General features: G+C 42.8%; 4 protein-coding genes across 11 annotated transcripts; 2 read left to right on the top strand and 2 right to left on the bottom strand.

The window, feature by feature from the left end:
- The first annotated feature begins 53128 nt into the window (after positions 1-53128).
- On the top strand, positions 53129-89384 carry GNE (glucosamine (UDP-N-acetyl)-2-epimerase/N-acetylmannosamine kinase). 4 transcript variants are annotated; one of them, XM_048292551.1, is made up of 12 exons: positions 53129-53237; positions 66199-66407; positions 68709-69160; positions 70150-70302; positions 70748-70960; positions 71201-71288; positions 79790-80000; positions 82344-82473; positions 84293-84514; positions 85438-85620; positions 86201-86317; positions 87019-89384. In XM_048292551.1, exons 1-12 carry the CDS (start codon positions 53187-53189, stop codon positions 87252-87254), a joined length of 2265 nt encoding a protein of 754 aa, XP_048148508.1. In that variant the 5' UTR covers positions 53129-53186; the 3' UTR covers positions 87255-89384. The 4 variants fall into 4 exon arrangements, with proteins under 4 accessions (XP_048148508.1, XP_048148509.1, XP_048148511.1 ...); XM_048292552.1 differs by lacking the exon at positions 53129-53237 and adding an exon at positions 62145-62199; XM_048292554.1 differs by lacking the exon at positions 53129-53237 and adding an exon at positions 62338-62452.
- A 4305-nt stretch (positions 89385-93689) lies between these two features.
- CLTA (clathrin light chain A) lies at positions 93690-108201 on the bottom strand. Of its 3 annotated transcripts, XM_048292555.1 has the most exons (7): positions 107933-108200; positions 101300-101337; positions 99287-99404; positions 97822-97933; positions 96364-96417; positions 95175-95210; positions 93690-94134 (listed from the first exon to the last, which is right to left on the bottom strand). In XM_048292555.1, the coding sequence occupies exons 1-7, from the start codon at positions 108141-108143 to the stop codon at positions 93963-93965; spliced, it is 741 nt and encodes a 246-aa protein (XP_048148512.1). In that variant the 5' UTR covers positions 108144-108200; the 3' UTR covers positions 93690-93962. The 3 variants fall into 3 exon arrangements, with proteins under 3 accessions (XP_048148512.1, XP_048148513.1, XP_048148514.1); XM_048292556.1 differs by lacking the exon at positions 95175-95210 and having other exon boundaries at positions 107933-108201; XM_048292557.1 differs by lacking the exons at positions 95175-95210; positions 96364-96417.
- Positions 108202-121501: 13300 nt separating this feature from the next.
- On the top strand, positions 121502-130987 carry NANS (N-acetylneuraminate synthase). The gene is made up of 6 exons (XM_048291680.1): positions 121502-121677; positions 123041-123256; positions 126363-126462; positions 126733-126887; positions 127896-128162; positions 129247-130987. Exons 1-6 carry the CDS (start codon positions 121546-121548, stop codon positions 129454-129456), a joined length of 1080 nt encoding a protein of 359 aa, XP_048147637.1. The 5' UTR covers positions 121502-121545; the 3' UTR covers positions 129457-130987.
- Positions 130988-131547: 560 nt separating this feature from the next.
- On the bottom strand, positions 131548-141713 carry TRIM14 (tripartite motif containing 14). Of its 3 annotated transcripts, none has more exons than XM_048291677.1 (6): positions 141352-141713; positions 137338-137433; positions 136220-136453; positions 134978-135140; positions 133842-133934; positions 131548-132703 (listed from the first exon to the last, which is right to left on the bottom strand). In XM_048291677.1, exons 1-6 carry the CDS (start codon positions 141532-141534, stop codon positions 132168-132170), a joined length of 1305 nt encoding a protein of 434 aa, XP_048147634.1. In that variant the 5' UTR covers positions 141535-141713; the 3' UTR covers positions 131548-132167. The 3 variants fall into 3 exon arrangements, with proteins under 3 accessions (XP_048147634.1, XP_048147635.1, XP_048147636.1); XM_048291678.1 differs by lacking the exon at positions 141352-141713 and adding an exon at positions 138242-139621; XM_048291679.1 differs by lacking the exon at positions 136220-136453 and having other exon boundaries at positions 141352-141712.
- Positions 141714-142035: the final 322 nt, after the last annotated feature.

Genomic DNA, 142035 nt, shown 5'->3' with positions numbered 1-142035 from the left:
TGGGAGCATATTATTGCAGATTTCCTTCCCTGCTTTATGTTAGAACCCTCCATGTTCTACAATGAAAGGTTTGAGGGCTACAACTCTACAGCAACAGCTTCCTCAGACAAAACAGAAAAACAAGTGAAGTAGGAGAGAATTTCCCACAGTTGTGCTCTAGGTATGGAGTGCAGCTCAGATCCTTCCAGCCTCATACGACCTTGCCAGACTGCTTGCATTCTCCACTGGATAACAGACCCAGCAGAAAGCTAAAGATCTAATGCTTTCCAGGAATATAACTGAGAAAGAAAACAAACAACTCCTGCTGCAATCAAGGGGAGCTTCTCCAACTACTTCAGTGAGCTTTCAGAAGGGTTAGGCCAAGAGGACAAGGAGTAGAAACTGAGGCACAGGAAGTTCCACACAAATATGAGGAAGAAGGAATAAGGAAGAACTTCTTTACTGTGCAGGTGACCATGCACTGGTTTCCCAGAGAGGTTGTAGCAGTCTCCCTCACTGGAGATATTCAAGGACTGTCTGGACGAACTCCTGTGGCATGTGCTCTAGGGTGACCCTGCTTATGCAGGGAGGTTGGACCAGATGACCCCCTGTGGTCCCTTCCAACCTGACCCATTCTATAGTTCTGCTTACTCAAAGTGAAAGATCTGCTGTATTCCCTCTGGCACCAGGAAAGAAACACACAATCTGCTGCTTCCTAAACCCTCATTTTCTGCACTACATGGGCTTACTATGTTTACACTTTTGCTGTCTCAGAAATGTCAAGCTCATCAAGAATTTGTAAAGCCTCGTCACCTGGATGTGTGTGATCACATGGGAAACTCAGCTCACCCAGCCCAACACCAGGCACAAAATACAACTTAGAAGCCAGCCAGCTTCACACTACTGATATTGACGTCTACATTGGTTGGACTTGATGATCTCAAAGGTCTTTTCCAACCTAGTAGATACTGTGATTCTGCAACTGAGTCTTAAAGCCTCTGCACTGACATTTGAATCCTATAATTAAACATGTGTCAGTGTCTATATGACGATCTGAAGGGCACCACTGGGCCTGCCTGATGTTGCCTGGCCCCCCAGGGCCCCTCCTGCCTGCCCATGGGTACAGATGGTGTTGTTCCTCTCAGGACCCAGCCCTAGAGCCCCTGAAAGCCCTCAGCTCCCACCATGCCCAGACAGTCTGCACAGTTAGGCAGGATGACTGTCCCCTTGCTCTGCTGGTCTGGCACTTGTGACACCTGAATTCTGTGCTGACTCAGCTCCTGGGCAGCCCGTGGCATGCCCCTGCATCTACACGGAGGAAAACAGCCTGGCCACCTAGTCTCCCCTCCAAAATATTCCAAGTTTTCTGTTTGGAAAAGGCAGGCATTAATTATTACCACCTCTCTCCTCTGGAGCAGACAGAACAAACTGCTCTTATTTTTCAACTGTGAGTCACCAGTTTGGATGGTGGAGAAAGGAAGACAGGAGTGCTGATGTCATCCCTAACTCTTTCGGGGTACCCATCTGCCAAGGAGGAAAAAGCAGATTGTACTGCCAGGCAAAGCTTACAGACCATTTGTTCAGGAAGGTATCACGAGAGCAATGGGCACAGATCTGTGGCTGAGCAGCCAAGAAAGTAGAAGGCAGATGAGCATTGGGAGAGCACACAGACCTAGAGCTCTCCCATGCAGTACTGGAGATACAGGAGCAGTCTCTGCGTGCTTAGAGTAAGGCACTCAAGTGTCATCCCAACTCTCCTTTCCCACCAGTTTCTTTGGCTGTGGAAAGGACATAAATAAACACGGGGCGCATTCTTTCCTAAAAATCCTCTCAATGGGCATCTTGTCTTCCAGACACAGAGAAGAAAAAAGGTAATTGTGAAAAGATGTGCCTTTACTATCTTCATAAGCTGTGTTTAAAGGCCCAAGTCCCTTGAACATCCCACTCTCATTACGGGCAACTAAAGGCCAGCATCTGTCACCTATATCATGCTATTCCCAGCGTGATTTTCTAGATACAGTCTTTTGTACACCCATGGGATGAGAAGGCAGTCTGCCCAAGGAACTCAGGGATTTCTTTGAAGTTCTTGCCATTCCTGGTCCAGTGCCCTAACTTAATTAACATCTTTGGCTAAGAACATGATAGTGAAATCAGAAGAACAAAAGAAATCACTCTTCCGATCAACTTGGATTTCTCTTCCAAAATAATAAATCTGTACTTGCAACAGAGCCCTAAGAGTTTACACATTCAATAGATAACTGAAGTAAATAATTATTTGAACTTTCAAAAGTAATTTATTTTAATAGCCCATCTATTTAAAGAGCCCATCTGCTATTTAAATTATCCACAACCATTTGTTATTAAAAAAAAAATTGAACATATGTGGCTTTAATCTTTGTTTGGGATTTAATCAACGCTCCCAACCTTGCCAGGAGTATTTTAAATAAAACTTCTTTTTGTAAATCAGAGATTTTAATGAAGCATTACTAGCTGCCAGTATATTCTTTTAATAATCAGAGACAGGGTTCTGTCTCATGGCTTCAGAAAAGCTAGACAAAAATTGGTCTAAATTACTCTTCAAAGCAGCCCTGAAATATCTTCAGAATCTGCTAGGCATGTCTGAGTTCATTTCAGGAAGTTGCCAAGGTAATCTATGTAGTGAGAAGAGTAATGAAGATCAAAATAAAAGTTGGAGAAAAAGTCATCCCTTAATACTGTCTTTGTCCCAGACCATGACCCTCAACAACACTTATCAGGATAACAGGCCATTCACTGGAAACCTTTTCCCCTCACCCACTTTTCAGTGCCAGGCATGCGAAGCAGACAGTCCTCCTCTGGGAGACAGCATAGGGCTGCCGGTGACACAACAGTACCTAATTTTATCCTTCTGCCTTGTTTCCCAGGCAAAACGTCCCATAACAGAGCTTCACTGGCCAGGTGGTCAGCTCTTTCTACATCATGTCACCAGGCAACATTCTGAAATGCTTTTTGTTGCTGTCTTTCATGGAGGGGTCTCCACTCCATTCACTTCTGTCCAGACCTAGGAACCCGTTATCCTGTACAGCTTGCTGTGTCCTGCCAGCCTATTCTCTGGCGCTGGCACTTCCACTTACATTTCTTTCTACCTGCCTGACTCTGCTCACATTTAAAGAGACTCTCAGATCCAAATGCTGTCATGCATCCATGAGTCCAAGTGGTGGGTCTGCATTCAAAACTTGGAAGACATTTTACTATGGTACATTCACAGTGCTCCTAACCCTTTCCAAACTTTGTAAATGCCATTATCAGCATAGTTTTATTCTTGCTCTTATCCCCTTGTATTGCTCTAGCTTTTATTACAAAAGGCTTGAGGAATCCAAGTGACTCCATTCTCCCTTTGTATATTGGGAAAAATCCTGGCAATATATTTTATGAGATCAGTGAGCCATAAAAAGTTGTGTGAACCTCTCAGTACATGGATTCCCTACAGGGCTTGAGTTTTCTGCATACTTCTAGAGGGTTTAACACTGCTGTTTCTGCTTGTTGCTGCCCTTCTGCTACTATTGCACTTCCCCAGCCATACAGAACCACAGAGTTCTCTTTTGCACAGCAAGTCAGCCTCTCAGCAGAGTTCCAAACCTGGGAGGTCTAGGTACATTTTAGAATGTTGGGTAGTGTGTACACAGGTCTACCAAAAACCTATGTTTCAGTATGCTACCTGCTGGGACACTGTTACCTAAATATGTTGTACAGTGTACAGTGCATAGTGTCAATACTACACCATAAAATGCCAATCTTCAGACACTTTGGGTGTCTTCAAGTCACCCTTAAAGGCCCAGGAGACATGACAAAGGGCTAAGGGCAACAGCCATCTTTCTAGATCTTCGAGGACAAGTTGGATACATATGTCCCTCTAAAGCACCCCTAGATGCCTGTTTTGAAGGGACAGAACCCTATTCACACAGTTTCGAAGTCCTGTTTGTTCAATGAGATGTGATTCAAGTCCCAGTCCTGAGCGATAGAATCAAAATTAGCGGAGAATGCTCTACCGTGGCCTTTCCTCATCCGCCTAGACAAGATGTATTGTCTCCTTTCTATTATTAAATCATGAGAACCCCCATGTGAGTCACTCCTGAACAAACCTTCCTCGTATCCCTGCTGTCTGTACCCACTTTGGTGTGAGAGTGGCTGCAGTAGCTCCCAATTCCTGAATATTCTCTGCTAATCCACCAAGCCTTCTTGGCGCTTGGTTATTCAAGGCCTATTCAAATACCATCATACTTTATGCCACTTGACTTACCTTGGCTTTTTTCTGACATACTTTCAGTCTGTTTTTCATTCCCTTCATTTTCTTCATTGTCAAGTTAAGTGTGCCTTTTGACCACACTGATTACAGGCATCTCAAATAATCTCTTCTTTTCTGCTATTCTGCATCTCTCATGCACCTTTGTTCAGAAAGGCTGTGCCAGAACACACTGACAATTCCACTATCTCTGTGTCCTGTTCTGCACAGTAGCTAAAAGCAGGTGACTCTGTAAGAACAGAAGAATAGATCAGGCCTTATAGGTTGCTGCCCTTCAGCACTTCCACAGCTTCCAACAGTTTATAGGCCAGACAAATCATAAACTGCAGACGATGACTATTCAATAACCCTCTAAAGATTTGTCTTCCTTGACCTGCCCAACATCCTTCTTGAAACCCCACACATTTCCAGCATCCTTGACATCCTACAGAATGGATTTCCCCACCCAACTGCAAAGTAAATGGACAACCATCTGCTTCATTTGTATCAGAGGTGCTAGCAAATACTCTCATATCATTACCCTGGCTCTGTGCTAGGAAAGAGCTAGTACTCTGCTTGTGAGCAGTCAACTCCTATTCATCTTCTGTAGGAACCATTTATTGTTTCCCCATAATTTCATCTAGTATTTCAAGAAAATCTTAGTGCAATTTTCATTTAGCTTGGGTCATTGAAATTTCTGTGGTTTTACTACTTTTTCCCACTTCTTATCAGTATCTTTGAAGTACACATGAAGCAGAATGCATGGATTCAAAGCAAAAATGTAAAATTAATACCATGGAACTGTTGTCAATAACCTAAACCATGCTAACACAGGAACATGATCTTCAGCATGAGATGGTGTGTATGCAATGAGGAGCAGAAAATACTAGGACTTTTCTTTCCACACAGCTGTTTCAGGCTGTGGGTGGACAGTCCGAATTCTGATGTCTGATTCTCCGAAATCTCAATCCCCTGCGATCAATGCCACATGTCATCTATAGACAGTATCAAAACTGGGGCCAGCCCTTATCTACCGCTGGAAATGGGCATGCCTGAAGCATGGTGTGCCTGCAACCCTAAATGTCTTGTGAAGCTCTACCAAAGATGAATGAGTTTCTGCCTGCCACATCACAGACAATATTAGTGAAACAAAGAAAATGAAAGTTGGTGAGAAATTTTCTGAAGTAGGTAGAAGGCAATAGGCATAGAAAGCAAAGCACCGTCAGTTCCCTGACAATTTGCCTCAAAAGGATTTGTTTAGCATGGGGGCAGCCAGAATACTCTTACTATTTTCCTATGGTCTTTTCCATACTTATGCACTGGGTTTCATGAGAAAAGTGAAAGGCAGTGGTGGTCACTCTCTAAACTATTTTTGAACTCATGTATAGGATTGAAGTTCTAACTCCTACCAAGATACCCCACTAGCAATTTTAATATACTGCTTAGGAGATTGCTTCAATGATATTCCCAATGAAAAGACAGCCACATCCTCATTACAACCATGCTCTTCAAGTTATTAATAGTTACCAAAGAGGCAGAGCATGTAGTTATAGAAAACCTTTCAAATCTGAGGAAATAATGTCACTTTTATTCAGTAATAAAATTAATGGATTTATAAAATTAGATTTGTGCATAATTCAGGTTATTCCTAATATAACTTGGTCATTTTTAGCCACCTGTAAAAAGAGAAGGCTGCAGCTTAATTGGAAAACTTTCTCCTTTTATTTTTCTCTTTGTGTATTTGCAGTGTATGCAAATATGCTCTACTAACCAGAGATTAAACCTACTTTTAGTCATGGCAGAATACAAAATTATGAAATTACTACTTGCTTTAGGATTGATGTCACACTCGAAAATTCCCTTCTCATGGCCATAAGGAAGAGAGTGGGAAGCAAACAATTCTTCAGTGAGCAAGTTGAGATCCTCAACTGGAGAAAAATCTGCCCAGACCTTCCAAGAACAGAGATGTTTATTATTAAGTGGGAAAAGGAGCACAAGAAAGGGTACCCAGAGAAAGGAGCTGGGAGAGGGGGAAAGAGGCCTGGAGAATGGTATTTGTAATCCCAAACAAGCACTGACTCTTCAAAGTAATGCTCAGCAGCTCGAGAGGTGTTTCCCACTTACTTTCTGGAGTGATGGGGGATGAAGACCTGTACAAGCCAAATGTTTTCATCGCTGTAGCACTCACGTGTCTGTGAGTCAGCACTGAGGGTCTTCTACTGACCTGGAGGCACCAAGGTAATACAGAAATTTAACCGACTCCTTTTGTCTCTCAGATCTGGAGAAACATGTTCAGATATACAGAAAGAAAAATGCTCACCTGATGCAGTCTTGCAAAGCCAGAGCAGTGATTTGAGCTAGCACGTATACTGAGGAAGCCGCATGAGCCTAGTAGCTGCTAATATGCTGAGATTTCGTGTGAAGCTGTCAAAGTGCTCACAAAATCTGGCATCTTTACAGGCTGCATAACCGGCCAAGGGTCAGCACCCCTTTATTTACTGTTCCTCACAGAACCAAGCAATTACTCCTCCTTTAAAGCAGGGAATTTTCTAAACTGCACAGGTCCCAAGTAGTTTCGACACTGACAGAAGCTTGTGTTAAGAGGTAGAAATTGAGCCATCCTTTCTTCCCTATTGCAATTTCCTAATCTTTTCAACAAAATTCAACTCAATGAAAGAGACACCTGAGGTACACTTATGAGGCAGATGTCCTGATTCCTTAAGCAGACAAGAATTCACCTAGATATCTATCTCAACTTATTTCAGCCATGGGCAAATCCAATATATAAAATTTCTACATGTTTCTTGAAAACAAGTAGCTTGTAAGGGAGTCGAAAATTAGAGCTCCCATTGCTTAAAAACCAGAGGCGTAATTCTAGCAATTTGTTGTTCTGTGAGTCGGCCCATCAGCCTGTGTGAGTTTGCCAGCCAGCCAGGACAACAGGAGCTTCCACTATCCCTGCTGGGCAGAGAAGATGATTCTTGCTCTCAGTAAAAACAATAAATCACACTGGCACAGAAAGTTAGATGTCTCTCATGTCAAAGGCCTAGAAGGGAAGGAAAGATGTGCAGCTAATTGGAAAATGACCACCAGGAACCTGAGTGCACTGACAGATTCTGCAATCACTTGCTATCCAGTGGTTTGGCTGCCTGTGTGAAAATCCAGCTCTGCCATGGTACAGGCTTTTTACTTGGGACTGCTGGGTGGAAGCTGGATGAAAAGGACAGTGAAAAGCCTCATGTGGTATTTCCAGCTACACAGCCTTCACCCCTCGGCTTGGGAGCTACATTGATCCTTGCCTAAGCCACTCAGGTATGCTTGTGCCCTGACCATCTATATCGCTGGCCCTGACCATGTACCTGTCTAGACTTGAGACCTACCTAGTCACCGTGAATTCATCTGGCCATCAATGGATTCTTGGTTGACTCTGGCTACTGCTCTCCTTCTTCAGGTGCTCCCTGCCAGCGAGATCCTTGCCTCTGCTGTGCTCACCCTTAGCTCCTGAATTACCTGTCCTTGTGAAACCGTCCTCCTCTTGCTGCTCTTTGGACAGCAAGAGAGCAAGAGGCATCATGAAAACTTTCCCTTTTCTCCTAATTTATATTTTGCCAATGAATATTAAGGACTTATGGAAGGCGGAAATTGTGTCTCATATTCTCCTCACTTCAGTCTCCCTGGTTTTCTCACCATTTCCCTGAATTTCTACTGTTTACACAATAGAAATTTTATTCACTTTAGAAAACCTTAATGTACATAGAAATACAGAATAAAACAGTGAAAACAACATTGCTTTCAAGATGTTTACAGCTGAAATCACAAGTTGGGTGTTAGAGGGATTCATTGCTGAAGGATCCTGTGAGTCCAAAAAGTTGGCATATATTTAAAGGAAGAATAGTTAGGTATTTGCATGAGACTAAATGGAAAAACTCCCTGATGTTCATGGATTTTCCTGAGCAAAAAATAGCAGGATGATGTGAAATTCTCAAGGGAAAAATCAGATATTTGCTCAGCTTTGTTCAGCTTTGTACATGTTTAGAGACAGGCTGCTGAGCTGGGGGGGGGACCTTCATCTGAGGTAGCAGTGATATGCTTATGTTCCTATATTATTATACTTAGACTTGAGAAATTGAATTGGTCTGCAGAGAGTCGACACCTCTAGTAAAACTAAATCAATTACAGTCAAAAAAAGAATGAAACGAAAAAATTTTTTGTGCTAAACTGGTATTGTGGTGGAAAAATTCTGATTGTTTTTAACAGCTTGAAGACACATCAGCAGACAGAAACCACAGCTTAGCAACTGTGACCAGAATGCTTGTCTTTCAGCTTCCCCCTGAGGATTAAAAAGTATGTAAATAAGACCAAGTTGTTAGTCATGGCTAAATTACATAAACTGTTTTAAGACTACCCCATTGTCCCTTCTAGGAAGAGAGCAATTCCTTTTTAAACTGAAAAACCTGTAAAAGTAGCAGGAACACAGTGGAAGGCAGAATATCATTCTGTCACCAGTTCTCCTTGTCACTGGCAAACTGAATTGTCCATTGCTCTCCTGATATAAGCCTGAGGCTCCTAAATCACTGCTCCCTGCTGTCTGTGCATCTAATAAACACCTACAATTAAAAGCAATATGAAGTTTCAAAAGAATAATAATTCAGCCTTCAACTGTCATGTAATGTCCCTTTTTCATGACTGAGTTTCATTTCTAATGTATCCCAGTCACAAAAGCTCAAAAAAACCACAGTGGAAAAACAGAGTAGTCGCATAATTATTTGTGATATTCCCATGTGGGTTCATCATAACTCTCCTTAGCAGCAGTTGAAGCATTATGGAAGGTAACTCACTAGGAATTCCTGAGTGGGTGCTGATCCTGGGCAGAGTACCAGGTCCCAGCTATGTGACTGAAATTAGCAGACAGCTTGCAGAGCATTCACTGAAGTCTCCCGGTGGCACAGCTCTGAAGATGATCAGCATATGGAAGACCAGTGTCTTCCTCTGCCTGCTTTTTGTCAGTAGCACAATTGCTTTCTTCATTCACTTGAAATGCCAGAAGAATGGGGCCTGAATATTCTGTCTTGGTCGGCAATGACCACATGCAGGGAGGAAGTGCAGACCAGAGACGATCAGAAATCCAGCCTCCCCAGGAATGGTAGGCGATTACAGTGCAGGTACATCAATCACCAGCAGCTCAGCTCATTCTTCATCCCTTGCCACTAGCCCCAGAAATACACGGAGTGTGCCTCAGAGCACCACTTCCTCTGATTAACTGTCATTTCTGAAGATCTTCTGTACCCATAACTGTCCAAGGGGGAAGATAGAGGTTTAGTAGATCACTTTCTGTTTGAGCTCAGTTTGGTGGAGGAGCACAGAAGTTACTCCTCCATACTGAGTCCAGCTCTATTCTGTTAAGCAACATTTCTGTTTCTGGCCCTGCTTCAAGGTCACTTGAAAGTCAAGCTGGGAAAGAGATCCCATGGTGGCACCTCTTCTGCCTACCTGCTTTGCCTTATCCCCATCCCCAAGATCTGCTCTGACTTACTGAGTCCAAACAGTATTAGAAAATACAGCACCCAGCCTTGATTCGGCTTGCTGTGGAATTTCAGTTGCCATGAAACACCACGAGGATTAGTTCCCTGGAGAAAGCAGACACAGAACAAGATTAAATGTTTTGAGACAGGTAGCAAGACTACAAAGCACAGTTTAAAGGTCTAAGAGTTTAATACTTGTTATCCTGTAGGATTCCCAGTAGAGGCACTGTCTGCTGTGATTAACACAAAAACACCCTCAAAAAACAAGTACGGAAGTAAACAAAATCCCAGTAGCAACTTCTGTGTCAATGAAGGAAAAAGAGGAAAATTGTCCACAGTGCTCCCAAGCTGAATTAGTTATCAGTTAATAACTAACACTTGCTGCTTATTGCATGAAACTGTATAGAGATCCTCTCTGCTCTAGGCTCAGGAACGACACTGTGTCATGGAGAACAGCTTTGTAATGGATGGCTCTTGTTTAGTTATCATGCAGATACATTTGCACATGGAGGACAAAGGAGCAGAGAAGCAGTTTCCATACTAAAACCAATTGCTCTCACTTGCACTCACTACCTGAACGACTTCACTTTCCAAATTTATCTTTTTATAGAAAGCAGCACGTGTATATGTATGAGTGTGCTTGTGTGTGTTTTTGTGTGTGCATATACCAATACACACCTAATTGAAAAGATGCAAGAGCACAAGATTTGGCAGGTGGCTGGACAGATGCTCAGCTAACTTATCAGCACTCATTCCTGACATAAATTTTCAGAGGAAAGCGCTTTCTTTTACATACCCCACTGTGCCAACTGCTTTTGGAAAGAACTTCACCTCTTTGGCCATTTGAGTTTAGCTCAGTTGGTCAGAGCATGGTGCTCACAATGCCGAGGTTGTGGGTTAGAGCTCCATATGGGCCATTCATTTAAGAGCTGGACTCAATGATCCTTGTGGGTCCCTTCCAACTCAAAATATTTGTGAGATATAACATTATTTTCTTACAAGAAAACAATTTTATTGGCAAAAGCTATTCTCATGAGATCCTCTTGCTGCTCTGCTAAAGGCTAGGCCATGCAGGTGTAACAATGACTGCTGCCTGCAGTTGCAATGAGCTGGCTGAGCTTACCCTGCAGTCAAGGGACTGTGCAGCACAACACATGTTCTTAGGTTAGCTGTATCACCACCTCCAACAGACAGTTGTCCTCTGGATCAGTATTTCCCATCCCTTGCTTCAATACAGTTCACCTTTCTCATAGGTTTGATGATTTATGGATTATGTTAGCAACACATTCAGTGATAGTTTCCTGACAGGCTCGGACATCTGTCATAGCACCTCCCACACACACAGCCCAGTGCAGCACTGGGCCTTGCTGCAGGTTCCTGTGCAGCAGCTACTCGACCTGGCATACCGTCCCTCATGCCTTAAGGACAGGGCCAAATGGGCAGACGTGGCCTGTTCCAGATCACTAATTCATTAAACACAGTGCCTTCCGCAGGGTTCCCAACACATCACCCTATGGTCAGCTCTCCATGTCCACCTGCCTTCCTACTCCTACACACTTTCCTACTCCCAGTCCATGACTGATGGTGCACAACTAAATTGCAACATTGTATTTCTTGCTCTAATCAAGCCTACCTGCCCAACGTCAAATAAAGTCACATCACTGTATCTTTTGCTTATTAGACATATCCTCATTTTTAACCTCCATAGAGACACAAAGGTCATTCCATTGTTCTGTATTAAAACTCCTGAAAACACCTTGATTTCTAATCTCAGAGGAAGGCAAACCAATTTTCATATCTCTTGATAGAATATTAGTCTAAGATATTCTTGGTGACCTTTTCCCTTCTTTCTTTTCTTCCTTCTTTCTTTTATTCCTTTCTTCCCTTCTTCCTTTCTTCCTTTCTTCCTTCCTTTCAAGGGCTGGAGCTGTCAGGATGTATCCTTCTGACACGGGGGTCAAGAAGACTGACCCATATTGATCCAATTTGCCACTGACTTAACCCACACCCAGACTTTTTCCTCTGTAGCCCTTCACTACAGGTCCCAACACGTCACTGCCATGTGGCAATGGCCCCTGCAGCATTGTCAGGCAATGACACTTGGAAGCATCTTCCTGCCTAGTATATTCTCCAAGTTTCTTTCTAGTGTGAGCTGGGAATCTAAACAGGAGCTAAACTCCTACATATAGACCTATTTATATTGTTTATATGACTATTTCTCACTGGCCTTGTGCTCTCTTCAAACAGCAGCCTGGAGAAACATGTGCTTTGCTAAACAAAAGCAGCAGCAATACAACTAAAGAATCTGACTCCAGACACCAAGGGATTGTCTTCGCCAAATCAGAATTCTGAAGCATCTGCAAGTGGCCTTGACTACAGCATTGCACAGAAGTTTTTCTATAAGGTCTTACCTCCTGATATTATGTAACACACTCTTTTTATTTTTAAGATGAAACTGTTTTCTTGTGATCAAGATTGAGATCGAAAGCCAGCAGAAACTCAAGCCCTAAATGATTCAGAGTGGGGAAAAAACACAACCAACAAACAGAAAAACAAACAAACAAACAAAACCACCAAAAAAACCCATCACATAAACAACAACAACAAACACACACGCACACACACTAACACAGAAAGGACTAATCCTGTGTGCTGCAACTGCACCATGGTAGAGCTTTACTAGACTTGAGGAAATATTTTCTAATGGCAATAACAATGAGAGTCAAACACTGCCTGCCTGGTAAAGGATGATCCCCACTAGAAAAGGTAGAAAGAGAACATTAGACAAACAACTGTCAGCACTGCTTCAGAAAGAATCAATTCTGCCTTGAAAAGCTACAGGCTAAATCAGCTCTTGTCTGAACTTATATACCAAATATCAGTCATCCCATCCACATGCCCTGAGTCGTGATTTTGACACCAAAAGGTAGACCATGAGCTGCATTTCACACTGGGATGGCTGTCTGATGAGATCTTAGTGTTAATCAGCATGTCCCGTGTACGCACACGCAGGAGCTAAGTGCTTTCACAGCAGACCAGCCCAGCCAACAAAGCCCTGATGCAGCCTCATCTTGTGGCACTGCAGGACTACAGCTTGATTTGCATGGCCAGCATCAAGCCAGACACTCTCAGGCTTGTCTTCCCTCCACAGTGCTTCCCTTACCTCTGGAGCCTCCTGTGTGGAATTCACGGGGCAGAGCACACAGTTGTGGTATCTCCACAACATCAGCCCTGTACCCTGTCTCTTATCATCTCATGCCTGTAGTCCTCCTCTTCACTACATCCTCTGCCTCCATTTATCAAGGGTTCTGCTGTCATACCAAATCTGGTTTTCTCTACACTACATCATTATGTTAGTGATTAAAACCACATGAAGCTAAGAAAAAGTAAAAAAAAAAAAAAAAAAAAAGCGTCTAGTAAATGAGAAAAAATCCTGTTACAACTGACTTAGGTGAAATAAACTGCAGGCACACCTCCTTAGGTTGAGGTGAAGTAAGCCTGACAGTAACTTACTACCAAAGGCTAGTAGGAATGAAAATGCCAGATTATAGGACTACAGAGTAACAGAGTACAAAATAACACCTCAATATCCCTCTTTGATCAGAAGGTCATCTGTCCCAGCAGCTCATCTCGTATGATGGCCAGAAGTGGATATCTGTAGAACAGCTCAAAACTAAAGGAAATAAGAAGCCATCCTTTCCAAGAATATTTTTTCGGTCTCCTAAAATGTGTGTGTCTGGGCTTCCAGCAACAAAATCTACATATTATTTCCATCATTAAAATCTACATGTACTAAGGCTGCTGGCATGAACATTATGCTTCTTCTTTAAGTGAAGATGATAGCCAAGGAGCAATCTTGGATTTGGTACTTATATTTCTTTCAGGAGTGGAAAATAATAACAGCTGTGTCACTTTCCTGTGTCAGGGAGGTTGTCTAAATAGAACCTATTCAGAGTTCTTCTACCACCTTTTCCTTTGTTGTTTTATATATATATACCTAGTCAGTGCCAGGAGCTACACGCAGGCTTTTTGCTGGGTTTAACCCATGTGCAGTTTGAGGACAGAATGCTCCCAAAAGCAGCAACACCTCAGCAGAGAAGACAAGCAGCAATAGCCAGGGTCTACATTTCGCTGTTAATCTGCAGGTGTTTGCAGACAGGATAACCAAAGCCTTTGAAGATCCCAAGCTGCTGAAGTCCCAATCTCCTCCTCTTTTTTCAGACAAAGCACATTCAATGTTTCAAAATTTGCTTTCAGAAGGAATTTCTATGTGTGACTGAAATCACAAATTACCTGAGTGTCTTTCATTTTGTATCTCTGTTCTCAAGCAACAAATGATGTTCTGGGAGGAACACAACTTTTAGTTCTTATAAAAGCAGCCTGATACAGTCCATGAATGAGGTGGTTTATATCCAAAGGAATTTCACGTATCAGTCCAACTATCAAAAATCAACCATAGCAGGATGTTAAAGCCCTCAATATAAAAATACAATAAGGTGTTGTGGTTGTCATGGTGACTTTCCGTTACACTGGGCACTTGCAGCAGCAACTTGAGAATAATGATTCAGAAGTTGAAAAGCAAGGTGCTGTTTCAGAGGGAGATATTCTTAAAAACCACTTTTTCTTTGTGTTAAATGAATTCCTTTTTTTCAGATTGTCTGGTCTGATTTACTATTGCAGCTTAAAAATAATAGAGTGAATGTACCTGAATCCCAATCCCTCTTTTTGTAAAGAAGAAAATCCCCTCTTTATGATTCCTGCCAACAGATCTCATCTTCCTGAGTCTTAAGTTTTCCTTCTCAAAAGACTTCAGGGTCCTCTTGCATTTCTTGTGCACAACATAAAGATGAATTGCATAGTTCAGTTGAAGAATACTAAAGCATAACAAATACTGGTTCCTTTTGAAAGAATTGTCAAGATTTTTTAAGTTGGAAAAGTAAGAGAGACAAACTATTCTTTCCCTTCAGAGAAAAGATGGGGATGCACTGGGTACAGCAGTGTTAGAATCACTTGTAACAGTTTCAACTGTGTTATAAGGGTGACCCTGCAACTCGTCCAGATTTGTGTGATGATGCATCTCCTTGAAAAATTCACAAAGTTGTTAGATGTCCTCTAAACAATTTCACTGAACATATGTGTCTCTCTGTGTTACCAGAACCCTCCAAGATGTGTCTTTGTTTCCTGGCTGGCCACTGCAGGATGACCAAAGCTAATGCTGCACAGATGGAGTGGCTCCTGCCAAACGCAAGTTTGCATAGCCATGGCCGTAACAGCTGCATGTTTGTCTGACATTCGCCAGCATAGGTGAGGCTGCCACCAGGAACACAAATACAGCATAGAAATCTTTCACTGAATATAGGATTTAGGATCATGACTTGCAAGGTGTTGAAGAACATATTTAGTGCAGGTAGCTCGGGGTGCAGCTGCAGTGGAAGCTGCAGGTTGAGCGCTGGGTGGGAGCCCAAGGCAATAGGCCATGAACCACCGACCTTTGGCACAACAAAGGGCACAGGGACCTGTGGCACCAGCCAAGAAACCAGACACTGGCACTGCAGGAGCTGAGGACTCAGTAGGAAGACAGCAGACTTTCACACACACAGCCTGTGAGGTATAAAAGCCTGGGTAATCCTTTGTTCAGCATCCCTCCTCGGAGGCACCAACTCGAGCTGTGATTCTTTTGCTTCACAAGAATTAAATTCAGGATCCAGAGATCTGAGAGTCTGCTGTGGGAAAGATGGGGTCAAGCCAGTAAGGAAACCATGTCCAGCTGTATGAGTGTGGGGTGTGTAAAGAGTCAGGTATGGCACCCATCAGGTCACTGGAGCCACCCATTGTGAAAGGGCCTTGGTTCCAGCTCAGGTGGTACAAGCATGACTGCCAGAGTGGTCCCTGGATGGTCAGACAGGGAAGTTTCCTTAGAAAAGTCAGGGGTAATATGATGACCTACGTCCCAAGAGTTCTGTATAAAAAGCTAACCTCTCCTATGGTGTGGCGCAAAGAGTAGGAAAAGGAGAGCCTTGCCTTGTGCTGTTTCACCCCAAGCTGGGTGACCAGTGCAGAGATGAAAGGAAAGATGAGGCTGAGTTCTTCACAGAGCTGTTATTCTATTCCTGAAGGCATCTTTAATACCCATGTCCTTTCCTGGCAGGGGTGAACTCAGGGACATGCAACAGGTTGTCAGCGTGTGTGGGAGCAGCTGTTTCCCAAAATATCCCCAAACTGAAACTTCACGCTTAAGTCGCCTTGGCACTTGACTTGTCAAGATGCAATCATCCAGGGATATTTTTCAGGCTCCTCACAGGAAGGGGGTAATAAACCTATCCCGTTCCAAAGGGGAAGTTAAGAGAATCACCCTCCCACAAACAAATATCTCTCAGCGGCAACAGAGTCAGATGGAAGGAAACAAGGCCACCCCACAGTTTCCATACTGGAATACTGTTTTAAGCCCTGGCTCAGAGCATTGATTGCTTCACCAATAGCGAAGTCACAAACTGGTGTCAGGATTACACTTACTTGAGGAGTGATTTTCCAGGTCCAGCACTTTGCTCTGGCTAGTGCCTGGAGAAGTAAGAAGCAGTGGGGACACAAGCCCCCCAGGAGCCAGCCTCAGTCAGAGAACACAGAATCACCACTGCAGAAAAAAGCTTCCAATTCAGTAGGAATTACACAGTGACCAATATTATAGAATCACAGAATCACCAAGGTTAGAAGAGATCTTTAAGATTATCTGTCCAACCATCAACGTAACACTACCATAATCACCCCAGACTATATTCAGATTCCAGAAGTGCCACATCCAGATGCCACTTGAACACATACAGAGACAGTGGCACCACCACCTCCCTGGGCAATCTATTCCAACATCTAACAACTGTTTCCATGATAAAAATTTCTAGTATCTAATCTGAACCTCCTCTGGTGCAACTTAAGACCATTTCCTCTTGCCCTTTCACCTGAGATGTGGCAGAACATACTGCCCGCTTGCTGCAACCTCTTTTCAGATAGTTGTAGAGAGCAGTAAAGTCCCTCCTCAGCCTCCCTCAGGCTAAACACTCTCAGGTCCCTCAGCTGCTCCACATGAAACAAGTTTCCTAGACTCTTTACCATCTTTGTTGCCCTTCTCTGGAGATGCACCTCAATGTTCTTCTCATAGTTAAGGGCCCAGAACTGGGCACAGACTCGAGGTGTGGTCTCACCAGTGCTGAGTACAGGGGGACAATCACTTCCCTGGTCCTGGTGGCCACTCTATTGTTGATACAGGCCAGGATGGCATTGGCCTTCTTGGCCACCTGGGCACATTGCTGGCTCATGTTCAGGATCCAGCACTTCACCCTGTTGAACCTCATACCACTGGCCTTGGCCCAAAGATCCAGCATGTCTAGATCCCTCTGCAGAGCCTTCCTACGCTACAGCAGACCAACACTCCCACTCAACTTGGTGACACCTGCAAACTGAATGAGCAGGCACTCGACCCCATCATCCAGATCACCAATAGAGATATTTAACAGGGCTGCCCCCAATACTGAGCCCTGGGGAACACCAGTAGAGACCAGCCCCCAGCCGAATTTAGTTCCATTTGCCACCATTCTCTGAGCCTGGACTTCCAGCCAGTTTTTCACTCCAAGAAGAGTGCACCCATCCAAGCCATGAACAGCCAATTTCTCCAGGAGAATGCTGGGGGAGACAGTGTCAAATGTGCTACTGAACTCCACACAGACAGCACCAACAGCCTTTCCGTCATCCACTAAGTGGGTTGCTTTATCATAGAAGGAGACCAGGTTGGTCCAGCAGGACCTGCCTTTCCTAAATCCGTGCTGACAGGGCCTGATTCCCTGGCTGTCTTGCATGTGCTTGTCTGGACTCACTCCAACAGGTCCCTGTCCTTCCTGTGCTGGGACCCCAGAGCTGGATGCAGTGTTCCAGGTGGGGTCTCACCAGAGCAGAGCAGAGGGGCAGAATCCCCTCCCTCCCCTGCTGCCCACGCTGCTTTGGATGCAGCCCAGGGCACGTTTGGCTCTCTGGGCTGTGAGTGCCCATGGCTGGGTCATGTCCAGCCTCGCATCCCCCAGCACCCCCAGGGCCTTCTCACAGGGCTGCTCTCCATCTGTTCAACCCAGCCTGTGCTGATTCTAGGGGTTTCCCTGATCCAAGTTCAGGACCTGGCGCTTGGTCTTGTTAAACTGCATGAGAATCCCATGGGCCCCTTCTCAAGCTTGTCTGGGTGCCTCTAGATGGCGCCCTGTCTTTTAGGAGTCTCAATCACATCACTCAGCTTGGTGTCATCTGCAAATTTGCTGAGGATGCACTTGATCCTTTTGTCTATGCCATTAATGATGATACTAAATAATGCTGGTACCAGGATGGACCCCTGAGGGACCACTTGTCACTGATGTCTTTTGGGACTCTGACCACTATACTCCGGATGTGACTGTCCAACCACTTTCCTATCCAATGGTTCACTCATCAAAACCACCTCTCTCAAATGTAGAGACAAGGATGTTGTGGGAGGCCATGTCAAAGCCTTTACAGAAATCCTGATAAATGACATTGATAGCCCTTCCCTTGTCCACCAGTGGAGTCACGCCATCACAGAAGATCAGGCAGGACTTGCCCTTGGTAAAGCCATGCTGGCTGTCCCAAATCACATCCCTGTCCTCCATGTGCCTTAGCACAGCTTCCAGCAGGATCTGTTCCATGATCTTCCCAGGCACAGAGGGGAGGCTGACAGGTCAGTTGTTCCCAGGGTCTTCCTTGCTACCCTTTTTAAAGATGAGTACAGTGTTCCCCTTTTCCAGCCACCTGGGACTTCACCTGACCAGTGCTGAGCTCTGGTCTGGTTCCCTGGATCATCATTCTGACCATTTGTCTTGGGGTGACTCTCATCACACAATGTGCCCATATCGGAAAACTGAATTGCCCTGGGATTTTGGAAATAATCCCAAATTGGCCTGAAGGTGAGAACTTTGGTCTCAGTGATGAAGAAGAACGAGAACAAGTGACACGTGCTGAAGAAGCTCCACCGTACAACCAACTGCCATCAGAAGACACACGCTACGCTCTTTTCACCAACAGTTCTTGTTGCATCATAGGGATGAAACGAAAGTGGAAAGCAGCCGTATGGAGTCCCACACGACAGGTTGCAGAAGCTACTGAAGGAGAAGGTGGATCAAGCCAACTCACTGAACTCAAAGCTGTTCAACTAGCCCTGGACATTGCTAAGAGAAGTGGCCAAAGCTCTAACTCTACACTGATTCATGGATGGTAGCCAATGCTCTGTGGGGATGGCTGGAAAAGTGGGAAAAAGCTAATTGGCAGCATAGGGGAAAACCAATCTGGGCTGCTGAAGAGTGGAAAAACATCGCTGCCTGAGTAGGAAAGCTGGTTGTGAAAGTCTGCCATGTAGATGCCCACGTCCCCAAGAGTAGGGCTAATGAAGAACACCAAAACAACAAGCACGTAGATCAGGCTGCAAAGATAGAAGTGTCACAGGTAGACTTGGACTGGAAACACAAGGGAGAATTGTTCCTAGCTCGATGGGCCCATGATGCCTCAGGTCATCAAGGCAGAGATGCCAGCTGTAAGTGGGCACGAGACCGAGGGGTGGATCTAACCATGGACAGTATCTCCCAGGTGATCCATGACTGTGAGACATGCGCTGCAATCAAGCAGGCCAAGCGGGTGAAGCCTCTGTGGTACGGTGGGCGATGGTCCAAATACAAGTATGGGGAGGCCTGGCAGGTTGATTACATCACACTGCCTCAAACCCGCCAAGGCAAGCGCTATGTGCTCACAATGGTAGAAGCCACCACAGGATGGCTGGAGACCTACCCTGTGCCTCATGCTACTGCCCGGAACACCATCCTGGGCCTGGAAAAGCAAGTCCTTTGGAGGCATGGCACCCCTGAGAGAATTGAATCTGACAATGGGACTCATTTTAAGAGTACCCTTATTAACACCTGGGCTAGAGAACATGGCATTGAGTGGGTGTACCACATCCCTTACCATGCACCAGCTGCAGGCAAAGTGGAATGGTGCAATGGATTGTTGAAAACCACTTTGAAGGCACTAGGTGGGGGAACTTTCAAAAATTGGGAGCAGCATCTAGCAAAGGCCACCTGGTTAGTTAACACCCGAGGTTCCACCAATAGAGCTGGTCCAGCCCAATCTGAATCCCTGCATACAACAGATGGAGATAAGGTCCCAGTAGTGCATGTCAGAGGTCTGTTAGGAAAGACTGTGTAGATAAATTCTGCCTCGAGTAAAGACAAACCCATCCGTGGGATTATCTTTGCTCAGGGACCTGGTTGCACATGGTGGGTAATGCAGAAAGATGGAACAATACGTTGTCTACTGCAAGGAGATCTGATTTTTGGGTGAAAACCATCTGTAATGTGGAATGCCTGTGTACCACTGCTTGCTGAGGGTCACTGTCACTGTTTGTACATAGCTGTGTGTGTATATATATATATGAGTATGTATTAATGTGTGTGTAGAATTAGAATATCTTAGCTTGGCATTGAGCCAACAATATGGGATAAGGGGTGGAATGTCTTGGGGTTACTTTATGATGTGTATCCCATATCGCTGCCCTATGCCCAGAAATTAATTTTGTGCCTTTCTATGCCTTTAAACTGAGTCTGAGAGGGGGGAGGAAAACTAGAGCAAAACTTCTTCAAAGCAGTTTGAAGCTTGTTCAAGGTCACACAGAGATAGCAATTTATTTTTTCAACTGCAGCAGGAGAGCGAGGAGGCACCCGGCTTGCTGTTTTCCAGTCAGCTTTTGGCCAGTTTTTCAGCTTCTTTTTCTCCGGAGAGAGACTGAGAGTTGAACTTTTTTTCCTTCCCTGGAATTTCGGATTTTCTCCCTTTTCTGCTGGACTGCTTCAATATCAGAACACATTGGGAGGGCTTTCCACTGAGCACAGAGGGCCTGGCCCTGGGCCAAGCCCCAGCTCCGAGGAGACCAAAGGGAGGACTCTAACGCTTTCCCAGGTTTTTTCTCCACAGCAAGAGATTTTATTATTTAGCATTATTATCCTTTTCCTGTATATTTGTTAAATAAATAGTTTTTATCTCTTTCACTTTCCTTTGAGGAAAATTCATTTTTTCCAGAACCTGGTGGGGGAGGGGTAGTTTGTAACCTGCCTTCCCTCAGAGGATATATTTCTAAATTTGGCCAAACCAGCACACCTTTCTTGTCAACAGACTAGTTCTACAAACCTGTAAGCTCATATGAGGCCAGATATCTGCAGGTGTACCTTTCAAGGCTACAGAAACAAGACTCATAAGGGGACTTCATAGATCATCCAAACCAATCCAGCTATCATGGGTAAACATAATACTGAAACCTTTTCTAATTCTACAGAAGGGAAATGAGCCTTATGTCATCTTTCACCATGATCGCAGCACCTAAGAACTGACAAACTAACTGTCACAAGACACTGCAGGGAGAGTACATAAGCTTGTTTCGAGGTCTTCATCACAGTGAAAATATGGGTCTGGAATTAAATCTGATTATGAGGTCATGTGTCAAAATTTGGGCTTAAAAGAAACTGCCCATTTACTTCTTACTTTTCGCTACCATAATAAAAACTGATTCTTCTGTTGTATCAGCAAAAAGCATGCTTTCAAACACGTAGAGAACTAGAATCAGGAGAGTGGTCTGGGTTAGTGCCTTGGACAATCTCTTCAGCTTAGAGTCCCAGTCTATACCAGCTCAATGTGTTTGTGAAATCACAGCCAACATCTCATGGGTTTGTTTATCTAATACAAGAAAAGTCTGTACGAGAAAGACAGGGAAGAAAGACAGAATTAGAGTGTCTATAACAGGTAGATTTTAAAACATCAATTCAGTTCCACTGAATTGATTCCACCTGAAATTCAGGTGCCAATTTCAGACAATGCCAAGCCCAAAGCTGTATGAGGAAGAACAAATCTGAACAAGACTATCACAAAGGCAGTGAATGTCCTCTAAGCAATGACTTAGATCAGCACCAAGATCACAATCTGCTGTGTTTAGCTTATTCAAACTCTACCTTCACATGGAAAGTGAGAGCAAAGGATCATACAACAACTGTTTTGATAAACCCTTTCTTGGACTTCATAAATTTTGAAACAATTTAATTCAGCTGTAGCATTTTGCTCCTGAGTATCCCTTCCCTGCTGAGAATTTTCTCTTTAATGCAGATAGTTTGACTGAAATAGGTGTTTCTGATTTTCCTGTAGGTTTAAAATACCTATGACTTGTGGATCCATTACACTCCACTTAGAAAGGCAGAATACATGAGCAGAAAAAAATATCTTTAGACCACAATACTGCAGGAAAGGGAAGGTTTTGGGACAAGTCCTTCTTCACTTTAGGATAGTCATTTCAAGAGACAGAGAACACAACAGACACAGGAAAGGGAGAGACAGAGAGGGGCAAGGGGAGATGATGAGAGGAGAAAGAGAATGAAAAGATGAGGGGCCAAAGAGTCTGGGATAGGCTGACAGAGGAATATAAAAGCACAGGTTAGAAAGAGTAAAAAAGTGAAGAGAGAAAGACAAGGCAAGACAGGTTGTGAAGGAAGAGAAAGGCAGACAGAGAGATCCAGAGTGGGAGTGAGACAGAAAATTAATACACCACAGCAAATTCTTTGGCATTCCCTTTTTATCAAGTAATACCATCTCTGGAATTTGTTTACATTCCTTCATAAATGCCTGTGAGAGTTTATTTGTTATTCTAATTATTTCTCTATATTTCAGTGTTCTTCCACAGCACATTTTGTGTAAACCTATTAAAGTTCAACCTCTTTTTCCATAAATACTCCTGATCAGCCTTCAAACTCCATTTATGGAGATTAATTTTTACTTTTTTATGTAATGATCTATTTTTAGGTCTCTTTCTTTTCAGACATCAAGCATGCATATCATCCGAAATTCTCATAAACTCTGTTCACTACTTCAGACACCTAAGAAAAAACTCAAACATTCCTATAGGGTCTTCAGAGCTGATCAAAGAGGGCTGTGAATATCTACAGTGAATCAAGGTTAGGTACAGAAAATTCAGAAGCACGTGCCAAAATAATGAGGTTTTCATTATCACTTCACAGACAATTCATGAACTGGGGGGAGGGAGGGAGGAATGAGTTTATTATATAGATTTTACACTGTAAATCATTATTCACTCATATCTGGAAGATACAGCTCTAGCAGCGAGAAATAACAGGCAGATATTAAAGAGCATTAGAAGGAATATCAGCTCCCTCTATGGAGCATAGCCAATAATTCAGAGTAAATATTACAGTTGATGAACTTTATTTTCTTCTTCTGTTTGCAAATTGCTTTGAGCAGCTTATAGATAATTACAGTTAAAGTCATGTTCTGCCCATCTAGCCTAGTAACAGAGATGGCTTTTTAGGCCCAAGATTTTTCTTCTTTTTCTTTTTTCTACAGTAAACAGAGATATTGAGGAATTTAGTTGAGGTCTGGTTTTTTTCCTCAAAATATAATCTTGCGATATTTTGTGAACTATTTTAGGCTGCAAAAACCATGTATGTGAGAAATATTTTAATCTGCCAGGGCAACTAACCTGAAGCATGTCAGGAGTGACTACAGACCTTTGAGGCAAGAGTCGTCTTTGTAAGCAGACTTGCCAATCTAGTGAGGAGTGCTTTGAACTTCTCACTGTCTGGGAGGGTTCACCTGAAGGGAAGAGGGGGCACAAGGGGCTGACAAATGGGGGGGACAGCACGACAGGGGGAGATCTCTGGAATTTCCACTGTAAAAGCAGTATGACTTGCAGCCTATCACAAATGCTTGTACACTTCATGCATGAAGCATGAGGAACAAGCAAGGGGAATTAAAAGTCTGTGAACTTAGCATGGTGCTAATGATGCCAAGGTTGTGGGTTTGATCCCTATATGGGCCTTTCACTTAAGAGTTGGACTTGATGGTTCTTGTGGGTCCCTTCCAGCTGAGAATATTTTATGATTCTGTGAAATCAGCAAGTGTAATACTGTAGTAGCTGTCTGCTACCACCTGATCAGGGAAAGGAGACAGATAAAACCCTATTTAGGCAGCTGGAGAAAGCTTCACCATCAAAAGTTCTTGATACCAATGGATGACTTTAACCTCCTTGATGTGTGCTGAAACAGCAATACAGCTGGTGATAAGAAACCACAATATATACAGAATGTGCTGAAGGCAACTTCTGATGAAATTGGCCAATGAACTGATGTGGAAAAGTGCCCTGTTCAACCTGCAACTTCCAAACAAGGGTAAACAAGCTGCAGGTTAGGAGTTAGAGGGCATTCTTAGCTGCAGCATACAAGGTCCTGAGAGGAATGAACAAGACAAAGAGCAGAATCACAGTCCTGGACATCCAAAGAACATATTTTGAACAGTTCAGGGACCTGCTTGGAAGAATTCCAAAGGAAGTTGCCCTGGAGGTTAAAGGATCTTGGGAGAACAGTTTGAGAATTGCTCCCAGGAAGGCCTTTGACCAAAAGCATAACCCAGCATCTCAACCCTTTCTGTTCCTCCTTCTGGTGTCCACACAGGAAGGGTAAGGATGGAAGGGACCACAATGGACCATCTGGTCCAACCTCCCTGCTCAAGGTTCAAGCAGGGTCATCCTAGAGCACATTGCACAGGATTGTGTTCGGACAGTTCTTGAATATCTCCAGTGAGGGAGACTCCACAACTTTTCTGGGAAGCCTAGTCCAGCGCATGGTCACCTGCACAGAAAGGATCTTCTTCCTCATGTTCAAGGGGAACTTCCTGTGCATCAGTTTCTGCCTGTTGTCTCTTGTCCTATTGCTAAGCACATCTCAGAAGAGCCTGGCTCCATCCTCTTGGCATCCTCCCTTCAGATACTTGTATATATTGATGTGATCGTCTCTCAGTCGTCTCTTCTGGGGGCTGAACAGGCCCAGCTCCCTCAGCCTTTCCATCATAAGAGAAATGCTCCAGTCCATTAATCATCTTTGTTGCCCTCAGCTGCACCCACTCCAGGAGCTTCATGTCTGTCTTATGCTGAGGAGCCCAGAACTGGGCATAGCACTCCAGATGTGCCTCACCAAGGCCTAGAAGAAGGGCAGGATCACCTCCATCAACCTGCTGGCAATGTTCTTCCCAATGCATCTGTAGTGGGTTTGGTTTGTAACCGGGCAGAAACACCAATTTAGTGTAGTGGTTTGGTCCAAAATACTCATTACTGTTTACCTTCTGTGAGATAAGAATTAGGAGAAATGCAAAGCAGGCACAAAACTTGAAAGAGTATAAAGAAGTTTATTAACAGACCTAAAAGAAGAAAAAAAAAAAATCATATCGCACCTTCAGAACACTTCTCCTCCCCCCCGCCCTTCCTCCCTTCTCCCGCTGACAATGTAAAAAGACAACCCTTAAGATGTTCAGTCTGTTTACCACTTCCATAATAACCTTGTTCAGTCCATTTAGGAAGAGAAGTCTCTCTTGCCCATGCTATGAAAACATTATCACAACGAGCCAGCCGCCCGGGTTGGTTCTCTGCTCGCATGTGAGTCCCTTCCCCCGACTTGCAGCTTTTCCCACAACTGCTTTTGAGGGTCCACTCTTGAAGGTTTTTTGGGGTACAACTTTAAGGTTGAGCCGTTCAGAAACAAAAGTTTCTGAAATGCTCTGAGAGCATTTCATCTCTAAGAACAGAGGCCCTTCTCCTTCCCTGGGAGCAAAGGGTCTTCCTCATCTTCATCTCTAGGACTATCTCTGGGAGCATCTCTAGGAACTGAGGTTTTCTCCTTTCCCATTTGGAGCAAAAGTCCTCATCTGGTCCATCTCTCCCTGTTCAAACTTCTCATGAAATTACAGCTTCTTCAGCATCTGCCTATCTCAGCGCAGGCGCTTTTGCTCACAAGTTGAACATTGGCCCCCACACGGGGCCCGCAGCCACCTGTCCCAGTACAGAAATGAGAGAGAGTTGGGGGGGCGGTTTGTCTATTCTTAAGTGTGTATCACAGAGGTGGTCACAATTTTAAATGGCTCAAAGAATTGTCCATATTCAAACTGGCCAGCTGATAGATTCTGTCAGGTCACAGAGGAAGCTGTAAGCACCCCTTAGCAAGGACATCCCTTCTGGGACTATGCTTGCTAGCCCATGACATTGTCCACCCCCTATGGGGGGTGGAGCATTCCACTTGTACTTGTGAGCAAAAGCGCCTGCGCTGAGATAGGCAGATGCTGAAGAAGCTGTAATTTCATGAGAAGTTTGAACAGGGAGAGATGGACCAGATGAGGACTTTTGCTCCAAATGAGAAAGGAGAAAACCTCAGTTCCTAGAGATGCTCCCAGAGATAGTCCTAGAGATGAAGATGAGGAAGACCCTTTGCTCCCAGGGAAGGAGAAGGGCCTCTGTTCTTAGAGATGAAATGCTCTCAGAGCATTTCAGAAACTTTTGTTTCTGAACGGCTCAACCTTAAAGTTGTACCCCAAAAAACCTTCAAGAGTGGACCCTCAAAAGCAGTTGTGGGAAAAGCTGCAAGTCGGGGGAAGGGACTCACATGCGAGCAGAGAACCAACCCGGGCGGCTGGCTCGTTGTGATAATGTTTTCATAGCATGGGCAAGAGAGACTTCTCTTCCTAAATGGACTGAACAAGGTTATTATGAAAGTGGTAAACAGACTGAACATCTTAAGGGTTGTCTTTTTACATTGTCAGCGGGAGAAGGGAGGAAGGGCGGGGGGGAGGAGAAGTGTTCTGAAGGTGCGGTATAATTTTTTTTCTTCTTTTAGGTCTGTTAATAAACTTCTTTATACTCTTTCAAGTTTTGTGCCTGCTTTGCATTTCTCCTAATTCTTATCTCACAGAAGGTAAACAGTAATGAGTATTTTGGACCAAACCACTACAGCATCCCAGGACACAGCTGGTCTTCTTGACCACACAGGCACGCTGCTGGCTCATGGACAGCTTGTTGTCCACCAGGACATTAACTGCATTAAGATCTGTCTGACAACTCTGTGGCTCTATGTAGAAACACAGATGAACAAATATTGTTTTGCTTAAGATTCAAGTGAAAACAAGAACAAAGGAGGAAGTTTGCCTGTTGCTTCTTTACACCAATAAGTGATCAACTATTTATTGTTCCTTGTAATATAAAATCATAAGAAAATGTCATCCCAACCCTAAAGACTATTTAAGCCTGAGGCAGGAAACAACTTGGGGATCAGCAACAAAATATTTTTAGATAGTATGTTTCAACAGCTGAGGTCTCAGTATACCACCAGCTTCATCAGTGTTAAAAGTATTCCTTTCAGCTTCCTCTCAAGCGTTGATTAAGCTCCTCTGTGAGGATGATTAGGAACAGGAGGAATTGTGACCAAAGAAGAAGATACACATGCCACATGATCATGCAGGGGTGGGAATAGAAAAGCCAAAGGCTATCTGGAGTCAAATTTGATCAAGGATGTGAGGGGCAACAAGAAATGTTTATGCAAGTATATAAATGAAACCAAGACAAATAAATGTGGGCTTGTCACTAGATGGAGCAGAGACCATGACACAAAAGGAAAAGGCCAAGGTACACAAAGCCTCTCTTGCCTCAGCCTTTACTGGTAAGACCAGCATTCAGGAATCCTAGATTTCTGAGACCAGAAAGAAAATTTGAGCAGGGAAGACTTTAGGAAACAGACAAATTGGATATGTAGAAATCTGTGGGGCTTGACAGCTTGCACTCACAAGTGCGGAGGGAAGGTGAAGATATCATTGAGAGACCACTCTTGGTTGTCCTTGGAGGGCAGATGGGAGAGTTTCTGAGGACTGGCAAAGAAAAAAGCCAATCCTGTCTTCAAGAAGGGCAAGAAGAATGAGTCAGAGAAGGACAGGCCAGACCAGTCCCTGGAAGGTGATGGAAACCATCTCTAGACACATGAAGGACAAAGAGGTGATCAGGAGTAGTCAGAGTGGACTTACAAAATGGAAGTCATGTTTAAGTAATTTGATAGCCTTCTCCAACAAGTCAAATAGCTTGGTGGAAGAGGGGAGCACAGTGAACATTGTTTATCTTGGCTTAGGTTGGCTTTTGACACAGTCTCACATAATACCCTAAAAGAGAAACTAGGAAAAATCCAACCAGGTTAAATAAGTGGGTACTGAAGTAGATTAAAATCTGGTCAAAGAGCTGGCCCAGAGGGTTGCGGACAAAGTCCATCTGGATTCTGATCACCAGTCATGTATCTCCTGGGAGGGTAAAATTGCTGGGCCAATACTGTTTAATATCTTCATTAATGCTCTAGACAATTAGGTAGACTGACCCTGCATGAAGTTTGCAGAACAGACAAAAGTGTGAGAAGTAGATAATACACCAGATGGCTGCGCTGTCATACAGAAGGGCATAGACAGACTGGAGAAATGGGCCAGCAAGAACCTCATGAAGCTCAACAGAGGGAAACGTGAAGTTCTGCATCTGACGTAGAGTAGCCCTGGGCACCTGAGTGTGTGGACAGAGGTGATTCTTCCATCCCTACTCAGCACTGGTGATGCCACAGCTGGAGTAGTATATCCTCCTCTGGGCTACACAGTACAAGACAAACATGGACATACTGGAAAGAGTCCAAAAACAGGCCAACAGGATGATTGAGGAAGTGGGTTGTGGATCATGTGTCACGTGAGGGAAGTCTGAACAAACTAGGACTGTTCAGCCTGGAGAAGAGAAGGTTTATGAATAAATACCTCATGAGGGGACTGGAGAAGAAAGAGCAAAACTCTGTTCAGTGATGCTGATAAGACAATGCACACAATTTAAAGCACATTACATTCTACTGCACACAAGAGCATAATTTTTCTTATGAGGTGGCTCAACCACTGGGACAGGTTGTCCAGAGAAGTTTGGAATCTTACCTCCTGAAGCTCTTCAAAATCTCCCTGGACACAGTCCTGGAAAACCTGTTTCAAATGACCCTGCTTAGGCAGAGGGGTTGGAGTTGATCATCGCAAGTGATGTGTGACAGCCTCAACACTTCTGTGAACAGCTGTAGGCTAGGGAAGCTGCACAGAACCTGCCAGCTTTGGCTGCAGTTTTGTAGAAAGATGTTCTCCTGCTCAGACATAACATTTTTCTCAAACTGAAAAGGGAAAGGGATAAGACCTACTGATGATCAGACTATTTGTGGTTAAATACTTGCCTGCTAATGCAAGGATAAGCTGGCCTGTGTAGAGTACAGTGTAACTCCTGTCTTCCTCAAGGTTTGCCAAAATGTCCTGGGCAGCTCTGTAGCACATTACTACCAATTGCCACCATTTCAATCTTTCACTTCTTGCTGGGGGTTATGAACTGTGTACATAATTTAGGAGAGTCACTTCCTTTGCACACACCCTGTTGCTCAGATCTGACCTTTTATCTCCCAGAGACATTTTATTCTCATAAAGCCTACAGCCGGCACTTGATTCCACAGTTCCCAGGTGACCAAAGGAATTTGTTGCTCACAGTTTGTCTTCAATAGTTGAGAGAGGTAAGAAGGACCTGAAGGAGTTTGTCTGCGGAGCTTGTGAGTGTCATTTTACCGCACCCAGTATTTAATGTACCTGCAAATGCATCAAGGGCGGGAAGGCAGGCAGATGAAGGTGGAATTCACGCAGGAAGTATTTTCCGAATTTATTTAACGGCCACCGGGTGTCACTGCTACTCCACCAGAGATGATCGTCTGCACAGTAACCAGGATCGGTAATTCCAGTCTGGAAATTCAGCTGTACTCATGTTGTACCGTCAGAGAGAAAAAGAAAAAGGCAGTTCACGGACTTCTGCACCTGCCGAAAGCAGATACCTTTTTTAAAAGGACTATGACAGCTTGATGAGAAGTAAAGGTGAATTGAAAAGGAATAAGGCCTTCCAAGGAAAGAGAGCTCCTTATGAAGTAGGAGTGGGCTGGAGGGCTCCCAGAGTGTACTGGATTTCAAGGTGGGGTAAATGTTAACCTTACTGTGGAGAATGGGGGTTTCAAGCAGGTCATCAGCAGATAAGCTGGAAAGACAGACACACAGTTTAGGAGACTGTAGCCTTGCTGTCAGCACAGTGCAGTGTCCTTGCACCTCCTATCACAGCACAGGCTGTGCTGTCTCTCACCCAGACAGGCTGCAGCCATGCTGTTGCTTAGGCTGGCCTCTTCCCCACAGGGACACAGCCTGTGTCTCCTCAAGGCCGGATCTACCTGCTGTACCAGCCTGTCTAGGCCACAGAGCAAAAGGTCCAGCCTGCTGCCCAGAGTCCTGCCATTTCAAGTGACTCTTGCTGAAGGCCTCACAAGATGCATGTGGCACTGTGAATCCACCATTCCTTGCCTATGACCTACCATCTTCTTTCTATATATCCTTCTTTAACTGCAAAACATACCCTCCTTATGTCAAGTATGATAACAAGGGTTGCCAGAACCCTGCCATATTCTTGGGAATGAACAGGTTGCAACAGTCTAGAGATGCTCATCACTCAGAGTGACACTCTGACAAATGAAGTATAATAGTATGCAGGACAGCATCCATGCAATCAAAATTTTTATTTGTACCAAGCAGATCTCAAAATGGCATTCAGTTAGAGTAAGAGGGTAGAATTTGCCTCTTTGGTGAATGAACACAAGCCTGAGTGCTGCTTCTGGATTCTGTTATGTGAGAAGCTATAGGTGGCTGACACTGGCACGTAGAGTAGATTCTCTTTTCCTGACAACAGTTTCATCCCACATCTGTAAACCTTATTTTGGAGACCAAAGTCCCTGGGAGATCAGAGGCGACTACTGTACTAAATAACAGTGCATAAGGAGGCGGAAGAACCCAAAATATAAGACTAAAATCCTTGATGGAACAGATAAACCCAAATTGTCACCTAACAGGAGCCAGCCTAGCTTCAGTTTCACAAGTTTAGATCAGCTCAGCCTTTCACTCCAGCATTTCCTGAGTTTTATTTACCTACAGCCTCTGGCAGTAGATGTTTATCTTTTATAACTGAAGTAACTTGCTAAAACCTAGAGCCTTGACAAGTACTTCCTGTTTCCTTAGAAACAGAAGGGACATGGGAGGGAAAGTAACTCAATTTCCAAAGGAGACACAAAGAACACCTATCCTCAACCACAAGACAAGACAAAGAATGGGAGTGTTAACTAAAAGCATTCACATCAGCCAGGTCTTAAACCATAATCTCTCTGCTTCTTCTTGCTTCACCACCCCCACCCCTACACACCTCCCAAGCCAGGACTCTGTGTACTGGCAAAGTTCTGCCTTTCCCAGAAACTGCCTGGGCTGTGGGTCAGAAGGTGTCCCTGTCTAGGGTGGATGCCACTTTTGTTCCAGTTTTCTGACTCCATCAGGGAGTGTGGCTGTCAGAAAAGGGTGGTGACCAGAACTGCCTTGAAGCCCAGTCTAGCCATTAAGTGGTTTGTTAAAGGCCGTGGTCCAAGTAATGTTCAGGCCAGGAGATCTTCAGGATGATGGGTGGATGAAGGTCTGCTGTCCAGACTCTGTCTTTCCTCCACCTCTTCTACAACAGCAGGAAACCCAAGGAAGAGGAGGGTTCTGCACTAGCCTGAGCTGTCTGGCTCCTGTATCGACTTTGTCTTGGCACATTGTTTCATTACACTTCCCCAGATTCAGTGAAAGTTGAACCTGCCTGCGCCTCTTGACCGCAGAAATGAGGATTACTTGCTTGTTCCTTCTGGCTGCAAGCTAAATGAGACATCCCCAGACTCAGTGTGCCAAGGGAGGATTCTAACTCACAGGAACTGAGTGAGTCTTACTTGTCCTTCTCTGTCTAAAGTGCCTTACACTTCTCCCAGTGTCCCATAAGCTGCTCTGTCCCACCCAGAAGTCCCTTCTCTACAATTTAAAAGCTCATCTACAGACATTTCCTGTGGCTGCCCACCCCAGCTCCCTAATCCTGGTGTTGTTTAATGTTCTCAAAGAATAGCTAACTCTCAAAGGGAACAGAACCACCTTTCCCAAGCGCAGAACTAGGACACAACACAGTCCCCTAAAATAACAACATTCATCTGTCTGCAACCGGTTTCACAAATAATGTGAATTTTAAAGAAAAGCTCAGGTCCAGTTTGGAGAACGACTCTGCTTCCTAAAAAAAATTAAATAAAAAAATAAAACAGACGGGATTTGTCACAGCTGGCACTGTAGAGAAAATTTCTGAGACATCGGAATTAGGTGGGCTGAATGTCTTTTTTGAGTACTCCTCAAGATTTTTCAAAAGGCTGAGGTGGCAGGAAATATAAGTTGCCAGCTGGGCGGGAAGTCAGCTTTCCCAGACAAATAAAAACTTGTTTCCCAAAACAAAGTTTTGGCTTTATCAAAATCAAAAAATGTCTTGACTCATAGCAACAAACTGAAAAGGATAAAAGCAAATTTGCAATCAAACTGTCCCATTTTGCTAGAATTACCCCTTAAAATTATTTTAAATTCAGTTTATGCACATTTAAACGACCTTACTAAAACAAGGAGCAAAGAAATCTCTGAAAATGCTCCCTCTTCCTCTACTTTACAACACAGAGCTTTGATGACTGCAGCTCCCCAGAGGTCTAGCATTTCTCAGGTCAAAACCACAGCGAACTTATGAATCCCCTCAACTTTTGTGGTCTTTTGCACTGAACAAGCTCTTTCTATCCCCCACCTGTTCCCTTGGCAGGGGTTTGTTTACCATATCCCCATGATGATAATGTGGCCCAAATGAGCACCACTCCCTCTAAACCACACCCAAACATCAGAAAACCAGAGCAGCATTCAGGCACTTAGGCAATTTCCCCATGTTTGCTAAACTGAAGTAGGCTAGATCCCGTCTCACCACCACACCCCCAAAGCCTTTCACCCATAGAGGAACATTTGCATGGCTGTGTGGGCAGTAACCACCATCCCTAGTGGTACCTGCAGGGTTAAAAAAGGCTGACATTGGATTCAGAGACTGGCACAGTAACAAACTCTGTCGCTGGAAGCATCACTGTTTTTTTCCTTTCTCCTTGTGTTGGAACATTGAGATAGCATGCAGGTTTCCACAGGGCTGCTTCCCTATGGTCACTCTCTTATTTTCATTAGATTAGGAAGCGTTGATGGTATCGATAATGCCTAATATTTACACTAGGCTGCCGTAGACCAGTTGAGCCAGTTTAGTTACAGTGACAGCTCAGTGCATGTGATACTGCCATACTCTCTGCACACACCTCATGCTTTTATCTCTGTTAAGGCATGCACAAATTACTTGATGAATTTTCTGCAACATTGAGCACAATTGCATGCCATCTCTGGCCTAAAAAAAAAAAACACCCCCAAGTTTCAATCACATTTCTCAAGCAAATCTATGATAGCAAACAGAATTGTCTGCTGACTGGGTACAAGAAATAAACTATGGGAAGCAAAGAAGAAGGAACAAAGTATCACTGAAAATAAGACAAAGAAAAATAAAATCATTGCCTAACTTTTACTATATTTTCTCTTTTAAATGTCAGTATTTCATGGCAGAAACCAATTTATAAAAAAGTTTAGCCTACAAAGGGGCGCAGGTGTTTTGAAAGAATCCCACTACTCCATGCAAAAAGAGGTATAGGATAAAATCCAATGAAAATTTAGGGATTTGGATCTCTCAGGACTCCTTGAAAGACTTAAGGTGGTACCTATTAAGCAGGTTGATTTTGTCACATAACAAGACAACTGTCCATCAAAAGGTGAAATGAGCCTTGTCTGGTTTTCTCACTGGTCCATCTGGATAAAAGCTGTGCCCTGCCTACAAAGGTTAGCTTTTCTCTGGGCCTGTTCCAGATAACCAAACATTTTCCCTTGCAACGTCTGCCTTGATTAGACATATGAGAAATATGGTGCTTTTCTTGGAAATAAAAAGAGGAAAATAAATACTTTTTGGCCCATAGACAACCAACTCAGCTTGTGTATCTGAAAACTATGTATTCATTAGAAGGTGTGGGCTAACTGCTACCATTTCCTGCTATTCACCAAAGAACACCAACAGCAGGTTCCCAGTCAATCCTCTTGTACAGCAGGAATTCTGCTGCCCATGCTGTGATATTATCTCTACTGAGCGTAATTTTATCTCCTACCTTTGGACTTTTGTAATCCCTTGAAGATGCCTGCAAGCTCTAGCTTCAACATACAGGTGTCAAACATGAGAAAAAGCTCTGCTAGGATCAAGTGTGACCATCCAGGACTCATGGTTGTCAGGATCACCCTCAAAAGATTACTCCAGTGTCACTTGAGAAGTACTACCCAAGCTCCACCATCATGACAGACCCATTATGTTTGCATCATTGCCATCACTGTCTAGCCTGCTTGCTTTCAGCAGAATAAGATTACCAATGACGGCTTCATTTTCTACATGAGTAGCTAGTTGGAAATGTCATGCTGTTTGCTACTGCACAATACTGTGAATGGATTTTGGCAAAAAAGGAAATATTTGATGCTCTGGACACAGCATAGAAAACAGGGAAGAAAGGAGAATCAAGCCTTGTTTGAGTGCTTCTTTCCTTACTCAAAGGAAAGCCTTTCAGGGCTTAAAAATTAATTCTGCATTAAGTCTTGCAACGTGAGCCAGCTGTTGCAACCTTGCTGTTATTCTAAGTGCTGTATGATGAAGTGTTCCACTGGAGCTTCATTTCCAGGGAAGCAGATGGATTATCAAGGTACACTGCTATACTAACTCAGAGCTACAACAGAAAGAAAACTATGGGAAACGCTTGACATTTCATATTTCATATTCATATATTTATCTCAAATTGAGGTAGAAAACATCTTTTAGGAACCTAATCTATGTTTTTAGTTTCTATAGATTCTAAGCACTTTTCTACAACACTTATCTACTTACTCTTATTTCTTCAACTGAATTTTGTTAAATAAAACTGAGTCACATGGAAAGGCACAGCTTTTAGGGTCAATTTTTATTTATATTTGGGTTTTTTCAACTAAACATTATTGAAACTATTGTAATTTAGTGGATCATTTTACCGCATTTAAAATTTTATTTCCCAGAGGGTACTACTTCAGTGGAAATGTTCTATGAAGTTCTGCTCTATTGTCTATCGGTAGAAAAAAAGGCCACAAACAAAGGCATCTCATTCCTGCCTAGTCAACACAGTGGCATTTTGCTGGAAACCTAGGCCACCAAACATACCAATTTGATTTAGCAACACAATATATTTCTTAAGGGGCATGTAATTATAGTGGCTTCAGACCCAATCTCAACACAGAACCATAGGGAAGTGTCGTTCAACAGAGAGGGCAATAACTGAAGTCTAGGAATGCAGGACATGCTCCCGATATGATCACTGAATTTTGGGGTAAATGCATTAATCTCTATGGCTTTATGTCCTTCCTGCTATTCCTCTCTTTTTTTTTTCCTCTTTTAAACTGAAGCATTTTCAGAAGGCTTGGTCATTCATAGTTATAGCATCCAGTAGAACAATTACATACTTCTGTTAAAAGCTTTCCAAAAACTATACTGTAGCATTGGAGACATTAATAAATCTCATATATGATTCCCTGGACTTGTCTGTAAATTTCTCACACACATATTGCAGAACATTTTGGAGGGAATCCCACTTATCTTCCTGGGAAAGGCCCATTCCCACTCCTTCTAGACTGATACATGAATGAGGTTGTCACTGAAGAATGTAGTAGGAATGGAAGACTGAAGTAAAAGGTCAAAGAGCCTAATCCTTCTTCTATAACACCACAAGTCTCTGCCTCCCATCCTTGCTATGTCTGCAACAACATAGTACCCAGGGGATGATAGCAGAGGAATTACAGGAATGAGACTCAGCTTAGAGGAGTGGATTCCTATCTCAGCTGGCAAGAAAATAAATGAGAGAAAGTTGACACTATTCTCCAATTCCCCTACAGACTAGTAACAAGGTCAGTTCAGCTTTCTGTTCAGTGGATGCTGGGAATGTGTCTAGGTTTGGTTGGTTTTTACCACAATCAAGCAGGAATGTCTGCCCCGTATATAAAAAGGAGTGCTTTGTGCAAAGTCACTTGATTTGTGATTATACAACCAACGTCTGAGGCACATTGCCTACTGAGCAGATAACTCAGGCCATTCCAGGAGACTGATGTGGAGCCTCAAACACACAGTTGTTACAGTTTGAAGACAGAGGATTCAACTAACTATACTGGCAAGTACTGTGTTTTTGCCTTAAGTTCCAGCTAGTCCAGCCACATTATCTGACTTACTCCTTATTAATAAAAAAATCAAGATTCTGGTCTTCAGGGTTGCAGAGAAAATCTTGAAAAACAGAGGCACACAAAAGACTCAAAGACAAAAAAAAGACAGTAAGAAGGCAAAATACATTGTGATTCCAAGTAAATGTCAGTATCTTTTCAATGTTAAGGAACCAAAAATACTTTAAAAAGCAAAGAATTTAAAATTACTTTGCAAAATAAATGATGTTTTCTGACCTCTTGGAGATCAGAGACAGACAGTTTTGCCCAATTTCTTTAGTAGGAACTGAAGGTTAACTTCCACCAGGAAACTTTGTAAGCTGACTCTCAGTTTATAGAGAAAGGCTTCTAGACCAAATTTTGTAATTCCCTTTGAACAGAACATGAGAATAAAGCACAGTTTAAATGCTCTTTTCAGAGTGAAAAGTCTTTCCTCTTCTGAACAACAGACTACAACAGATCCATACACAAACTGAGCAATACACTGTTTTGTGGCACATGCCCTTGGGGTTAATACTGGTAGTGAATGTTCTTGGAGCATCTGACATGCAAACCAATCTTAACACTGAAGGAACAAAAACTACACTGAAATTCCTGAGTTAAAATACCCCAGCCTATCAGAAGGTACAAAACCCTCTCTTAAGACAGGCTTTGTATTAGACTTGAAGAAATGGGAACTTGGGAGAATATTGTTACTGACATAGTGCTTCAGGTTACAAAGGTGTGCTGCTTAGCCAGCATTTGCAGGACTGGCTTCTGAGACTGTAGCAAGGCTGTGCAACTGCAGAATTTCCACTGCAGGAGCATCGACCACTTCTCAAAGGAATACCAGGGTGCTTGCCTCACATTTTTCCAGGTCCGGCAGTAACAATCAAGTTTCTTTGTTTCCTTTGGCGCTACCTCCTTTGTCATGCTACTCATTCCTTCAATCCACCGGACCATTCCCCCTCTGGAGCAATCACAAAGAGCCAAATCAACCTGGTTCACCAGCAAAACAAACAAAAATAAAAGACACAGTGTTTCGCACATCTGTTTCCGCTCAACAATTCCTGGTTGCTAGATGTGAAATTGTAACAGTGTTTAGCGAGGATTTGACTACAAGAGGAGGAAAGAAAGTCCCATGGGGGTATCCTTGCCCTGTAATAAGGTATCCAAGCAGTCCAACCAAACAGTCTCAACCGCTGGAATTTTCTCTGACCTCCCACTGTCACACTTGGTAGCTTAGTCTCCTGAGCAGCAAATCATATGAAATAATGCAAAGGTTTGGTTAATTACACATGAGCCTTCTCATTGTCGAGAGAGAGCTTTTTATATCACATCACCATCCCTGAATTTACAGAGACTTAGAATATAGTTCAACAAGACAGATTTGCCATATCAGGCAGGATTTTAGCAGCTGTTCCCAGAAGGACCTTGTGAATGTTTTCCTTAAGCCCCAACAGAAAAGTGGAAAGAAACAAAAATATCCAACTGACTTTTTTTTTCTTCCTGAGAAAGGAAAAACAATAGTTTGTTCAAATACAAATCTATATGGTCTGCAAGAAAGAAATTTTTGTTTTCTTCCCAAGATGTTCCAAAAAAAAAAAAAAGTTTAAAAAAAAAAAAAAAATCCATTTCCGGGATTCATTGCTTTAGTTCAGCTGCATATTTAACTAACAAAAAATGAGAGATGTGCTGTGCTTTTGATTGAAACTTTTTCCCTGAAGAAAATTCTTAAGGGCATTGGCTGATCAGCAAGACAGAAATTATTTGGTCCATGAGATGTCAGTCAACATATAATGAAAACATTTTTAAGCTTGGCTGGTATATCAAAATAAAAATCTCTGTTGATTTTCAAGGATGAGTAGTCATTTCAGTATGTAATACTCCATTTCTAGTAAAGTTCACCAATTCCAGGTCAACTGTGGTGGGTTGTATACAAGTCTGCAAGCTAAAAATAAATTTCATGCTCTGGAAGCAGGACTCCAACCTGCTAATTCCCAGAAATGCTAGGGGGACCTCAAAGGACCTGTAGTGACTACAGTGAGAGTACAAGTCTGAAAAGAAGACAGTTTGAATAAAAAAATCTCATGAAATGGCAAACAAACCATATAGGAATAGAAGAAATAGACAAAAAAAGAAGATGCATGCCCTGGAGCTTTAATGATGTAGCCTCAGCCAGGTCTGAATGCCCCACCAAGATGTGATGCAGCCAACGTGGCAAACAAGAAACATTCAACATTTCTGAATTTAGTCAGGACATGCCAGCCTGGACGTTCCCCAGGCACAGCCAGCCTGCTGATGCATATGACCCTTATCTCTACTCTGCTTGGCATGAAAGAGGAGCTCCTGTCCTCCTAAGCCCAGCACAGGTGCAGGATGTGAGAGAGAATGCCAGCTGCAGGCTGGCACAGCCACGGTGGCAGCTGCAGTTCTGCTGTCTGCATAACACAGGCCTGACACCTTATCTCTCTGTACAGCCAGGAAGGAGATGACAAAGAGACAGGTTCAGATCCAGAAATTACAGTTAAAATTTTAAACAAACATTTGCACAGAAATAATGACCTGTAAAGATCAGATAAGGCTGTCTTGCGTAGAAAATTTTCATGCGTGACTGCCATTGACTTGGAAAACACCTTTTAGTCACCTTGTTTAAAACAGATGGTGTTCTCAGAACTATTGCACTGTGTTTATTTTTAACTCAAGGAGTTCAATAACTGACTGCTCTAAGATGGTGGATAGGAGAGTGGAAAGATTCCTGCAGTCACAGTAGCCCCAGTAGCTGAACACTGCTCAGAGGCAGGAGCAAATGTGCAAAACATAGCATTTTGGAACTCTTTCACACTCTTTCTGTACAACAGATTATTGTCCCCATGGCCTCCTGCCAATGTCCATATGTTATTTCATTCTCTTCTCCTCAGCGCACATCTGGCCTATGCCCATGACCGTAGCACTAATGCTGAGTATGATTGCTGTCTGAGGTAGGAGCTGTGCCCTGAATTACCTGTCAGTACCCTGCGCCACAGGACACCATCATCATCATCTTCAGAAATATGAGACTAGTAAAACCCAGACTGGAAAACAAATGTAGCTCTACACTTACAGGAGGGATCACCTAACCAATACAAAAAATAAAGAGGTAAAGAAACATCTGAAAAACATCAAGAAAAATAAATTTTTTGGAGGAGGAAACCATTTATCGCCTTGATGTATTGCAGCTTTTAGCATATGCAAAGACAGCATATGTCACCACAGGCTCAGATGCAGATTTTTGTATGAAGCACTCTGCTTTGCTAGAAGGTAAAGTGGCAGTTCCCCTTTGCAAATCTAAGTTACTTATGAGAGCTGAATTTATCACCTATGTATACAGTTCCATCACTGCTTTGCTCATTAACTGTCCTGGAAACAGAAGAAAGGTGCTGAAGAAAGAATACCTAGCCCGTAAGTTCCAAGCACACATTGTTTCACACTGAAGTGCCCTCCAAGCTTTGAACCGGTGTCTCTGAAGCTTTCCTGTTGTGCGGTGCCTGCAGCTGGAGTTGGCAGAAGAAAGGAGCAGTGGTAAAGTGTTTGAGTTAGTTCACTGTCTATATGCAAGCCCCATAACAAGCTGCTCCTCTCAGCATACTGGGCTGTGAGTCTCATCATTCTGCCAATGAACAGAGCCACTGTGCACCTGGAGTGCATGATGTCTCTTCCGTCTCAGAAGGGTATATGCCAGAGATCCAAAGGTCCGGCACATGGATTCCAATTTTTTCTTGAAGGTTAGCATTTGCTTCAGTCAGGACTGGAACATATGGACAGGAAATGAGGATTAGTCACCCAGGGATGCGAACAGAATAGGATCACAGAAATGCCAGCCCCTGTCAGATCTACTTTAGGTTTTTTTAATTATTTTGAGTCCTTTTAGGTCTTACCTTTCCCCTCACCTTCAAAGAAGATTCCCCAAGTCCCACTCCCAAGAGCTACAAATTCATTTTGATGCTTTCTTAAAGTCCAAATTCAGATATCAAGTACCATGGGACTGGCATTTGGACTCCTAGCACTGACAATACCATGCTCCCTGGCAACTCTCCTTGGAAGCAAGCCCTCACCTAACCCAACCCAAATTTCTCAAATGTGAAGGACTCAGCTTGATTCAGGTGAAGCTGCCTACAGCTTCCCTTGATACTTGGCTTTCTGTCCATAACCTGTCCTTTGATCTTCTGGGGGGGCCATGCTTACCTTGTTGGTTTCAAATGCTGTCCCCATAACAGGGAGACCCTATAGCTGTGGTGAACTCTTCCAGGAAGACCCCACTGGCCTGCACTGTGCTGTGTTCAGCCATGTCAAGAAAGAGGTACCAAATTTAAAGGGGTCTTGGCTTTCTCTACTTAATGTCATTTCTTTCTGGTCCCTTCACTGCTGCTGTAGATGAATTCAGGACACTTGTCTGTAGCACTCCTCAGTCCTTACACACTTAGCCTTACTTTGACTTCTTACATCCTAGCACAGTTTACTTGGCAAGACCTGAATAAAACACACCATGAAGCTTCGCAGAGACACCCCACATAATCCACATGAGTACCTCCCTTGCTGATTTGCACCAGTTGTAGTCTGCTAAATCAGTTGTTTTGAAGAGTTATAGAATACTTCATACTGACAGAGAAATCTCCACCTTAAGCTATCACACAGCATTTCTCAGAGCAATCTTTTCTGCAAAAGGCCATGGTAAAGTGTTCGTGGCCTTCCTCACTGTGCCTAAGCTCAGCTGATTAAGAAAGCACTGAAGGACTCCCTTGCTCTTGCAAGTGTAGGCGTGCAGACTCCCGAGATACAGCACAGGTTTTCCTTGATTGTCTGCTTAGGTCATAGGGCCCTCACAGTCTCAGGAAATTTATTTTCCAAAGAAGAACAAAGCACACATGAACTGAAGGAGAGCAGTGGAAAGTGGATAAAGAGGAGAGAGTCCCAGATACTTTATTTTTATTGTCTTCTTCACTAAAAAGACAATGGAAGACTTTGATGCCATGCATTTTAGATTTTCTTAATTTGATCTGCTCCCTCTGGAATGTTTGAAGCATGCTTTGTAAGCTATTTTTGACTTGCTCTCATCTGTATTTTCAAGGAGGGAAAGACTGGTATATGCTGCAGATTTTAGCTAAATACTGGTGATCTTGGGTTATTTAGGTTCAAGGTATGCCATTCTCACATGTGTATTGCAGCTTTCCTTCCCTGACTGCAGACTTTTGCCACACTGCTTATTCTTTGCTGCTCCTTCACTGAGAGAACTGTGTGCTCTTGAGTTCTGTGGCTTAAACAGAGACCTAAGAAAAGCCAGTCATACACCAGAAGTAAAAGCACAAACACACATTTTTATTCCAAGCCATCAGACTGGCTGCAGAACACACTGCAGCAGTTTGCTAAGCAGACTACTCCCATGGGACTACATGCTCCGGAGGGTGGAGTTGTGGTTTGGAATGCAAACTGTACCTCTTTGTTGAAACAACTGTGTGACCTAAAAGGAACAAGGAACCAGAAGACGTTCTGTTCACCACACTCTGCCTCCTGCTGTGCCATCATGTGGCACCCCTGAAAGTCCTCTCGCACAAAAGAAGAGGCAACAGCCCACACAGGTGGTGCCAAGTCCCAAAGTCTGGCCAGGCATCCTGCAGGTTTGCTAATACTTTCCCTGCCTTCAGCCAGGGATGAAGTCGAGAATGACTGTACTCTTAGTTTCTTACAAGCATCAGAGATGTCTGTTTCAGGAAAAAACTGGACATCACACTGTCATCTTCTCAAACACACTGTGGTCCCTATGCATGGAGAAAGGTCTTGGTTGAGTCAGATCCCAGTTGACTAAATACTGGAGGGAAAGGGAGTTGTGAATCTTATCCCCTTACAATGCATATTCAAAATTCCCAGTGGTGTTTTCACACATTTTAAGCGCCAAAGCACCTTAAAAATGTCGGCCTTCCTCAATCAAAATCCAGCAAGACCTGCCTGCCAAAAGTGGCTTCCAAACTAGGCTGAGAAGAATCCAGCTAGGCCTTCTACAATTTTCAGCACCTCTGACTTACTTTATCATACTTGCTCAAACAAAATCTTTTTCAGTCTGTAATATTGCAGTCTATTCTCTCAGAGGTGATTTATTTTCCTTATTTATGAAGTATTTCAGTTTGACTGTTTGGGAGTAATTGATAAAGGACATTTAGAACAGAACATTTTTAAAAACATTTCAGATACCAGCAAGCAATGTATGGATAATTGCAAAACATGTGAAGCACTAAACTCTTCAATAGGTTTAATGCTAGAAATTTTTTCAACTTGTGCACTCTACACATGCTTTCTTGTGCTTTCTAGAAGTGTGCATGACATTTATGAAGATGGACAATCTGAAGCACTGGGAAAAGATTCTGCTTAGAGGGGAATTTACTTTAGGACTCTATGCAGAGGGTCTGTACAGCAGCGAATGTCACTGTAGAATTTGTGAAAGAGATATAACTTGTACACTGCATCTTTACTTCCTAAACTCTCCCTCTATAGTAGGCTGCTGGCCTCAGCTAAATAAAGGAACCTGCTAGGGTCCTCACTTGGAGTAGAAACCCAATCTTTCTCAAAAACAGAATATAAGCCAGAATGTCCTCCAGGGCCTTCCTGTCTCTCTTTTGCTCTTCGAGTAAAAGGAAACAAGTGTATGGCACATTCAGCCGCAGAACTGCATTGAAGCCAAAGCACTTTGCTGGTAGAGCATCTTACAATTTGGATGAGCAAAGTGCTGAAGTAAGTAGGGATCTCACTTATTCATCAGGTGAACTAAAAAAAACTAGCCTCAGTATGCAAGCAGGCTTCATCTTTTCTTTACAGAGGACTGCCAGCCACACAGCTCATTACATATACATTTGCCAAGAACAGAAAGTCCCGCTCTGTCTCCAGTTCATCTCATAGTATGAACTCACCTTCAGGGCTGCTCTCACACAGTACAGTCTGTGTTGCTCCCCTTGCATTTTGCAAGAATGAGACTTGCAAGAAGAGAGGTCTGTCTTTTTGCCTTCCAAGGAAAACCTGCTTAATAAATACTTCTTTGAATTTGGCTCTATATGTTCCCTTCTGTGTGATGCCCACAAATATTTCTACTCTATCCTTTACAGATAGGAAATCTGCATAATTTACACCTTGTTTTCCTACCCCTGGGTTTTCAAAGACCTGTTGGAGTTGTAAATCCAGCACATATTTCAGATCCTCACTTAAACTCTCATGTCAGAATTCGGCCTTCTGGTTTCCAGACAGTAAAAAATGGTCATGCAAGCAAGACTGTCCTGTCAATCATAGTTTGCACCAAAAAAAGGCAAATCAAGCCGAGATCTATATTTCACCACAGAGAAGAACCCAGTAAAATAGTATCTGCAGTAGCTTTCTGTTATAATTAATCTTACAGTCAGAAACAGGCAGGATGAAATTGCAGGTGATCTGGGATGGAAAGCTAGCATGCCTGTAGGCAGCAGTAGTACAATCCTGAAAATTTTCTGTCATTAGTAAAGGGTTTTTTTCCTGTTACCCCAAATACCAAATGGACACTAAGCTTAGATTCTCAGCTGAAAGACAGGAGTGGCCAACCCTGATTTCAACTCTTCTGTCAAAGTCTCCTGATGCAGATCTCCCTAAAATCATGAAGTCCCAAGCACTTGGCTCAGGGCCACCAAGACTGTAACCTCCACCTCTGAAGTATCAAGCAGCAAGGTTCAGATCTGTAAGGGTACTCAGGGTCCCAGACTGTTCCTACCTTGGTTCTTGAAGTCATATGTTTTAAAGTGTCCCTTGCCACCACAAATCTAAGCATATATCTGGTCTGACAAAGATACAAACTGCAAAACAATAGAATCAAAACCTGACCAAAAAACAAACAAACCAACAACAACAACAAAACAAAACAAAACAAAACAAAAAAAAACCCAACATGACTGTAAAAAGTTCATTCTTGAGAGAAAAAAAATACACGATTTTCTGTGATGCATCATTTCGTGCACCAAACAAGCCAACGCCTTTAAGACAAATATCCTCTTCCTCTTCAGCAGGACCCACATCCTGCTCCTGCCCTTCCACAGATACAACAGTGAATGGAACATGTTTGCTCTGTGTAGAAGTTACTGCCAAGACACTAAGGAGTAACTCAGGTATTTAAACATAGGCATCTGATGTCATTTTAGAGACCTTCAAGTAACCCTCACGGCTTTCAGCTGTCAGTACATGATGTGTAGGAACCTTTACACCTTCAATATTTTAAAATGTCTATCATAGAATCTTAGAACGGCTGAGGTTGGAAGCAATCTCTGGAGGTCATATGCTGAAACAAGGCCACTCCGTGCTGGTTGCCAGGACCATGCCCAGATGACGTCTGAAGATCTCCAAGGCAGGAGACTTCACCACCTTGATCACTCTCACAGTAAAAAAGTGTTACCTGATGTTCAGAGGAAGATTCAAGCATTTCAGTTTGTGCTCCTTGTCTGTCTTCAGGCATCACCAAAAAGAGTCTGGCTCCATCTTCTTTTTGTCATCCCTTCAGATTTCGGTACACATTGCTGAGATTTCCCCCTGAGCCTTCTCAGAAAATATACCAGCTCTCTTGGACTGTCTTCATATGAAAGAAGGCCCTTAATCATCTTTGGAGCCGTTCATTGGACTCTCCCAGCAGCTCTGTATCTCTGCTGTACTGGGGAGCCCAGAGCTTACCACAGCACTCCAGGTGTGACCTTAGCAGTACTGAATAGAGGAGAAATATCACACTCTCAGCCTGCTGGCAACACTCCTCCTAATGTCACTCAGGAAGCCGTTCAACTACACTGCCACAAGGGCATGTTGATGGTTCTTGTTCAACTCGCTGCCCACCAGGACTTTAGGTCCCTTCCCACAAAGCTGTTCTGTGCCAATTGACTTCCAACATATACCAGTGCATCTGGCTGTTTCTCCCCAGATGCAGGACTTTACACTTCCCTTGGCTGAACTGTGTGATGTCAAAGTCCCACTAAAAAGCAGAACGACCCTCTGGTGGCCATTCCTCCCAGTTTGGGGTCATCAGTGAACTCGCGGTGGGTTCACTCTGCTCCATCATCCAGATCATTAATTAAGGTGTTTAAAGAGTGTTGGACCAAGTATTGACCCCTGGGCTTCACTACTAGTTACTGGCCTCACACTTCATGCCACTGAGCACTACTCTCTGGGCCCAGCCATTCAGCCAGTTTTCAATCCACCACATTGTCTGCTTATCAAGCCCATATGTCAGCAGTTTATCTATTAATTTTATGGGAGTATCCAAAGCTTTACTGAAGTCGAGGTAGACAATATCTACTGCTATCCCCTCCTCTACCAAATGAGTAATTTCGTCACTGAAGGTTATGGACTTCATTAAGCAGGACTTCCTCTTTGTATATCCATGCTGACTAATCCAAATCACCTTCTTTCCAGGAATGAATAGTTTCCAGGAAGTTGTTTCACCATCATGTCAGGAGACAGAGAACCATGGAAAGGATTAAAAGGGACACTAAGTATCACCTAGCTCCAACCTCCTTGCCACGGGCAGGGACACCTTCCGCTAGACCGGTTGCTCAGAGCCCCATCCAGCATGGCCTGGAACATGGCCAGGGATTGGGCATCAGGACCTTCTTTGGGCAACCTGTTCCTGTGCCTCACCACTCTCACAGTAAAGCATTTGTTCCTAACATGTAATCTAAACCAACTCTCTTACAATTTGAAGCCATTCGCTCTTGTCCTGTCACCACATGCCCTTATAAAAAGTTCCTTTCTATCTTTCTTGTAGGTTCCTTTCAGGGACTGTAAGGTCACAATTGGGTCATCCTGAAGCCTTCTCTTTTCCAGACTGAACAATCTCAGTTCTTTCAGCCTTTCCTCATAGGAGAGGTTCTCCCTCCCCCTAATCATACTGGCAGCCTCCTCTGGACTCACTCCAACAGGTCCCTGTCCTTCCTGTGCTGGGACCCCAGAGCTGGATGCAGTGTTCCAGGTGGGGTCTCACCAGAGCAGAGCAGAGGGGCAGAATCCCCTCCCTCCCCTGCTGCCCACGCTGCTTTGGATGCAGCCCAGGGCACGTTTGGCTCTCTGGGCTGTGAGTGCCCATGGCTGGGTCATGTCCAGCCTCTCATCCCCCAGCACCCCCAGGGCCTTCTCACAGGGCTGCTCTCCATCTGTTCATCCCCAGATGTGCTGATACTGGGGGTTGTCCTGACCCAGGAGCAGCACCTTGCACTTGGTCTTGTTAAACCTCATGAGATTCCTATGGACCCACTTCTCGAGCTCGTCCAGGTTCCTCTGGATGGCATCCCATCCTTTTAGGAGTGTCAACAAGACCACTCAGCAAGTTTGCTGAGGGTGCACTCCATCCCTCCTACTAATGAGTCAGGATGGGGGTGACTGACCTATAGCTGCCTGGATACTCTTTCTTGTCCTTCCTGAAGACAAGCAAGAGAGGAGTGTCATTCTTTTTTCTTTCAGGTCTCAGGAACCTCACCCAGTCACTACAATCAGTCAAAGGTAATTGAGAGTGATCTCACAATTATATCTGCCAGCTCCCTCAGCACTCATGGGTACATACCATCAGGGCCCATGGCCCTAGGTATTAATTTAGTTAAGTATTCCCTTATCTGAATCTCTTCCAACAAGAAGATACTAAATTCTCCTTCCTTCAGACTTCCCTCTAGGCTCATGGACATTTAAACAAATTAATTTCTTCTGTGCTTGACAAGCAAGCAGTCATATTGTGGCCAAACCACTCCTTGCAAGCCATGAGGAAGCCATTGTTTACTGACACAGACCAAGACAGGCAAGGCACAGAGCTGTCTTCTAAGTGTTGGCAATGCATGAATGACATCTTCAGTCCCCTGTGTCAAATTCTGAGCTCCTTGGTTTGTTATTTGGCACTCAAGTGAGATAGTTTTGATTGTTCCCAAGTGTTGGGAACTGAACAAACCCACTAGGATCAATAACTCAATTAAACAGCAAGAATGAGAGAATAGGAAGGGTTGTCTCTTGTATATGCCTGTGTTTACACAGTATGACACTTTCCAGATAGGGCTAGGACAAACCTTATTGCTAACTGTGATGACCATTCTTTAGAGAAGGCACCCATGTATGGACATGGATCACTGTTGTTTTCTGAAGGGAGCATGTTTTTATCTTGTCTACCTGCTATTAACCAAAAAAACCTGCATATTTTGATCCATAGCTGTCCTCTCCTGCTCAGATAATTTAAGCTGTGGAGAAAATCTCACACTTCCCCTGCTCTGATCAAAGACAGAGAGTGCGCAGCTGTCAGGTTTATACCAGAACTGCTGGCTAAATCTTCCCAGGGCAACTTTCAAGCCTAGACATAGGATGACACATCTCATCTGAGGCAGGGGACAGAAGCACTCAATGCCTTTCACTGCTCTGTCAGGGAAGACATAACAGGCAGCTCTGAGAGCACCAGCCAGAGCTCTCTCATGCTCAGATACCTGACAATGGTGCATCCTTCATAAACAGCTGGCTCTGTGAAGAGTCAAGGTTTTTTGGAAAGTGCTGAATCTTGACTGGTCTCCCTTCTATACATCATCGCAGCTTTGAGGTAGAAGGCAGTTAAAGGTATTTTCCCAAAGTTTGGTTAAGGGCAGAGGCTGTCTAAGGACCATCCTCTAACAGGGATGTTCTGTCCAAAACAACCAAGTGCTCTTTTCTGTCAAAAGTCAGATGTGAGCTGGCCTAACAATCACATGGATCTGTTTCCTTAATTAGATCTCATGACTTCAGCATAATGGTTACAGGCCTCCTTAGAAAATTCTAAGATCCACATGGCTTTCCTGGAGCTAATAATTCACCTTTCTCAAAACATTTGTTACTCTTATTTCCCTTCTGGAGCACCAAAACAAGTATCAATCTAAGTCACTGAGGGATCTGAAATCTTCACAGGTAAAAAACTGTAAGCAAAATGTGACCTTCTTTAATATGGGACACCAGATGGGCTTTTTGTGTTTTCTAGGTGAACATTCCATGCCATCTCCAATGAACCCTACCTTCAGCCTGCTTCCATACATACCTAGTTATATAAACCCAGTACTTCCAGACTTCTGCTTCTATAGAATGTAGCAGGGATTGCAGTTCATTTCTGCCTGAATAGTCAGAAGATGATCACCATACAAATACTTCATTGCACTCCACTTGTGCAGGATCCTCCAGAGCTTGAACCTTTTGAAATTAGAAAAGCAGGGGTAAACGTTTTCCTCTAACACCACATAGCTCGTGTACTAAACCTTTACTCTGAGAACCTTGTTGCATACAGCCACATTATAGGGATACAGCAGAAGACTTAGCCAAAAACTATCTCAGGAGTAAGATTCAAATTTACTGAGTGTTGGAACAGGCTGTGAACATGTAACAAAAGTGATGTTGCTCCTGCTAGCAGAAAGATGCTATTGTATTGCAGAGGCTACCGGTTTTATCTTAAATGAGTTGTGTTTACCTAAATATACTAACCATTCACCATACTGTACACTACTACCTATAGAAACTCTAGGGCCTTTACCACATCAACACACTTGGACTTTTAGATGAAGTACTGGCATTTTTTTAAATATCAGTAAGATGTTTGAATCATCATCTGTTTGAATCTGTGAAAAATACTGGGTCTTACTAAGTCTGCAGACCTGGAGATTTTCTACACAGAGCTTTCCCATTCACGTCCCTCTTGACCCAGGGTTCTCTGCTGTTGTGGATCCAGGACCTACTTTCCACTTCTGTCAGACAGCCTGGACAGGCACTTACACAGTGGATGAAAAGGGCCAGAGGAAGGCCCCAGCTCATCTGAGTCATCCACAGTCCCTCGCGGCAGTGGCTGGTAGAAACCACCTCTACTTCTGTCATTCTGGAAGTTCAGACCTTCCTTTCTCCTTCAGCAACTTTACTGTGCTAATTGTTGTACTGAATTCTTCCAGTGTTTGTGGTGACATTTTTTAGTTGAGCCTGCATGAACTACATAACAGTAGTCTGCTCTTTTCTTAGTGGACATTTCTTCACATGCTTTTTTGCAGGAACAGCCTGGAGGCAAATAAAGGAGGGTAGAGCAAGAAAATCCAGTAAAGCAAGGTTAATTGTTTAATCAGAGATTCCTTGAAAAGTTCCTTCTATCCCTCCTTGCCCCAAAGCAGAGAGAAGTAAGTACATCCTAGAAGGGATCAGAGGACTTAACATTTACTCTGAACCTCCTGCAACACCAGCTCACTGCTCTGAATGCCCACAAAGGAGCAGAAAAAACCTTCTGTAAATCATCCATGCCCACACTTCAGCTTCCTCCACGCCTAATACCTCATCACTTGGGCAGGGCAGAAGCCTCCAGACTGTATAAACTGCCAAAAGGAGAGCAAGCGAACCTGTGAGAAGTTGTTGAAAGCCCAGGCAACACTAGCAGAAAAAGGGTGATGCTACCTCCCTTTCAATAGGAAAGGTCAATGAAGAAGTGTGGAGAACAGACACAGCTGTGTGAAGTCATCAGTGCTTATCTTATATATCACTATATTCATTTTAGTATCACATGTAACCGTACGAAGGCAAAGCCTTTTTTATTCCCCTTTCATTATCAAGCAGCCAAGCTGCTGTCAGCTATGTGTCAGCTGCCCAAGCTGGCCAGCAGCAGGCAATGCAAGCAGCTCAATTTGAGTTCCCTGTGCAGTTGCCTCTTCCTCAGAACACCCTGTTCAATGGGGTTATTGCTATTTGCAAGTCACTGGTCTCATCAAAGAAGGGGAAGAGGGGAAGAAATTGAAACTTCTGCCAAATTGATAAAAATTGACCAGTATGTTACTTAAAATGCAATAATTTTTTAGACCGTAGACTGAGTTGACATTGGGCAACAACACTTTACCAAGACTTGTTCCCTAAAGGAGACGCCAGAAGACAAGGGTAAATGTGGCACCTGAAGGTCTGGTTTTTTGTGAGAAGGCAGGCACTCAGTTAGGTCCAAGTAGCTTGTACAACCTCAGGTGGCTCACAATTCTACTGAAGATTAAAGGGAACACAACCCTCTCTGTTTGTCTTGTGTGCAGAGAAGGAGTGGTGGACTGTCGTGGTTTAACCCCAGCTGGCAATGAACCACCACACAGCTGCTCATTCAGTCCACCCTCTCATCAGGAAGGGGCAGAGTATCAGAAGACTCATACTTCTGGCTTTACATAAAGACAGTTTAATGGGGACAGAAAGAAAATATTGTGACGATTAATAATAACAACAACAACAATAGTAATAGAACATACAAAAAAGTGATGCAGAAAGCAATTGCTCACTGCCTGTTCACTGATCCTGCCACTTCCCGAGCAGCAGGCCCCAGACAGCTTTCCTTCCCAGTTCATATACTAAGCATGACATCATATGGTATGGAATATCCCTTTGGCCAGTTGGGGTCAGCTGTCCTGGCTGTGTCCTCTCCCAGCTTCTTGTGTCCTTCCAGCCTTCTTGCTGGCAGGGCATAAGAAGCTGAAAATTCTTTGACTTAGTATAAACAATACTATAAACTTAATAACAACTGAAAATGTAAGTCTGTTATCAACATTATTCTCATACTGAGAATATCAGAAACCCAGAATACAACACTATACCACCTACGAAAAATAACTTATCCCACCTAAAACCAGGACAGGGACATACCACAGAAATTACCTGTTGCTGTTCTAAATCAAGGGATAGTGAGGGAAAATCTTGTTAAAGGTTCACTTTATGCATCCCCTGCCATCCCTCTTGCATAAAGTCTTACACTTATGTATTACTGCACCCACACAGGTATGTCTGCAGATCCTGCCTGAGAATAACAATGACCCTTCAGCTAGGGAGGCTAGGACAAAGGCACATAATACTGAGAGCTTCAAATGCCTTGGGGATACTTTGCTGCACCTCTGAAGCCTGTAGCCATGTTTTCCTGCACACTGGGTAAAACACCAGTACAACTCATATGGCACACAAGGGACCAGGACAAGAACACTTGACTGTCCCTACAAGCACTCAGGTGTGCTCATTTGTCTGAAGGAGTTGGGTAGTTTTCAGAGCAGACTCAGTAATGTCTCAGACTCTTGGGTTCCTGCTTTTTCTAAGTTTTAGGAAAAGTAAAAGACAGAGGGCTGTAGCACAATGGACACAACTCCTGGCAGATGCGAATTTTCCACAGTGCTACAGAATACAGTACTAAAGGAAAAAATTGAGTTAAATAAATGAACTTGCACTAGTATCAATCCAAAACAAAGGCCCATCTGTAAGGGTATTAATCATTGGTAAAGTAGGAAGTAAAGGTCCCATGCCAAACAAATGATCAGTGACATTTGGAGAAGCAGGATGACAAATGTTTGCGAAAGTGGAAAAGTACAGTAAGAAAGGAATTGTGTTTCGAGAAGCCCAAGGGAATTTGGGCTTTTCTTTCTAGTAGTGTTGTCCCAGAGGAAAAAAAAAGAGAGCCTCATTTTCTAAATTTAAGGTCCTCTTTTTGTCAAAAACAGAGAAATTTTGGAAACCAAGTATCTCACAAAGGGAAATTTCAATACAGCTTGTTTTCTCCCACAACTGGCAAACATATTTAAAACCTATATACACACATATATATTTATGTGTGTGCCTACACATATACACGTGTAATGCAGCCCTGGGAGAAGAAAATCTGTTAATTGAATGTTTCAATGCTGAGAAGCAACAAGAGCTGAAAATACATATGTGCAGGATGAGACTTCAGTAGAACAGAGTGTAACACTGCTGGGTTTCAGATTAGACTAGAGACAGAAAGGCTTACATATGCTTCTGAGACAAAGGAAGAAGAGAACAGCAAAGAACTCACAGTGACTATAAACTGAAAAGATAACCGCACAGATCTGCAAGCTATGTGTGTAAAATGGGGAAAAAATGCAATATACAGTTCACAGCAAACTAAGAAAATGTCTTTTTCTTCTCCAGTTGTAGAAGTGCCCACCTTTTGGGAGTCTTTTGTTGCTGTCCTTCCTTTTGTTCTGATGTTTTATTTAGTAACTTGCCTTATAGATACTTTAACTGGATAAGATGAGCAGCTAGAAAAACATCGTGGTAATAGAATGCAAAAAAAATTAGAAACTGCCAGGTATAAACTGCCTTGACTATAAGGGAGGAATCAAAAAAGATACCAATACAGCACATTGATCCAAATTAAAAGAGTATCACAGCAATAGTTATGGCCACTACTGTTGAATTGTTTGTGTACAGGTGTAAATCTGGTCAGAGAGAAAAAGCCAGTCAGTAAAATTTACAGGTGCTGTGTGCTGACCTGCTTACTGGAGCAAAGTGCTATAAATTTATGTGTTACTTTGAACATCTGTGTTCCAGGAAAAACAAGCAGGAAAGGAGAGAATGGTTGGAGACAAGTATTTTCTCTGCAAACACTAAGGCACACATGTCAAAAATCAAAAGACATTTATGAAAGAACTGCAAGTACCCCAAGATGACCCAGAAAGTTGCATTTGCACAGGTGTCTAGAGCATCTTGGGGCTCTGCATGAGAAGGATAATTTCAGGGCTCCCTTGGGACAGGGCACACACATGCAGGCCCCAGGACTTCCCAAGGGGTCAGAGGTACAGCTACAAACAAGACACAGCAAGTCACAGCCTTCAAACACTGTCTTGAGACAAGAAGAAACTGGAATTAGACTTGTGGAGTTTTGGCTGTTGATGTCTTTCAGACCTGTGTTTGGAAGACTCACTTAACAGGTTCTTTGCCTTGAGACAGAAAAAATGCAGATTCCTTTTGTTCTTGACCAAATCTGGGTAGTCTTGGTGATGTTAAACACACAAGATGTCATGAATTGTAGCGGGTGATATCCACAAAGATGCTTGGCAGCAGTAAGGCTGGCTGCATTTCCTCACCACTGTCCGTGCTCTGAGGGTACCCAGCCGGAGAATGGCTCTCCGAGGCACAGGGGAGCACTAGGAGGCGATACCGGGGAATACTCGGAGTAGGACCCCCGCTTCCCATGCTGCCCTGTAGGGATAGAGGGACGGCCTTAGCGCACGGCGTGCCAAAGCCTTGGTCCCCAGCATGCCTGGATCACTCCGGAACACGGGGAAGTCTCAGCAGAGCCCGACATCCCTCGACCCTTCGGCGGCGCGCGGACCCCTCCCGGCGGCGGGCGGAGGGCGGCGCTTGCGGGGCGGTCCCGGCGTGGCCCCGGCCCCGGGTGCCTCTCCCGCGGCGTGGCCCCGGCGCCGGGTGCGTCTCGGCTTGGCAGCGGCAGAGCCCGCCCGGGAAAGCGACGGGGAGCGGCGGCCGCCATGGGGACGAACGCGCCGCCGCGCCGGGAGCCGCTGGCCCGCGGCCCCCACGTAAGTCAGGGCTGGGCGCGGGGGCCGCGGGCGGGCCGGGGGCGCTGCGGGGCCGAGCCGCGGCTGAGCCCCCGGGCGGGCGGCCGGGGAGGCAGCGCTCCGCCGAGCCCTGCGCCGAGCCGGCTCCCGGCGTGGGGGGATGCACCCGGGAGGGAGCTTCCCTGCCCGCTCGGCGAGGATGTCACGGCAGGCGCCGTCGCCAGGGCCATGGCGGGACCCGCCTCTGTATCTCCGTGTCTCTATCGGGCACACGGGATTTGGGGCCGTGCCGGCTTGATAAGCTGGGCGTTTATAAGTTCTCGTGAGACCTGTGCTGAATGGTTGCCCATTTGTGCCCTTTCTCTCTGGATTCTCTTTTCATTACCCAGTGCATAGCAAGCTAGGGGAGCCGGTGACCTTCCCAAAACTAGCACACTGTTCCTTGTAACTGTGGCTACCTTTCTATTATTTGGGAGACAAGAAATTAGATTCACACACATTAGGTTCACTCACCCGGGAGCGTGGTCTCGGCCCGGGTCTAGAATAATTTTCAGTTTTATTTTGTTGATATACCTGTGGCAGTGACGCATGGCCTCAACATGCCAGGTGCTATACAAGCACATTAGGAAGAAAGGCGTGCTCGCTCCAAGGATTCACTTTCAAGCAGGATGTGGACAGGGTTTGGGAGAAGAAGCATGAATGCAGGCAGGATAACAAGGGGACTTGAGCTCTGTGAGGAAATTTTTTAGGTAGGTTTTCTCAGAAGACATTCGGCTAACACGTGAAGTCAGCACAATATTGAGGGGAAGGCAGAGGGGAGCCGTACAGCAGGGAGGACAGCAAGTGCAGAAAGGTTGGGAAGATGGCACTGGCAAGGGGGCTAAAACCCATGGGAGAGGTCCAGATTCCTTGCCATTTGGCCAGCAGTGCCACTGCGGGAAGTAGTCCTAATAATGCCGTTGCCCCAGGCCATTCACTTTGCCACCTGTAGAGCAGGTTTTGTGGCTGACTGCCAGCTGGTTTTAACTACCAGGAGCTATAGCTCTCTGCATGCTTGACAGGTGTGGAAAAGGTATCAGAGGTGATGTCTGCCAAAATACAAAACAAAAGGTGTGTGCCTATTATGCAAAAAGGCCTATTCCATTTCAATCTGAATGTTCTACCATGTCAGTTCTTTCTCTGAAGCTTTTCTTTACATATCCTCCCTTTCCTCTTGTGTTCCAGCCAGCTTTGACTTCAGATTTGGCACCAGGTCTCCCTGAGATCTGGAGGTGTTGAGAAATATCACCTTGGATATTCACCAGTGAAGGCATCCATCTAGGACTCAGATTTAGGCTTTAAAGAAACGGATTTCCAAAAAGCACTGAAAATATATCAGTTGTACTTATTTTTAAGTAAGAAATTAATTGACATTTTTTGCCCTCTTGGAGCAGTGTTTTCCTGTGGTGCTCTGAGTCCAAATCTGAAACCACCATGTCAGCACATCAGATACTGAAGAATAAACCAACTCAGGGACAAAAGTGAAAATTAACAAAGCTCCCAATTCATATTAGGGAATCAAGGGTGCTGATGGAAATTATACAATTTTTGCATATCCCCCAAGACTTTAAATGTGAATATCAGTACACAGGAACTATGTGGACTGTCTGACTTGGGAGCACTCTTCTACCAGAAGATTTCTCACCTCTGCTGCATTGTTCTTTAAGCATATTACACTTAACAAGTCTACCTGCAGCCTGGAGAATTTCAGCTGGTAAGGAGATTGGTGGCCCACCCTTGGGGACATGATTCCTATCAATACTGTACTGCCTGGGGAAGGCAGATTTTTATGGGCTATGTAAAATTGACACTAGAGCAGAGTCAAGGACCATCATAGTATTTTCTGTAAACAAGCATGATTTCATGTGGTAGAAGCCAATCATAGTGATTTTTCCACTAAGTACTTAGCTTTGAAAATACGGGAATGGCCTTTTCAAAATCTTGTTCAAATTGTATGCTTTTACTTACAATTTTAATCAAATTTTAATTCTAATCAAAAGATTGAGGTGGGTCATTCCATCTTTGTTTGAGAAAATACAGGCATGAGAGCATGCTACACAATGCATAACTCATGACTGCCTTTCAGAGACACACACAGGAGGGTTTCAAAAAGCACAGGAAAAGTAGGAGGGGAGAGCCTCTCACACCCTGGAGTCTCATTGTCAGGGACACTCAGGCTGAGTTTCTTATAAATACTGCTCAGCAGCCAGGCCAGTCAGAAAGTGGTCTGTGTCCACATGAATCTGAGTAACCTCCTACACCCTGGCACACAGAAGGTCTTGGGAAAATAGGCTGCTATTCTCTTAATAGTGTATGGTCTTTCCCGGAGGGACTCGGCACAGCCTGTGGACATGGGTGTTTGTTAGAATGTCTGCTGAAGAGTTGCTCTTCCTGCAAAAATCAGGGAATATTTTAGCAGTTCCTTATATATTTCTGTAATTCTGAACTATTTTTTCATTAAAACATTAAAACATCCAGTACTAAATCAAAGCTTTAATAAAAGAACATGGATAGCAAATGCAGCTGAGAAAATTAGACTGTTCTAGAATAACAACTGACTCAGATGCTCTTAATGTGACTTTTTTTCCAGAGAAGTATCAAAAAGCCAGAAGGAAAGAAGTAAATGGCAATTTAGCATGTGGGGTTTTTCAGGTTTTTTTCCTAAATATCATGATGAATTCCAAAGATTTGCTATTCATCATCAAGATCATGATTTACTGTCCAGGCAAAGCACATTTTCAGAAGGTTTGTTGGTTGAAGACTTTAGAGACAGTACTTCTTTTAAAATTGTGTGCTTGTTTTTACTTTTCCTTGACTTTTATTTGTTGTTTGGAAAAACCAAACTTTTTCTGGACATTTCTGGTAATGAAAATAAGGGCTATAGATACTCTAAAAAATGAGATTTTATTCTTGACCCAGAATTAAAAACAAAGATGTACTTTTGTGGAATGCCTAATACCACTCTGATTTCAACTGGCACTTAAGCCTTCTGTTGCATCTCTACAAGCTTCTTCAAACGGAAAATCTGAAATTGTTTCAAGGAATTATAGTAGCCACGTAATAGGTTAAGATTTAAGATTCCTCTGAGAGTCATATGATTAAAGGAAACATTTGAATAACTCAATAATACCCAGTGTGTTAAAAGCTTCCAAGACAGGAGGATTTAGACTTAGTGAAAGGTAGCTACTGCTACACTTCTTTGTGCATTTTATATTCTCTGTCTCACAAAATTTCCTCATCTGTCTTGGTAAGTGTAAACTGACTATATGCTTTGTACTCTAACTGTAATTTTACAATCTCATTTTCTTCTTTCATCACATTTTTTGTCATAATGCAGTTAATAGCCAAAATCCACAAACTACACGTGAAAGAAACTATTTTAAAATTGAATATAGGGTGGAAATACATGTTTACTATTATAATTCTTTAGTTCTGATATTAGATCACTTCTTAATGGATTTTTTAAATTATGTAGTAGAATTAGTACTCCTTAAAATTAGAAACTAGCCATTATCAGAAAAGACACAATATTTTAAATAGTTGTCATCTGATGGTCACATTTAAAACCACAGTTGCATTCAAGTAAGATGCCATAGAGCCTCAGAAGGATTAGGAGAGATTAAAAAAAAAACCAGCTGGACAAGAAGAGCAGAGAGGAACCTCTTGACCTGTTTGCAACACAGGAGGTATTTATAAATAGTGAGAAGTGCCCAGAGTTTGATTCCTCCTTCCTGCCAGACTTTTAACTTTCTTTTCAGCTTTCATGTCAATTTGAAGTGAAAAAATGAGGCAGTCTTAACATCAGAACTGGGAAAGCGTAACAGAGGACTTTCTTTCCAGACTTTCACAAATGAGAGACATTTGCATCTTTGGCTGTTGCTAACCTGGCTGCTTCTTCTGCATGGTTTCCTCAACCAGGTATTCATAGCAAATAATTCTCCCACCTGTACCTGAGGTGGAAACTGGGATCTGGTATTTGGCTAAGTTACCCACTGCCTTACCTAGTGATGACAGCTTCCAATCGAGTTGATTCTGTAGTGGCTCATGTCCAAATACTCTGAGTATATACAGCCACTCTACTCATTCCATTTTGAATATACTCCAAGTTGTTTTAAGCAAACCACATTGTCTACTGATCAAGGGATGTAGATGCACATCACAGTAAGAGGAAGAATTACACCACAAGAATCACCCCAGCCTAGGCTGCCATCATTGTTCAAGACCAACTGGTTTGAAGCCAGCTTGGGTATGCTGAACTGTGTCAGATTTCCCAGTGGATGTCTGATGTGTGTCAACAATCAGCAGCAGCAATCATAGTTACTCCAGCAGGACTGAACAAGGAGTGGAGCTTCAGAAGAAACAGACAAACCATAATTTTAACAGCATTTAGTACAAGTGAAGAAAACAGACCCTCCTGAAGAATTAAACTGATCACACAAGCAGAGTTAGTCACATGATGACAGCAGAAAGTGGGTCAGTTCCACTATTTTTAGAGAGAGAATGGGAAAGAAAAGTTTTGTGGCTTGGTGGTTTTTTTAGCTGAAATTAAGATAAAGGCTCAAGACATTGAATGAGCTGGGAAAAAAACCCAAACTATTGAGGTTTCCAGCACTCTTTCCAGTGCTTTGCATGGGTTTCAGATGGATATTATCTTACCCCATACACACACTCCCGATCAAGGAATTTTGTAAAACAGAGGTAGCTTTTTCTGTCATGCATCTATCACATTATACAATTCTAGCTAGTTACAATAAACTTTATCACATTTTATAGGATATGTGGAAATGCAATTGTTTTGTAACACACCAGACACCAGAATATGCCATCTTTCCAATAAAGAAAAAAGGGACTGTTAATCTGTTATAGAACATTGGCAACTCTGAAAAAAAAATGGGATATATTTTACTAATTCCTAATTATGTCATTGAGATTCACAACTCTGCTTGTTTCGGTTTTTGAAGCCCCTAATTTTAACACCGACTCATGGAATTATTTAGATTGGAAAAGAACCTTAAGGTCATCGAGTCCAACCATTAATACCACACTGCCAAGTCCAACATTAAATCACGTCCTTAAGTGCCACATCTACATGCCTTTTAAATAATTCTAGGGATGTGACTCCAGCACTTCCTTGGGCAGCTGCTTACAATGCTAGATAACCCTTTCAGTGAATAAATATTTCCAAATATCCAAGAATAAACCTCCACTGGCACACCTTGAGGCCATTTCCTCTTGTCCTATCACTTGTTACTTGGGAGAAGAGACTGATCCCCACCTTGCTACAACCTCCCTTCAGGTAGATGTAGAGAGCGATAAGGTCCCTCAGTTGCTCCTCATAAGATACTTCCCTTCACCAGCTTCATTGATTTCTTTGGACAGTATCTTTCCAGAGACAAAGAACAAATTTTCATACAGTTGTTGATTTCTTCTGCCTTAGCTGGGAATTCTGTGTCTTACAATTTTATCCACATGTAGATCCCCATTTTGTGTTAGCATAAGACACTGAGCAAAGATGTAAGAGATGTGTTGTAATGAGAAGATTTCCCTCTTCATAGCATCTATGGCAGTGTCTTATCCCTGATCTCTTCCCTTTCTATGGAACATCAGATATGAGCTGTGATGTGGTTGCCTACAATTGCTATTAACTGCACAGCTCACCTGGCAGTTTCAGCTGGGAAGAACAAATGGGAAAATGCAGGAAGGTAAAACTTGTTATGCTTTCCCTACTGCGTGTAACTGTTTATATTGTCCTTATATCATGGTAGTACATGGTACTTAGTCTCTTCCTATAAGGGATATTTTCCAATGGAGTGCACTCACAGTAGCTGAACACTACTGTGCCAGAATCTTCAGAGGTTATTAGTTTGGCTGTGTAAGAAGGACCTGTTTTTCTGAAAGCACTATGGCCCTTATCTTTAAAATTCAAGTTTCTTTCAGGTGTTTCAGGCTGGACAGTACAGAATGTGAAGTGAAAAAATGAGGCAGTCACAGACAGCTGCTCTTGAAAATCTTAGTGGAAGCTTTCACCTTCTTACACTCAGCAGCTGTCTTTGACATAAATAAAACAGATATAAATGAAAAGTTAAGTAGAAATAATAAAAGTTTCACATCATGTAGATATTGAAAAGTCATAATCCTCTGCTTTCAGAAGGGAAGAAGCAACACAGTGCTTAGCTTAGTGCAGAAGATCAGAGTGCTACTGACTCTGTCCATCCACAATATCCATCTCCTGGGCATAGTCATGCACAGACAATCCATGTTCAGCACCTTTCGCCTCTTTCAGGATGGGTTTCTAACGAATCCGAACCAGCTGCAAACCAAACCCATTGATCTTGGTTCTTCTGTTCAGATCTTAAGCAACATGATCTCTCCCAGAAGAAGAAAGCTCCTCATCTCCAACATTTCCCAACACTTTGGCACTAATGTCTATTTAGTCTCTGCAGGGCCTTTACCATTCCTGCAAAGCTTTTTGATGAGGGAAGGGCTAATGAATTATCTGGATACTGAGACCCTACACCTCTAATGAACCCCATCAGAGGCACAGGCTTTGTCAAAGACAGGAGGCCCTCTTCAAGTGTCATTGGAGATTTTGAGCAGCAAAGCATAAAACTGACTGGAGCAGGCAGATTATGGGCTGAGGCTTCTACTCCCATATCATCTCTCTGCATAGCGTTTATCTCTCTGCTGGAAAGCCTTGAGGCAGGGCTCACTCAGTAACAAGAAAAATTTCATCTTGTTTATGAAATATGTGAGGTCTGTGGGGGAGAAATAACCAAAAGGAGAATAAACTTTCTTGTTTATTCTGCACCTTCTACTGCAACATGCTGAAACACCATTAGAACATTTCCAGAAAAATCACATGAAGAGATGCACTGATGCTGTTGTAAGAATAATTAACTCTCAATGTAGTTGCTTCTATCTGTGTCAGTATCAGTATAAACCAGAATCTGTCCATATGTTCACACTTCCATACGCTTATGCTCACATATGATTCAGGCTCTTCTAAAGCATTTTGTTTCAGTGAAACCCACTATAGATATGCTAGTAAGCTTATCATAACCTGAAAGCATTTAGAGGAGACAATTCAGATTTATTTATAATGACATTTCCAGAATGTACATGGGTTTTTAAGCAATGGCCAATGTGCATAAAGGAAATCTAGTGATGCAGAAAACAATGAAAACAATTTAAATGGGACATGAATTGAATGTAAGGTGCCTTCCAGTTGCTATTAGTACATCTGGTCAGTATTGTAAGCAAAGATCCCTGGTAATTTCAGAAGTGGGTGTGCTGCAATATTCTTAAAACTCTGAGTCTTTGAGGAGCTATGACTCATTGAACCACAGCTGTCTGAGGACTTTCTGAACATCACCATAGGATAAGATTCTTTCTAGCTCTCTTGGGAAACAGGCAAATCATCACTTTAAATCCCCAAGGGCAAGTCTTAAAGGGTTTTTAATAATCCCAGTGAAGACATTTTTTTTTAGTCAAAGACTTCAGTATTCAAAGCCTTTTTAAACAAATATTTGTAACTGCTAGAAAAGTCAACCTTTTTCTCCCTGGTAAAGGCCAGAAATGCAACTATCTCATTCCTTGCACCTACTTTTTTCTAGGTATGTCAGACACAAGAGTCACTCTTATGGCTAATTTTTCTAAGAATTAAAGGGCAAAAGTAGAAGAGATTTGAGACCTCTCAGGTATTACATGGATGAACAAAGATACAATCTGGACTGAAAAACTGTGGCAAAGTTCAGGTACAAAATAGCTGAATGTTGGCACAGGCTTGTTAAGATGTATGGCCCTACCACACTAGACTCAGCCACACAAATGTGAGATCAGAAGGATAAAAATGGGTGAAAAATTGTCCTTTTACTAGGACTGTATGACACCACCTACTGAAAGGTTTCTGAATGTTACTGAAAAGTTGTTTCTATAGCAGAATATAATGTGCACAGGTTGCTGTTGTTACAGATGGTGCCTCAGATATTGAACTAGGATCTAAGTCACAGTCACCTCACTAATGTGTGGCTTGACCTCGAAACACCTCCAGCCTGAGAAAACAGACCACATCCCTTTTACAGTCAACTGGAACACACAGATGACAGCAACACCTGGTAGCCGGTTGAACTGCTTTTTTCATTGTGCCGCATGCCAGTGAAGTTGTCATTTGGCAACACCCTGGGCTGAATTAACACCAAAATTATAGAATTCTGCATCATACCCAGGCACTCTTAATGATCTACTGGCAGGTGCCCTGACTGGTGAGCTGCAGTTCCTCACAGCCTGCACAACTGGGCAACTGCCTTTTTGTTCCATGACCCCTGTAGGCTGTCTGTCCTCACTGTGTATCTCCTACAGCAACCCCACAGCCCGTAGTTCTCTGGCAGCTCTACGTTAAAAGCTCTTAACGTGATGGCAGTCGACACTGAAGCCGTGAGATCATCCAGCAGTTTTAACGAGATTGCTCAGATGTGTATATATGGAGTATTCCATATATAAACCGACAGGCAGAGTCTGTTCCACCTCAACGATATGGTTCCTCTTTAGGATTAATTTCTTCACAGAAGGTGATTAGACACCGGAATGGGCTGCCCAGGGAGGTGGTGGAGCCACCGTCCCTGGAGGTGTTTAAGGAAAGACTGTATGTGGCACTCACTGTCATGATCTGGTTGACAAGGTGGTGTTGGGTCATAGGTTGGACTCGATGACCTCAGAGGTCTTTTCCAACTTAATTGGTTCTGTGATTCTGTGAAGGCAGACCTGCATGCGGCCCTACAGACACCGGCCGGACTGCCCGGCGCCCAGCCGGGGGCTGCTCGGGCCGCCTGCCCGGTCCCCGGCGGGGCGGCTGCGGGGCGCGGCTCGGGCAGCCCCTCCGCGGTGCTCACTTCCTGCGAGGCGGGGCTTGCTCCGACGGATGCGAGCGGTCCTGGCGCAGGGCAAGGTGACTGCGAGGCGGCCGCGCAGAACCTGGGCCCGGGCCGGGCCAGGCGCGCCGCAGATGCGCGGGAGGCGGCGGGGCGGGAGCGGCGGGAGCTCCGCGGGGGCGGGATCGCGGCGGGGGCGCGACTGCGCCTGAGGGCGGCGCAGGGCGCGGGCCGGGGCGCGCCCCCGCGAAACGCGGGGACCCACAGTCCCGGAGATGCGGGCGCGGGTCCCCGGGAAATGCCGGGATCCACAGCCTCCGCAGGGGAAAGGTGCGCACGGACACTGTCCGGAAGAACAGAGAGAGCGGCGGGGCGCAGGCGCGGCTTTTCCCGGGGTGTGGGGGTGCGGAAGGGGGGGGGGGGGGGGGGAATACCAGGGCAGACCCTCCACTTGTGTAAGAAGTGAATGGCCTGAAGTGCCAGGAGAGGTTTATGCTGGATATTAGGAAAAGGCTCTTCTCGCAGAGGGTGGCTGGAACGGGCTCCCCAGGGAAGTGGTCACAGCACCAGCCTGACGGAGTTCAGGAAGCGTTTGGACAATGCTCGCTGGCACATGGATGCTTGGGGTGTCCTGTGCAAGGATAAGAGTTGAACTCAATGATCCTTGTGGGTCCCTTCCGACTCGGCATATTCTGTGATTCTTGGTGTATCAATATTCTGGAGAAGCACAGGACGTGATCCCTCACACAAGGAAGGGGCCTGGTGAAGACATCAGCTGCATTTTGTGGGGGGAATGGTGGGAGCGTTTTTTGCCCTAACACGTCTGCAGGGAGATGGATGCTTTTCCACTCTCACAGCGGCATTCGAGGGTGTCTAAAAGACTTGGTTTGGTGTTTGGTCATCTGCACTGGGCTGCAGGAAGAGGCCCTGGGTGTGTGTGCACAGGCGAACAGTGGCTCTGCTCCATGGGTGGGGAAGGGTGGCAGGAATACACATACATGTACATGGTATGGGAAGAGTTCAGGACAGACTATCCTGTATGCCACACAGCCAAGCAAGTGGGAAGATGACATTGCCCTCAACACATGGGCATACGCAGAGTGTAGACACTGGTGTAGCCTGGAGTATTCCAGGCTCTTTGCTTTTATAACACGGTGTTTCAGAGGTGTGAATGTAGAATATACAGCTGGTGTCATTTGTTTGTGAAACAGTGATCGAGGGGTGTCTCATGTTCTGAGGACTGCTAACAAATTGTAGCTGCTAGGCTGCTGTAAAGTCTGGCCCAGAATTTCCCAGTCTTAAAAAGTCCTTGAATCTGTAATAATCTAAAAGCTTTAGGATGGGATGTAGAAGAGCAGTAGACCAAAACACGTGGGGATTAATTATTTCAAGCAGTCCTTAATGGAAGACTGTTTTGGTTCTTGTCCTTTCTACTAAAAATTGCTAGTCCCTGCAAGGCAGAAGAGGTATACCTTGGAGCAGGAGGATCCCCCAGCTAGAGAGTTCTGTGTAGGTGAAACTCAGTATGTCATCAAACACTAGAATCTAAGAGGCAACTGTTAGTGATTAATTATTTCAAATAGTTCTGGTGAACAGTTCTGAAAAGAGATGATTTGCCTACAAAAGCTGATAATAAATTCTAAAATCACAGTGGTAACAAAATTTTGTAGCTAGGGCATCACAGCTCTGCTTGAAGGAATTTCCTGTTAATGGCTGAAGGGACTTGGCCATTACTTGTTGACAGTGAATACTGTCTGAGAATACAAAATTATTTTTGCATTTAGGCTCAGAAAAAATTATTCTCAGGATATAAAAATGCCTTTTGTTAAAACTTGATGTAGCAATACATCACATGTTTCTTTAGAAAACATCCATGTTATCCTGGCAAACAATAAAACACTTTAATTAGTGGTAAATTTCCACATGCAGTTGACACTTACATTGCATTGTTACCTACCTGTTGCTAAGGTAAATATTTTGGTTCTTCAGATAAGCAGGTGTTTAAAATTGACAGCAATAGAAAACCCATCTGTACCAAGACCAGTGCATGGCTCACTTGGCAGCTTTTTAAACTATTGTGTTACAGAGTTTTAAGGCAGTACTGGAAATAATTCTGCTTTGAGCTTACTAAAACATAATGTTAACAGAAGTTTAAATTGACAAATAACAGGAATTGCCTTTAATTCTAGTCAATTCAGACAGATTTGGAGTGTCTCCACGTCTACCTCTAAAATTATTTCGAGAGATCATTATTACAGCCAAATACCAACTGTAATTAAATGTGGTCTGCATGGCTGGAAAGATGTGTGGTCTAGTGATTCAGTTCTGTTGGATCTGTAGGTATGGTGAAACATGAGATTTTATTTTTTCACAACTTACAGACCTACTATTTTAGGAGATGGTATCTTCTGTGTCTGGATGGAAGGTTTTTAGAATTTTAGACAATGCTTGAAGAGAAGGAGGACAGAAAACTATTCTGCTTCTTAAAAGCCTGTTTTGCATAAATGAAAAGAAGCTGCTTTGTCAGAGGGCTCGTGGTGATCCTAGCTCATACAGGTAACTTGGAGTTAACAGACTTCAGATAAGTTTGCTTTGTCACTTCTTTATTTTGTAGTTCTTTACTCTGGCTTCTTGGTTTATATAATATAGAATATGTATGCAGCAGTGGCTGACTTGAAGAGTCTTGTGAGAGGTTTGCCTCTAGTTATACTAATATTGTTCATGCAGTTTCGAAGACAAGCTTACAGGTGTCTCAGAAGTGACATTCACATCTTGAACACAATTTTATTTGAATCAGTGGCTGGTTTTACATACATAATGACAGGATGTCCTGCTCAGAACCATCTCCATAAACAGGTGGTTTTAGAAATGAGGAAAAGTAGTGAGTCTGCTAAATCTGAGTCTGGCTAATGTCACTGCCAGTCATAGTTTTGCAGAGCCATAATGGGTTGCAAGTGGGCTAGAGATACCACTTTTCCTTTGACAACTCGGGATAGATTCCTGATCACCCTCACATTGCTATTACACCAAAGTATTGTTTCGTCATGTGTGGTGAAACCTAAACTAATGTCTTAAAAATAGGGAAATCTTGAAAAGTTGCTGGATTTTGTAAGTTTCATGCGAGTGTGATGTCACAGTAGTCTCTCTTTTAGAACTTTACTGAAAAAATCTGAATGCAATCTAAAAGGAGCATGGAATTGCTCCTATTAATATTATCATGTATGTACTGTCATGCTTTTCTACCTGGCAAATCAGTAGAGAGATTGATACTGCTTCAAGTCAGAGATAACCAACCAATGTGCATTAATGCAGAAAAAGTTAGGTCTGCACAGAGGAGTGAAAATCTGACATAACATTAGATTTTGTACCAAAAGGATGGTACTTAAACTCTTGCTAACACCGTAGTAATTTCTGTTTGGGAGGAGAGGAAATCTGGGTTTTTTGGGGGGAGTTATTGCTGTATCCTTTTTTAATAGGTTTATTTGAACCTAATACTGTATTATTGATTTCCTTAATGTACTTTGGCCTACAAAAGGTTATGTAAGGCTTTAGAAGTAAATGTTTAACTCGCTTTACTTCACCAAAATGTGCTTAATGGAGATATGTAAACTGACTTAGTCAAAAACTTTTTCCTTTTGTTTACAGAGTCTGTCGGTGGATGCATCTCAGCAATTTGTTCCATTCTGTCATTTTGGAATATGAGCTTTTTCTTTTATTTACTGAGGCAGAATAATTTTTCTGCTTATACAGAAGTTTCCATCTAAACAGGGAAAATTCATTTTACTGTTAAATTACAGTTGAATTTCATAATACTTAATATTGTTTTTACAGAATTTTTATATCCTATTTATAGAAATAGAGGTATTAAAATTGAGTTTTAACTAGGAAAAAAATACATTTCTATTCTAAATTTTGGAAACAGAACTTACTCATTCTGTTAGGTACCAGGTGTCTGCTATCAGTGGAGTAGTTACTGTGTGTCCAGAGTTTGGGCTGCACTTGTATATACTGCTCATGAAGTGTGTAAGTAAATTATTATTATTAATGACGCACTTTTTTTTTCTCTGTTATGTCAGGAGGTGTACTTCAAGAATCTTTCAAAACAGAAACAAAAGGAAGTCATGGAGAAGAATGGAAACAACCACAAACTTCGTGTTTGTGTTGCTACTTGCAACCGTGCTGATTATTCGAAATTAGCTCCCATTATGTTTGGCATTAAGGCAGAACCACAGTTTTTTGAGCTTGATGTCGTAGTACTTGGTTCCCACCTGATTGATGATTATGGGTAAAGTGAATTTTTTTCTACCAATATGTTTCTTAGGTGTTAGCAATGATAACACGAATGTTAGATAAAAAAAAGTCTTGGCATCATAAGTGTACACAACAAAATTTTACATTTTTTTCCAGAATTTTATTTTGCAGCTCCTTCTGAGATTGCATATTTCTGGCATTTTTTCAGTCAGTCTTGGAATTCTAGAAAGGTCCATGTAAATGCTGTAATTGAGACCTTAAACAGGATCACAGACTGTATGAAGTGAGAAACTCATGTCCTTCATTTTTGCCTAAGAACCCGGTGATTTTCAAATGAAAATGTGCTAAAGTTTTTTAATTTTCACAGAGAAAAAATCCTCCTCCGTCATTTTAAATTGCAACTCTTCTGCTTTACAGAGTTACTGGAGAAAGTACTTACATATTCCATATCCCAGGAGAATACTGTTAGTTCTTACTTCCGGCATTGTGGAGGCAGGAGTGTGGTTGTGTGTTTCTGACAAAATGCACAACAAAATGATAGATATATGGTTATCTGTGGTATATGGTTAGGCGGGAGAGAATAGAGTCCCCCTCCATAACTCTCAATAAATAAGCAGTCAGATCACCTGCCCAGGAGGATGAGATGTCTTGGTCCAAACCCCTTCCCGTGGCAGGACTTCCCACATTCCAGGCGGATATTCTCCTGGTTGCTGGGGAGAAGGTAGAAGGAACAGCATGGGTAGTCTTTCTGGGGTTGTGGTTGATTTTCATCAGGCTGCATTTACCAGATTGGACCCCGTAAGTGAAATAGATACGAAAACACCCATTTTGGAAAACAAAATCAGACTTCAGCTTAGGTCTGCAGCATATCGGCATTGTTGAACTTTTAGAAATGGATAAGCATATCTTCAAGTAAAGACACTTTCTGGACTTTTCAATGAGAAATTTTGGCATTTTATAAGCTAGGATGGGAGGAAGTTACATTATCTCAAACTACTAAGACAGGATGTTCCACTGGTGACTGTTCTCTTTCTGCACATTAAAGTGCTCTGGTCCTTGCTTTGTACTGGACATTGTTTCCATCCAGTAATATGGCAAGGTGAATTCAACATCACAAAACTAACCTGATTCAAAATAAAACCAGACAAGAAAAAAAAAGTTTGAACTTCTTGACAGGTTAGTATGTTGAATTGCACCCTGTCTAATTGGAGAAATAATCCCATTTCATTTGCTAAAGAGAAGAGACATGGCCCTGATTTCTCTATATTACATAACCTTCTGCTGTCTGCAAGACTTGTGCAGAGTAATACAAAATACTACTTTTCCAGTTCCAAGGTGTTTAACACTAGTCTCTATATTGCAAATTATTTGTAATGCACAAAGCAAACGGTAGAGATTTTGATCTGGCAAATATTTTTGCTGTTAGTTCCTTTGTGGTAAGTATTCTAAAACCCAGGTACTCCTTGGGTTTTTTTCAGGGCCCAGCCCTGCACCCCTTAATCTGGGTCATCCTGGAAAATGAGTGGGTCCTCAGAACATACATTTTCTACTTATGTGAGTGGGGTAATCAACAGTAACAAAAGTCAAATGACAGTGATCCTGTGACGTGCCTGTTACTGAAATACTTGGAGGATCGTAAAAGAAACAAAACTACCAGAAATGCAGTCTTGTTTGTCCCCTAGATTTTCACCTTTCAAAAGGCAAAGAATATAGAAGGAAAGAGAAGAAAGTTCTCTGAGATAAATGTACATAATTGGGAAAATGGTAGGTCTGTGAAGGACATTTGTAAATGGAGTTGGAAATGTTATGAAGTTTATGCTGTATAAATGTGAGCCACTTCACACAGTAAAATAAAAAGGATTTGCCTTAAAAAAATACAGAATCTGAAATAATACGTGCTAGCTGCAGGATGTTTTCTTTAAACATACAGGCCTCATCTTTGCATCACATCTTTTGTATTTACACAGTTGTCCACAGAAAAGTCAATAAACGTACCCTTTCTGACAGGAAATCATGCCACATTTATTCTCCGAAAGGCTCTGCAGACACATAAACAAAGAGTTTGGTTTCTGAGGATTTCCAGATCATGTTCAGCACAGTTCCTCCTTAAAGGTATCTAGAGAAACTGGATGTTTGGAATATTAGGTAGGATCTTCACATGCATGAGAATATTCTGTTAAAATCTTAAAAGCCACTTTCCTCAGTGAAGAAGATGTGAAAAACAGGTCTTTGTTTAAACTGCAGTACAGCTGTTGTAATTCACATTTATTTTGTGAAGGGATATTGCTGTAAAATCAAGTTGCATTTGCTCTAACCCTTTTTCTCTGACCTTCAGTAATACCTATCGTATGATTGAACAAGATGACTTTGATATTCATACAAGACTACACACCATCGTGAGAGGGGAGGATGAGGCAGCTATGGTGGAGTCGGTGGGCCTTGCATTAGTCAAGTTACCTGATGTCCTCAACCGCCTGAAACCTGACATTATGATAGTTCATGGGGACAGATTTGATGCTTTGGCCCTGGCCACGTCGGCAGCCCTGATGAACATTCGCATTCTTCACATTGAAGGTGGGGAAGTCAGTGGGACCATTGATGACTCCATCAGACATGCCATAACCAAACTGGCCCATTACCACGTGTGCTGCACAAGGAGTGCAGAGCAGCACTTGATAGCCATGTGTGAAGACCACGACCGCATCCTTTTAGCAGGCTGTCCCTCATATGACAAGCTCCTCTCTGCCAAAAACAAGGACTACATGAGTATTATTCGCATGTGGCTAGGTAAGCTTTTCTCACATGACTTTCAACACTAGACAAACTCAGTAAGTAGGCTATCAGTCATAAAGTAATACATTTGTTAATAGTACCTGGCATTTATTTCTTTCTACGTTTGCTTTCATTCTGTATTCTGCCAGGTACAGCTGAAAAGCTACAAATCTGTTCTACGGAACACTTCTGGTCCTTCTGCCAAGTCAAAAAATAACTCCTTAAATGGGTAATTTCTCTGAGCTGAACAATTTAAAAGCAGAACAGTCATATATGAACAGTTATTTTGGTGTAAAGGATGTGTTTAAATAGAATCAAAGCTCTTCAGGCCTAATACAAAAAAATCAAACAGAATTTGTATTATGAACCTTTTTTTGAGGAATGCACTGCGACAGGACAACATGCACCAAAGGCTTTTGGTGTTTCATACTCATTGACTTACAAATAATTCCTGTAAACAGTGGTGTTTTATGTTTGCTTTTTATCTTTGACAAAGCAGTCACCTGTATGGCTACCATGTGTAGCTGGAAGCTGGAATCTTTTTCAATCAGTATGCTTTGCAGACAAATGTTTATCAAGTGTAATAAGACAAGTATGACTGACTATTTTAAAGCAGAAGAAATGAAGTCTTTACTTGAGAATGGACAACTGCCAGAAAATCTGAGCAGCTTCAGGAGTTTTTCCAGATTTACTGTGGTGTGAGAACAGTCTCTCGATCCTGGTCTTGGAAAACTTTAGAAGTAGTCTTGAAAGTTAACAGTTTGTTGACATTTAGGTAGTGGTCTCTAAAGTTATGAGGTGTACTTAGAGAGGCAAATAACAAGCTAGGTTACCCTGTGACTCCCTTGATTTTTATTCTAGCATTGATACCTGTCTGTTAGATATATCCCATTCAGTGCCTTGACTTTTCAGGCTTTCACATCTGTAGTTTCAAAAGTATGTCCTGCCTTCCTCTTGCTATTCTACGCCAATGAAAAAACTTTTCTTGCCCTCCATTTGGACAGGTGAAGATGTCAAAACCAGAGATTATATAGTTGCTCTGCAACATCCTGTAACCACAGATATTAAACATTCCATAAAGATGTTTGAGCTGACACTAGATGCACTCATCTCCTTCAACAAGAGAACACTTGTTCTATTCCCTAATGTGGATGCAGGTGAGTAGAATACCTTCATGACAGAGTGACACATAACAGATTGTCTTTAAAAGAGTGCTTTTATCCCAGGTCCTCCAGCCAGATGGAAATAGCTGGATGGTGTCAGCCTCATGGGTGCATCTGCTGCAGCTCCATGTTCACATTGCTGGAGGACATTTCAGCTTTTCAGTGTGGGAAGGAAAATGAAGAGAAACCACGTGACATGTCGGAGCAATATTAGTGCCTCTTAACTTAAAACTACAAAGAGCCTTTTGCAGTGAATTCTGGGATCAAACTTTGGCTTACCTACCGAGCTATGCAATTTACACTGTAAGGATAAAAAGAGAAACAAAACCTGTTCAGAGCTGGCAATTCAGTGAACGGCTGGCTGCTAGATCCTTTGTGTGTCTGGACTTTGATTTTAAAAGTAGAAGTTAAATCATTTATTTACTTTGTTTTTCTGTAGGAAGCAAAGAGATGGTTCGTGTGATGAGGAAGAAGGGCATTGAACATCATCCCAATTTTCGGGCAGTAAAGCATGTGCCATTTGACCAGTTCATTCAGCTAGTTGCTCATGCTGGTTGTATGATTGGTAACAGCAGCTGTGGTGTCAGAGAGGTGGGAGCGTTTGGTACACCTGTCATCAACCTGGGGACACGTCAGACGGGAAGAGAAACGGGTACGTTTGCTTGACTCTCTAGTGTTTTGTAATGCAGGACAGTGTATCAGAGGTGTCACCACTGCTTTAGCGGGAGCAAGGGGAGGCACGTAACTAGTGAAGAGCAATGTCAATCTAGTGGACATCTTTCCCTCACAGAGGAAATAAAAACAATTTTTTTTTTTCATTTCTAAAGCAGCTCATACTCTAATGCAATTTGAGGAACTGATCTGTCCTCTTTTGTTAATTTTGGTTGTCTAGGTGAAAATGTTCTTCATGTTCGTGATGCTGATACACAGGATAAGATTCTTCACGCTCTCCAGCTGCAGTTTGGGAAGCAATATCCATGGTGAGTACATTCATCTTAATTCATTGGAGGGCATGTTAAAGCAGTAGAGTAAAAGGCATTTAGTCCTAAGGTGTTTCCTCATACTTGATTGGAGTGTTTTTAATGCACTGATCTGAGGTTGCAAATGATTTTTTATTTCAGAACCATAATGCAGTGTCTGGTACGCAGTAGTATTTATAGAGCAAAATGTTACTAGTAATGTTTCAATACAAGTAGTCATTTAACATCCAACAGAAGGTAAAGAGGACAAAATTCATGTTAACTTAGATCAGTGTGATTAAGAGAGCTTGTTCTATAGGAGCAGCATGGGGGAGAACATCCTGTCTGCCTACTCTGACTTGTGCCTGAAGGACACTTTTTCATGTGGGTACAAATGACACCAAGAGCCGAAAAATGGACAGGATCAAGGAAGACTATAAAGCCCTGGTGAGGCATGTGAAAAACATCACTGCCCAAGTCATCTCCTCATGTATCCTACCAGTGAGAGAAATTGGGACAGCCAGAGGCAGACACATTGTGCAGATCAGTATCTGGGTTTGTGGCTGGTGCTGTTGAGAAGGTTTTGGATTTTATAACAGTGGGTTGTGTTTTTATGATTGTAGCCTTTATTATGAGGGAATGGGATCCCCCTGGCTAAAAAGGGCAGGAGAATCTTTGGCAGCACGGCAGCCAGTTTGGTGTGATGCACTTTAAACTGGAGGACTTGAGGAGTGGGGTCCAAACGGCAATGAGTGCCATTGCTTCCAGGGCAGTACCAACCAGCGCAGAGACAGATGTTCCTTGGCTGCAGCTCAAGTTGAGGATCTGTCTTGGTTTGACACAATTTAAAGAGGTGGGCACTCTAGAAATGAGTAACCTCCCCCTTGATTCCATCTGATCCCTTTGCACCAATAAGGAACAAGATACAAGTAGATGTAAGTGAAAAAATAACAGTTTATTAACAAACAGAATGCCAGCGGGGGGGGGGGGGGGGGTAGTAAATAACTACTAGATACCAAACTGCTAAATCTCACAACCCCACGGGAACAAAGAGACCCGAAATGCCAGAAATACCCATTCCCGAAGTGGCACCTGCCAGAGGTGGCCATATGGCTGAAGGTCAAAGCGAAGGTGACATCACACCCTTCCCTTCGAAGATGGCACCTCCCAGGTGACCGCATGTTCCCAGGAAGGAAGAGGCAGGATGGTGACATCCCCCACAGGGAAGGCAGGAGCCTGCAGAGCAGTTCTAGAGGCAGATGGAAAGGTGCTGGTTCATGTGGGGTCCGCGTTGCCGCAGCCACTTCCTTCTGCCATTCGCAGGCTCTGCCAGGGCTGCTGGTGTGCTCTGCACCATGGCTGTGGGGTGGGGTGCTGGGGAAGGACCACGCCATTGGCACTGACACAGGGTGTCTGACCCCAGGAACTCACTGGCTTTTTTGCTGCCAGCAGACCTTGGAAAGTTCACTTAGAAACAGTTTAACGGCAAAATGCAGTTTCTAGAATGGCAAACCCAAGACTGCCACAAAAGGGAGAGGCTCTACTCCCACTGTCTTCTCTCCTGGAGCAGCTTGAACTGGGGCGGGGCCTGCCCCACTCTGCGCCAACAGGCAGGCACCTGTAGACTTTGCCCCAAGACTGCCCAAAAACACCAACTAGAGTCCCTCCGAGACAAGGGGGAAAAAAAATGAAAAGAGAACCCAAAAAGGGAAGGGAAAAAAAACCTCTGCCAAAGCAAAGATTAAACAGTCAGCAAAGCAAACCCCATGTGGCAAAAGGCAGGAAACTGCCTGGGCAGGGCAATTTTAAAAATGCCTGTGATCACCCCCGCTTCCCACTCCCCACCCACACAAGGTCCCCAACTGCAGGGTCTTGAAAAGACAGTAACAATTTTTGGGTGCAGATAGGTACAGAATACAATAACATAGGTCACTCCAGGCCAGGATCATAGGGCAAAATATATCAAGGGTTTATATGACTATGGTGTTTATGACTCTCACACCCCTTCAAGCAACCTGGTTGAGCCTTGATCCTCTGTGAAGTGCCTGTATACAAACGCACACAGCAAGTGGTATAAACAAGATAATCTAATAAACTAGAAATCAATGTGAAGTTGCAGAGCCATGCTCTCATTGGAATTACGGAGACATGTCTGGAATGTTGTCATGGATGGCTATATACTTTTTAGAGGGGACAGGTCAGAGAAGCACGGTGGTGGCGTTGCTCTTTGTGTCAGAGAGCAATTGGAATGTATCAAGCTCTACTCAGGGACAGATGAACAAGTTGAGAGTTTATGGCTGAGAATTAAGGAACAGGCTAATATGGGTGACACTGTCTTGGGTGTTTACTACAGGCTACCTGATGAGGAGGAGGAAGTTGATGAGGTTTTCTGTAGGCAACTGGAAATAGCCTCACAGTTACAGGCCCTGATTCTCCTGGGAGACTGATATTGTTAAGAGGAGCAACAGAGCTTGGCACACACAGTTCAAGAAGTTCCTGAACTGCTGCTCAGTGAAGATAACTTTGATGCAGTGGTGGAGGAGCCATTGAGGAAAGGTGCATTCTGGACCTTGTACTACTAAACCAGGAGGCACTGGTTGAAGACATGAAGGTTGGGGACAGCATTGGCTGCAGTGACCATTAGAAACTCAGAATCTTGCATTGGGGAAGCAAAACAGCAAGCAGGACTAGAATGCTAAACTTGCAAAGAGATAACTTTGACCTCTTCAAAGAGCTATATGAAGGAATCTGATGGGTTAGGACTCCAGATGGGGGTGTCCAAAGAGCTGGTCAGTATTCCTCTGACCTCAAGACCAGTGCATCCCTATGATCCAGAAATCAGGCAAAGAGGGCAGGAGACTGAAATGGATGAGATTCTACTAAAACTCAAACAGAAGAAAGAAATTTATGAGATGTGAAAAAAGGGAGAGGCCACATGGGAGGACTATTAGGAACATTGTCAGAGTATGCAGGGATGTGAGAAGGAGGGCCAAAGCCTACTTGGAATGCAGTCTGGCAAGGGATATCAAGGACAAGAAGGGCTTCTACAAGTTCAGCAGCAGCAACAGGAACACATACATGTGGGGCTGCTGCTGAATCATCCAGGTGTCCTTGTGATGGAAGATACAGAGAAGGTGGAATTACTGAATGCCTTCTCTCCTTGGTCTTTACTGCTGAGAAAAGCCCTCAGGAATCCCAGACCTCAGAGGTAAGAGAAAAAGGTTGGAGAATGGAAGACTTCTTTGTAGAGAGTTGGGTTAGAGATCAGTGAGGCAGACTAAACACCCATAAATCTACAGGCCTGATGGGATGCACCCAAGTGTGCTGAGGGAGCTGGCAGGTGCTGCTAAGCCAGTCTCCATTGTCTTTGAAAAATCACAGAGTGGGAGAAATGCCTAATAACTGGAGGAAAGCCAGTGTTACTCAGTACCATCTTCAAAAAGACCAGGAAGGAGGATCTGGGAACCTACCAGCCAGTCAGCCTCACCTCCATCCTTGGAAAGGTGACAGAACAGATCATTCTGGAAGTCATCACCAAGCATGTAGAAAAAAAAGAAGGTCATTGGGAGTAGTCAGCATGGATTCACCAAGGGGAAATCATGCTTGATCAATCTGATAGCCTTCTATGATGGCATGGCAGGATCGGTCGACAAGGGGAGGGAGAGCAGTGGATGTTGTCTGCCTGGACTTCAGCAAGGCTTTTGACTTAACATCCTTGTAGCTCAGGAAATGTGGGTTAGCTGAACGGACAGTGAGCTGGATCAAGAACTTGCTGAATGGCAGAGCTCAGAGGGTTGTGATCAGCAGAGTGGGAGCCGGTTGAAGGCCTGGAGTGGTGGCATTCCCCAGGGATCAATACTGGGTCCAGTCTTACTCAGCTTGTTTATCAACAACTGGGGTGAAGGGATAGAAAGAACCCTAAGCCAGTTTGCAGCTGATACAAAACTGGGGGGAGTGGCTGACACACCTGAAGGCTTTGCTGCCACTCAGAGGGACCTTGATAGGCTGGAGAATTGGGCAGAGGGAAACCTAATGGGGTCCAACAGGGGCAAGTTTAGGGTCCTGCACCTGGGGAGAACAACCCCAGGCACCAGCACAGGCTGGGGACTGACCTGCTGGAAAGCAGCGCTGCGGAGAAGGACCTGGGGGTCCTGGTGGACAACATGCTGTCCATGAGCCAGCAGCGCCCTCGCAGCCAGGAGGGCCAGTGGGATCCTGGGGGGCATCGGGAAGAGTGTGGCCAGCAGGTCAAGGGAGATGATTGTCCCCCATACTCAGCTGTAGTGAGGCCACATCTGGAGTGCTGTGTCCAGGTCTGGGCTGGCTCCACAGTACAAGAAAGACAAGGAGCTACTGGAGAAGGTCCAGTGGAGGCTGCATCATCGATAAATGGCTTAAGGGCTGGTGCCATCACCAGAGTTTTGGGTTCTTTGATCACAGGGCAGCTTTTACGGCACCTGGCCTGCTGGAGTCAGATGAGCTCCATCAGTCTAATAAGGGCAAAAGGATTCTAGCACATGGTTGGCAGGGCCGACTGAGAGGGCTTTAAACTAGGTTTGAAAGGGGAAGGGGATGAAACCAGTCCCTCCAGAGGTGAGAGCAAGGGAGGCAAGCCAGGGTCAGGAGTGAAATTAGCAGGCCTGCTGAAGTGCATGTACACTAATGCACACAGCATGGGCAACAAACAAGAGGAGCTGGAAGCCATGGTACAGCAAAAAAGCTATGACCTTGTTCCGTCACAGAAACATGGTGGGATGACTCACATAATTGGAGCGCTGCAGTGGATGGCTAGAGGCTCTTCAGAAGAGACGGGCGAGGGAGAAGAGGTGGAGGGGTGGCTCTGTGTATTAGGGAGGATCTTGACGCCACGGAAGTTGAGATAAATGACGATATGGTCATGTGCCTATGGGAAAGAATGAGGGGGAAAGCCAACAAGGCCATCATCCTGGTGGGAGTCCGTTACAGACCACCTAACCAGGATGAAGAGGTGGATGAACTATTCTATAAACTGGAAAATGTTTCAAGATCACCAGCCTTTGTTCTTGTGGGAGACTTTAACCTGCCAGATACCTGCTGGGAACTCAACACAGAGGTGGAGAGGCAGTCTAAGAGGTTCTTAGAGTGTATGGAGGACAGCTTTTTGTCTCAGCTGGTGAGCAAGCCTACTATGCTAGACCTGCTGTTTGCAAACAGAGAAGGGTTGGTGGGAGATGTGATGGTTGGGAGCCATTTGGGATACAGTGATCATGAAATAATAGAATTCTCAATAATTGGTGAAGTAAGGAGGGGCGCCAGCAAAACTTCCGGAGGGCAGACTTCGGCCTTTTCAAGAAGCTGAGTTGGAAAGTTAGTTCTGAGTTTGGGAACAGCCCTTAAAAACAAAGGGGTCCAGGAAGGATGGACAAACTTCAAGAAAGTAATCTTGAAGGCACAGGAGCAGCTTGTCCCTATGTGCTGAAAGATGAGCCTTCAGGGAAGACGACCTGGATGGGCAAAGAACTTCTGAAGGAACTAAGGGAGAATAAGAGGATGTATCACCTTTGGAAAGAGGGGCAGGTAACTCAGGAAATGTTTAAGGATGTGGCTAGGTTATGTAGGAAAAAAAAAAATAGGGAGGCAAAAGCCCAGTTAGAACTTAATCTGGCCACTTCTGTGAAGAATAATAAAAAATACTTTTATAAATACAAAAATGGCAAAAGGAGGGGCAAGGATAACCTCCAGCAGATCTCCTTCATTATTAGATGGGGGGTGGAATTTAGTAACTAAAGATGAGGAAAAGGCAGCAGGACTTAACACCTTCTTTGCTTCAATTTTCATCAGTAAGAGTCCTCAGGACAACTTGCCTGAGCTGGTGGATGGGATCAGGGAGCAAAGTAGCCCCCCTGTAATTCAGGAAGAAGCAATTAGACCTGCTGAGCCACTTAGATGCTCAAAAGTGTATGGGACCAGCTGGGATCTATCCTAGGGTGATGAGGGAGATGACAGATGAGCTTGTGAAGCCGCTCTCCATCATTTACCAGCAGTCCTGGCTCACTGGGGAGGTCCCAGATGACTGGAAGCTGGCCAGTGTGACACCCATCTGTAAGAAGGGCCATAAGGAGCACTCAGGAAACTACAGGCCTGTCAGCCTGACCTTGGTGCCCAGCAAGGCTGAGTGCCATCACACAGCATGGCCTTCAGCATGGCTGGGGGATCAGACCCAGCCAGCATGGATGGGTTTAGGAGGGGCAGGTCAGGCTTGACCAACGTGGTCACCTTTTATGACCAGGTGACCCACCTGGTGGACGAGGGAAAGGCTGTGGATATTGTCTCCCTGACCTTCAGCAAGGCCTTTGACACCATCTCACATGGCATTCTCCTGGAAAAGCTGGCAGTCCATGGCCTGGACAGGTGCACCCATCCCTGGGTTAAGAACTGGCTGGGTTGCTGGGCCCGGAGAGTGGAGGTGAATGGTACTGCATCCAGTTGGCAGCCAGTCACCAGCTGTCCCCAGGGATCAGTGTTGGGCCCTGTCCTATTTAATATCTTTATTGATGATCTGGGTGAGGGGATTGAGTCCTCCATCAGTAAATTTGCAGATGACACCAAGCTGGGAGCGAGTGTCAATCTGTTGGAGGGCAGGAGGGCTCTGCAGAAGGACGTGGACAGGCTGGATAGATGGGCTGAATCCAATAATATGATTCACAAGTCTGAGTGCCAGGTGCTAGACTTCGGCCATAACAACCCCCTGCAGCGCTACAGGCTGGGGACAGAGTGGCTGGACAGCAGCCAGGCAAAGGGACCTGGGGTGCTGGTTGGCAGCTGACTGAACATGAGCCAGCAGTGTGCCCAGGTGGCCAAGGCGGCCAATGGCATCCTGGCCTGTATCAGCAATAGTGTGGCCAGCAGGACAAGGGGAGTGATTCTTCCCCTGTACTCAGCACTGGTGAGTGCTGTGTCCTCACCTTGAGTGCTATGTCCAGTTCTGAGCCCCCCAGCTTAGGAAAGATGCTGAGATGCTTGAGTGCACACAGAGAAGGGCAACGAGGCTGGTGAAGGGTCTGGAACATAAGCCCTATGAAGAGCAGCTGAGGAAGCTGGGGTTGTTTAGCCTGGGGAAAAGGAGGCTCAGGGGTGACCTTAGCACTCTCTACAACTCTGAGATTGTAGCCAGGAGGGGGTTGGCCTCCCAGGCGACCAGTGACAGGATGAGAGGACACAGTCTCAAGCTGCACCAGGAGGAGTTTAGGCTAGATATTAGAAAACAATTCTTCACAGAAAGAGTGTTTCAGCATTGGAATGGGGTGCCCAGGGAGGTGGTTGACTCACTGTCCCTGAAGGGGTTTAAAAAACAGACTTTATGAGGCACTCAGCACCATGGTTTAGCTGATAAGGTAATGTTAGGTCACAGGTTTGACTCAATGATCTCAAAGGTCTTTTCCAAACTAGTTCATTCTGTGATTCTGTGGTTTGGGGTCTGGTGCGTCTTGGGAGGGGAGGGAGAGAATGTGGAAGCCAGCCCTGTCTAGACAAGACAAGACACGACTTGAGAGGGAATCTCTTCAATACATACAAATATCTCCAAGGCAGGTGCCCAGAGGATGGTGCCAGACTCTTCTCAGTGGTGCCCAGCAACAGGACAAGCAGTAATAGCCATAAACCAAAACACAAGTGCCACCTCAACATGGCATTGGTAGCGGACCAGAGGCACAGACTGGCCAGGTAGATTGTGGAGTCTCCCTCTCTGGAGACATTAAAATCCCACCTGAATGAGTTCCTGTGTCAGCTGCTCAACATGGCCCTGCCTTGGAAGGAGCGTTGGCCGAGATGATCTCAGGAGGTCACTTCCAACTCAAAGTGTTCTGTGCTTCTGTCAACAATACTTTATAGCTGATTTGACCTCATGATATGTAGAGAGTCCGGAGTGCAAGGTTCCAGAGAAGCTGCAGAATTCTGGCAGGATGCTTTTCCTTATTCCTCAGCCCTAATGAGTATTGACCCTCATTCCTCTAACACGTAAGTTCTTAAAAACTTTGAGAGATAATATTTGTTCAACTAAGGACAAGGATTAAAACAATATTTCTTAAGAATCTAAATAGAGCAATAAAACTGAATTCTTTAATACCAAGTATCTGATGCCATGTATGATATTTTAGAAACAGACATGTTGAAAACGGACATGAATATACAGTTTATTGTTATGTAGTTGGCATCTGTGTGATAAGTACATCTTACTTGGATTTGAAGCACATACATAAACTGTCCATATTTTTATTTCTGCTTTATGGTGTGGGTCCTTTCATTAAACTTAATTTTACAGGGGTTTTGCCATCATTAGTTTCCAGTTTTCTACATTCCAGTTTTGTACTCCAAAATGGAGCTAATGCCAGACTTGAAAGATCTGTGTGTGTTCTCTAAACTACCGTCACTATGTACCATATCTCATGACAGACTTTCATAGCGTGAGCTGCAGTATTGGCACAGTGGCCAGATCATAATATTGTAATGACACTGTTTTACATTAATTCTTTTTTGTATTATAGCTCAAAAATATATGGAGATGGTAATGCTGTTCCAAGGATTTTGAAGTTCCTTAAATCTATTGACCTCAAAGAACCATTGCAAAAGAAATTCTGTTTTCCTCCTGTCAAAGATAATATCTCTCAAGATATTGACCATATTCTAGAGACACAGAGTGCTCTGGCTGTGGATCTAGGTGGAACAAATCTCCGAGTAGCAATTGTCAGTATGAAGGTAAATATTCTGTTGTGCTTCTAGATAATCTGCAAACTTCATTGGGCTTTGTGGATATGGGCTTGTGATGCAAAAGAGCTCCAAAACAAAAGCAGTTTATTGACTTTTGTTGAGGGATAAAGATTTTTCCCCTTATTTGGTGCATCTCTCATACAGTCATGATATAACTTGCTTACTGGATTGCACGTCTAAGACAGATGTTAAACTAGCAATGACCATTTGCTGGTGGCGCAAGGTCGTAGCTGCTGCTTCTCTGTGGGTTGACTACAGACTTTGAAGAATAGAACAACTTTCAGATGTGTTGGTTCTCCTTAAAAGGTGACTGAGTTCAACCTGCAAAATCTTACGTCAAACAAAACACAGAAGGCTCCAAGAGTAGACTTATTACTTCCCCACTGCCTTACACTGCAATACACACACAGGACCATTATGAGCAACAACCAGCATCTAGCAAATCAATTTACTGAATTCTGCAGCATTTCAAAGATGTAAACAAAACTCATGATGAGAAGTCGTTGGCTTTTACTCTCAACAGTATTGGACAATTACTCCTACCATTATACTGCATATTTGCAGATCAGTTCAATAATAGTTACCCAGAAAGCAAAGTGAGAAAGCAGTGCAGAAGCATGAAGGGTTATGTAAAGTGACCTGATACAGTCCAGAATTTTCACATTCATTTAAAAGGAGATGTCTGACAGATCTTCAAGGTCTTAAAGACAGCTTTTAAAAGTGTAGTATTTTTAGAAGTAAAATTGACATCACATTTTTTCCTATGTGTCAACACAGCCTGGAAAAAATGAATTTAAAAAAATTCTGCCCACTCTACAGAGCTCAAGGTGGCATTTATGAAAGTTGAAATGCTAGCAAATCAGAGTGAAAACAATTAGACTTTCATACCAAAATTTACACAACAGATGTAAGCATTTAAAAGCCAGTGGCATGAGATTTGATTTCACAAAGAAGTGAATTTTCAAAAACTCCTTTTAGAAGCTGTTACGTCTTCTGATAATGTTTGCTGCAGCCTCTTCTTCCAAAACAACTTCTCTGATCCCCCCTCCAAACTAAAAGCAAAGAAAGAAACTAAGCATCCAAAATCCACAAACTCTGACTGCTCATGTGATGCTGAGATGCTGGGACCTAATACTCAAAATCATTGTCAGTTTGGAATTTTCCAAGTTCTTTGGCAACAATGACTCGGCCTTGTTGCTTATGGACTGTCTTTGTTAGTCCTCTTCACTCAGTTGCATTAATTGAGTGCAGTTCACTTAGATACCTTGTACAGGGGATGTAACAGGGAGAGTAACACTGTTAGGCAGGATACCTTCTGCAGTGTCCTGGCTTAATCCTGCAGTATAAACACTGAATTAAGATCAATTCCTCAGCATGCATCATGAATATTTTCATTACCACTGCATGAGTCCTATGGCTGAAAATAATCCTCACAGCCCCTCCCCACCCCGTAAAAAAATTCTGTAAAAAGAATTTACAAGGGCATGTAGTGACAAGACAAGGGGGAATGGCTTCAACCTGAAAGAAGGTGGGTTTAGATTAGATACTAGGAAGAAACTCTTAGTGTGAGGGTGGGGAGGCACTGGAACAGGTTGTCCAGAGGAGTTCAGGATGCCGCATCCTTGGAAGTGTTCCAAGGCCTGCTTAGATGGGGCTCTGACCAATTTGGTTCAGTGGAAGGTGTTCCTTCCTTTGAGGTCCCTTCCAACCCAAACTATGTATCACAGTAGATGGTACTCCAGAGATACTGCAAGTGACTCAGAAGTGTAATTGCTTAGAAGAAAAGATATTTCTGAAAGTATAGTAAATTTTGCCTTGAAATTTCTAGCATTTCTCTCTATCTGACTCTCCTTTTTTTGGTGAAATGGCATTGTCTGTGACACCACACAAACCCTTCATGCAGTCAAACTGGAAAGATTTTATTCTTAAAGCACTGTAGTTTTTCTGTCCTTTTTAGCAACTGTTACTCTCTTCTTTTTTTTAACACTTTAGTGTTCAGCTTAAGGGCGTTGCTCTATCATGGTTTATGCCTAACAACAGTTGCAATAGCTCTGGTGATACTTCCTCATATGAGCCATGTGTTCCTTAAAATGTGTATTTAATTTCAGATGGGAGACTGAAGCAGAATGTAATGCCTGATCTTGCAAACTTGTCCCCCAAGGGTTGTCACAAACCTTGCCTGTAGGCCCAAGATCTAAAGCATAGTACCTGTATTTTTTTAAATAGATAAGTTATAGCGCTCTATTTTCAAATTGACATGTAATTTAAATGGAAGAGAAATTTCACCATAACATTCATTTCTCTGGGGCATGTTTTGTTTTTCATTTCTAGGGTGAAATAGTTAAGAAGTACACCCAGCTCAACCCTAAAACCTATGAAGACAGACTAGCATTAATTCTAAAGATGTGTGTAGAGGCTGCATCAGAGGCAGTAAATGTAAACTGCAGAATTTTGGGAGTAGGTAAGTTAACAAATACTAACTTTGTTTTTACATCTGTGTTTTTCAACATGAAATCAAATCACTACTCATTAATTTAAAACACCTTTCTAAAATGGATCTCATGTACTTTAAGTTCTTACACATTCTGAACAAACAAACTTTTTAAAATGGCTGAAAATGAGAAGCTGACCATAAAGACTGAAGTTTGTAACAACCATTAAAACAACCTGTTAAGTTATAGTAAACGATATATAAAATGTGTTTATGTAGTTCTCTGGATTTTGAAGCTCTCTGCTGTCTTGGCATTGTGACTCAGATGCTCAGTGTTTATCAAAACAGCTCTTGAAACAACTGCAGCTGAGTGATGTTTTCTCTGCTGTCTGTAAGCCTTTTTTTAGGGCTATGATCAACTGTGCAGCAGAATTCTCAGATACACCAGGGCAGACTAAAAAGGCTGGAATGTTAGGACTAAATTTGTAGCTAACAGAAACAAAAGCAGCCTTTTTCCTGACTTGCAGTCCACTTGCAGTACCATTCTGTGTTAAATTGTGTGTTTATATCAGACAGGACTTCTTCAGTTAAATGGTGATTGGGAGATTTGCCCTTAAGTATTAGTTATTTATTAAGATGTTGATTAATGTATCCTGGATTTTTAAGAAGGACGTAGAATCTTCATTTTAGCTGAGAAATGTTCCTAAAGAAAAGTAGTTTGTTCCAGATTAAAACTTTTCTGAATTGCACAGTACAAAGAAAAACTAACTTGAACATGCTGTATTCTTTAAAAACAACATTAAGGACACAAAGCCATACAGAGAAATGTAAGTGCTTCAAATCAGATCTTACAGATTTAATGTTCAATTCAGCTGCTTGTCTTAGAGCTTTTATGGCTGCTTTCCATTACAACATTAACCCTGGAACCATCTTTATATGTGACTCAACTACATTAGCTCTGTACAATAAAATGTTCACATTTTATTGTCTAGAGCTAAATACCTCCATAATCGTGACCTACTCTTCAGTGGTCCTGAGAGACTCCACCAACTCTGGAAGCCTCTCCAGCTAAGCAAACTGGTTTGCCTAATAGAGCCTGCTACTGGCCTACTCTGTTCAATAGACAAATCTCTGAATACAGTTTTGATCTTTCACAAAAACAGTGTGTTTTTAAGTAAAAATCACTACTCTAGGTCTAGTGATTATTTTTAGTCATTCTAAATCTTGAGAGTTACAGCAGGCTTCCAGACACTAATAGTGTTCCAGGGTTTGAATCATGTATTTTTGCTGTTACGTCTTTTGCACATCACTAACAAGAAACACAACTATTAAGTGATTTGCTGCAATCTTGCCTGAAGTAGGAACATTAACTCTCTGGTTACTAACCATCTGGTTAGTCTTAAGATACTCGGCACATTGTGATTAGAGCCATGGCATTCTATGAATTATCTTCTTTACTTTGAGGGTGACTGAGCACTGAAACACACTGCCTGGAGAGGTTGTGGAGTCGCCTTCTCTGGAGATACTCAAAGCCCACATGGACAGAATCCTGTGCCACTTGCTGTAGGTGAACCTGCTTTGGCAGAGGGATTGGACTAGATGATCTCCAGAGGTCCCTTTAAACCCAAACTATTCCATGATTCTGTGTTCTCTACATGTCAAAAGTTGCACTGCCAGTAATACTTAAGAAATACTTCAGAAATTTTTACTTTCATGCTCTTCTTCAAAGCCTAGTATTGGGGGGGGCGGGAAGAAATCTTGTCATTAGAAAAAGAAAAATGGATTTTTACTTAAAGTCTATTACACAGATTTAGTTTTCATTTTTCTGTCCTGTATTTCTGGGACTTAGGTATTTCCACAGGTGGACGGGTAAACCCTCGAGAAGGAATTGTGCTTCACTCTACAAAACTCATTCAGGAGTGGAGCTCTGTGGATCTCAGGACCCCTATATCTGATGCTTTGCACCTGCCAGTCTGGGTCGACAATGATGGAAACTGTGCTGCTCTAGCAGAGAGGAAATTTGGTCATGGAAAAGGAATAGAAAATTTTGTAACCCTGATTACTGGTACAGGTGAGTATGTTGTAGTTCAATGAAACCCAAAATCCAGCACCATCACTTAGAGGCTCAGCTATAAACATTACCACTATGCCTGGAAAACCAAAAATACTTTTGCTACCACTATATGTTTGGTTTAGGGTGCTTTTTAATATTCAGGCAAATAAAACCACTTCCATAGTTTAAACTTCTTGATGAAAGAAGTTCTGCTGGTACAGCTATGCCAGCAAGAAAGGAAAATATGAGCAACCTTAGTTGGAATAATTTTGCATTTTTTTAGCTTTATATCTAAATTCTCTTTAAACTTTAGAAATACAAGTCAGATCAGAATATGTATCTAGAAGATAAACAACTGAATATAAGAAAGTATGTTTATTAAATCTGAAATGCAAATGCGGCGTAACTTTTCTCATTTGTAAAGTATATAGTCCTTTAGATGGTGGCAGTAATAACTAGCTGATGAATTTACACCCAGTTTGGGAAGGGGCAGCAGAGGCTTGCACATTTAAGTGTCCTGGCCCTTTAACACACAGGTTTAACTGTCTAAATACAGCATTAGAATTTCTCTGAAGTGCAAAATTTTAAGGCTACTTGGATAGTTTTTTGCATAAAGAGCATGACTCACAAGCTTAAAAGATCTGTCATAGTTCAGTACCATCCATAGGCTTTTAAAAAATAGAAGCATTGTATACCATTTTGAGCCATACATGAATAGGAGGGAGCTATGAGCTTGCATATTAGGTGTGCCAAATAGAGAAGAGTTCTTCAACAACTAGTAATTCTGGGTTTCTAGTGTAGATCATCACTGATGCAAATTATTTTATCTTGTGAATAAACAAATGTCAGTGTCTCGCGTAACCGGGGCCTTTAAAAACTGTTGGGGAGCAGGGGGTGTCTGGTTTTTTTTTCAAACCATAGAAGTCTTAATGTCTTTGCAGGAATTGGAGGTGGAATCGTTCATCAACATGAACTGATCCATGGCAGTTCTTTCTGTGCTGCTGAGCTTGGACACATTGTCGTATCCTTAGATGGACCAGAGTGCCTGTGTGGCAGCCAAGGATGTATAGAAGCATATGCCTCAGGAATAGCATTACAGAGAGAAGCTAAGAAGCTGCATGATGGTATCTATTTACTCTGGTTTTCAAAACACAGTTACTTTGCAATATAGAAGAAATTTTCAAAGAAGGTATTAAGAAAAAATAGATCTGCCGCCTTCTTCTAGGAGGAAACAAGAATGGGTGTACAGGCAGCCTGCATAGTACAGATCTTTTTCAGTGGCAAGGAGCATTTGGAACCACAGGTCTCAGAATTACCAGAAGTACACAGTAGAGCTTGTCTCTTCTTTTTAAATATGATGTAAAGTAATCTGATAGGCACCCTGTGACGTTTGGTTTCACAGTGATTGTCTTTCAGCAAAAGCTTCTCAGTCTTAAATGTTTGAGAGTATTTATATTTTTTTTATTTTTGGGTCCGACAAGACTAGTGAATTACCACACCCTAATTGTTTGATTCTCTGCTTCTGCAACTAGTTTCCTGAATAATATGGATATAATTACTTCGGCTAAACTCAGGGTTGTACATATTGTTCAGGATTCAGCATACAAGTAAAAGAGATGAAAAGATTTTAATTGCTTCTTTTTTTTTTTTTTTCACCCCTGACTTGCCACATTACCGTGTTTTACTCTTGGCTTTCCTTTTCAGATGATCTGCTTTTAGTAGAAGGAATGTCAATGAAGGAGGAGGAGATTGTTAGTGCTGCACACCTTATTCAGGCAGCTAAACTTGGCAATACAAAAGCAGAGAGCATTCTCAGAACAGGTAAGAACATAGCCCAGAGTGTGGAACACATCCATGATTATATTTTTGGGATGCAGAAATGGTAGTGCACTGTAACACTACAAACATCCTGAACATGTTGAGAACCTCTCAATATAGAAATTACTGATGGTAATGAGATTTTTAAATATAAATGTTGGAGAAAATATCAGAAGTGTTAAAAGTGTCTGTTCCAGTAAAAAAAAGAAGATTAAAAGGTTCTGCAAAGATGAATTTATAAAAAAGAAGTAAATTCTCAACATTCCCATATGTGGGGATGCAAGTGAATGGCTAGTCTGAGGTAGCAAAGGCAATTTATGTGTTACTTTACACACGATATTTTACTGGTTTACTAGCTTAAGCACAGTCCTCCCTTATACATAGTTGTTAACATTAAAATGGTAGAGTAATGCTTTCCTATTTTCTCTTTGCTTACAAGCATGATTCACGCGTTGTTTTATCTTTTCACTTCCATAACATGAATAATGCATTATTGTGCAAAAAAAATTGCCTTTTTTTTTTAAACTTTTGAAAGAAAAGTTAATAGCAGACACATATTACCTGAAAACATAAAGTCAAAACTCTGGAACAAAATACTTCACTGACTTTCCAGTGTTATTTGCTGCTAACAGAACTGTTTCAACTACTGATGCCAGAACTGCTTTGAGTATTCTACTCAATTTCTTTTTACTTCATCTTTTCAGCTGGGACTGCATTAGGCCTTGGCATTGTGAACATTCTACACACCGTGAACCCCTCTCTTGTGATCCTTTCTGGAGTTCTAGCTAACCACTATGTTAATGCTGTCAAAGATGTGATAAATCGACAGGCTCTGTCCTCTGTTAAAACTGTGGATGTGGTGGTCTCAAATCTAGCAGATCCTGCTCTCCTTGGAGCTGCTAGCCTGGTACTGGATTATACCACACGTAGAATATACTAGAAGAATTATAGAAGAGTTAGAGGATTGGACTATTCAAATTCCTAATGGGTGGAGGGAATACTTTGCCCCAGCTTCTTCTTTGATGAGAGCAGCTAAGGAATCAGAGTAGTGTTCTGAGTAATTAGTGACTACTTCAGCATTTCCTAATTGAGGTATTATCTTTTTGTATTTTTCCTAAATTTCAGCTGACTTCATTGGAAGTAATGTGCAATTCTGGTTTTTTAAGCACCTCTGTTGGTAAGCCTATACCTTACTTTTTGAGTGTAACTGAATTATTTATGAGCATCTCTTGATGAATGGGGATAATGTGTATGGTGTATAAAATTATAACTAGCACTTGGGGATCCATATCTCATTTCCCACCTGTGTGAAATGAGACGTTTACCAGCTTTTCAGTTCCAGGATTCCACCCACAAAGTAAATATGATGTAATCACCAGTAGCAGGTAGTAATTCCAGTGGGTGGAAACAAGGGCCTCTACAATAAAAAAAGGCTACACCTAGAAATTCCTTTTTGTGAAGGACTTGGTATAGGCAACCAAGTTTATTTATTATATTATCTCTAAAGGGCAGAGTCCCATTTTAGAAGCTTTTGCATATGAAGGAAAAAATCTACAGTCTAGTGAGCTTACAACCTGCAGAGAAGTCCAAACAAGGTGATAAGTACAGCAGTGAGCATCTTTGTCTTCTGGCCATGGCCAATAGTAACATGTTTGCATTTTAGTCTTGGGGGATTTCTCAAGGGACTTAACCTACTACTCTAGGGGAGGGGGAACTGCTTATTCTTTGGTAGCCAGTTAGCTGAAATTCAGCCATGTGGCACATCTGATCATAAAGAATCTACCTTTCACTGCAGGGTGACACGGTGCACCCCCTCAGCCATTCGGGTGGCTGCATGTGCACTGTTCTTGTCCTGCTTTCACCATCAGCTTTTCATCTGACCCTTATCCCCTCACCTTCAGGGCATTCCACGGCCTAGAAGGGGAAGGTATGTCAAATACCAGTGAAGGCTTGCCTAGGGAAGCTGTGGTTTGTATTTCTTAAATGAGTTCTTGATATATAGTCCTGTCTTTATCCAGCTGCTTTTTTAGCATACTTTCAAGATGCTGGAAAAATTGAAAAACCAACCCATCTATCAGCTAATCCAGAAAGATAGCTCTGGAGGAACAGTCGCAAGACTATCCTGTCCTGAACTTAGTGACCTATTTTGACATTTAACTCAACCCTGATATTCTCAGAAGTCCAGTAATGTGTTAGTACAGGGGAATAAAAGGGCTATTTCCACTCTGCTCCAATCAAAATGAAACAATCTTCTGCAATCACTGCCCTCTGCTATACAATGAACTTCTGAATAGCTCTTAGTACACTCAGTAATTCTGTAAAATCCATATATAATCTATACAGATTGTCCTTTACTTCACCCTCTCTTCCACAAGGAATGTTAACTGATAACTCACATCTTCAGAGCAGATTTCAGAACCAACACCAAATCTCCTTCCTGCTGTCTCCAGGAAAAATCATGCAGCCTCTATACCATAGTTTCTCAGACTTGGCAAATACTGGTTCTTAATTGTTTGCCAAGTTGTACTAGGCTTTATGTAATCTAGGAGTTTTAGTTCCTTTTCCTACATGTCTTGGTTTACTGGATGATTGCCATTACCTTCAATACCAGAGCATTAGCTCTATGAGCAAGCAGGTCAAGGAGAAACTGGCATTTCTCTACAGTGATAGCAGCTCAGATCAGGAGCATTAAGGTTCCGACAGTGACGAGGCCTGTCATTTGATCTTTCCATCCTCTAGCATCACAACGAATGCCTGGCTGGCATGCCTGGCTAAAAGTGGGACCAGGCTTTTGCTTTCCAGACCCTCTGAAGCTCTGTATTTTTGGTATCTCAGATTCCAAATGTTTTTCCCTAGCAGCTGAAGGAAGGGTGCAGGCACAGAAAAAACATGACAGACTAAAACACATTTGAAAAGTTTTACACCTTTAACGTCTAGTCATGTTATGAAAATGATTCTTTAAATGCTTTTGAAAATGCTTTTTTCTGTCAACTGGCCAAGAACCTGCTGCATATGTACAAGTGGTTTATAAAATCAGAAAGAATAAAAAATCATATTTAATAGCATAATAGTCATTTTGTTTGTTTCTCCTTATTTCCCTGTTCAGAAGTGTCCTTTGAACTTCAGGTACTTAAATGTGGACCAGAGATTTTATGGACATTAGCACCCAATTGTATCCAGCCCCAAAAGGAGCAAGTACCAGATGTTCACAGAGTATCTGCAGTAATGTGCTTACTTGATGCTGGCCCAATGTCCTTTAGAGCAGTCCATAATATGAAGATCATGGACTCCAGTGAGGACAAATCAACCTTTATATCCAATACTGGGAAAAACGTGTAGGAATGAAACCCCTTCCCACAGCTGTTATCAGTACTTCAGAGCCTAAATCAGCAGGGCATTCTCATTACCTGCATTGGCAGCACCTGCTTGTATTGCCTCTTGCATACTGGTTGGTTTTGCAGTGTCCGTGGTAAGTGCATGTGGTGTCCTAACTGCGGAAGCCTTACCAGCAATGCAACTGTCCAGCCCTCCAAGCAGAACTGCATGACATCAACAGCTTGGGCAGGACAAGTCCCCTCATGAACTTGGATGTTTATAATCAGCATTACATAAGCAAGTCGCAGCAGTAGAGTGCCAAAAGGTTGGGAAGCAAACTAAAATTGGAGTTCTTAGTTCTGTAACTTTTCATTCATGTAACCAGTATAATGCCCTACAAGTTCCTGTACCATGATGTTTCTTGCAGCTGGTGGAAAAAGAATGCTTTGTCCACAACAGTTCTGCATTACCGTAGAAACCCAAAGAGCCAGGACTTGGGATCATGAGGAGACCAGTTGAGTTTCAATAGCTATCTTTTTAAACATCAGTGCTGATGCTTTGCACACCACATAGCTAATCCATACAGAATCAAGGTTTAGAATTTCTTTTTGGTTTCCTGACCAGCAAGTTTAATTATTAAGTATTTTGAACCTTTGATCTGCCATCCAAACACTTGGAAATAACAAATTCATTCATTTTCTGATGGTCTTGAGGTACTGTCCCTCCTCCACTTAATTGTAACAAAATTTGTCAAAAACTTGCATGTATTACCAATGGAGGCAATGGCAATTTTGTATTACAAAAACACAACAGAGAGTAAGGTGCAGACAGGATTTATACTCGCATTCAGTGAAATCTGATCACCATGTCCTGCATTAGTAAGTATAAAACACCTGGGCTGTACACCCCTTGCATCATTCCAGATAATTATGTTTGGATTAGAACTAGTGCCACAGCACAAGGTTCTGCAGAGGAACAAGCTTGCCTGCATGACAAGTACTACTGGAGGAATCCTCTTGGCAAAGACTATAGACAACCATGTTGTCCTGAACTGTATTTCATGTTGTACTGAAATACAAGTCAGTAATCTGTATGTTACCCTCTTAACTGGCTGCTCAGAAAAAAAAAAAATCAGCAAGAAACAGCTAAGCCACACCATGTTGTTTTATGGCTGCTTAAAACTTACCCATGTTCCACAGGCTGAGGATGAATGCACAGCGCTGTTGTTTTCAGGCTCCCTGATTTCCAGTAAACCCATGACCTCTCCATCCCCATTCCTCTTTACAAATGCTTATTGTAATTTCAGACTGCCTGGCTGCTGGCTGCCACCTGATCAGAAGCTAAACAAAGCAAGTTCTATACCAGGATGTATTCAGCAAGTCCGCAGCTTCTCTCTCAATACTGCATGAGGTCTTCATGCACATGCAGCTGGGATTATGTTTGAAGGATAGGAAGTGTCCAGGTTTTTTTCCAGATTCCACTGACTAGTGCTATGGAGATAAGCAGTAGAAGTGGGAAGTTAAAGCCAGTAAACAGGATTGAACATGCACAGCTAAGGCCAGAGGTAGCACAAAATTGTCACATGAAGTCACAAAACCAAGTGACAGATGCTGACCTCTGAAGAAAACAAATGTTTAGAAACACAGACAAGGGCATTGATTTTCCCAAATAAACCTGCGTATTCTTTTGCTGTGTCACAAGGTCTAAGTATCTAAAATAGATCTCAGACACAGAAAACGTCCTGACTCCAGGAGTGCTGGGTTTGGTTCTGAGCTCCCCAGTACACAAGAGACATAAGCACACCAGAGTTCAACAAAGCCACAAAGATTATAAAGCAATTACAGCATTTCTCTTGTGAGGAAAGGCTGACAGCTGGGACTGTTCAACCTGGAAACAAGAAGGCTCGGGGGAATCTTATCAATGTATGTAAGTACCTGAAGCGAGAGTGCAAAGAAGACAAAGTCAGGCTCTTTTCATTTGTGCTATGACAGGAAACACTGAGCACAGACTGAAACACAGGAAGCTCCATCTGAACAGTAGGAAACACTTCTTTACTGTACAGGTATCAAAGCACTGGCAGAGGTTGCCCAGAGAGGTGGTGGAATTTCACTTCTTGGAGGTCTTTAGAAGCTGTCTGGACATGGTCGCGGGCAACAGGCTCTAGGTGGTTCTGCTTGAGCAGAGGGGTTGAACCAGATGACCTCCAGAGGTCCCTTCCAACCATAGCCAGTCTATGATTTCGTGACAGCACTGATAAAGGAGACAGTGAGCTAGCATACTTGAATATAAAATTAAGGCAGAAGACGTAATCTGCAAAATCTCTGCATCAGAGGTAGCAGAGGTAATCAGAAACCACAGAGCTGCATTTTTAAGTGTTCCAGCAAGATGAAATACGTAAAAAACCTGCAAACACATTCTTAGATTCTACAAACACAGCATATAAAATACTGCTTTAACTTCTGTAACATTGCTTTGGCCTTGAATTTGAGTCTTTGCCCATTTTCTTGGATTTCAGCTCTAAACCACATCCATAGCAAGATAAAATATTCTGTAAGGTGATCAATAAATACCATAATTCAGTGTGCATGAACCCCTCTAACCTGTTGATCTTTCAAATTCTCCTAAATTCATATGAATACTTTAAGGACTGTATATTTAACGTAGTGGACTTTAAATTATCAGCTCATTTTGAAAGCCTTTGTTTTTAGAGCTTTTGAGTGAGCAGCGAAAAGGAAATTTTCAGTAAAGGTGAATGCATAACTGGTCAAGGCTAGCAACAAGTATCAGTATTCTGTGGACTTGCTCTGTGCTTCAGTCCTGTTGGACTCACCTGCCATATCCTTGTGCAGTTCAGAAGGTATCTTCTTGCATTAATCTTCCATGGAATCAAGCTTCCAGACCTTTAATCTACTATCATTGTCATCACCACCCATCAGTAGCGTGCGAACACACTTGCAAACATGAGAGTTGCTCCCATCACTACAGACAACACTAAGGTACAGTTTTAACTACTGCAGCCCAACTGGAAACCATTTATTCACTATCTTACCCACCAAGGGGACATAGCTGCTAATAAGACAGCTGCTGTGCAGCAACATCCTGAGCCTTAGTACATTTTAGTCTGCATGTGCAACCCTTTTCTAACTGCCTGGACTAACCTTCCAGCTTGTGCATAAAAGGTATTAAAGCAATTATGCGACACACCAATTAAGATGCTGTGTCTTTGATAAACATGGTGCAATAATGTAGAAGATTGAACAGATTAGTTTTAGAAGATAGACAGCTAAGGTAAGGTTTAACAGAGCAAGGCTAGAATACAGCTCCTGTGAATGCTGGGTGAGCCAAGGAAGCAGAGCAGACATTTTCTAGATCAGTTTGTTTCAGATTCAACCACCTTGGCAGACAGAGCTCCGACCTGCAGATGAGCAGCAGTAAGAGCAAGTCTGCCCTTCTCTTGCTCTCCAGCTCTCCAGTTCACCACCCTAGAGGGAGGAAGTGTCTGCAAAGGTCAGTGAGGACAAGGACACAGTTCAAAAACAGGTGAACAGCCTCTACACCACACATCTTTGCACATGAAGACAACATTGAATACCCAGCAGAACAGAGTAAGCAGTAGAATATCAAAGGTCTTAACTACTCAGTGCCCTCTACTTTTTGTTGAGCCTGAGATAGGGAGCCAGAGTGACAGCAGAAAACTACACAGTGACAGAAGAAAACTATACAGAACAACTGCTTACCTGTGTAAGGCAGTGTCCTCAGTCCCACTGGAAGCAAGATAAGCCCCTTAACAAGCCTGCTGTTTCAGTTTTCTTGAGCTTCTGTCTAGTGTGATAAATTGGATAGGGGAGCAGTTTTTAAACTAAAGCTCTCAAGAGCTTTAAGCAAGCTTAAACAAACAAGGAGGACAGCCTTGCAGAGACCAGAAGTACTGCTGGCTGGACAATCACCAGCAAGGTGAAATCACTAGCAATTAAGAGAAATGTTTACTCACACTTTGAATTCAAACACCTTCTGTCAAAAGGAAGGAGGAGACCTTCTTAATTCATCCAAAGTCAACACATTTTGCTGTTTAACAGATCTTTAATATCAGTAATGTGGGAAATGACACCTCAGTGCACAACAGCACAGAGACTACAGTTTTGGAGGTTCTCCCATTTCAGACATAGAAAGGAAACATCAGGAAGAACATGCAATCAAACAATGATCAGCTCTAGATACATCATGATGTGGTCCAAAAAAAACACATTGAAACAATTAATCAAATTACTGCAAACATAGCTTCTCTGAGTAAGGTTAAGATATTGCATCTGTAGTGTTTCCATTGAGCTTTGCTTCAGCGAACCAGCGGAGCCTGCTTGAGTGAGATGAGGACTGAACGCATGCGGGACACATCTTTTGCCTGCTTACTAGACTTGGGATTAAAGTCACAGAGCTGAGCCACACGTTCCCACTCAGTGCCCAGAAAAACTTCTTCCGCATCATTCACAAAGGCTTCTTCAGCTGCCCTAAAAGCAATGCAATGCACCTTGTGTTAATGCCCAGCATATAAGGCACTCCTTCCCTCTTACAGGATGCAGTTTCTTTCAGCATGTTTCATAAGAAATGTGACCTGACAGCTGCTTGTGGACATTATGGCCACTCAAGCTCCCACTGCCCCAATCCTGGAGATGAAAGTAGATTGCAGTAGTATGCTATGCACAAGCAGTGCTGAGGATTGCAGAGGATTGTGTAAAATGTTGGAATACAGGTGTTTGGTTTTAAGAATAGTTATTGAGTCTTTGTCTAAGGAGTCACCACACAAGCTTCCAGGAAGTAAAGTACTTCTATGTAGGCATTTTATTTATGGAGAAATGCCCAGGTCTTAACTAGTTAAGCCTCTGCCACTTGATGGCTTATACTGGACATTTGCCAACTGGAAATGTACAACTGCCTGCAAGCATGTCTTAAACAGATTCCATCTGAGGATTTAAATCAGCCCCAAGGCCTACAGGCCATCATAAATGATGATGATGATTCCCAATGCTGTAGTGAAGCAGCATGAATCATACGGAATTTAAGTCATGAATCCCCTGCCTGTGAGTGCAATAGACTACAGCATATCTTGGCAGAGGAGATGACTTGTTTGAGGTCATCTCACAGAATAAACATTTTGCCCCTGTTCTCACCCTAAGGAGACTCTATGGAGGCTTTGTACATTATGTACTGGATAGTGCCAGTTGCTTCCCAGCTGTATTGTTTTGGCTTTTCTATGCTGCCAATAGCATTGCTTCAATGCAGGGATAACACTCCAGCATCTAGTTTACATGAACTGTGGGGCACTGGTAGCTGCCTGAGTGCAGAAGCAATAAGCATCAGATCAAACCAAATCCATCTACTCCAACAAGCAGTACAGAGAAAGCAGTGAAAATGACTCTCCCATGAGGGTTCAGCACTGTTCACAGGGATGATCAGGTTACAGACACCACTGAAGACAAGGATCACTACAACATTGCTACTTTATGTGACATGACACTTTTAAGGGGCAGTGAAGATTTTTTTACTTAACTGTTCTAGGCTGTAGCAAGGATGATTTATGTTTGTGCTTAAAGGTGAAGAGAAGAAAAGAAACAAGGAGAGAAAGTTTAAGTCAGATATAGAAAATGAGAATGAGTTTAATGCAGATGATTAGCTGGCTGAACATGCACTAGTAGCTTAGCCTACATTCAAGAAACAGGCAGCCAGTTTTATTATGCAGCACTTACACTGCACATTTGCACTGGACATATGAAAATAAGGGTTTTATTGAAAAAATCTAACAAAACCAACTCCAGGAGACTTCAGAAAACACCACCTGTAAATCCATCATTTCACAAGTCTTGGTTTACATCCACCTACAGTTAGCTGGGATTTTCACACCAAACCTTCAATATTAATGCACTCAAAGCCACAACATGGCTCACCAGTACACCTTCTAAAGGTGTCACCTTAGAATCTGTGACATGTCCATCTTTCAATTCAAGTCTACAAATTAAGGGAAGAAATTAAAATACATGAACAAGCCAATGAACATTGCAATCCTTCTACCCCTCAGAAACTAGCATACTCACTGGGGCTTGAAAGTCATGGTTCTGTTTTCACTAACCTATTAGGCTGGCAAAGTATCTACACAGCTCCTAGATGTCTTCCCAGCAGCTTACACTGATTTCCCAATACCACCTTCTTGTACTTTCCATCTGTTCTCTAACAGCCTCCTATTTCTATATGCACACACACTTTCTACCCTGATTTATATCCTTTCTACCTTCCTTGGCTTGTGAACCTTTATGGGCAAGCATTGCTTGAATATTTTTCTGAAATGCAGGCAAAGCAGGTGGTCACTGCCTGTTACTGAGTTAAACACTGCTTCTCTGTGAAGGACTAAATACAGCACCCATGTGAAACTGCAGGCACTAACCCACACCCCCAGCAAAGCACCTTGCTAAGCAATGTTCACTGGCCTAGAAACAACCATAAACCCTTAGGTCTAAAGATATGAAAGTCATTAGCAAAATTCCAGTGGTATGTACACTACATCACTAAATCTGAAAGTGCTAGGCTTTGTGCCGTGCATACAAGAGAACTGCACTTAATACTGCAGACTGGAGTCAGTCCAAAAAGTAAATACTCAGAAGCCACCTTCAGACATTCAGCACTGTTTCTGATCTTGCTTATTAGCATGTCGACTAGCAAGCAGAATTAGTAGTTAAGCAACATACACATAACCAATCACGTCAGCGAAGGGTTGTTTGTAGAAAGCTTCATCTGCCACCCTAGGTAGCAAGTAGTCCAACAGGCAGGCAAGCAGGCAGGAGAAAAGAGATAAGGATGAGAAGTACGGAACACAGCTGGAGGCAGTTTTAACAAGTACGTTAACCTTGCATCACCTAGACTTACTGTAACAGGAAAGCAGTTACCACATGGAATGTATCAATTAAGCCATTGGTCAGAGGGGCAACACAGACATTCTGCTACATCCTAGAAGTTTGAACCAGCTAGTTGAGGACTACAGCCCCAATGTTAGCATTAGACTACTCCCAGAAGATAGAAACTACCATCGGGCAAGAGATCTCACCAGGGTGATGAGAATGCCAAACACTTCTGTGCAACACTTGATTAATGAGCCCTGCTCCAGACTCCATATCCTGCACTCAAACACTGGCCATAATAAAGCTATGAGGGTATCATGAGCTCTGGCCACCAACCTAGAGTAGTACTAATCCTGTTTCCCTTTCTTGGGCCAGCCAAAAGATAGTGAATGGAAGTGGCAAATTCATAATTCTGTAGGCAGTGTAGGCCTCCTTTCTTCCTTTAGAAAGAGATGTAGTCTACCTAGGACTTTCTTAATTAAGATAAACCTGATGGCCATTTTGATAAGAGAAGTGGTGTTTCAATTAAAAAAAAAAAAAACCCAAAACAACAAAATGAACAAAACAGCAGTTCATCTTGAAGCCTGTGAGTTCCCAAAATATAAAGCAGTCTTTATGATTACCTGGACAGAATGAAGTAGAGATTTAAGAGGCATTAAGTCAGTTCTATCACATTTACCTTCATGTAGCTTGAAGTCAAAATTCCACAGGGAACCTCTAAGAAAGTGTAAGAGCTTGCTAGTCCAGCAACCAAGACATCAGTTGCTGCTGCAGGACCCATAACTAGACAATTCAAACCACCACAGACACAGTCAGCATTTAGTTTTTTACTAGTAGAACGGAGTCATGTTATTTCTGAACTGCTTCCAAAAAGAGCAGCAGAAGATTTTAAGATATTTAATGACATAACCTGTGGCAAAGATTAACTAGAATGCCACTTCCATATGTTCTAAAGAAAGCACGTAAGAATGCTAGTCTCAGGGTAGGTAACTGCGGTCACTGAAGGCCTGTGCAGCTGGGATCATGCCAACAAGTGGGTAGAGTAAAAAATTTTCTGGCCATGTTCAAGCTTCATGTCCTAAGGAATCTTCAGTAATTCTTGATCATCATCTTAATGCTTCCTCTTGCTATTTTTGGACATTTAATTTAGATTATTTAAAAAAACTTTAAAAGGTACGTAGTAGGAACGCTTACTTTAATGATCTGAAGGACTATTGCCTTAGGACATACAAGAAGTATTCTAATCTACCTCCCCAATTATCTTCATACCCAGTACTATAACTCTTCTGATGGCTGGAGAAACTTTACCTGTTACTGGCCTTTGTTTTCTCAAGTTTCTCATCTTGCCTTGCATACCACTCTTCCAACTCTTTTATTGCTTTCTCTTTCCATTCTGCTTCCTGCTTTCGTGAGTTTGCATCTGAAGATTTAAGAATTGCTTTATCAGTCACACTTGTATCCAAATGCATCTTGCAAACAATTCAACTGATGGCTCAGGGTGCACTCTAGTGCAGACAGTTGCTTCACCAACTCAGATAAGGTTTAGGAGATTTTCTGATTTAGGCTATGAGAACTCTAAATACTACAAATGTTCAAAGGATTAGCTAAACAGAATCCCTGTGCTGCGTAACTGGGGCAGTCCACTTCAGTTTAGGACAGGCATTTTGCAGAGTAGTTCAGATTCAGTAAGTCTGTTGGTCTGCAAACTACTCAAACCAGAAACAGTCACCTTGCCATGCCAGTGCTGGAACAAAGCTTAAGTAAAGCCTCTATGCTTAGACAAAGCAAAGACACCTGGCACTCTGCGTACTTTTACACACAGCCTACAGTTCAGGACAACCTCATCTGCTGTAACTAGCTCAAAAGAGGAGCAAAAGAGTCAGCTCTATCCAGAATCACATTTTACAGAAGGTTTTCTCCTACCAGTTTCAAGCAAAGGCTTGAAAAAAGGGAAAAGGGAAGCACACCAGTTTGTAGTCTCTTAGACGCTGTCCATGGGTAGGTACCACTGCATTTGATAGCTGTATTTAGTTTAGTTAATAATCCATTACTTTCTTAATTTAGTTATTAGATTTGACAACAGATGGCCTCAGCAATTACAAAATGAGTAATCTTTATCCTTTGAAATAAAGTACTAATGCCTGCAGTATTTATTATCATCTTTTTAACTTACAAAAGCTGTTCATTTTCTGTCAGCTTATCTGTAAGTAAAGGTTCAGAGAGCCACTTGGTTGCTGACACCCACACCAGTATTAAGTCTGTTTACTAGAACACTCATCCAGGCTTGCTCCTCAAACTCAGGAAGCATGTAAGGACTCTGAAGAGGCAGTGCCACAGTTCAGAATTCTACTGCTTAGGAATCATAGAATGGCCTGAGTTGGAAGAAGCCTTAAAGATCACCTAGTTCCACCTCCTCTGCCATAGGCAGGGACACCTTCCACTAGACCAGACCGCTCAAAGCCCCATTCAGCCTGGCATGGAGCATCCACAAGTTCCCTGGGCAACCTGTGCAGTGCCTCACCACCCTCACCATAAAGAATCTTTTCCTAATGGCTAATCCAAATCTACCCTCTTTCTGTTTAAAGCCATTACCCCATATAAACTACACATCTTTGTAAAAATTCCCTTTCCAGTTCTCCTGTAGGTCCCCTTTAGTTACTGAAAGGCTGCTCTAAGGTCTCCCCAGAGCCTTCTCTTCTCCAGGTGGAACAACCCCAACTCTCTCAGCCTGAGAGACGCTGATACTAAGTTACTCAACAAATACCATGCTTACCAAGTTGCTCCAGGCGCTCCTTTTGCTCCTCTCTCCACTTACGAATACTTTCTGGTTCTGATTGCAGTCGATCTACTTGGGAAATGGCAGCATAGCAGTCTGTGGGACCATTACTCTCCTTAGAGAAAAGGAATAGTACAGTCATTTGTGCATAACAAGTATTTCAGATAACTGCCTGCCAGCTACATAAAATTAGGCTCCATTTGAACTGAGCCAGTAACACATTCATCTGATGTTATAACACACTTGCACCATTAACAAGAAAAACATCTTGCCACAAATTACAGCAGGATTGAAGGAAATTAACACTAGACTGCTTCCAGAAATCAGGAATCAAACAAAAATTCAAGACAACTGGAAAGACAAGTGCCACAAACACTAAGTGCCAGAGCACTAAGCCTGAAGAATGAAGAAGAAAATGCCTAGCACCTCACTACACAGCTGTAGGCCAGATATTCTCTGAATTCATCTCACCTTAAATATTTGCTGTGAAAGTAATCTTCTTTATGGTTTTGTGCACAGGAGTTTGAAACATTCTTTGCAACTTAATTGTCTACTTCAAGAGACATTTGCATACCACATTACAAAATTTGGATTGCTGTATGCAGCTTATAACACAAGAGGCATTTCAATATTTAATCATCAAAACAGTGAGAGTATTAGCATCCTTTTCACAATATAACATCTCAAAGACTTGAAATTAATAGGGCTAGCATTAACACACCAGATTTACAAAGCTAATTAATATTGTGCTATTTGCTACAGAAGATACTCCAAGTTTAACAACTTTTATTGCTACATCCTACCCCCAACAGAGTTAAGAAATACCAGTCCTGAGAGTATCAGATCGATTGCAGCTGACAACAGATTTGGCTGTGCCTTGCTCCTCTTTGGACCTCCTGTAGCCCTCAATGAAGGAATAATGCAAAGAGAAGAAGCTAGGCTGGTGCAACACCACCAGGCTTCACATTTCATCCAAAGCAAAATAAACTGGCCAGCTGCAGGGCCAACTAGTTACAGGTGGCTATAACAAAAGTTATGTATAGCCCATTCAGTCTCTTCTTTCTCGTTAAGAGGAAGCTCTATCAGCCAAAGCAACAGGTCTCTTAGAAATCCAAACACAAAATCAAGGCATCTAAAGGGAGCAATCTACCTTCTGTTGTACAAGAAGCACAAAAGGCCTGTAAAATACAAGTTGTCTCATCAATCTCACAGTACTGTTGAGGATATAAGAATGTCAGCAGCAGTGAAAGCTGTTTGTGTCTCCACAAAGCTCAGCATTCACTTAAAACTCTAAGGAGAAGTAAATGACTCATATGTTGCTTCCTTCCCAAGCATTCACTTAATCAGGGCTAACGAGCCAACTGTGACACCAGGCAATGACGATGCCTTGGACATGGTGTGAAATTCAGTTACAACACAGTGATTGCCTTAGCATGCCTTATTCCTCCCTGACATCAATAAAGAAGGTATCTTCCTCTTTTGTCATTTCCCTGGCTGTCTAACATGTTTTCATACTGCAACTGAGTTTTTTAGCCATCAGCTTAATTTCATGCAACTTCATGGCACTAAGAAATGTTTAAAGTTTTCAGTCCATTCCTTCTAAGACCATCTTGATAAGACAACCAGGATGCATGAATTATCTTTAAAGAGCAAGCAAATCTGAAAACTCTGCTTTAAACTAAGTAATCAGAGCACACTTTCAGCTTAACAGCCAGTGGCAAGTCAATGCAAAGTCATATCAAAGAGCCTGTCAGTCTGCTTTACAGTGCTTATGTACTGCTAAGCCACATTTCAAAATGAACTGCTGTTTTAAGTTGCCTCTAAGTTCAGAAGAGGGGCATAACTAAGAACATTGACAACTTCATGAGATGAGCTACCAGAATAGAAGCTCCTTCTCATATATGAGACAAAATTAATTTAAAGACAAGAAATAGGAAGTATTAGTCTATATTAAGTTAAAGTTCTTGGAGTAGAACAGCACATTCTAAGTACAGAATACTTCTATCTTACCTGATAGACATCCCCGTTAACCACTCCATCAACAGCATCTGTAAAGAGGTGACTTGTTTAGTCATTTGAGAAAGGATAGAACAGCCAGATTTACTGATTTCTGTAACTTGTATGGAAAGCTTTACTCGAGCATGTAATGTGGGAGTTGTGAAAGTGAGTGCTCCTTGATACCCTGCAGGGACACTTCTTCTCCCTGCACTTTTCTGGACAGGCATGAAAAACCAAGTGAGCCATCATTCTGCAGAACCAGAAATACAAGGTCATTTCTTCGTCATGAGATCCTGCTTCTAACAACATAAACAGCAGAGCTGATACTGCTGAGAAACTGCTACAGACTGCATTCTAAACCTACTCCCACTTTGTCCTCTCTCTCTTAGAAGCTGAATACTATACAACTGTTCTGAAGTTAAGAAGGATGACTGCCACTTTTTTAGTGTCTACCTGGAAGATTAACAATCCTGCAGCCAACACTTAGTAATTCTTATCCTAGTGTGGTTACCTCCTAATCAGCTATAAAGATATAGCTAACATTCCTAGCAAAGTCACCTTTCTGCTACCATCCGTGATGACATGCTTGATAGCTTCCTACTTCAGTTGCAGCATTATTATTTCTGAAGTGACAGTGGCAATAGAGCCACAGGAACAGGATCAGCTACAAATCTTTGCCACAGAACCCTAAAATTTCATCTTTTTAAAACACAGCCATAGGGAACACATGCCAGTTGTGAAGCAAACTTTTAAGTTTTTGAAACTATTTAAATCTCTGGACTATGCAAAATACACCAAGATTTTCAAGAACTGCAAAATCTCAGCAGGGCATCTCTCGGGAGCAGCACCACATAACATCTATCTGCATTATATAGCAAGTAGTCATGTTACTACCTTTCTCTCACCCTTAATGCCACCGCAGACAAATTGATCACACAGAAGTGTTTCCACCATGTTAATACACCACTCAGTGAAAGGAGTGACTGTACCAAACAGTAAGAAGAAAAATCAAGTTATTTTGCACCACCTTGTTAAAAAAAGATAGCTGATTAACCTAAAACTAAGCGAGTTATGCTGTTGTATCCTCTTATTTGTGGCTAGGTATGCACCAGTTTCATACTACTAGTGAATGGCACACAGGAAGTTCTTCATACTCCTTTATCAGGGAACTAGGCAAGTGTTTTAAGTCTTTATCTCTGAGCCCTGAAGAGCAATCATTAACTGTGTTAGGGAGAGGACTGTAAATTCATCAGTTCGTGAATAGCAGTTAAGTTGGAGGATACTAGTCCCCAAGAACATAGTTACTAACCTTAGTAGGACAAGACAAATTAAGAAAAAATAGTTTTTCAGTTATGAGAAACTGATATTTTATAACTAGACTCCTACAACTGAGAAATGGTTGCTACTTTGTCTGATTGCTACTCCTCCGCAAGGTATAGGAGGCCTTTACAAAGACTAAAGTCAGCTGGGTGAGAAGGCTCATAAATCTTGAGGATGCTTCCAAGAACAACGATAATATGGTTAAGTTTTCTTGTCACACCAAAAAACATTCATTATGGTCTTCACTACTCAGGCTGGTAGTCTGCTCAGGTAAATGGAAAAACATCATTGCTTAAGGCTGTGCCTGAGATGAAACACATTGGTTTGTCTAAGGGCCATTTTTGTTCTGCACAGAAACAGCCACTAACAGACACTGAACTAAGTGTTTCCAGAGGGCACCCAGGTCAGAAGCATTAGCAGCATTAGAACAAATTTCCCATCTGTTCTGAGCTCCCTAGAACTTGCAATTAAGCTGCAGTGTCAGCATGCTGACTGAGCATATCACAAGCAGAAGAGGAAATAGAACTGTACCAGCGTGCTGTAATATGCCAATACAAGTGTGCTAACTGGAACAAGACCAATAGTCAAGCATTCCTTCACTTCATCTCTCCAGTCTCCATGCTTGTATGAAGTCTACAAAAACTATGTGTTTGCCAGCCTTCATATCAGTAATCAATGCTAGTTGTGTATCAGATTTTTCTGTTCACAGAAACATACAATTTCATAACCAGCTTCCCACTGAAAAAGCCTAAATAATGGTACTGCCATCATAACATTTTCACCAGTCATGAACAATGAGATGCCTCTACTGGCTTCAGAGTCTGTCCAATTCTATCACAGTATCATATCTCCTGAAGTTGACATCCACATATTTAGAACTATCTCGGTTTGTAATGATCAATATTCCTTCTTGTTTGCTTTTGAACTTAAGAGAAACTCTTCTTTTTAAGGGCACTGTTGCAATGAACACGCCCAAACATCTACAGTTCTGCAACACATGCTGACAATATGGTAATAATGAACTTTCATACAGCAACACAGATACTTTTTAGAGTCTGGAAGAGTCTGGAGAGGATAAGTCATATCAGCTGCCTTGCATTCACAGGAGATACAACACCCAAGCTCGCCAGAAATAGAAAGCTAGCATCAGTGCCCTCCACATTTACTACAGCTTACAAAAGAAAAGGCTGGGTAGTTTGAAGATAAATACAAAAACCATTTTGTCACTTCAGTCCTAGAAGTCAATATATGGCCTCAGAGGTTTACCACAATGATGATCAACTACTCTGAAGGCTACTACTGGCATAATTACCACTCAGTACCTCTTGGCCTAAAAGGAAGTTCGCTTAGCCTTGTTCACCAGCGTCTGTAAAGTCTTATTCTCAATGCAAAAGAGGACTGTTACCAGAAAAGTCAGAGGCAGAGCTTTGCAGTACATTGAAACATTTTTCTTAAAACAGTTTTAAAATATAAGTATTTTTTATGAGTTACCTTCAGCATCTCTTTTACACAATAAGTACTCTATTTCTACGTACTGCTACTTTCGGTGAGCTAGCAGCTCAAGTTAAAGCAACAGAAGAACATAAAGTTTAATATATTCTGACATAAGGTTAAGTAACTTCACCACCCAAGGCCTAGTTTCCCATCCTTTTTCTTTTAGGCACAGTCATGCTTTCCTCTTACCTACCTCTCACCCATAAGATGACAAGAAAGAAGAATCTTTTACAAAGCTTTTGTTTACATAGTTGTGCAAGAACCTGGGGAAGAAGTAACTTTTCTAGCCATAACTCATTCTCATGCCCGTGTGCAAAATAAAGGCAAGCAACTCAGGAAGAGTGCTTCTTTCCTGTGTTTTAGTTCTAACCTGCTATCTTATCAAAACTCATTAGTTCCCTCATTTTCAATATAGTCAATAGGCTAGAACTAAAACACACCTGTAGTATTGCTGTCCTATAACAGCTTCTGTAATTTTCCAATTTAACACCTTCTGTAATTTCCACCTTCTGTAAATTTCCAACAGTATTCTCTTGAAAACAAACAAAAAAAAATAGATTTTTCTGTCCTGACTTCATAATAATGCAGCATCAATAATACAAGCTAAACAGATACCATCCCTTTATCATACCTTCCTCAGTGCTGTTTTATGGGGCTCTGAAGCCTCAGATGCAGATTGCATAGCAAAGCCCAGATCAATGGCTGTTCAAACAATTAAGAAAAAGTCACAGTCACAGACAAGTGACAAATCAACAGTCACAGACAAGAACTCTTTCTGTCTGTGCTGGTAACTACAAATTTCTAAACAATTTTCAAGCAAATTGATATTCAGTTCCTGAAAGGCTATTAAATGAAACACCTAGACAAACCACCAGACACAATTAATTTTCTTAATTGCTAGAGGCTCATGAACATCTTTGGAAGATAGAGAAACATAATTCAGTCAAGTTCATATAAAACTTACAGAGCTTGAAAATGGGAAGGTAATGTTTGAGATTAGTCAGCCTACATTAAACCTGTGTGTATTTGCTTGATTGTTAACATATATAACTGCTTGTCTTTGAATGAAATTCACCCTAAGAAGCTACTTGACAAACTGCCACAAGGATTTTGTATTGCCCTACAGTATCTGGAAGCCACACATTTACACTTGAATTCTCTCTCTCTCTCTCCTGCTCAGAGAACATAGTAAGTGAACTGATACAACCTCAAGACATACTATTGTCAGAACTGGACTCCAAATACATGGACATGGGTTCATCACTGAAAAAGAAATCTCGTAAGACTTCATGTTCCTAATTCCTAGGCAACAGCTTTGCATTACTTGATTTATACAGTACTCCCTGCTTTCTGAAGCAGGGATTATGCTTCCTCTTCCAAGGAAAGTAAGATCAGGTTTTTGCATGCCCAGGCAGCTTGAATGCCATAGCTATTTACATAATGAATGTCCTACTGGATCAGGCCAGTATTCCAGCCCTGACCATGGCAACATGAAGCAATGCTGTGTGAGACTCATGAGCTTGGCAACATTCTGCCATTCCCCCCATACCCACCCAGTATACACCATTACAACAATTAACAGAATTCCCAATATTGATATTAACAACACGTGAAGCTCACTTCTGTCCATGTATTTGTCTAATAATTTATCAAGAGACAGAAATTTAAAAACTGTTTGTTGATGAGACACTATGATTCTTAAAGTGTATTTCAAGAAGCTGATGATTGCTTGTCACTATATCTGAAGTCAAGATCTTCAAACTTCAGTTGAGAGCTGCCCAAGTTACTACTTTTGGGCCATTTTACAAAGAACTTATCCAATAGACCTGTAAATAAGGAGTTCAAAAAAGGTTGCGGTTAAAAAAAGTAAATCCACAAATCCCTGGTCACGATGCTTAAGGATTTACATAAGAACTTGCATTGATTCAAGAAGAAATTTGCATTCACCTATTCAATTAGAGAAGATTTTAAAAAGCTAATATGCCAAAGACTACAACTGTCTGATATTTAAGGTGCAGATCAGATGATAAATGTCTAACACAAATGGCAACAGAAATCATTAGATCATTTTTCACCATGCCTGAACCAGTACATTTTGCATGGCTGAAGTCTGTGCTTTGTAACATGGAGGGAGAGAGTACAGGCTCTGACAGTCAACAGATACCAATGTTCTTTTAAAAAACAGGACCACCAAAAGTCCACAAGCATCATCTCCCATGCCTATTTAACAGGTCAGAGCATAAATGCAATCCCAGGGCATAAAAGAAAGCAAGATGACATACAGTTCCTGCCTAGACTTGCCAGATCCTTAGATCATATGATCATATTTATTATTTTATGAACCTCCTTCTAAAATTCTCCAATAACACCTTTGCATTTCATGACGAGTCACATTACTTGAGAGAAAACTCTTGAAAGGCAGTTTAAGAACTACTTTTAAATGTCAAACCTATCTGGAAGCTCTTAACAAACTGACTTTTTGACAAACACTTTGCAACAGTCCTCACTGCACATATGTAGAGAGTGTACTCTTCTAGTTGTTCAAGTACCTTCTAAGAAAGGCAAATAATAGACTTTTTTTCAACTAAATTAGTTTTTCAACAGCTACTTTAATGTTCCAGAGTCTGTTTTGAACATAAAGCCTATGTAAGGCAAAATGTTTGTCTAAGACTTCTGAAAGTACGAAGGGAAGTGTCCATTGTGTCTGTTTCTGCACAATACATAGAATACAGAAGTCAAATTATGTATGATACCAAAACAGGATGGTGTTCTGATAACAACTGTCCTCAAGTTCTTGTGCTGGAGCAAGATAGTCCCCAGTAAACACCTTTTTTTTCAGGAGTATGTAATCCATATGTTTTGGACCTTATGAGTGAGCTGACGTTAAGAGCAATGCTACCACTAAATAAGCACTGGAAGGTCTCCATTACCCAATTTATCTAGATGAGCTTTATTCCCAGAGATACTACAAACCTGTCTCCTCATACCAGTATGAGATATGCCAGTAATTTCTGATACCAGGTTGCAAAATGAAGACTTAATTCTAAAGATGTTCCGACAATGAACTGGGGAGCAGTTATTCAATTCACTCTGAAGAGTGGCATTCTGCTGCAGTGACAAAGGGATGTCACATGAGAGCAAATAGGTTCCTGTGGCCCTGGTGACAAGTAGAAGCGAAGTCTTCCGAGAGTGCTGCAATATGAACTCCCTTCCACTCAGACTTCAGTTAAAACCTTTCATAATGGGAAGTGTTTACTTTGGGCAGCTTTAGCTACCATCAGACTAACTGAAAACACACTAACTATAGGTCCCAACACACACAGTTCCCACCCTCCTCCAAACGCGGGTTCTGCAGTGTCGGGTTTGCTACGTTCAGTACAAAGGTTACCAAGGAACAAAGGCTAAAAGTTTAGTAAAATTAAACATTAGCTTAACTGCTTTCATGGTTTAAGACTGAGATCACCCCCTTTGGAGACAGAAACTCAAGTGGTGGACTTATCCAGCTTTCAGAAGCCCTTCCTCCAGGCAGGCTCCTGGATTAGACGAGATCAGCACCGTCCGCATTAGGACATGGGCACTCCTTAGGCATCTTCAGGGGATACAAACTACAACCTAGGGAGCAGGGAGGTAGCTCACCTTACGGCACAGCGCACCCAGGACGGCTCCGACTCATGCCAGGGACCACCACTGGGCAGCGGAGCCCCGCTCGGGCAGAGCGCCGGGGCGAGGGTCCCGCCGGTCGCGCCCCTGCCCGGCTGCGGCGCCCCCGAGGGACAAGGGAAGCCGGGACTCCTCGCCCCCCAGCCCCACCCGGCCCCCAGCAGGGCGTACCCGCGACGAGGCCCTCGGGACCCTGCAGCGCCTCGGGCACCTCGCCGTTTTCCAGGATGCCGTAGCCCTCATCGTTCTCGATGCCCGCGATCTCGTTCTCCTGCTGCGCCAGGAAAGCGGCGGCGGGATCCTCCTCTCCGCCGTCGGGCGCCCCGTTCCCGGCGGGCGGCTGCTGTGGCTGCTGGGCACCGAAGAGCTCCATGTCGGCCATGGGAAAGGCGGGCGGGCAGCTGCGGCTCCGCACCGCGCCTACGCCGGGCAGCAGCGCGGAAGGGGCGGGGGCGCCCCTCCTGCGCCAATGAGCGAGGAGCACCGCGGTTCTGGCCAATCAACGAGCGACACTGGCGGAGCCTGCGGTATGCGAGCCAATCAGCGCCCAGAGGCAGGCGGGAGGGCGGGGTGAGGCAGGGCGTGGCCCCGGTGCCCGGAGGTGCGGGCGGCACCGACGGGATCCGATCCCTCGGGATCCGATCCCTCGGGATCCGATCCCTCGGGATCCGATCCCTCGGGATCCGATCCCTCGGGATCCGATCCCTCGGGATCCGATCCCTCGGGATCCGATCCCTCGGCCTGCGGCGGGAGTGGGGCTGTTTCTGCCAGCCTGCCAAAGCACAGGCGCTCCGCTGGGACAAGACACGGGTCCGTCGGCAACCTGGAGACAAATTCGAACCCGCAAAATATGTCAGTAAAAACATCGGTTCTGTCAAACATCTTTCTCTCGTGATTTTGAGTGTTTTCTGTCTGACACTGGGAAGCTTAAGTCAGAGAAACACGGGAAGTGTCAGGTTGGTAGGGACCGCAGTGGGTCATCTGGTCCAACCTCCCTGCTCAAGCAGGGTCATCCCAGAACACTTAGCACAGGATTGTGTCTGTGTGGTTCTTGAGTATCTCCCGTGACAGAGACACCTCTGTTCCAGTGCTCAGTCACCCACACAGTAAAGTTCTTCCTCATATTCAAGTGGAATTTACTGTGCATCAGTTTTTGCCAGTTGTCTCATGTCCTAGTGGTTGGCACCGCCAAGGAGAGCCTGGCTCCATCCTGTTGACACCCCAGTCTTTAGATATTTACACACATTAATGAGGTCAAACCGGTGTAAATTCAGGAAGCGTGTGTTCCATTGACCATGTATTGACAAAATGTTCGTTGGAAGGGCAATGATTTCTGATACAATTTTTTGACAGTTACTTTGATCGGTTCCTGTATCTGGCTTATCAGAGATACAATCATACAATTGTAGGATGTTAAGGGGTCAGAATGGACTGAAAGATCATCTAGTCCCACCCCCTCCTGCCTTGATACCTTCCACTAGACCAGATTGCTCCAGGCCTTATCCAACCTGGCCTTCAACACTGCCATGGCTGACATCCACAACCTCTCTGGGCAACCTGTTCCTGTGTCTCCCCACCATAAGAGTAAGGAATTTCTTCTTAATATGAAACCCAAATTTCCTCTCTTTCAGTTTGTACCCATTACTCCTTGCCCTGTCACTACAGTTCCTAACATTGACTCCCTCTCCAGTTTCCCTGTAGTACCCTTCACATGCTGGGAGGTTGCACAACCTTCTGTTCTCCAGGATGAACAGACCCAACTTCCTCAGTCTGTCTCTGTAGGGAAGGGGCTACATTCCTCTTACCAACATTGTGGCCTCCTCTGGACTTGCTCCAACAGTTCCATGTCTTTCTTATGCTGAGGGTATCAGAACTGTGTGCAGTAGTCCAGGTGGGGTCTCACATGAGCAGAGATGGGGACGATAATCTCCTTTGACCTGCTGGCCATGCATATAGTTCATTGGCACAGCAGAGAGGAGAGGGGAAAATATTGCTGTAAGAAAGAAGAAAATTATGCTGGCAGCCCTCAAGTTGGTGCAGTTGCTGCAAGAGGTACTTGTTTAATTCTTTTTACATGTTGCCTGTAAGTCTGTGTGTATGTTTCATGAAATATTAGAGGTAATGCCATCCAGGCTTATGTTATAGTCCCAAACAATAGTCAAACTTTTCAGAAGGAGGCCACATTCAGAGCAAAATTTAACTCTGAAGGACAGTTGTTTCCCATGTGAATTTAATGGTGTGAGATAAACCACATGCTGAGTTACACTGTTTTCCCCCCGTCCCTATCATTTGCTAGGAAAAAAAGCACAAGTAAAATCCTGTAGTATGGTAGAGAGCTCCCTTCACCTCATTTAGTCTAATAAAACATGTGCCTAGTTTCTCCTATGAAAACTCAGAATCTGGTATGGCAGGAGGCTAGACTTTCCTGAATTTTGTCTCCCATAGAAACACAGCAAGGTTATTTATTTTACATGATGTCCAGCTGCCATGGAAAAGCTAAAGAACTAAAAATAATAGCAGAAAGCGGGCCCCTAACTCACAACAGGAGACCATAAAAATGAAATGCCATCATGAAGCATATGCCGTGCTCTCACAGAAACTTGCTGACTTTGTTCCACAAGTTTTGCTAAAAACACATTCCCATGTTCATTTTCATCACTCTTCTTTCCCTGTATGTAAATAAAAGTAATATTTATTGCACTGCTTCCCTTTAACTATGAATAGTGAATTTTGGATGACAGTCTAGCTACTTCCTCTTTTGCTTTTCCACTGCCTCTTAGTCCTCTGGGGGATTTCTGATGACACAAACAGAAGTAGGACATTGTGACTTAAAAAGAAAAGCAAATCTGGTTACTTGCTTGTCTAAAAACTGCAGAATGGGGATTAAGGCATTTGAAATATAAGCAGAATTACAGTGTTTTAAATGGTCCAAGAAAATTATTTTCTGTGTTCCATCAGAATGAGTAACTGAATGTTATTTGCTTTAGATGCAAAGGAAAATACAGTGAGCCATTAGATATGTTTTGATGATGCATTCAAAAATTTGTATGTTACCTATAATTCAGATGCACCATGAAGTACTCTTGCACTGACAAAGCTATTATTACTTTCTTGTTTTCTTACCCTGTGAAAGAAGTCCAGATACCTCCTTTTCTAAAGGCAGGTGTTACTCCTTATAGAGTAGTACAAAACATAAGAGTAGAATACCCTTTGTTTTTCATCCGTTATGGTTTATTGATGTGTCACACTGGGGAGAAGAGTTTATTACAGAAATACTAGATTAATAAACCCTCACACAAATATGAAAAGGTAATCAGGCTACAAAGGAGCGTCACGATTTTTTCTGTTTCTCTCCATTCTTTGAAAGATGATGACATTTAATTCCAGTTTCTATATGTACTGAGATTTGGTTTAGCAGTAGTTTAAAAATATGTTTTCGAGCATTTATGAAAATATGGGTTTGCAATTCTCCAATTGCAACATTAAGAAAGTCATTGCAACAGGGTAGTGGGATTTCTCTGACTCTTTCACAATGTTTTTTATTTAAGAAATTAAATAATTAGTAGAACAGATGTTTCTAGAGAAAAAAAATTGAAATGCAAGTCCTTACAACATTCTGTCAGTATGCAAATAATAAAGGCATTGCACAGCTGTCATCTGGAGATGAATCACTTCTCAGGAAATCTCTCTTAACTAGAACCTCCCTGCCCAAGAGCCCGCAGTTAATGGCAAGTAGAAGGCGAGAGAACATAATGACTCAGTCCAGTTCCATTGAAATCAATTAAGAGGTTTCCTCAAACTCCTGATGGCTAGTGACTTTCAAGCTACAGACAGAAGTTAGAAAAACCTCCCAGCTTTTCTCTTACAAGAACCTAGTATTTATAACTAGACTCCTATATCAGAAAGATGGTCCCTACTTGGGGTCAGATTGCCTCTCCTTCATAAGGTACAAGAGCCAAAAAGAACTGGTTTGAGAGGCACATAACGCTACCAGTATCAATCTGCTCCACAGCAGCTACCCTGCACATCACTTCACATCAATCTGGAAGCTCCCTCAAAGCAGATTTGTAAAGGTCACTGCACATTCACTGACTTGGGCACTCAGAGCTACAATTAACAGTTCTACTAAATGGGTTTATGAAGACTAAAGCCCACAAAGAAAACATTCGTACACGTCACTGCCATTCAGCTCAAGCCCATCTGCACTACAGACTCATGCTGCAGCTGTTCACCTTGTTTTGATGGTGCTGGATTTAAAGCTGAGCCATGGTCTATAACTCCTATTGACACTAGCAGCTTAAATAAGCCATCTGCCTCTTCTACCTACCTAGGAAGACCAAAGAACAATTCACCTATTGAGACAATAAAACTGGAGACATGTTTATTGCTACAACCCCCAAGAGAAGTCAGTCTTTAAATATAGGTAGCTCTCATCCCCTGAAGAGAGGCAGTTTTTTCATGAGAGAGGCCTCTTGGGTACATCGAGTTACCAGCTAGGCAAGAGGGTTTGAAGTGGCCCACCCTTACTTCACATGCATATTGACAAACATGTTTTCTTCTACAAGACCTCCAGTACCACAGCAAGACACACTGCTTTCAGTTTGTCAAGCTGATTTGCTGCCATGAGAATTTAATTAGATGGGGTAATGAAGAGATGCTGCTGGTAGTGTTCACATTGTCAAACATAAACATCCCAAGATAAGAGGCGCAGCTGCTTTCCCAGGAACACCCAGTAGTAAGTAAAATAAGAAACATACCTACAACTAAAAAACAAGTGGTGCTCTGCTGCTTTTTTGTTGCTCCTACAGCTGTATCTCTAATCATCACAGCTGTGCATGGTATTCAAACAGAATCTGAGTAAGCAGAGCATAGACATTGTTCCCTACTGAAGGGAAGCACAGAACTGCACAAAGATGAAGAGAGTGGAGGGATAGACTGTCAGAGCAGAACAGTAGGAAGTAATATAACAAGAATAGTATAAAGAGGCAGGTGTGCAAATACAGGGCCAATATACTTGAAATTACATGAATTATAGAGTAAGCAATACCATAAAGGTAAAGTCTTGCTAACATTTTCAATGGATAGAGTGGGCCTCTCCTTAATACAAAAGATACTTCAGTCCTTTAATAATCTTTGTTGTCTTGCCCTGGACTCACTCCAGTATGTCCATGTCTTTCTTGTTCTGTGGACCCAAAACCAGATTCAGCATTCCGGATGTGTTGAATGCAGAGGAAGGATCATTTTCTTTCACATGCTGGCAGTGGTCTTCCTAGTGCAGCCCAGGATGCTCTTGGCCTTTTTCACTGTGAGGGCATATGCTGGTAGATAATAAGCTTCTTGCTCCCAAAGACCCCAAGGCCCTTTCTTGCCAAGGTATTCTCCAGCTGCTCAGCCCCCAGAATGTACTGATGGCTGGAATTATTCTTATCCCAGTGTAAGACTTCATGTTTCCCATTGTTGAGCTCTATGAGATTCCTCTCTGCCTGATTCTCCAGCCTGTCAAGGTCCCTCTGAGTAGCAGCACAACCCTCTGATGTAACAGTCACTCCTCCTGGTTTTGTATAATATGTGAACTTGCTGTACAGCTCTCTGTATAAGTATAATGCTACTGAACTGGCTTTCAGCTTGATTTTGTGCCACATTTCACAAGCTCTGGAGATGATTGTTCAGATAATTTTCAATTCACCTCACTATCCATTTATTTATCCCATACTTTGTCAGCTTGTCTTATTGGAACATTGTGAAAGACAGAATTAAAACCCTATTAGAACCAAGGTAAACGATGTCTCACTGCTCTCCATTCATGCAGCAGGCAAGGCAACTCACTGTGGAAGGTTATCAAGTTGGTTAAGCATGACTTCACCTTCATAAGTGCATGGTGGCTACTTCTGATAACTTTTTGTCCTTCCTGAGATTGGAAACAGTATCCAGGATTAGTTGCTCCATCATCTTCTCAGGGGCTCACCTGAAGCTGGTTGGCCTGTTATTCTGTTGATGTTCTTTCTTGACTTTCTGGAAGATAGGTGTGACACTTGCTCTCTTCCAGTCTTGAGGAACGTTCCCAATTGCCATGGCCTTTCAAAGATTATCAAGGCTGGACTCCCAAAGACATCGGTCATCTTTCTCTTTGGTGGAGTATGTAAGGTCTATTTGTTTATGTGCACCTTAAACTGGTCCTTCTCCACCCAGAGTAAGTTCTTTGCTCCAGAAAATTTCTCTGGTCCAGCCTATTCCTCTGTTGCAGAGCCTTGAGATTCTTGAAGGTTAGGATTATTTTATTGCTACAGACCTAATATGGTGCTCCAAATTTACTCACAATCCAAGCTGCAGAGTTTGACTTAGGTACATACAAATCCAGTATAGAGATAGGTGTCTCTCTGATAGTTGACTCAGTAGTATGTGGCTCCCCATGGATCATTACTTCCTCAGGAACACAAGAAAACTGGAATTAGATTTTTGATGCCTTACAATTTGTTTTCTTAAGAGCATCTGGTGTGCTAAAAGGAATCAGAGGAATGCACAGGGAAAAACTCTTATAGCACGTTGCTTTTCCATAAAGGTGATGACGTCAACATTTTTATGGTGTTATGAGAGGTGTATGAAATAACAAGGGAGAATGTGCTGGAAGGGTCCCTTTTAGTTCTTGGTACAAAATTCATTCATTATCAGGAATAAAAAGCACTACATAGGGACAGAAGAAAAAATTACCTGTTTGCAGGTATGTCTGGAACACATTTGCAAGCCAGGTCATTGATTCCCCTTTTCAGGTTAAAGGCTTATTACCAAGAAGAAAAAAAATGTTACCATGCAGAACTGAGGAAGCCTGCAGGAAGCCTCAAATTCATGCCTTATTAAATTTGCTTAATCTACTTTTGTCTGGCATGAATGCCAACAAGGAAGATGATTGGTGTCATTGTGAGGTCACTCAATCATCTTTGAAATGTCAGTTGGGAGAGTTCCTTAAGCCTGAATATGGGCAATTGCTATTCATATCTTCAAGAACAAGTTCACAAGAAAACATTTTGAATTCCTCACTAGTGAAAGATTAAACAGAATCTCTGATTCCACAAAGCAGTGACATGTATATTTGACTTCAGTTTCTTATTGTTGTAGAATGTCCTGCATGTCAAGTTCTTACATCTAAAGGAAGACTTGTCAGCCTGCCTGAACTGACGTGAGAGAAAAATTGATTTTCCACAGATGATAACTTCCTAGCATGTCTGATCAAACTGATTGCAACTGTGTAGGCAATAAGCATTTTTCTGTTCTATAACATCAACCCTTGACTTCTCTGACATAACTGAAGGGACTTATTTAATTTACAGCAGAAATGGTAAATTCCCTCAACACCATCAGAAGTATTCAGTGTAAAGTTTTTTTTCAGTAGTATATTTGAAAATGTATTGAGTAAATTAGTTTACATCAAGTTGTCTTGGACAATCTCTATTACATCTTTGTTCCACAGTTTGGATTCCTGAGGGTACTTCACAATACATGGTCTTAGTCCTTCAGTATCACTTCTAAATGTGGAACTTTCGCAACTCCTAAGGTAGTAAAATGAATTGAAACATTAGCAAATAATCTACCACTTCTTTCATCCAGAAAAGTCCTGTTGGCTTCCTTAGAAACAATAAAGCAGTGGCCTTTTCTGGATTTGATTTACAGACACAGAGACATTTCATGAGGTGCAGGATGAGCATTTCACCTTGCCCAAACCCAACACAGGTCACAAAAAGTTGAGAAGAGTCTGACTGCATAGAAGCAACTAATGCAAGGATGCACAAATAAAAGTAACTCTTTATTTCTACTGTAAACTGCTTTTCAAAGTGAGATTATTTTTTTTTTTAATGGTTAAATTGAATCTGAAATAAATTACAGCCACTTGAAATACAGGGATCGTTGAAGTACATGCTGAGTAAAAATCATAACTTACTGCAGACTGTTGCAAGGTAAGAAAGTCAAGTTAAGAAGGCTCTGGTAGAAGGGAAAAGCCGTTCTATATTGACAGGGATTTTTCTTTTTATCTTTTTAATTAATTGCCATTTTTAGAAGAACTTTGAAAGGTCGTTTGACTATATGGAAAACTGTGTAGTCAAGAGCTTGAAGGATCTGCCAAGATTTTCTCATTTCTCTCCTAAAACAGCAACGGATTTATGATTGAATTCAATACAGAAGGTGAGGTATTTCACCGCTTTCCCCATCTAAGTGTCAAAGTAATCTACATTCTGAACACATAGAAAGCACCCATTCAGCTGACTTGTCACAATATAAATTAACTTGACTTTTTTTCCTGGGTAATCAAGGTAGCAGCATCTATGGGAATGCTTATTTTTCCAGCCAGAGTTCAGTTTTCATTCTAATACTTGCAAGTGTTAGAGATCTATTTCCTTGCAACAGCACACCTAGACTGATCTGTTGGAGGAAAGCAACTGGGTCCAGATGCAAAATGTGCCTCTTACAGTGGGAACTTGTGACTAAAACATATATGGGTTTGCCTGTGATGTGACCTCAGCCCACAGATTGTAGTGATGAGCAGGTCAATGATGAACGATGTCAGCCAGGCAGGCCAGGAGGCTGAGATGTAGACTGGCACTCCTACAGAACCACTGAGGCAGGACTGACAGCCCCGAGCTAAGCTGACAAACAAGCATTCTGTTTATTCTCACTGTTATGTGAAAGGGGAATCACGGGTTTCTGCATCACACACTTTTCAACTCTTCCTCTGACAACAGATGTATTATTTCTGTCCTATGGCTCTCCCTTGTGCCTTTTACAATAGTGTGGAGGCTTCTTAAAGTAATAATTTACATTTACACACCTCTCAGAAAACAGAGAGAGTATTATTCCTCTCCCTCTCTGCCCTCAATTTACAGAGTATACTCTCCTCCCTCCTCTGCTCCTACAGAGTAGAACTGAAGTACAATCAGATTAGAGTGGCATTTATTCCAAATGCCAATTTAGAGATGCCAAAGACCTGGTATTTTATATAAATATTGTGTTACTTCAGTGCATTTCTCATACTGATTTGTAGCTGCAAGAATTCAACAGATCTGTCAACTAAACAATAATGCCTTGAATAAGCCAGCTGTAAGAATTCAGTTCAGCAATGAGATGTGAAAAGCTTATTTTTGTGATTAGCCCAGTACCATCCAGCAACCTGGTGGCAAAAACAGTGAATCAGAGCTGGTTGATTTATTTCTCTTCCCTAAAGCTTTGGTCACTGTCTCCCTGCTGTCTTCTAAAACACAGGATATACAGACTAGGACAGTCACCTCCACTATATTTGATATAGTCTGGGGCAAGACTGCTCTCGAGAGGTATGTTCTACTGACTGTTCATTAAGTATGGAAACGAGGCAAAAATGACAACTGAAAAATCTTTAAACTAGTAGGCCCTCTCCTTTGAGGGTTGTATAGCCCTAAACCTGTGCTTTGTGTCATAGCGCTCATCATGTGTATTGTCAAGTCAAAAATTGCAAGTCAGTGCATCCCAGTGATACACACAGGGTTGGAACATAGAGATCTCTATTCCTTCAGCTCAGGAAATAACTGAAGGAGAGAAGACAGCTGTGCAGAAGGAGGGAGAAAATATACTGATGGTAGGCCTCTAGCTAAATTGTAAATCTTTTTTTGAATTTTGAATATGTTCTAACGGATCATAGTCCTTCACTTGTGATTTTTTTAGGAAAAAAAGATGGTGTTTAACATCATCTGCCTTTTTGTCATGCAGACCCCTTATTTCTAGCTCCATTTGTCTCATATTCCTCAGAGCACTAGGGAAAGGCTCTTTTGAGTTTCATGACTCAGTCCCCTCAGCTGCTGTTTCCAGCAGCATTTCTCATGAAACCAGTATCCTTCAAGTTCCCCTATCCCCCAGCTTTCAGTCCAGCTTCTTATGCTCCTCAGCTTTTGGGCTTCACAGCATTCTCAGCAATCCACTGGCCCAGTATCAGCCAGTACCACTTTATTCTGTCACTATTCCCTAATTTCTCCTTATATCGTTCCCCTTCTGAATCCCTTCCTGCCTCTGTAACTCTTAATCACTGTTTGTCAGTAACAATTGTCTCATTCACATCATCCCAGCCACCCCTCCCAAATATTGTGTGCAATCTTGGCCTCTCACTTCTTCCTGTGGAAGCCATTTAAACAGTTACTTAAACTCCACAAGATCTGGTGAAAGTCAATCCATTACTGTAATTTACTGAACAGTTAGCACATGCTGGACTCATTCACAATACACAGGCTTGCTCTCAAAGCTGCATGAGAAAGTTGGTCAGAGCAGAAGGGAAACATGCTGGTCTTCTTAGCTTGTCAGAATCTGTGTGGAAACTAAAATTCATATGCTGGGCTGAAATAAAGAAGATCTGCAGAAATCAAATTCTTGCTGTCACCACCAGGAGATGTACTGCCTGTCACTATTGTCTGGATGGCCCAATAAAAATTATACTGTCATTGCTAATAAGAAACCTAATGCTAGCATTGCAAGGCCATAAGAACTGGTGGGGTGTTAGGTTTGTTATCAGCTTGAGTGAATTTACTCAGTGCAAACTGAAGTTGGGTTCCAGGTTTCTTTTGTTATGATGTGGAGTTTAAGCGTGGGGTAATACTTGAGACCTTGAAAATACGTGCACAGGCTGAAAACAAAGGCCACAAGAGTATAAACATCTCACCGGCGGTCAGCTTCTGGTTCTTGAGGAGTTATAATCTTAAGCGCTGAGAACACTGCTTTAGACATAAAAAGGAGGACAAGGAAGCAATCAAACAGAAGAGTAAGACAAATAAATTGGTGGCCATGGGAAGTTAATACCCCCAGAATTGCAGAGTATATAGTCCCAGGAAAGGAGACCAAAGAATTAAAATTCACTGATAAACTCAAGCATTTTCGAAATGTGCTAGACCTTGATATTTGAAAGGAATTGCTGCTGGCAAATGTTTGTCATTACTGGATCATCATGGAATTTTCTTCCTACAAACTATGTCAAAGCTGCAAGCACATTACCTGTTTCAAGGACCAAGAATCTTAAAACGTCTTTTATCGTGCCAGTCAAGTTTTAGGGCTGTATACAAGCCTATGTCTGAGTGCATAAACTACATGTACTTGTTGTCTCAAGCTGTAATTCCTGAATAAAACATTATTGCACATAAATTCAGTTTGCCTAGTGTGAAAACTATCAGTGTGACAATCACACAACCATCAACCCTGAAATGGTCAAGCAATTGCACTAAACAATCATTGTAGGTCCCTTCCAGATGGAAGTATTCTATTGTATTCTATGTATACTTCTCATTATTGTCTGTGCATACAGCCATTAAATCCTCAGGCTGAGTTGGCTCTCCCGCTGAAATAAAAGACAAACCTGCAACAGAACCAGGTTTTTAGGCATCACACAGGAGCACAGAGTTTCTTAGAATACAATGTTGGAATTGGTGTGGCCAGACCTTCATTAGGAAGTGTTAGGGAGTATAAAACTGCCTGGGTTGGAATAGTTCACAGGTTTTGTACTATTATTATTTGTTTCTTACTTCTGCACTTTATGTTAGAAATATATATATATATGTATATAAAACTGCATTTCGTCTTATCTTCAGTTCTACTGCTTTAATACCGGATAATTAAAAGCACTGGATAATTAAAAGCACAGGGGCTTGATCTTCTATCATTTTTGGCTATAATATGCAAAGTGTTATTCTGTCATTGCAAAATTATTCCAGAAGTTAATTACCTGTGTTCTGGAGGCAATTTTTTCGTTCTTCTTTACCTGATGATTGAACAAGGAACTTGCCCCAGGAAAGAAGGGTGTGTCTGTTCTGTGGAGCTGGTGGTAAACAGTTTGTGCAGGAAGAACCTAGAGCACCTAAGGAGCTACAAGGAACAAGCTGGGCATTTGGCCTCAAGCCATGTAGTTTAGTTGGAGAAATGTCTCATAGGGTGGTATACAAAAGTGTAAACTAAAATCCAGTGAGACATAGCTTATTAGAGGCTTGCTTCAAACATTACAATTAAGAAACCCTTAGTGAGCTGCTTTTTCAATCAGTGAATTTTTGGGGTAAACTTTGTTTATAATTACTCTTAGTGTTTGTATGCATGCAGTATTAAGGTTACATTCACAAATTGTTTTGCATAGCCGATATTGAATGTCAGGTGTTTTAATAAATTGTTAGTTAATTTTTAGTATCCTAAAGTTCAACAGATTACAGTATGGCTTTCAACTCTATGCAATTCCTGAAATTATGCTGTTATAGCCCATATGGGGTATATCAGTAATACCTGCAGTATAGTTTTAACCTTTTATTTTTTCTCTGGAAAATTTTCATAAAAACATGAAGTATGTATTACCCATTGCATAAATGCAACCATTTTTATAGGGACTGTATTTTACTCAGATCTCTTTCTGTAACAGTCGTTCAGCACCCCTAAAAAAACTATGCCTGCATTTTTATCCACCTGTGACTCTAGTCAATGTAATTGACCAGTAGAAATTATTGGCATGAATTCTGTTGTCAGGAAAGTTTCTCGTCTATGAGACAATCTCAGACAACTGACTTATTTCTAGAGAATTGGCTGGGTTTATGCAGATACAAACATTTTATGTGGTCTGCAATTCTTAGTCACACATGCACAAAAAAATATTTATACAGTGTCCTTACCATAATTTACAAAATTCAATCCTTTGTAAAAGACAGCATCCTTTTTGAGAGCCACTGGCATATTGCAGTATGTCGCTCATCAAGGCCATTTCTGATTTGAAATTGAGGCAATTTCTTAGGCTATTTCTCATGTAGTACTACACAGCTTAGAGTCTGCTGGTTGTGTTCAGCCAGTCACTGCAATCTCTCAGAAGGATGCAATTTTCCCTTGGGAGAGCAGCCAACACCAGCAAAAAGAATGGCTGTACTGTAACTGCAGTATCTGGTGCTAACATTGTGTGTTGATGAGATGCAAGTCAGTTTCATATCCCTCACCAAAACAAAACTAAACAATCAGATAAAACAAACAAACAAACACCAGACATGTACCACAAAATCCTAACAATTGAAATTACTGATTTTCAGTTCCATTAAAAACCTAACAGATAGGCCCAGAATGTCACAAGTGTATCTTCATGTCTGTCACAGGAGGATTTTGGAGTAAGATAGTCTCAGAAGCGGCCTTAGCCATTGCTTTACATTTTACCATTTTTTCCCATGTATCATTGAAAGTTTTGTCTGAACCAAGTCTCTACAGCTCCTGAAAGGAGGGTGTAGTGTGGTGGGGGTCGGTATCTCCTGCTGCGTCTGCAGTGAGAGGACAAGAGGAAATGGCCTTAAGATGACACAGGGGAGATTCAGATTAGATATTAGAAAAAAAAGTTATCACTGTCAGGATGGTCAGGCACTGGAATAGGTTGCCCAGGGAGGTGGTGGAGTCACCACCCCTGGAAGTTTTCAAGAAGCACCTGGATCTGGTGCATATGATATATGCGTATCAATGCACAGTAAGGGTCTCTCAGGTGGAGCTCCCGGCTGGTGTGTGTTTCCCGGGAAGCCGCTCCCGTGCGGCGGTGGCGATGTCGCCGCGAGGATCGCTCCGCGGCAGGAGCAGCACGGCAGGCGCTGAGGGCGGGAAGCGCTGAGGGCGGGAAGCGCTGAGGGCGCAGTGCCACGGCGCCCCCTGCCGGCCGAGAGGTGGCCCATGGGGCGGGCCAATGGGGGAGGCGCCGATTGGCTGCGGCTGGGAGGGGGCGCGGCGGGGCCGGGAGCGGCGGCGCAGTCGCGGGCGGGCGGTGCTGCTGTCGCCATCTCGCCATGGCTCGGGAGTTCCAGCTGTGCCCCGGGCGGCGCGTCGGCGGCGACCATCCCTGCTTCATCATCGCCGAGATCGGGCAGAACCACCAGGGTGACCTGGACATTGCCAAGCGCATGATCCGCATGGCTAAGGTGCGCGCGGGGGGAGGCGGCTGAGCGAGAGCGCCGGGGCGCGGCCGGGGGACGCGCGGGAGGTTTATTCGGAACACAGAGTGTCTGCAGGAAGACCCTTGCATTTCACTCCGGTGAAGGGTCTGGAGCGCTTGTCCTGTGAGGGGCGCCTGAGGGAGCTGCGGTTGTTTAGCCTGGAGAAAAGGAGGCTCACGGGGGAGCCTTATCACTCTCTACAGCTCCCTGAGAGGAAGCTGTAGCCAGGTGGGATTCGGCCTCTTCTACCAGGCAGCCGGTGACAGGGTGAGAGGACATGGCCTCAAGCTGTGCCAGGAGAGGTTCAGGCTGAACAGCAGGAAGAATTTCTTCACAGATGGGGTGAACAGACATCGGAATGGGCTGCCCAGGGAGGTGGTGGAGTCGCTGTCCCTGGAGGTGCTTAAGGAAAGACTGGACGTGGCACTTGGTGCCATGGTCTGTTTTGACAGAGTGGTGTTCGGTCACCTCAAGGACCCGATAATCTCAGAGGTCTTTTCCAACCTAGTTGATTTTGTGATCTTGTGTCATGGCTGCAGCCCCGCAGGTGGGGCCGGAGCTCACGGGGAATTTGGGAAGTATCAGGCACCTGCTGAATTAATCTCTAATTAACCTCCAGTTTGACTTGGTTGACATTAGGGATTTACTACAGTAACACTTGTGTCATTCAGTAAGACAGCCAAGCTCCTGTGAAATTCGATGTTATATCCATTAGATAGAAAACTGCACGTCATCACAGCTCAGGGCATGGTGTATTTAGTTCTGTGACTGGGGTGTAAGTGCAGACTGCTCTAATGAGTATACATCTTCACTGTTTGTGTGACTTCAAATGAATTACTATTCCTGGAGGTGTTCAAGAGGTGTCTGGTGCTGGTGGTGTGGTTTAGGGGTTACAGTGGTGGTGCTGGGTGGATAGTTGGACTGGATGATCTTAAAACCAACCTTGATGATTCTATGAATCAGATTCATACTCCTTGTTCCGCAGAATCCTGTGTCCTTTTTTAATGTAAAATTATCAGTGACAGCTAATCTGGGAAAAACACCACAGAAGTCAACTCTTGAATAAGCGCCATGCATAGCAAGAGACTAAGTAGTTTTGTAGGTTTACTATGATTTCTCTCCAGACTACTGCTCTATGAAATGTATAGGCACTTTGAAATAAAAGGGTTTGTGTGTGTGTAGGTCCACAGTCACTCTGTGTTCATTACCATTTCTGTGACTGCTGTGATGATAATGTAAAAACTCCACAACAGATGGGCACATCAGTTACTAACTCATTGCATTCAGACCTAGGATGAGTGCAGTTTCACTTGCACTTCCACTCAGTGTGCACCAGCTTGTCTTGCAGGACTGTGGAGCAGACTGTGCTAAGTTCCAGAAGAGTGAACTGGAGTACAAATTCAACAAGAAAGCCTTAGAAAGGCCCTACACCTCTAAACACTCCTGGGGAAAGACCTATGGGGAGCATAAGCGCCACTTGGAGTTCAGTCATGACCAATATAGAGAGCTAAAGAAGTATGCAGAGGAGATTGGCATTTTCTTCACAGCTTCTGGCATGGATGAGGTATGTAAACCATACTGGAATGACAAGGGGAGTCTGGCTGTTGTGTCCGTTGGGTATTACTTAGGTGTGATAGTTCTTACATGAAGAGAATATATGGACAATGAATTTCTAAGAGACCTAGAGTAATTTGCTAGTTCACCTGTGTCTCTGTAATGGTTGAGTAGATGGCTGAATATTTTGGAAGACTTGCCATGTGTGCTGAGATACTTATACACAGTAAGTAATATTAGGGACAAGGCTTCATTTTGATATTCATAAACAATTGAGGCTTTGAGAGTGTAGATCAAGATGGCAATCAGACTGCGCTCCAGTGTTGGTTTCAAGCATACCAAACTTCCTTCTGTATTTAAACCAGATTCCTTTCTTCTAATCCCTGATATTTCCCTCTTTTTTTTCCTCCATCCTTGTTGTTTACTAGACCCCTGTGGTGTTTCTAAGCAGCAGAAATGTTTATGCCCCTATTTCTTTTACTAATCTCGTGGAGAGGCTCAGCACCTTGCCCTGTTACTCCTGAATCATTTACTCATTTTTGCCAGTGGGCTCTTGAACAGTCAGTCACCAGCTTCACAACTCCATGAAACTCCTGCTGCTGTTTCCCCTTAAGACACGTGTATTTGTAACTGTTGCATGTTGCCTACCTCAGAATGATGGTAGTGACAGTATTAACAAATGCAACATAAAATTGAAATGTGTAAGCTGGAAAGGCCAGGTAACACTTGAACGTCAGTATAAATGAGAGATTGTATAGATTGTTTTACTTTTCTTTGAGGCCTAGAAAATACAAAGAGCCAAACTGAAAGAGACCCTACGAGAAGTAAGCTAGCCACTCTTGCATATGGCCAGCACAGCAATGTCCCTGACTTTCTGCAAGTAGACATATCCAGGATGAGACTAGGATGTGATTTACTTAGTCCTTAAGGTGATCTGTTCATTGTCTCACTCTTGCAATCGGAGGAATTACTGATATATCAGTGTTTTTCTTCTTTTCTTACAATTTATTCTCCCACTTAGTCTGATGATAGACAAATATGTTTTGTGTATGTAGCAATAGCTCAGTGCCATGGATTCTGAAACAGATCTGTGAAAAGAGAGAGTGGTGATGTTTCTTTTAGTGCTATCTTCAAGTCTAGAAGACCTGCTGAGCAACGTGCACTCCTTTAAGAAAGGAGTATATGAACCCAGGAGTCTTGGACTTCTTTATCTGGGATCTTAAAGACCCATGCGCCTTTGGGGAGAAAAAAAACCCCCACATTCTTTCTTTGATGTTAAAACCTCTGGTTTCTAAAGGCTGTAGTGCAACACAGAACACCTTTCACAGGCAGCAGCTAAGATCACTTTCTGCTGCTGGGATCCCTCTTTTTCTCTGCTGTGCTCCTTTGTACAGCTAATTAACAGAACTGATACATGTTTGTGCCTTTTTTTTGAGCACTAATTACATTACACAGCTCCTAAGATTTCTGGTGGCATTTTTGCAAGACAGGGGTTTGGAACTCAAGGAAAATATTGCATAAATTAACATAATAAATCTTTGAGAATATATTAACTTCAGTAAATTTAATATATCTTTGGAAGTCCAGCTATGTCAAAGAGGTTAAATTTTGCGTTTAACTATATGAGGAAACTAATGAAGTGATGTGTGAAATAAACACAATGGCTATGAATAACTTCTTTATCTATTCTGTTCCAGTGTGTACTGGAGACAAAGCAGGATCTCACTGAACCACTCCCTTTAATGTCATTCCTGTTACTTGAAATTGCTTCCTGGTTGTTGAATCTCTTAAAGAAAAGCTGCTGGTTTTCAAGAGATATTTACCTAATGAAGAGTGGCCTTAGATACAAGGTCTACCTGTCATATTTAATTTTTTGCCATCTCCTGGGATAAGATCTGTGCCTTTTTAATAGAGAGTACTCACTGTCTTTATGCACAATGCGTCTGAATAAACTATGTTAAATAGTTTATTATTAAATTAAAGAGATGTTATACATCTTAGGTACAAGAAATGGAATCTCCATCATACTGATGGTGGAAAAATTAGACTGAATAAGACGTGATTCTCTTCTGGACGTTAGCATTCTTGCTCTGGCACTAAGTAAATTTAACTGTAACAAGGAAAGAGCTGAAGAAATTAAAAGTGTTTGTGGGTGGTTGACAGGGGACAAAGGTAACTATTCCGTTATTTTCCCCAGAGGTGAATGGAGGCTTTAAATAACCTCTTGCCTGTGATAGGTTTGGAATTTAAATTTTCTTCTGATAAAGTACTAATTTTTAAAAGGCCACTTACTGATGTAATACCCATTTTCAGAGAGCCTCTAATAATTCTTGAATTGTCTTCAATATAGCACACATATTTTTAGACAAAGGCAGAGTTTAACTGGCATTTGAATAAACGGTTTTATAGTCTTTGCTTCAGCATATTTTGTTGTCTAGTATCTCTCCTAAAACCAAACTCATTTTGGACTTCCCTTTTTGGGCACTTTTGGGTTTTTTCCTAGTGCTTATTTAATACACTCATACAAGTTTTCAGTGTGGCAAATCTATTCTACTGCCTGTAGTTTTAAACACTGTGTGGTTTAATAGTTCTGACCTGCAGGATGTGTGTGGCAGGAAGACAGTGTGCATGCTTGTAGCACATTTCTTTTTCAACAGGCGAACTCCCATCTGCAGGTAGTTGCTCTCTCTGGTAGTGTTTAAAAAAAGGAAAAAAAGCAAGAATGCTGTGGTATGCAACTTCGTCTTTAAGCTGAGGTGGAGCTCACTTGAACTAAGCAGCAGAATGTACAGCTGGTGTGACCAGCTGTGGTGGGAGGCCAGAGACTGCCTTGAGACAGTGATCCTAGTCAAAAACCTGCACAAAAATAGAAGTATGAAAGAAGACACCGTAATGATACTTCACCTGGAGGGAAATCAGAAACTAATACTGTCAGGATAGCAAATGTTACTTCAGGAGCAGTGGTTTTTGGGGAGATGTCCATAATATCTACCTGTTTAATCAAGTTTTGGGTTTGCTGTTTTGAAAGGCTGTTTATTTCCAAGCACAGTAGTTCTTTATCCCTTGATCCACCTGAAGTGGAGTGTTAAAACACAGTGACTTTTTTTTCCTTGTAGATGGCTGTGGAATTTCTACATGAACTGGATGTTCCATTTTTCAAAGTAGGATCAGGAGATACAAATAATTTTCCATATTTGGAAAAGACTGCAAAGAAAGGTGAGCATTTTATTTGAGCCATCTTGGTGAACATCACCATTTCTCTGTAGCTCAGTTATTAGATTTTTCCTCCAATTGTTTTTTGGGAAAAAATCTGAAGTTTCTTTAAAAGAAACTCACCCTCAGACTTTGAAAAAAAAGTGTTTACCCAGCATTCTTTTCTAGTTTTACTAGTTTTACTGAATTACTGTACTTAAAGAATTTAATTTAATATTGGGTAGGTTTCTTGTGGACATAGCACAAAACTTGTGCATATTTTCTAATGGCTAGGTCGCCCAATGGTGATTTCCAGCGGGATGCAGTCGATGAACACAATGCATCAAGTTTATCAGATTGTGAAGCCCATCAATCCAAACTTCTGCTTCCTGCAGTGTACCAGCGCATACCCGCTTCAGCCAGAGGATGTCAATCTCCGTGTTATATCGGTCAGTGAGTAACCTAGAGCATGCCATGGGTAGGATAGCAGAGAAGGGCTGTGCCCTTTTATGGAGAAACACTTCCAGATCTTAGGCATGCTGGAGTTCATTTCTGAGAGTTATGTCTCATGTTCCTCTAAATTACAATGCAAGCATTGAAGTAAAAATATCCACCGGATCTTTTTTTAGTAGAACTCATCTTTGAGGAATAGTTTAAAGGATATTGCTGGAGTATTCACAGTTCGACAGAGGAAAACATGACATGTAGTTAACAGGTTAACCCTGTGCTCTGTTGTGCAAAGAAAAATCATGTAGACTGTTACCATTAAGAAGGTGCGTGAAGTGAGAACATAGTTCTAAATAGGGAGCTAGACCGGAAACTTCATGTGACTATCAGAGCAGTGAAGAAAATTGGTTATACCCTAGTATAGTTTCCTTCATTGGAAATATTATTTGAATATGCCAAATACTGATGTAAGAAAGTTTTCCCAAACTGACCAGTGTTCAAGCACTATCTTAGATTTATGCACACAGAGTATATTATTTTTAATAGAATGCCGCATAGCTGCCTTTAATTGCCTTTAGAATTTGGTGACTGTCCTCAATGTATGGATTAAAAGATTGCTTCAGATTTTAAATACAATGTTGAAGAAAACTCTTTTGGATTAAGTTCAGCCAATCCACTGGATTGTTGGATGAAAATAGGATACTATTACTTACACTGATACAGGCTTCAAAGACCTTGAGTAGCAGAACTGAATTTAAAGGAGAAACGTAAGTTGTAGAGGAGGACATGCTTCCTTTTTCTTGTCGCTATTGATAATATTAGTCAGATTTGGAACGTGGTGATTGGTAATGCAGTGTGACTTCTTGAATTTACGAAGTTGCACTCTCTCTGCATAACCAACTGCTTGTTTTATGGCACAGTATTTGTCCATTGCAGTTATCACTCTAAAATTTGCTTTGTCTTTGAAACTGCTACCTTGGTAATTCAGACCCACTCTGTCATGATTTAAGGCATATCAGTCAGCTTTTCCTGATATCCCCATTGGCTATTCGGGGCATGAAACTGGCATAGCCATTTCAGTGGCAGCTGTTGCTATGGGTGCTAAAGTACTGGAACGCCACGTGACTCTCGACAAAACATGGAAAGGAAGCGACCACCAAGCATCTCTGGAGCCAAATGAACTGGCGGAGCTAGTGAAAGCCATCCGTACTGTGGAAAAAGCAATGGGTTCTCCAATCAAACAACTCTTGCCCTGTGAAATGGCTTGCAATGAAAAGGTAACTTCTGATTTTGGTTTGTGTAAACCTGCAGCTAATTTAGATCTCTAGCTAATAACTCCATATTCAGAAAAATAGCTTGCAAATTGTTTATTGCAGTAGTGTTTCTGCCTCTGCACTTAAAAAATGTCTCACTGCATAATGTTGGCCATTTTGATTATAATGGAGTTTTATATTTATCATCCAGTGGTTACCTAAGTTGAGAAGAAACATAGAGTCATTTAGGTTGGAAAAGACCCATAAGGTCATTCAGTCCAACCACTAACCTAACACTGCCAATTCCAACCACTAGTGTATGTTCCTAAGTGCCATGTCTACACATGTTTTAAATAACTCCAGGGATCATAACCACTTCCATGTTCTAGAGTGTTTGAGTGCTTGATAACTCTTTCTGACAAGAAACTTTTCCTAATATCCAATCTAACCCTCTCCTGGCATAGCTTGGGGCCATTTCCTCTTGTTCTGTCACTTGCCGCATGGGAGAAGAAACCAACTCCCACCTGGCTACAGCCTCCTTTCAGGGAGTTGTAGAGAGTGATAAAGTCTTCTCGGAGCCTCCTTTTTCTCCAAGCTAAACACCCCCAGCTCCCTCAGCCCCTCCTCATAGGACTTGTGCTCCACACCCTTCACCAACTTTGTGGCCCTTCTCTGGATTTGCTCCAGCACCTCAATGTCCTTTGTGTAGCGAGAGACCTAGAACTGAGCACAGGACGACTTGAGCTGTGACCTCACCAGTGCCAGGTATTTGGTAATAGTAGTAGGAACAATATGTCTCCGTGATTGTGTGTGAGCTGCTTTTACACTAAGCTGAAACACCAGTTGTTCTAATCAGATTCTCTCCACTGTGATTTTGAAAAATTTCAGTGAGCCACTGTCCAGTTTCAGGAAACATCTGCATGTTCCCGGCAGCTTGGTTACAGTGAAAGCTTCCATGCTAACTTAATCTTCATTTGGAATAAGTAGTGGAGAAGGCAGTTCTACACATCCTGTTCTCAAATAACTGCAAAATACTTTTTACCTCCTTTTGTTAGACTAATCCTAGCAATGTGTTTAACTTAAACATTTTTTTCCTCCTCCCCTGTAGCTGGGAAAGTCAGTAGTGGCGAAAGTGGCAATTCCTGAAGGTGCAATATTGACACTTGACATGCTGACGGTGAAGGTGGGAGAGCCTAAGGGATTTCCCCCAGAATCCATCTTTGATCTGGTGGGCCAGAAGATTAAAAGAAATATTGAAGAAGATGAAACCATCACTGAGCAAGTAGTGGATAATCATGTAAAAAAAGTGAAGTGCTAAACCAAAGCACTCCATATTTCTCAGTGTAGTACTGCACAACATATCTAAGTATAGCAGCATGGCAGATTAGAAGAAAGTGGTGTAATTATGAGGATGCAAACAGAATTTTCAGGTTCTTATTAGCAGGACATTTCAGAAACAAGGGGATATAAATTATACAGATTTTATTAGAAACTGTGTAGTATTGTGCCTAGAAAATACCATGATCCTCTCTTCTCCATTTCACTTAACCTGGATCAGTTTGGAGTTTTGCCAAATGTAGTACCACACTCTGCTGTTTTCCAGTTTCCCTTTTCTGTTAAGAATACAGTAAATCATGAGAATTTTGTCTACACTTTGAATTGTTCTAGCTCTGTATCTTTTGATATTCCTCTCTTTTCTGCCACTTGCCTAACCCCTCTGATAGCAGGACTTCAGTTGGAGTTGAATACAGATAAGTGAAAGTTTACATACACTGAACAGAAAATTACAAATGCAACCTGGATGGATTTTTTTTTTTAAGATGAAAGCCTTAAAAGTGTCATGATAAAGCAGTGGTTGCAGGAATCTGCACTCTGTGGGAAAATGGCTTCTTGAGAAAGGTAGGTTCTGAAGAGACAGTACCAGGAAAGGAAGCATACTGGATATTTAGAAAGGTCCCATTTAAGGGGCAAGAGAGCCTTTTGTGAACTGAAAGGCAAAAGGGCAGGCCAGAGAGATTGAGCAGGGAAGAAAAGTAGATCTGAGATGGATCAGAGCTTAACCTATGCTTCAGAAATTGTGAAAAGCATCTATTGCAAGTTGAGTGAAGTCTGGAATATGAAGTCAATTCTGCAGAGCATTTGGATGCCTCTGTTTGGACCTGGGGGGCAACTTCTCAGGTAGGAAGCCAAATGCTGGTGAAGTTCGAGCAGTTATTTTTTTTTTTCTAACCAGCAAATCCTCTGCATTGGGGTTTTTCTCTCAACACTGGTGTGTGAGATGGCTGAGGCTGATTGCCTGACTACATCACACCACTATGCTTCAGCATGATGGTCAGTGCACCTTTTGTGTGCTCTACTCTTGCATCCCAGCTTCTCACTTTTCAAGTAAGAAATGCAATCCCACTCCTATCGCCTGCTGCTTTTCCTTTGGACCAGTAGGGAACTGTATAGCAGCAGCAGCTGCTGCAGACCAGTCATTCTTCAACTACCTTGCTTAGCACAGAACTGCTTTGGTATAATTCATCTGCTTTTTTTCTGTGGTGGAATCATTTGCTAGTGATGGTTACTTGGAACTTGCTACCTTTGGTCATGAGTTGGTGAAGTATCTTAAATTTGGTGGTGAGTGCTTATGTAACTATGAGCTACTTTCAAAATGTTTACCCTTGTGCAATTCTGAGAAAACTGTATTCATATCTTTAAATGGGGAAGCAGAGGTTGAATCATATACTTGATCATATGTGAGCTGTGACTGATGCAGTATGCTTGCTTTACATTAAAAAACTACTCAATTGTTAAAAGATTTTTTTTAAAACTTCAAATTTGAAAAATAAATCTAGCTTATAAAACAAGCTTTTGTTTCTGCATTTCCGGCTATGGTCAGACCTTGCCTTTGTCAGCACTGGTGATGATTCCAGGGCCTTTAGTATTTGAACACTGTAAGATTACCTGGCCAGTTTAAAGTAGCAGTGGTTTTTCACTCTAACAGGGCTGGTCCTGGAGACTGCTGTAAGCAAAGGCTCCAGAAGTTTCTGGGACTTTAATTAAGGTATTGGTGGGGGGAGAAATATCCATATACAGAAACTTGCAAGCTGTGTCTCCTAGTTTTATGTGAATATTGCGGATTGGACACAAAGATAAATGGGGTACAAAAGCACCACTGGCCTAGTGTTTTTATTGCACCTGTGAACCCTGCAGACATTTCATCGTCTATTAGGGGTTGCACACAGCTATTTCTCATGCTTCCACTCAGTGGGAAGAATAGGGCCACCCAGAAGTCCAATTCAGAGTTTCTGTCACATGTAAGACCAGCTAATGGCTATTAAATGTGACCACAGAAGTTCCCACTTCAGAAGGGACCTTTCCAACAGTCAATGCCAGTCTGTGATTTTTCCAAAATTACACTTAAATATGAGCTAATTCACTTAGTGCATTTATTATCCAAATCTGATCTTGTCGATGATAACAATATGCAATATATAATCTTGGAGGCTTGAACCAAACTAAACCTGTTGCCATACACAATTGCAGCCTCTACAGGCCGATGAGGGAAGGAAGTTCATTAAAAAAAATCTTTTTTAAAAGTCAATATCCAAGTTCCAGTAAGTTGTAATATCTTTCAACCGGACTTCTTCCATTTTGCAAGTTGAAAAGTATTACACAGAGCACTTTGGGTGGTACATCAATGCCATTTATAAAAGTCAGATCACCTCCCCCCATTCAAAAATACATATACATTGAAAATTACAGTTGGTTTTCTTGAACTTATTCTTACAAGTTGAAAGAACTACAAAAATAGGACGTGGCACTTCCAGTGGTACATCAACATCATTTATAAAAGCAAGATCACCTTTCCTTATTGAAAAATACATACACATTAAAAGTCACAGTTGGTTTTCTTGAACTTCTTTTACTTACTAAAAGCATCATAATTACAACTTTGATACAACAGAGATGAATTCGTGTAGATAATTGCTGAAGTGGCATTCACAGAAAAAGCATGAAAGAGTAGGCTTTATTTTGCTTTTTTTCTTATGTTAGTTTGCATGTTCTAATGGACCCTTCCCAGAGTCTCAGGGCTGGATAAACTGGTTCTGTGAACTTGCAGCGGAACGTGTGCAAATGAGACATGCCATCACTAACATTGTAGAAGGAAAGGATTCCTGCTTCGTAATCTAGAAAAATGCCAATGCAATCAGGATCATCCTCTATCAGGATGGGGATTCTCTCTCCCTTGTGAAATGCCCAGTATTCAAAATCAAACTTCTTAAGGCACCAAGATGCTCTGTTCCAGCCAAGTCGACAGGCTTCAGAATCTCCTTTCCTGCCAATGGTAGGGTAGGCTGCACCAATCCACCATCCTGCTCCAGCATGAAGCAGGTCAACTTCCCAGTAATGGCTCCCAGAAAGGAATGCGTCTCTGCTTAGCACTTGCCATAATTGATCGAACCTCTGGGGACCACAGGGGTAAAATATTCTCCTCCAGCTACAGCTTACTTCAAGACGGTCATCAGACAATTTCAGTCTCGGGTGAATGCTGTCATATTCCCAGGTCGGTGATCTTGCATCTGCAGTCAAAGCCATAAACATAGTTGCTACATTTATCATGACCCTTGGAAGTCCAAGTTATAAAACACCTGCAAAGGAGCCCAGAGCCAGCAGTGTCTTGGGACAGTCAGAATGCCTGCAAGTCCCAGGAACGCAGGCTGGAAAAGGCATGCCAGGGGGATCACAACAGGGTGCTAACATTGCTGCATCCACACCTGGGTCAACCAAGGTGATGGGGACCTCAGCCACAGCACCAAGGTTGCTTTATGCTTAGGGTTAGGGCTGAGACAGAAATCCCAATGTCCAAGGACACTGGGTCTGGAAAAGGCATTCTAGTGTGAGCAAGGTGGGGCCCCAACATTGCCGACTCTACACTTTCCAAATCTGGGTCATCTATTGTGATGGGGATGCCAGTTGCAGCACCAATGTTACATTAGGTAGGGATGGAGTTCAGCTGGCCACAGAGCCTACAGCTCCAGGGACACCAGGGCTGGAAAATGTATGCCAAGCGCATAAAGCAGTCTGCCAACATTGCTGCCTCCACACCTTTCTAATCTAGGCCACCAGTGTGGTGGGTACCTCAGCTGCAGCACCAAGCTGCCATTTGGGTTAAGGTTAGGATTCAGAGAGCCACAGCCTACACCTCTGGAGACTAGGTAGGGACAGCAAAAGGCAAGCCAAGGGAATCACAGCAGGGCACCGACACTGATGCCTCCACACATTCCTAATCTGGGTCACTCATGGTGATGGGATAAGGAGAGTTATATACAGAGAGTTACGGTCACTTGGTCTGTTCAGCCTGGAGGAGACTGAGGGGAGACCTCATTACAGTTACAGCTTCCTCGTGAGGGGTAGAGGAGGGGCAGGAACTGATCTCTGCTCTGTGGTGACAATGACAGGACTGGAGGGAACGGTCTAAAGTTCTGTCAAGCAAGGTTTAGGATGGATATCAGGAAAAGGTTCCCAGAGGGTGGTTGGGCACTGGAACAGGCTCCCCATGGAGGTAGTCACAGCACCAAACCTGACAGATTCCAAGAAGCGCTTGGACAATGCTCTCAGACACATGGTCCTGTGCAGGGCCAGAAGTTGGACAGTAGTGATTTTTGTGGGTCCATTCCAGCTTAGGAGATTCTAGGACTCCAGTATAATCATACTTACGTTTTAAGAAAAGCAGCCGATCAACAGGAGTCATGGTTTTTAGCACTGTCCCAGGCTCCTTCTTTGCAGTGGGATTCAGGCTACTGAAAACATCTGGGCAGAGATGAAAAGGGGCAGTTTAGGGAGTCTGCCAGTTTTTCAACTATCATTTTCCAACTTCATGGACAAACTATGTTACTTTTTTGGGGGAGGGGATACTCACTCTGTATGCTTTTAACGTTATGTTCTTTGGATAGCATGGAGATGCTGGACTAGTGTTGCCAAAGAACTACGCAACTGAAAAGAACTCCAAGTAATCACGCCTGATTCCTTAAAAAGTAGCCCCTATTAGATGAAAATAGTCTGGCAGCTGAAGATAGCTGCAGATGCTTGCTGCAGAGCACCTCCGCAATACTTTCTAGCAATCCTACACACATCCCGCAGTGCCCTTTCAGATCAGGTCTGACCATTTGCCCCAGAATCCTGCTACTCTCTTCTCAGTGGCAATTCTCAGACAAGGGATTATTAAAAGGCAGCTGGGTGAAATGTGATGGCCAGTGTTGCCTGCTCACTCAAAGAGCAGCAGGGTTTCCCCATGGTTATTTAGCTTTGTGGTTCTGTGTCCCATTTGGAAAAACTCCTTGCCTTAATCATGACAAAGGTCACTTAAGGATGAAATAGCTCAAAGACAAAAGGATTTCTAAATAAAACACGTTAGCTCATCTTTACCAAAAATCATCAATTTTTTTCAGACTGAGGCAGATCACCAGGTACATTAATTAGAAAAGGCTTTAAAATTCTAGAGGTACCCCAGTGCCAGAGCACTTACAATGCCAACAGTAACTCAGAGAATAGATACATTCTGTAAGTGTGATGGACTACAGTAAATTGTATTGAAGTATCTGATAGAACTGGGGGGAAAAAAAGCAGCAGACAAACCAAAGATCGTTTTCAGTGTTGAAGAGAGACCCCTTACATTCGTAAATCACCACTGCTATGGCGGCATTACACCCATGCTGTCAGAAAACAGTACCCATGCCTCAAACACTTCTGTTTCTCCAGATGATTTGGTTAAAAGTCCTGTTCTTACTTTAAAAGCACACTTAATTTGCAAAGACAGCAAAAGAAAGCAAAATCCAGAGCACTCTCCCAGGTACCTTCTTTAAGCCGGGCTTCCAATGGTTTCTCCAGAATGGACTGAATAACTTTGATGAAGTGTTTATAATGGTTAAGTAAGTGTTCAAACGAGAGAGGTATTGGATGCCACTCTTCTGACAAGTGGCTGGATTCCTTAATTTCCTTCTCAATTGCTGTGTAGTTCTGAGGGCAGAAAGCCAAATGCTGTAATTAGCAGAGACTGTGACATGAAAGGACTCTTCCCTCCCAGCTCCCATAGACCACAGAGCAAGGACAGCTTCATCACTAGGTAAACCTATGGGCCGTAACAGGCAAGCTTTGCTGAGTTCAGCCTGCCTTTTAGCTCATTAGCCTGCCCATTACCGCCTCCTGCCGGTGGAGCCAGTGGCCACTCCAGACATGGAGAACCCAACGGCCATGGTTAAAAGAGATCCCTCCAGGATGGAAATGGGTTTAGCCTGGCCAGGGTCCTTTGTGGGAAATCCCATCAGTGGCAAAGTCAAACCACTAAGTTTTAAAAGCATTCTGAAGAATAAAATCCAACCTCCCCCACAAGAAGATCACCACAAAATCATGAAGAGCAGCTCCTGTGTGGAGGTATGTTGCTAGCCCACACAGCAGAATGCCAGGGCCATATCACAGTAATGGATACTCAAGTATACATTGCTGTGAAACTCAAGTCTGCCACATTGTAAGGATGCAAAAATGCACCAGAGGCATCTTTTGGCTTGTATCAGGGCATAACCACCCTTCCAAAGGAAGGTGAAGATACTAGGAGAGAGAAGGAGAGAGAAGCTGATGTTTATCTGTAGGCAAAAAGTAAAGTGCTGCCCCCTCCAGTGAAGTGATGGGTATTGCTTATGATGATTAGGATTTCTTGCAATTAAATAAATTACACATTTTAACTTTCCTCCTCAGGTTTCCTGAGGCCTGCCTTTTCTTAGACCTTCATATTACACTGGACAAGGAAAGACTTGATACAGCATTTGTCTTCAAGATTAAGAGACACATATCTGTCTGTTCCATATTTGTTTAAAATTAACATGAATTTCATACAGACCTGAAATCAATGCCATGGCAGGAACACCTCATAGCTCAAAAATCAGGAACCAAATTTGTTTACCAAAACACCAACACAAAGCAAATTAAAAAACAGTTAGAAAGACGCTGCTTACATACAGAAGGATCTGTAGAAGAGATCATTAGAGAAATTTACCAAGGGCTATCACGGTAAGAGGTAGAAAGAGACCATACAATACCACCTCCAGCAAACGAATAGGATCAGTGTCCTGTTGTATTTGTCTGATTTGAAGTGTGAGGGTCTCTAGGGCTGCAAGCTGTTCTTGACAGGACTCCAACTGCTGATCATGTGCTCCCAGGGCTTGCTGAGTCTTTTCATCAATGAAGTTTTTTGCCAAACTCTCTTCTTCCCGAAGAAGTAACTGAAGTTCTGTCACTTTTTCTGACAGCTGCCTTTTGATCCTGTCAGCATGTGCCTATAGATGAAGCAGAAGAGTGTCTCCTCCCTGCTCAACAGACCATAAACATTTCAGACATTTTTCTTTCGGGCTTTCAGTGCTACATTTTGGTTGAATTTTACTGATTTTCTGCATCTCTTCAGAAACATGTGTCTACCACTTAAAAGAGGGCAGACATGGTTTACCTGCTGATGTCTGGATGGAAAAGCTTGAGGGAAGATTCCAAGATGCCTATTTATGCAGTAAATTCTGTTTTCAGCTGGAATTAACGGGGTACAAATTGCAACAAGAAGCAGATCTGGTCCTTCAGTAGCAAGACTTTGACCCCTTTCAAAGCAAGCTAGAGAGAAGTAGCTGATAGGAAGAGAAAGCCTCCAAAACAAAGAGACATTAAACCAAGTCTCTAAAGCCCCCTCAGGCTCTTACCGACATTTCTGTAAAATAACTGCTTGCAGATGCTCCTTAGAGCAAAAGTAATTTCATGCTCTATAAATGAGGTGCAGCTTAGCACACATTCCCATTCCTGAGACATAATCAACAGAGCTCTTCTTGTGTTTAGTCAACTCTAAATCCAGGCAATTCAATAAAGCAGTTCAGTGCAATGCAAGATACATTAGTGAAGCCAGAATAATGTAGGCAGGTGAGGCTACCTGCTATTCCTCTGCACAAAAATTTCAGCCTTGATCTTCCAGAGGTGTTAAACTGATCAAGGAATGAGGACCAGGTCTTTGGAGACTCTCCTCTTCTCTCCCTTTGACAGTGTAACATACTGTGATGGATACAGGGGATACACTCTTTTCCTGAGAAGGAGTAGGTGTCTGGGTCTTTGAATAGCTACAGAGAAAACAAAATGTCACCTCTTGGAAAATTACCATCCAGTGTAAAAGGAAACCACAGTTTACCTTCACATCATTTACAGCCTGCACTATGTTCCTTCTGTTGCCAGCTTCTTGCTCTTTTCTCTCTTCTAGATTCTTCAAGCACAATGCCATGAGTTCCTACACAGCAGTGAAACAAAATAAAACACTGTTTCGTAACAACATCTGTAAAAAACAAAAATAAGTATCCAGCTTGTTTTCCATATAGGGGGTTGTATCACTGAAATGCTCTGTTTCAGAATCATAGAATAATAGAATATTCTGAGTTGGAAGGTACAACTCTTAAATGAATGGACTTTAATGAGGCTTATTAATGCCAGTATAGTGATGAAACATAAGGACCTCCGCATTTCACCTGGTGGTTATACTGCTAAGGTTTGAGAGCTGTGCAAATTAGCACCATCTTCTTAAGGCACAGAGAAATCCAAAGCAAAAAAGCATTTTCATCTTTAAATATGTGGTGCTGTGCATTTCCAGACTACATGCTAATGCATTTAGTAGCTGAAGGGCAGCTAAGTAAGTACTTTTATTTAGAGGATCAGTGGGAGGCTCCATCTAGAATCAAAATTCAGTCAATGTTCAGGATGCTTCCCAGTGTATAAATGACCTATCAGATACTCAACTATCACTACAGTGATGCTGTAGTTTGAATGTCTACAACAGCTAATTGTGTTGGATGGCTGGTTATCAATCACAGTATCTGTGACACTTGTGGTGTTCCCAGCACAGCATAATCAATGTTCTGCTTATGTCTTGCTCCAGTTTCTCACCTGCAGCCCTCTGAAATTGGCTGCCTTCTGCCCAGCAGGTTGAACAGTCTTGGTGTACCTGCTGATGCATTTTTGTCATTAGTACCATGAAGGATACAGTCAATGCTGCCCTGCAGTCTCCACGCACTGGTGCTAAAACAGAGGCCCGCAGTAAATACCAGGTAAGCTAGCTCCAGCTGTAGCTGCTATCAGTGTCCTCTTCTGCAGCTGAGACCCAGTCAAGAGCATCTGCATGCACATGTACCAGTTCACTGCAACAGCCCCAGGGCAGCACAGCATTTATACTCTGCAGCATGGACAAACAGAGCATAAAGCATTGCTTCATGAGCAACAGTTTGCATTTCTGATGTGTGTCTCCTTAGAAAACACATGCAGTTTGTCATTGGATTATGACAGAGTCAGAAGAAAATGGGCTCCAAGCAAAAGCCAGAGACTCCACATCTGGAAGGCCCTTGGCACAGATACATCCATGCAAGCAGATAAATATTCTTGCATAGAGAAAGACATGCTATTTATTCCAGCCACAATTTTCCAGTCTTGTCCCTGAAGAACCAGAAGAGTTCTACACCACTAGAAGATTCAGGACTTCTACCAGATACCAGCCTTCCTTAGTTTATTTTGCAGCCTACACCTCATTCCCTTCCTAAAAGGCTGACAAAGACCACAGAGAAAAAGACAATCTTCCTTCTTTGCTAGTAACAGACATCACTTTGTGCACTCACACCCTCACAACAGTGACCATATGCAAATACTTACATCAATCCCAAGCATTTCTGGTTAAGCATTACCTTCTTTACAGAGGTACATGAAAGAACTCCTTCCTAACGATTGAAGACCCTGCCAGCAACCCATGTCATTCACCCTGAGGAATCAACTCCAAAAATCTTCCTTTAGGGATTGCCTTAACTCATTCAAGTCTAAACACTGTAAAAGCAAGGATTTCTGAGATGACACTCCTAGCTCCAGTCAGGCTCACAGAACACATACCAAGTGCAAAGAATGGTGATCCTGTGTGCTGCATTCAAGAGCACAGGGAGTGTCTTTCTCAACTATATTAAACAACCTCTGCTCCAGGGATGAAGCAGCTGATGGACCTCACACAACAGTTCCCATCTCTTCTCAGCACTCACAGCTAGGATTTGTTGAAAGAGCTGTGGAAGATTCTCAGTGGAAGAACTGCTGCCTGGCTGATGTCACATCACAAGGGCTATACGGAATAACTGCTCCCAGCAAACAAAATCACTAGTGAAAATACCGTCTCTTAGGCTGTAACTATTGATAGTTTGTGCATAAAATCTCTGCATCCCTAAGCCAGTAGATGTCAGCAGAAACCGCCTAGGGATAGAAGGTCACGTGGGAGTACAAGTTTCTACCCTGCTCACTTCCTGATTTCGCGCAGAGACAACTCTTTATCAACAGCACGTGCTTCCCTGTGTCCATCAGACCCCCAGGGTAGCAGCACAGCTTGTAGCTTTGTGCACTTTACTTTGCCTCAGATCAGGTTGCCACTGCACAACACCTGTATCATCCACACATTGCCGCTCTGGCCTGAAGGGAAAGCAACACTGTAGTGAGTTCCCACTACAAGAGGGACACTTTGGATGAAAGCATACCAGCAGGCAGCAGCCATGCTCTGCATCGCTCAGACGTCTTAAATGGTTTTACCTCTGTGCTGCTGTTTGTGGCAGCCTAATGCACAGCCCTCTGCCCTTGTAATGCTCTCTAACATGAAATGCAATAAAATGCTACAAGGGTTTATCGTGACCTGTGTACTGGCTCACAATCTGTGTGAACTTCCAAGCAGGAAGTTCGGTAGGAACTGTTTCTTCCTAGTGTTTTCTGTAGGAAACCTCTAAGTAACTGTGCTCCAAAATATCACAAAAGGAGTAGGAAGGATCTTTCTGAAATTGTAGCTGAAAAAATAAAAATAAAAAAATAAATAAATAAAGCTTCTGAACATCAAACCTCTGTGTTACAGCATTTTCAGTCTCCCAAGTTCAGCACCACAGCATGCAGGCCCCAGTGAGCCTCCTGGCAGGCTCTCCAAGTAAAACAAAGCACAAGCAGGAGTATTGGCAAGCTTGCAAATCTTCCTGAGGATATTTGGTGGACAGCTACACTGGGATGAAGAAAAAAATCTTAAAGACCCGCGGGGCTGGTTGTGGCTGGGATGGAGCCAGTTTTCCTCATAGCAGCCCATGTGGTGCCGTGTTTCAGATGTGACTATACTGTGAGTGCACAAAAGGCTAGGAGGGGACACAAGCAGAAGATGGCGCCTACTAACCAAAGAGCTATTCCGTACTATATGACATCATGTTCAGCAATAAAACTGAAAGTGGGGTGTCTAGGTGGGTTTGCTGTCTTTTGCTCAGGAACTGTCTGGTGAGTATCTGCCTTTGCATCAGTTTCATTGTTTTTCTCTTCACTTCTCTTTCTCTTATTAAATTTTTGTCTCAATCCATGAAATTTCTTGGTTTTAGTGTTCCTCTTCTTTTCCCTCGTCCCACTGGGCAAGGGAGGAGAATAAGCAGGCAGCTATGTTGTGCTTAGCTGCCTACTGATGTTAACCCACAACAACCCCTGCTCCCATCCCAGAGGAGTTATCAAAGAACTCTGCATAGACAGTCACTGTGATCTAGCAAGCTACAACGGTGGGGGCAGAGGGTAAGCGGAAGTTACCTTTCCCCCGCCCCTGAGGCATCTGTGTTTCTGTCAAAGGTACTTCCAGCCTGGCAATAAAAACACGTTTTCTGGGGCAACCACACTCCTCTGATTCCACGTACAAGGTCTGAGGATAAAATGCTGCTGCATGTGACCTAACAGTCAAAGCCACTTCCTCCTTGTCCTCTGATTTATACACCTGTTTTGGGGACGTTTGGGTGTGACTGATTAACTCTTTCTCCTCGTGCATGAACCATATCCTTGTGCAGTAGCATCAGGCTGACCCTGTCTGTATGGGGTCTATAAAGCACTTGCTGAAGTACAGAAAGTACAGAAACTTTGTTCTGCTAGTCAACACAGCCTACAAACCTTGAACTCCACAAGGTGTTTATAAGGCAAGCAAAGCAAGGCTGAAGGCTGAAGATCGGCTTAGTACTGTGGCAATTCACTAATACTCACAGCTACCACCATCACACCCTGGCAAAAGAACACTCAGCGGCACAAGTTTCAGAAACGAGGGGAAAACCGGCAAGATATAAAACCAAACCAGGAAGTTCTTGGCTCAGCTCCCGGTTTATACCCCCTCTCCACGGCTCCCGGCACTCACCTGCGTGCGGCGGACGGCGTGGGGCAGGAGGCAGGCGCGGTGCCCGCGGTGCGCGCCCAGGACCGGGCACAGAGCGCACACGCAGCACCCGCAGTCCTCGCAGAACAGCTCCAGCGGCCGCCCGGCATGGACACCGCACACCCGCGCCCCCGGCGCTGCGGCCCGCGGCGCCCCCTGCGCCATGCCGGAGGCGGCCGGGACGGTGGGGAGGAGAAGGATGCGGGGCAGGCAGGCGCAGGGAGAGGCGGATGCGGGGCCGGCAGATGGAGGGTGTGCGCAGAGGGCGGCAGTGCCACACTGGGCCGGCGAGCCGTGGCTGTGGCCGCGGCTGTGGCGGCGGAGGGCGGCCGCTGCCCCGCCGTGCCTCTTGCCCCCTCAGGGGCGGGCGGGGAGCAGGGCCGGCCCGCGTCACTCGCCGCCGGAGAGGGGACCCGCAGCGGGGGTGTCGGGCAGTCAGTGCCGCAGGAGCTGTGCCTGGGAGCGGGAGAGCCGGGACCGTGGGAGCTGCCTCCGTCCGGCGCCCGGGATGGAAAACGGGCTGATTTGTGGAACTTCAACAGCGTCGATGAGGGGTGGGCTTCAGTGTCGTGGCTGAGCAAAACACTTACCTGATACAAAAATGTGGGGAAAAATTGTCTTCAGGGCATGTTTTGTCGCTTTCTGTTTTTCAATTAGAATTTTGTG

This window comes from Corvus hawaiiensis, chromosome Z, assembly GCF_020740725.1.
Source record: "Corvus hawaiiensis isolate bCorHaw1 chromosome Z, bCorHaw1.pri.cur, whole genome shotgun sequence".
Taxonomy (NCBI): Eukaryota; Metazoa; Chordata; class Aves; order Passeriformes; family Corvidae; genus Corvus; species Corvus hawaiiensis.
Note: the sequence above shows the minus strand (reverse complement) of the source record. Positions and strands in the feature narration are given on the sequence as shown.

Coding starts and splice junctions, on each gene's coding strand:
- GNE (XM_048292551.1), top strand. CDS start 53,187: ATGGGGACGAACGCGCCGCCGCGCCGGGAGCCGCTGGCCCGCGGCCCC. Junction 82,474..84,292: donor CTGCAGAATTTTGGGAGTAG/GTAAGTTAACAA, acceptor TCTGGGACTTAG/GTATTTCCACAGGTGGACGG. Junction 86,318..87,018: donor AGAGAGCATTCTCAGAACAG/GTAAGAACATAG, acceptor TCATCTTTTCAG/CTGGGACTGCATTAGGCCTT.
- CLTA (XM_048292555.1), bottom strand. CDS start 108,143: ATGGCCGACATGGAGCTCTTCGGTGCCCAGCAGCCACAGCAGCCGCCC. Junction 97,934..99,286: donor GGAGCGCCTGGAGCAACTTG/GTAAGCATGGTA, acceptor TTAAATCTTCAG/ATGCAAACTCACGAAAGCAG. Junction 95,211..96,363: donor GCTGACGTGATTGGTTATGT/GTATGTTGCTTA, acceptor TTCACCTTTAAG/CACAAACATAAATCATCCTT.
- NANS (XM_048291680.1), top strand. CDS start 121,546: ATGGCTCGGGAGTTCCAGCTGTGCCCCGGGCGGCGCGTCGGCGGCGAC. Junction 123,257..126,362: donor CAGCTTCTGGCATGGATGAG/GTATGTAAACCA, acceptor TTTTCCTTGTAG/ATGGCTGTGGAATTTCTACA. Junction 128,163..129,246: donor AAATGGCTTGCAATGAAAAG/GTAACTTCTGAT, acceptor CCTCCCCTGTAG/CTGGGAAAGTCAGTAGTGGC.
- TRIM14 (XM_048291677.1), bottom strand. CDS start 141,534: ATGGCGCAGGGGGCGCCGCGGGCCGCAGCGCCGGGGGCGCGGGTGTGC. Junction 137,434..141,351: donor ACGCCGTCCGCCGCACGCAG/GTGAGTGCCGGG, acceptor ACTGCTGTGTAG/GAACTCATGGCATTGTGCTT. Junction 136,454..137,337: donor AGGCTGTAAATGATGTGAAG/GTAAACTGTGGT, acceptor CTTCATCTATAG/GCACATGCTGACAGGATCAA.